The sequence below is a fragment of the Mustela putorius genome, unplaced genomic scaffold, assembly GCF_011764305.1.
Source record: "Mustela putorius furo isolate JIRA1106 unplaced genomic scaffold, ASM1176430v1.1 tig00537301_pilon_pilon_pilon, whole genome shotgun sequence".
Taxonomy (NCBI): domain Eukaryota; kingdom Metazoa; phylum Chordata; class Mammalia; order Carnivora; family Mustelidae; genus Mustela; species Mustela putorius.
In genome coordinates, this window is record NW_025422439.1 from 352170 (window position 1) to 481179 (window position 129010).

At 42.8% G+C, this 129010-nt stretch overlaps 1 protein-coding gene and 2 long non-coding RNA genes across 8 annotated transcripts; 1 reads left to right on the forward strand and 2 right to left on the reverse strand.

Annotated features, from left to right (window-relative positions):
• Nucleotides 1-30635: 30635 nt before the first annotated feature.
• On the reverse strand, nt 30636-49126 carry LOC123390321. Its single transcript, XR_006604926.1, has 2 exons — nt 47786-49126; nt 30636-31060 (listed from the first exon to the last, which is right to left on the reverse strand). It is a non-coding gene; the product is annotated as an uncharacterized LOC123390321 (long non-coding RNA).
• A 23-nt stretch (nt 49127-49149) lies between these two features.
• TNFSF8 (TNF superfamily member 8) lies at nt 49150-76369 on the reverse strand. 2 transcript variants are annotated; one of them, XM_004774058.3, is made up of 4 exons: nt 76175-76369; nt 66035-66077; nt 53997-54068; nt 49150-52676 (listed from the first exon to the last, which is right to left on the reverse strand). In XM_004774058.3, the coding sequence occupies exons 1-4, from the start codon at nt 76367-76369 to the stop codon at nt 52282-52284; spliced, it is 705 nt and encodes a 234-aa protein (XP_004774115.1). In that variant the 3' UTR covers nt 49150-52281. The 2 variants fall into 2 exon arrangements, with proteins under 2 accessions (XP_004774115.1, XP_044929957.1); XM_045074022.1 differs by lacking the exon at nt 53997-54068.
• Nucleotides 61464-82620, forward strand: LOC123390320. Of its 5 annotated transcripts, none has more exons than XR_006604925.1 (6): nt 61464-61674; nt 68142-75477; nt 75586-76340; nt 76707-77509; nt 77910-78225; nt 78800-82620. It is a non-coding gene; the product is annotated as an uncharacterized LOC123390320 (long non-coding RNA). The 5 variants fall into 5 exon arrangements; XR_006604923.1 differs by having other exon boundaries at nt 75586-75858; nt 76125-77509; XR_006604921.1 differs by having other exon boundaries at nt 61465-61674; nt 75586-77509.
• The last annotated feature ends 46390 nt before the right edge of the window (nt 82621-129010 follow it).

The following is a 129010-nucleotide window of genomic DNA, read 5'->3' on the forward strand; positions in this document are numbered from 1 at the left end:
AAAGAGGGAATAGACTTAGCCAAGATGACCCAGTGAGTTAGGGTAAGAGCACTTACTGACCCAAGTTTCTTTCTTTCTTTTTAAAAACTGGGGGACGCCTGGGTGGCCTAGTTGGTTAAGCATCTGACTCTTGGTCTCAGCTCAGGTCATGATCTCAGTCTCATGGAATCGAGTACTGTATCCTGCTCTGTGCAGAGTGGGGAGTCTGCTTGCTTTCATCCTTTCCATCTTTCCCTCTTCCTGCTCACCTCTGCCCCTTGCTCCTCTCTCTCTCTCTAAAATAAGTAAATTAAAATCTTTATTGAGGTGTGACTGACATGTGAAAAACGGTACATAGTTCATGTATATAACTCAATGAGTTTGGGATTGAGAGGTCATCACCACCACCAAGGCCACGAAAATGTCCCAAAGTTTCCTTCCATCCCCTTTATTATTATAATTACAATCATCATAGTAATAATAATGTTAAGAACACTTAGCATAAGATCTACCCTCTTAGCAAATTTAAAGTATATGGCACAGTGTTGTTAGTGGGCACTATGCTGTATAGCTTTTCTCTAGAACTTATTTATCAGTTATGACCCATGTCTCTTGACTAAGAGTCTCATTTTCTCTCTCCTGCTCTGTGCTGTCTCACTCTGGGAGCCTACCCCCATGTCTGTTCAACCAGTGGTGGAAGTCTTTATGATAGTCTTTTCCTGATGTTTCTGTTTATTTTGTTCAAGTGTATGCCTTTGGTTTTCTACTTCCTGTATCCCACTTTTAGCTTGGTGATGGCCTTCAAATGCAAAGGGAGGTCCATAACACATTAGCAAGAACTAACATGCTTACCTTACCTCTCAAGGGAAACATTTGACTTTTCATTGAACTCTGCCCCAATGAAACGAAACTAGTAGTAGGAATTTGAAGCACTGAGATAGGTTTAAAAAGACTTTTTGGAGCAGCTAGATCCCTTTGGGAAATTCCCCATCTTTAGAGGTCATGTAGCCTACCATTGGGTACAGAGTTGCACACTGGGGTTGCTTCCCCATCATGTGATTTAGAGGAAAGAACCTGAGCTTTGGATATAGGTCCAAACTCCAGCTCCACCACTTCATAGTCCTGCACATTCACCACCAGGCCAACGTCATTTCTGAATGGGGGCTGGCACCATGTTGCATTATGACATCTCATCAATTCTTTACACAACTAGGGGCAGTAGGTCTACACTTTATATGGGAACACTGAGTTTCAGCTGAAGACACGAAAACTACATTATATAACAAAGATTAAAGTAGTGGAATTAAGAGTTGAATCCATGGCAATCAGGCTCCAGATTATGAATGAGCGAAATGACATTGGCGGGGGGAAGAAAAGATTAGGTATAATAACAAAACCTCATTTTCAGTTTCTTAGGTTGCTAAATTAGGATGCTAGTAACTCCTTGGAAGAACCATCGTGAGAACTAAAGAAAATAATTCCTTTTCAGCACCTGGTACTCACTGAGTGTCTAACACTTGCTCAGTCTTCCTCTTCACACAAATTGCTCATTTTAGTTGAATGTCAGCTACCATTTATTAAGTGTTAACCGGGTATGGGCAAACTGCTAAATCAGTTCACATGCACAATTTCACTTGCTTTATTTTTTTTTTAAAGATTTTATTATTTATTTGAGAGAGAGAGTGTGCGTGTGTGTGCTCACGCGCGTGCACCCATGCGTGAAAGAGATGGAGGGAGCACAAACAGGGAAGAGGGGCAGAGGGAGAAGCACACTTTCTGCTGAGCAGGGAGTCTGATGTGGGACTTGATCCCTGGACCCCAAGATCATGACCTGAGCTGAAGGCAGACGCTTAACCAACTGAGCCACCCAGGCACCTGCGATTTCACTTACTTTTGCAAAAGCTACATGAGGGAGGTCAATAATATTTTCACCCTATTTCCACCAAAGAAATCAAGGCCCAGAGAGATGAAGGACATTGTAGAGCTCAACAGTGAGAAAGTGAGTCAAGATTTGCATTCATGCTGTGGCAGAGCTCTTGCCCCTTTGGCTATGTTCACCCCTCTGCTACTCTAAGCCACATATGAACTTCAGAAACTCTCAGAGGCCCCAAGCCATCTCCTTGGCATGCTTTTCATCTTTTGAGACTAAAATAAAGTAATTTTTCATCTTAATCAGTAGATCTTTTCCTGTCCTGGAGGTTGGTGCCTGGAGAACAATCTGAGTTCGAGTCAGCCTTGAGGATACTCGAGTCAATTCTTGCTTATCCCTTGTGCATTTCTTCAGACTCCTATTCATCTCTCTTCCTTCTTACCCAATACAGCCTTAGGGACTTCAGAATAGTCTTCAGACAAATTGTGGTAAGATCTAATGAAAGCTGCGCATGGCTTGCTTCCAAAGCATCCAGCAAACCTCTCTTCCTTGGGTACCCCCTTTGAATTACAGTTTTCTGGACCCTTTGCTTCCTTTAATCTTTCATGTCTCTATTCCTCTGTCTAGCACAACCCTATCTTCATCTGACTGGAATTTCTTCATTCCAAAGCCATGCCTGCAAGTATGAAAAATTTGTCTGGGTCAGAGTCACATTTTTTTCAGACCGAACTGATGAGATTGGAAACAAATTTCCTCTTCATTCTCTATCTCAAGAGCTCAACAGGGTGCCTAAACTGTAGGCCCTAATAGGGTGCCTGGTGATAAGACAGGAAACTTCACAGGTATAAAAGCAGGGGTGATGGAAGCAGACAGACTTGAATGTGAATCCCAGTACTTTAGTGGCTTTCTGGTCTTGACCAAGTTACCCTGAAGCTCTCTGAGACTCAGTTTCCTTATTGGCAATCTGGGGACAGCAATGTGGTTGTTGTGAAGATTCAAAGAGGCCATGTCTTTAAAAGCACTTAGCACTACCAAGTTTGGGCTAAGTGCATATTTGCTAAAGCACAGTGGACCCATAAGTTGCTTTCCTCTGATCTGATCTCTCATGACATTTTCGTCGTGTCTCTTCAATTCATTTATCCCTTTCTACCGTGGTTGTGATGAATTGGGTATGTATATATGTATGTACATAGTTCTCCTACTAATCTGAGCATCTTGGAAAGAGGTCTCATAACAGACTCAGTTTTGGATTCCCAGTTTACTAGGGCCATGCTTCATATAGAATGAATGAAAGAATAGTTTTTGCATTAAGGAACAGAATGAACAACCCATGTGAGAAATGTATAAGAGAGAAATGTGTAAGAATCAGCCCATGTAGGTAGGGACTGGGTCTGCCTCAGTCTCCTGATCACTTGGCCAGCTGATAACCAGTGTCAAATGAATCCCTATTGAATAAGTGAATGTAGGGTCCAGGAATATTTAACTTATCAGAGTCCATAAAGCCTCCTTGGGCTGATGTCCAACTGGTCTCAGCAAGAGAAACTGAGGCTCAGGGAAAGGGAAGGACTGCCTATTTTGACACAGGGACTCAGCAGCAGGTATTCTATATTATCTAGTATAATATTTTTTTAATAACCTGGTATAACCATGACCTTTGCTTGACGAAGACTGACTTGGTGGGGTTAGTCACAGCTGAATCTAGCCCTATTCTTTTGCCCTTAGTGACTGGCAGGAGCCCAAACAATGATAGAATGAAAGGAGCTAAAGCCGTCAAGGGGAATAAGCACCTGTACAGTAATCCATTCACGTTTGTGTTCTTTTGTGCTGAAATTCAACACATTCCTAAATCAAGTTATGTGGTTTGGGAGGAAAACAAGTTTTGGTTATTTTTACATTGCACACCTTGACTTTTACCATGTGGAGTTTTACAGCCAAATTCTGCCTCTTTTTCCAAAGTTGTGCCAAGCCAACTAGTTATGTCTTCCTGGGAGGAATTCTCCTTGGGAAGCAAAGTCTTGCTTTATGAAGCACCAGCATGTGTTGTGTGGCCTAGAACAATTGTTGGAATCAAATTCTCTTTGGTTTCCTGACTCTATATTCATTGCGTTTCCTTTTGCTCAAGGCTTCTTTGAAAAGTAAGTCTTTCCTGTGATTCAGATGAATTCATAAAAAATAAGACTAGGACTACAGTGTGAGCTTCATGAGGACAGAGACTTCATTTTTTTACTGCCGTATCCTCAGGACCTAGAATAGTGCCCTGTTTATGGTAAGAACTGAATGAGTGAATGAATGAATGGTTGAATGAGTTGGCTTTTCTTAGAACCTTGGGGGCTCATGAGGAGACCCTGAAGCCATCTCTAGTCTTAGCTATGACCAGCTATGCAACTTTGGGTAAGTCTCCCATTCTCTCTGAATTACTGACTTGTCTGGAAGATGAAGTGGGATGAGTGGATGTGAAGAGGGTTGAATTCAATAATGAATATGAAAGTATTTTGGGGAAAAAACTGGCTTCCATCTTTTTCCTTTCTTCGAAATCTCTCTGGGAGAATCTCCAGATGTGTTTGTTTTGGATCATAGTTCATAACCAGATGGAGAGGCAGAGAGAGCAGCACAGATGTTAGTGGTGTTGCTTTGGATGACTCAATCAGGGAAGCTTAAAGGTGAAAATTAGGGTTTTTTGGGTTAGTTCTCTGTGTTACAGAAAGATGGAAAGAAAAATGAGGAAAGGTAAACAAAACAATCAGATCTGAGGGATTGAGGGAAAGCAAGAGAGGAAATGAGTTTATTAGGAACTAGTTCACACTTACCTCTTTCAGTGTGGTGGCCTTGGGCAAGTCATTTCTAAAAGATCTATGTATTGTTTTATGCTTCTGGGGGATAGAGATGAATATGAATATAACTCAGTCTGCACAGCTCTGGGAGAGACATATAGGTAACATTGATGAATGAAAGATGAGAGTTATGAGAGCTGAGATGAAGGATGTACCAGATTCTATGGGAATATGTAAGGGAGAGGGGTTTGAATCTGTTGGAGTGTCTCTGGGAAGGTATTCAAGGGGAGGTGGTGTTTGAGATGGGCATTAAGAGGAAAAGAGGTCTTTACTTGGTGGAGTAGGAGTGATGAAGGATCAAGTGGCACTGTTCTCAGAGGAGAAGTAACTCGCACAAAACCTGGAGGCATGAGGCTGCATGGTGTCTTCAATTAATGAATTGTGATCTGCACCACCAAAGCATAGGCTATATGGTGAAGAAAGGGAGGGCACAGATCATAAAGACCTAATAAGTCAAGCTCATTAAGACTTTCAAGCCAGTGGACAATGATAAGCCATGGAAAAATTGTAGGCAGAGGAAGAACATGGTCACTTTTGCATTTCAGAATAGTCATTCCAGAGCTGTGAAGGGGATGAGTTGGAGGGGAGAGAGGCTGGTATAGGGTCTCCAGCAGAAGCCTAGTGCCCTTGTCCAACTGAGAGATGATTAAGGCAGGGGCCAGCAAGATAGGATAGAGCGACAGATACAAATAAAATTAAGAGGTGATCCTCAGGGCCTCAGATTCCATATCTATAAAGTTAAATATTTCTGAACCCAAGTTTCTATGATGGTCTCAAAGACTACTAAGGAGTATAAGTATGGCTGGGATTTGGGGACACTGTGGGAAAGACGTAGCCTCATGAAGAATACTGTTTTGTAGACTCCCTGTAATTTTATTGGCTGGGTGTGTTGAGTGGGGGAAGGGTTAACAATAGCCTTGCCAAAGGGTGAAAAAACCCTGCTATGAAACTTGAAGAATGGACCTGAGGAAGGGTGTATGTGAATAGTAGCAAGACAATCTCAGGATTAGAAGAACCTTGAGAAGCCAGTGTATTGGGTGCTTCCAACACCTCTGCCACATGCACACTAAAAGATTGCCCAGTCTCTTCTGCATCCCTCCTGTCATGAGAAGCCATCCACTTCCTGTATAGCCTGTGTCATTCCTGAAATGTCTCAGCACTGAACTTCATCCCATCTGTTTACTTTCTGTCCCTCCTTGACCAGAGAAGGTAGTCTTTGAAAGAGACCATCAGGAATCCTTGCACCACCACCAAAAAAAAAAAAAAAAAAAAAAAAAAAAAAAAAAAAAAAAAAAAGCCCGATTAATGCAGGCATTATAGAAGCAAGCCATTGCCTTGATTAAAATTGATTTTTATTTTTTCTCATTTGAGGCTCAGCAGTATTTCAAGCCCCATGCCAGACATAGACAGTAAGATGGTTGAGTTCAAAAAGGATTTTTTTTTTTTTTTGGTCAAATTGAGCACTGGAAGCCAGAGAATTCCAAGGCCAACAATGCCGTTGAGATGGCTCCATTGCGATGAGTCCCTATGGACAGCAGGGGCACATGGTATACAGGCTGAGGAGGCATGAGGCATGAGAATCTATTCTTGGTGGTAGGGATGGTGTAAAAATCTTATCCTAGGATGATACAGGAACTGTTAAGAAATAAGGAAGAACCGACTGTAGTGAGTGTGACCAGAGGGCTGGACAAACACTGAGGCAATGCCTACAGACGCAATGGGCTACTCACTGCCCTCTCTCGCCCACTTCCCTTATCCTCCTCCTACTCCCAAACTCTTCTTCCTGGTTTCTTCCATTGTCTTCTTGAAATTGGCTACCTCCTTCCTCTTGTCTTCCCCACCCATCTCATTCTGACTCTAGGTTTCTGTATAATTCCCCACATAGGAGCAATGCCTTACATTTTTATGATGCTTCACAGTTCACAAGGACAATTGGAATACATGATCTCATCAGCCACATGTATAGGTAGGTGCTGTCCCCATTCTGCAGATGATGAAAATGAGGCCATGGGAGATGAAGTCACTTGCCCAAAGCTACGGTCACGTGGCAACAGAGGCAGGTGATGGCCTGTGCCCTTTTTTCCAAATATTGTTCCGTCACTCCAACTTGACAGGTTAAGTGTCCGGTATTCCCGTGTCCTGACTTGCACTGAACTAGGGGAACTGAATGATCTCCTCATTGAAGGAGATTCTTCACTGAAGAAAGGATTCTTTCTCCTGGAGGTATTTTTAGAGGAGTTCCAAGGAGAATTTATTGCCCTGAAACTTTTCTTGAATTCTAGAGAAGTCTTGTTCTAAGTCATTGGAGTCTTTTAGTGTCCAAGCTTACTGCATAAGCCTGACTCCATTCTGATGACACTGATAATCAGGCAGACGTAGCTAGAATCAACAGTGTGCTGGAACAAGGTCATACCAGCTTGTTTGTTAAATTTTCAAGAATTTTGCAAGCTGGTTGTGAAACATAGCCATTATCGAACTTTATATAAACTTAGAGTCAAACGAACTATGATGAAAGCAAAGATAAGGAATATTCAAGATATCCTTTTTAATTATTTCACTGCATGTTATTATCACAATCATTTCCTTACTATTTACATCTATTGTATTGAGATTATTTGCAGCTATTGTATCAGAATGGTGAAAATACACGTGAGGAAGTGTTAGTACTTGTCTCCTACTCCCTCTGTGTTCATGACATCATACTGGCTTGAAATTGGCCCCTGGGGGATTACACCATGGAAATTGGCAAAAGCTACAAATAAAGTCTCTTTTTTCCCTTTACCTTCGAATAGCCTAACACTGGCTAAGATAGAAAAAGGTTTGTGGTGAATGGACCTCTAGAATACTGAATTGCATGGTCTTCCTTCTTGCCGGCATGAACTTGGGCAGAGGGAAAAAGGTGTCTGGAAAGGGATGGAGATAACAGACATTGGGAAGTCACTCACTATTTGTCCTTGGTAGTGATGATCACACCAGCCATGCTATATAACATTTAATATAGATTATGGGCTTGGTACTGTATTAGACATTTGACATGCCCTATTTGTTTCATTCTCACAAAAGCCATACAAAATAAGTATTACTATTCCCATTTGACAGATGGACACCCAAAACTCAAAGAAGTAGAATGGCTTGCCCAACTTTACCCAGAGAAAAAGTGGTAGGGCCAGGTTTTGAGTCCAGTTCTATCTGATCCCAAATCAGTGCTTTTTCTGAAATGTTAGTGGAAAGTCAAGTCCCTGGAACCCTGTGGGCCATCCTACACATCTGTTCTCACCTTCAGAAGCTCTTTTGTTGGTGTGGACCAGTGATATGCCAGGTGTCTTTTGTTTAAAGTAATCACTAATTCTAAATAGAAACCAAACTTGAGGCATCTATTCATTCATTCAACTGATCTTTTTTTTTTTTTTGAGTGCATATTGTGTGCTAGATACTATCCATTGGGGGGCAAGACAGATAAAATCCGCACTTTTAAGGAGCTTTGGGACTAGCAAGGGGTCAATTTTAGGCCTGGTGTGACACCAATAAGACACCTTTCCAGTGCATCCCAGAGCATATTCTGAGGCTAATATGCTCAGAGAACTGGGTGATAATCATATGCTCTCCTGCATCAGCAGGCCTTGCCCAGGCTTGGCAATCTCTGCTTCTGGGGTTAGCAAAAGTCCCTCTTCCTTCTTGTAAAACAAGATTGGTCACCAACCACTTCAGAGAAGGAAAAACAGCCTTGGACTCTGTCCATAGATGGTTTCCCCTTCCAGGGGCAAAAGGACTAGGGAAAAGGTATGCACATGGTTTCCTCAAATTGTGGTTTTGTATTTGGGTTTGTGGTTCAAATCCCTATTTTTGGCAGTCACCTCTGCTATAGACCAGCCAGTCACAAGGGTGGGTCCATTCCACACCCTATGGGATAGATTTTGATGTTAGAGGGGAAATATCTGATTCATTATTATTCCATCCTCCTTTTGGAGGGAGGGAAAGCAAAGCTAGTAATTAGGGATTTTTGTTTTGGTTTGGTTTGGTTTCTCCAAGGGCAAGGTTAGCCGATTCTGAATGCTTTACTATAGCCACACTCAGGTTGCCTAAGGGGGATATTGCCTGAAGCCCCTCTTTTGACTTGGCATCACACAATAGAACTCTTTGGGAGACTGAAGAGGTGCAGTGCTTTTGATCTTTGTAGAGTTGATTTCCTTAGACCATCTAGAGTTGATGGTGGTAGAAATGTCTTGCAAAGCCTGTCTGATCATAGCCTCATTCAAATGTGGTGGTTTTCAGTTATCTGAATTTTGGGCTTTTCATGGCTACCTTCTCTCTCCCTCTTGCTGTTTATAAAGAGAGGTGAGTACTGATTCCACTTGAAAAGCGTGCCTGGAGGATGGCATTCATTACAGTTGGGTGATGAGAGTGACGCAGGCACTGAAATATGGTAGGCTGTGAGTCTAGAATGAAACAGAGGAAAGTACCCAGCAGGGCTGGTGAGGTGTGAGCAAGCACAGTCCCAACCTGGCGGAGAGGGACTGCATAAACAGGGGTGGTCTGAGCCACACTGGTCTTCCAACTGGGACTGCCTTTCTCTCCCTTCCATCAGGGACATGGTTAGATCCCCTTCTATAGAGCACTGGCCCCCGCAAGCCCCAACCCCCAAAGAGGGTCCTGTTTGGGTCATTCAGGCAAATGGTGCTGAATCATACCCCTTTTTGTTCTCCAGAATTCTTGACCTTTATATTGTTTTTGACTGCCTCTAGCCCGGCTCCTTTGAAAGCCCCGTCCATAGCAGCTTCATCTCTTCCCCATCACAGGTGGTCTTACCATTTTACAATTCTGCTGCCTGACAAAACTGTTTTGAAAGAGATTTCCTACTAGTAATTAATTTGCCTAGTTTACAAGAAACAAAGACATAGGAGGGGATGATTAGAGCTTCCGAAGTGCAATAGATAATCAGATTGACCATAGTAAGTTCATTACTTAATAACTGCAAAATCTTGGGCATCTCTTTCCAATTTAATCTTCTGTTATTTAGGCGAACATAATAACAACATAATGATATACAGCTCAAAGAGTTGTTGAGTGGATTTTAAAGACAATGACTGTAAGATGTTTAGTATCAAACCCAAAATTGCTGTGGTCTCTGATTATCTCAAACATGATGGATGAGTAGAACAATATTCTGGGAGAGCCTACTCTGAGCCTAACCCTGAGCTTGGCTTTGAAGATTCAGTGCTAAGCATTCCTGTTCGCAGGTTCTCTGCACTCTTGGAGCTTTGAGTCGAGCAGGGAAGGAAATAAAATCAGTGTGTAAGAGTGCCTTCCCCATGGACTCAATGTGATGTTGTTCATGTGCCCCATCCCCCACCCCCTATCCTTGTGGACAATGGAAGACTTTCCAAAGTCTCTTTTTATGCTTTCCTAGTAAACATGTGCCAACATTTTCCTTAGCTGTGCTACCATCATTTTAATCTCAATGTGTTTAAAGGCAAGTTTTTTTTTTTTAAAGATTTTATTTATTTATTCGACAGAGAGAAACAGAGAGAGAGGGAACACAAGCAAGTTTATCCTTTTCTTTCCCCTGTCTTGACATTCCTTCAGAATAGCACTTACGTTCCCCTGTTTAGCTCATTAGCTGGGCTCTTTGGGTTATCTTTAGTGCTTTTATCCTTTTTTTCTCTGTCTGTCCCAACATTCCTTCTGGAAGGCACTAGCATTCCCTGGTTTAGACGACTAGTTGGTTAACTATCTTGGTCATGTTTAGTCCATCCTCTTTCTTGTCCCAAATGTTCTCTTAATCACCAAATCTTGTAGGATACCAAGCCATTAACCCAAACTTCCTGTATATTGTTTGTAATCATCTCTTTGCCTCTAATCTATCATGTGTACCCACTTCTAACAGATTACTTTAACCCAAACATGACTTTGTAATATGACTTGACAGCTACCATTTATTGAGTACCTATTATATGCCAAGTTCTATGCTAAGCATTATATACTCATTGTCTTTTAAATTTCTCTCTAATCTCTGAAGTGTATGTTATTATGTTCACCTAAATAACAGAAGTTTATGGGAAGCGAGATACCTAAGATCCTGTGGTTATTAAGCAAACAGATTTAATGTAATGTTTTCTTCGATTCCAAAGACTGTGTTCTTAATGTTCATGTTAAGTGGCCTGTAGATTTTTTTTTTATGTCTGTTATCAGCTAAAAAATATTCAGAGGCTTCCCATTGCCTGAAATTAATGTCCAAATATCTGGTCAGGTTCTCTTTTTGTACATTCTCTTGCACCATTTTCTGGCATGAGTTTTCTGCTAGGGCAGGCCAGTGTCCTGAATTCCCCTTCAATGTCTGGTTCATTCCAGCCTTTCCATTTTTGGTCATTCTGAGAGCTATCTGAAAAGTCAAGAGATTGATAAAGGAAACTGATTTAAGCACCATTTGGAAAGCAAGGGAAACAACCCAACTATACTTAAATTAGAATAAGAAATAACTAAGTTTAATGAAGATGATCAGAATGAATTGGCATCACATGCCATGGGCTTGTGGCCACATGAGGCTGGTCTGTCTTTTGAGGTTTGTGAGCTAATAAGATACTAAGGAGTACAGGGGCTTGTGACGTATTGCTTGAATGAACAAATAAATTTCAGTGTTGCTTGAGAGAATGAGAAAGCAAAAAGTCAAGACAAGAAAGATGGAGATGTGTATGGGGAAGAGGGGCTGATGTGGTAGGCTTTATTTACATGTTGGGGAATTTACTATTCAATTAAAGATTAAAAAACAAAAATACAGAACTTGTGTTATTTTAAATGTAAAGATAAATGTAAAGATTTAACAACTTAGAATTTGTAACACCACAGATACATTACAATATGTTTGTGCTATTCATAGGATGAAATAGATTTTATAAAAAGTGTTACTGTGTATGTCCCGATAATAAGGCAAGGTCTTTACCCACTCACTCCCTGATGACCTCTAAGAAAAGGGGGTTTCTTCATCCTCAACTCCTCTCCTCATGGAGTGTAACAGATTATGAGGTGCTTTCACAATGTATTTTATTCCATCACCAATATAATAGTGGAGGAAGACAATTAGTCTGAAATGACCTCAAACAATGCAAATTTCAGGTGCTTACTGAGCTCTTTTAATGTAGTTAGTTAGAATCCAACCTAGATTCAAAAAGTTTTCTTGGATTTTCTTTGTCCAATGTAAATGATAGGAGAAAGTGCAAATGAGCTTTAAACAGACGACCTCATAAAATAATAGAACTGAGAGGTTATGCTTTGAGTAACACAAATACACACCAGAAGACTGACAGAAACAAAATTTTTGAATGTTTGGAACATGGGTACTGTTGCTGTGGTTACATTTTCTATGTGACTATGATTTGTGGATTAACTCATAGCCCTTAAGCAGAAGTGTAGATGATATGCTCTGGAAAACTGAGTAAGGTAACTCCAAAAAATGGCTCTAGTAATAACAAAGACACTGATGTTGAAGATGCATATGGGAGAAAACAGTCTTTCCACATTAATAGAATTTTATATATGAGACTATTTTAGATGTATTTGTATAACTTAATTGCCATAATAAATATTGAGAACAGAGCTATGAGTCTTTCTTGGGTACCCCTAAAAGGTTATATATTCATTTTGGCTAAAATTATGTTTTTATTGGTATTTTGTTAGGAAAAATGGGGCTTCTCCCTGCATGTATGGTTGCCTTTTATTTCAACTTATACAGCATTCACCAAACTCTCTAAAAAGTGTGGTTTGGTTACTAGCACAAGTGAAAAGTTGTATAATGAACACCTTCTTTCAATCCCTACTGCACCAGCTTGTGATGTATAACTGTAATTGGAATTAAGGTCAAAGAGTCTACATGGGGGCATCCTTGGTGAAACTGGGGCCTTGATGTGATTTTCTGAAAGAAGAGAAACCATAGAAGAGAGTCAGGTGAGGAGATCACAAAGATCTTCTACTATTTAAAGTTCTAGATCATTCTTTTCCTTCCAGGCTTCAAATATCCAAGAAACCCTCCTTCTTATACCATGTATCTAGGAATCAAGCTCTTCTGTTCTGCCTCTCTCTATTCCAGCCTTTCTCGACTGGGAGCCTCATCTGAGCCAAGGAACACAGAAAATGATTTGAGTAACTATTTTCTCATTTCTTCCAAGGGTGCTTCATTACAAGCACCATCTGGATGTAGAGGAGAGAAGTTAATGGATTATGTATAATGGATACCTTAGAGGGATTTCCTTCTTTCCTAGGATGTATGAAGACCCCAAATCCTCTTTAGATGAGAGATACTGCTCATGCAGCTCTTATTGTGGTCTAGGGTTATGGAGACATTTCACATATATCTCATTTAATCTTTCCAATGAGACTATGACTTATGTACTATAAATTGCATTTTGTGACTAAAGAGACTGGGCCCAAAGAAATTAAATAATTTGATGATGGTAATGGTTAGTTACAGAGCCAGATTTTGGTTTAGGGTTATCTAGACTCCAAAGAGAGTTTTTAACTATGGCTCTATCTTGTCTGTAACTTGATATTTTTATTGATATCTTTATTAATGATAATGAAGAGTTTAAGAAGACTAAAGCTTATAAGAATCATAAGCAAACTCTCAGTCCATTGCTTGGTCTTCATTGTCTGTCTCTTATCTCTTATCTGAGTTCCTTCTTACCCAAATCTATCTACATGTCTCCTGAAAATTTGACTTAATTTGACGCCTACAGGTACTGGTCATGAGCTGGGTGTTGTGCTGGCTAGTAGTATAAAAGCAATAAAAACCAGTCCTGAAATTACCCCTAGGGAAGGCACTCCCTTTAAGAAGTATCACTTGGGGGATGCCTGGGTGGCTCAGTTGGTTAAGTGGCTGCCTTTGGCTCAGGTCATGATCCCAGCATCCTGGGATCGAGTCCCACATTGGGCTACTTGCTCAGCAGGAAGCCTGCTTCTCCCTCTGCCTCTGCCTGCCACTCTGTCTGCCTGTGCTCACTCTCTCTGACATAAATAAATAAATAAATAATAAAAATAAAAAAAAAATGTTTAAAGAAGTATCACTTGCGGTTGTGAGTTAGCCCTCCCCAAAGGGTCTAGTTAAAGATAAGGGAAAAGTTAGCAAAAGGTTTATGTGTAAGAAATCAGCAGGAATTTGAGCATGGAGGGTGAGAAGAGAAAAGAGGGATAAAGGCTGATGCTGTGAGAGAAGCAGCAGCTGAGGAATTTTTTGAAAATCAGGGTTTCCCACTATAGAATACTAGCATGCTTAGGCCGCTGTACTATAATACCATCTTCACTCCCATAATCTCCATAAACCTCTTATAAAGTCGGCTTTCTGTACCAAGTGAGTTCATGCATTGCAAGATTCAATCAAATTCCAGAGATTCATCAAATTCCAGATCTGAACCAAATTTTAAGGAAGAGAGAAAGCATGTATTAGAAGAGAGGACGAAGTATAAAAGGAATTGACTCAGTTGGTAGAAGCTGGGACTCAGAGGTTTCAATTTCCCACTTTCCTGGGAATCGTCCCCACACTTTCCTCAAGATGAGTGTTGGAAGGTCAAGACAATCTCATCTAGATCTTAAGAGGCATAGTGCCTGTAGCTCTGAAGCTGCTATTTGAGTTACTCAGAGGACAGCGAGGTGGGTATTCTGTCCTCAAGAAAGTTATGGTTTAGAAGGAAAGGCAATTACATAGAGAGATCATCTCAAAGTCATGTCCCAAGGCTGAGGGGAATGGAAAAGTACTGGGTCCTAATAGTGCAAAGGAAGGACACAAAGATTGGTTGTCCTAGGGCCAAGAAAGTCTCCTTGGAGAAGATAACAAGAGTCTTAAGGAAGAATTAAAAATTATCCAGGTGAAGAAAAGTTCTTTTTTTTTTTTTTTTTTTGGAAGAAGTGTTCTTTTAGCATTCTGGGTGGATAGGTTAGTCTGAGAATACCACCATCACCACCACTAGTATGACTACAATGACTACTACTACTGCTATTTCTACTACTACCCAAACTACTAGTTAACATTTACTGAGGGTATACTGTATGTACCCGCCCCTGTTTAAAGCAATTTATACCTCATTGGAACCTCTCGACCTTATGAGATAGGTACTACCCTTGTCACCGTTTTACATATGAAGGAGCTAATCAGGTGATTTGCCAAGTCAGGGATGGTGAGTTGAACCCACACAGTCTGACATGAGAGCCTGACAGACTTAATCACTATTGAAGAGTAACTGCCTATACTGATAGGGAAATTTAGGGAGTTTGGTAACACTGAGAGTAAGGATAAATGCTGGAAGTGGTCAGAGATGAAGCTGGAGTTGGTAATTAAAGTCCAAGTCATGATGTCCTATGGTTTTTTTCTGTTGGGGGTAGGGGTTCCCAGGACTTTTCTTTCCATCTCTACCAAGAGATTTCTATTCAGTCGAGATGGACTAATATTTGTGTATTAGTTGGGTGTTATATCAGTCTTCTATTGCCACAAAAGTTCAGTGTAACCACCAACCATTGAATACTACTTTAGCTCAGGAGTCAATGGGATTCAGATGATCTGGGTTAGACTTGATCTTGCCTGGACTTGCACATACATTTGTGGTCAGCTGTGAGTCAGGTAGTAGCTCTGCTGATCTTGGATAAGTTTGCTCACATGTCTGGGAGTAAGACGACTGTTAGTTGATCAAGGGTGGGTGCCTCTGCTTGCTTCCACTCCACATGATTTTCATCCTCCAGCAAGCTAGCTCAGACCAGGTCACATGGCAACAGCAGATGTTACAGAAACAAGTTGAAATGCTCAAGCCCTTTCTCAAGCCTCTGATGGCATCCTGTTTGCTAACATCTCCTTAGCCAAAGCATGTAACTAGGCCAGCCCAAATTCAAGGGGTGGGGAAATAAACTGAGAAGCACGTGACCAAGGGCTCAGTATATGAATGCAGGAAGAATTGGATCATGAATCCAACCGGTCTACCATATATACTCTCCTGTCATCTTTCTGCTACAAGACATTTGCATGATCACTTGCAGGAGTTGCTTGAAGACTGTGCTTATTAAAGCAAAGAAAGGAAAAAAGAGTGGAGAAAAAAAAACAGGATAGCATTCATTTTGAGAGAAGAGGGAAAGAAAGGACATATTATGGAAAGAAGTTATGATTTTACATTGTTTTTTTTTTAAATAAACCTTTTATTTTAGAGATTTTAGAATGGTTTTAGATTTATAGGAAAATTACAAAGCTAGAATAGAGAGTTCCCACATACCTATAACCAATTTCCCCCCATTATTAACATCTGACATTAGTATGGTATATTAATCATAATTAATGAACCAGAATTGTTACAATATTATCGAATTCTACATGGATTTCCTCGGTTTTTCTCTAACGTGCTCTTTTTCTTCCAGGGTCCTACCCAGGGGGTCCCATTACATTTAGTCATTTTGTGTTAGGCTCCTCTTGGCTATGACAGTTTTTTGGACTTTCTTGTTTTTGATAACCTTGACAGTTTTGAGGTGGATACCCCCCAGTCAGAGTTTGTTGACATTTTCCTCATGATTAGCTTAGAGTTATGGGTCTGGGGGAGGAAGGCCACAGAGGGAAAGCATCATTTTCACCCTGTGATGTCAAGGAAGTACAAGGAGACTCTCAACCATTTCAATAAGACTAAATACAACCAGGAATGTGAGATCTCAGGTCAGTGAGTTTAACTATTATATGCGTGATAAATCAGTTTAACTTCTCTTAACAAGTATAAGGTGAGTCAAGACAATTTCCCAAAGTGAACGAAGTGTTTCAGCGTCAAGGTGATTGTTGAAGCATTGTAGTGGAGGGAGTAGCTCATGCAGAAGTTTCCTGTAAATAAACAACTTCTCATGATGACTTTGTATAGTAGCAGGGCTTCAATTTTCAGGAAGATCTTTCTTTCCTTCTCTTGACTAATGCTTCCCTCCACCCCGAGTTACTTCTTATTGTTAGAAACACAGTATCGTCTAGCCAGCATGTTTCATTCTCAAAAGCACCTCTGGCAAGGATTTCTTTATATTCTTCCAGGATTCTTCATTTCCTGCCATGAAAGCATGGGACCTCCTGTTTTAAGACAATACTAACCAAAGCTGAAACAAGACGTTAGAACGCATAATTCTCAAGTTCCTTAGTCTAGGGGCACAGGCCAAGAAGGATGCAGGCAGGGTGAACATTCACTGATTTAACAAGTATTTATTGAACATCTCTGATGTGACTGGCTCTGACCCAGGGGACAATGAGACAGTCACCACCCTGACAAAGTTTAATCAGGATGTGGAAGTAAAGACAAACCAGTATGAAGTGTGATAGGAAGGAAGCCCTTGTGTTGGGGCTACGAAGCAAAGAAGCCACCCTCTGGGGAGGGGGCTCTAGGCACCTAACAGGGAAGCTTTCTTAGAACACTTGACCTCTAAGATACCTGAAGGATGAGTAAGATTAGGGGGAAAGAGGCATTGGTGTGCACATGTGTGAGTATCTATGTATATGCATGTTTGTGCCTGAGTGTGTGCCTGTGAATAAAGAATATTTTTAGTGGATGGAAAACCGTATTCATAAAACCGAGAAACAAGTATGGTTGTGACACATTCAGAGAAGGGCAACCATATCTCTGTGTTTAATTTTACCCAAAGAGCCTGAGGTTTCGGAGGTTTTCCTGGAGGCAGTAACTGCTGAGCTGGCCTTAAATGATGGGCAGGAATGCAGGGAGCCCAACAAGGGGGTGGGAGGGCAGGGCTCTCTGAGCAGGGACCACGGCTTCAACAAAGACGCAGAGAAAAGAAATGCCTGGTGTCTTTAGCAAAAAGTGCCAATAGCTCAGCCAGACTAGAAAATAGATTGGGGGTAGGGAGGAATGTCCCAGAAGAGAGACTAGGGAGGTGGCAAGGATCCCAGGTCTGCCACTCACGAGCCTTGAGGTCTTGCATGACATCACTGAGGCTTGGGTTTTTCATCTTGAAGTGGAGAAAACAATAACCACAACAGCAGCAGACATGCTGCCCAGCGTAGTTGTGAGGATGAAATGAGATAAGCCTGCAGATCTAACAAGGTGCAGACCACCTAGCCAGGTACTGGCCTCTAGAGCTGAGAAAGGGCAGACTGGATTGTCATTCATTGCCTTTGAATTGCTAATACACTGATTAGTGACCACTGCTTGCAGTTGAAGTTTTCTGAAATTCTCTGCATTTCCCCAGGGTCCTCCTTGGAGAGAGCCTCAGCTGGGCTGAGCACAGTGCCTGGCACATTGTTGGCAGTGAAGGGCAAGGCATAGAGTAAAGTAAAATTATTCTTTGGGTTTCAACCACAGGAAAAAACTGCAGCCCTACCCAGGCTCGAGTTAAATACACGGGAAGGGCCCTCCTCCATAGGGTTTTTGTTCTTTCTCACTGCAAAGTTCCTCATTCTTGACTGAGAGATTTCAAGCAGATGTGACTCCTTGAATGCCACTCTGGGTTCCTGTACACAGTTTAATCCCCTCTTCCTGAGTTTTTACCCCCTGAAATAAAAACGTGCACGTTAAGGGTGACGGAGGTAGGAAGCAGTGTTACGCACCACTTTTTCATTTGGCACATTACTGCTCTGCCAAAGATTCTAATTGTGGTTTTCCTCTTTTCGATCAAGTGGCTGACTCTGGCTGTGCGCATGTTTAATGAAACAGAAAACTTCGTGCCTTTAAATCTTTACAAGAGCGAAGGAACCTCTGGAGGGAACTTATCTCCAGTGGACTGAATGGAATAATGTTTGGGTCCCTCTAAATTTCATGTTGGAATCCTAAATCCTAACCCATAATGTAATGATTTGGGGGTGCTTAGGGGGTGATTGGGTCCTGAGGGTGGAGTCTTGTGATTGGGATCAGTGCTCTTATAGAAGGAATCTCAGAATGCTCTGGCCCTCTTTCCCTCATAGGAAGACATGGTTAAGTCTGAAACACAGAGGATCCTATGCTACAGTATCCTGTATTATGCTGGGGTCTGTGTAACTGTATATACTGCCAAATGAAAAATCTTTTAATCCCCCTTGCTAGTTCATGACAATGTTTCCTGCCATCAAATATTTTTTTTGTAATAGCTGCACTATACTAAAGATGAATTACAATTTATTTAATGCTTACCCTGGATGCTGATCTTTTAGATGGCTTCTATTTTTTCTTTCTGTTTTTTTTTTTCTATTTTGACTAGTGCCCTAATGAGCATTTATAAAGAAAAATAGTTGTGTATGTTTATGTTTTTCTTTCCTTCTTTAGGATACATTCTCAGAAATAAAATAGTGGGGTCAAAGAGTATGCATATAATTTTTAAGATTTTTGTCATATCTTATCTCTTTGCTATTGAGGAAGTTCATACTATTTATACTATCTTTGAAGCAACCTCTTGTCAACACTGAGCATTGCCATTATTTTTAATATTTGGCAGTTAAATGAGTAGAAATGGATCTTATTTTAAGATGCATTTCTTTGATGATTGATGAGGTTCAACAGCTTATTTTTGCTGTTTGATCATTTGCTTTTCTTCCTTCCTGTTTTACCTGTTAAATGATCCCTTTCCTCTTTCCAAATGCTGGGTTCATCTTTTTTTTTCCCCCTAGTTATCGATCATGATACTAATATTTGATTGGAGTCCACTATTTGCTAAATGTCTTACAGCAGTTCTCTTAGAACTCAGGGGGAGGTGAGAGGCATTTTCCTCCTGGCACCAGATAGTGTCTTTTCCAACACCATTTCTCGAACTTTCCACACCGACCAGGTGTCGTAAAATTCAATTCAGTTCTGACACTAAGCATCAGAGTTAGCATCAGACTTAGTAGGTTTAAAAGCTTAGTTCCAGATGAACACCTTCACTTCTGGCACTAGTCACAAGTATCGAGTCAACTGGTAGACCTACTATAATTGGGGGCTCCCACTACTACCTCCTCGGGTTTGACAATTTGCTAGAATGGCTCACAAAACTCAGGGAAGCCCTTTACTTACAGTTACTGGTTTATTATAAAGGATATAAGTGAGCAGCCAGATATAGAAGTGCATAGGGTGAGGTTCAGAGGGGTCTGGAGTGCAGGAGCCCCTGTTCCTGTGGAGTTTTTTAAGTGGGTGTTCCTGTGGGTGTTTTAGGCTCCCAGCACCTTGATGTGTCCACCAACTGTGAAGCTCTCAGAACTTTATCATTTAGGAGTTTTCATTACTACACGTGATTGATTAACTTATTGCGCATTGGTAATTAACTCTGTCTCTAGCTCCCTCCCCTCCCTAGAGACTGGAGGCTGGGGCTGATAGCTCCAAGCTTTGAATCAAGACTTGGTCTTTGTAGGGACCAGCTCCCATCCTGAAGCTATCGAGGAGCCCACCAAGAGTTGCCTCATTAAGACAAAGATGCTCCTATCACCCTCATTACTCAGGGTTTTAAGGAGCTCTGTACCAAGAGTTGGGGACAAAGACCAAATATTTTTCTTATTATACCACAGAAGAGCATCATCCTCATTTTTCAGAGAAAGAAACTGAGGCAAAGAGAGAATATGGGGAAGTCATACATTTGGCAAGAGGTGACTTGACCTCTCTGTAAAGTCCATTTTTTGAGCCAAAGTCTATGTGGAATTATTAATATTCATTAGCTTTTCATAAATTAAATACAATAGCTTATGTATGTAGTAGATGTTGCTAAATATATTTTCCTTTTGGTATATTATTTGTATCTTACTCTTTTGAGTATAAAAGTTTAAATTTTTGAACTATTATTTTCTTATTTCCAAAGCTAGCCTACAGCCATTAAAAAGCACAATTACAAGTTATTTGCATTCTTACTCCTGGCTTCCAGAGTTCAGTTTTCTACTCAAGAAGTTAATTTTTTTTTTTTTTTCAGCAAATCCATTTGTCTTTTCTTTTGTGGCTACTACTTTAAAAAGTTCCATATTTAGAAAATATCTCATTACTCTAAGATGTTATGAATATTCATTTATTTTTCTCACAGCTTTTATAGTTTTCTAAGATCTAAATTTTCAATCTTAGGGAATTTATTTTTACTTATGGCATGAAATAAGGTCCTTTTTTTTTTTTTTTTTCCTGAGTAGTTAACCAACATTTGAATTTTAAATTTGGAGAGAAGACAGAGCATATTTCATATCTGATTGCAGAACCCAAGGGAATTAATGATGCAGCAACAAAAAGAGCAGATGCTTCATCTAGAGGGAATGAGAAGGAGCTGCTTCTGTGAGAGAAAGTGAATGTCTTCATGATCTCACCAGCGGAATCCACAACTTTTAGCAGGACTAGTTTGAACAAACTTATGTGTTGAAAGAGGAATCCACAGGGCCACTCCCAAGCAAACTCGCCCACTTGGACTTCTGCCACCATGTTCTACTGCAACACCCAGGGAAGAATGAAAGAAGGGATTCTCCTGTGCATACCAAATTTGGGGAATTTCTCAGTTCTCCTGGGTGGAGATCCATCCCCTCTCAGGATTAATGTCATTGCATCCTTTGGTGAAGAGCCAATCCTGAGAGTCATTAGGGGAGACCTTGACTTTGTAACCTTACGTGGTTCAGCCCATGTCAAATGAGAGCCAGGACTTGGGGGAGCAATACTCTTGGAAGAGAGTGATGAGTTAGTTGGAGACTGGTCTGGAAGTCCCAAAACTGTTCTAGTTTCCATTTTCTCACTGATTCCTTGGGTGAATTTGAACATACTAAAAAATCTGTGGGATCTCCAAGAACTTCCCAATTTGAAGTTTATGATCCTTCTGGGAACTTCCTATTGTCATTCTCATAGGCTTCAGGCATTCATTCATTCACTCATCAAATACTAATTAAGTAGCTACAGTGTAGGTAGAAATTTGTTGTTACAAGTAGCTCAAATGGTATTGAGAACCATTGAGAACTGAGTTTCTTTTCAAGAAACCAAGACTCCCAAATAAAAATGACTTAAATATTAACACCAAAAAAAAAAAAAAAATTCTTACAAGATATCCCAAGATAAGAAATTTCTGAGATAGGTTAATTCTGATGCTGAATGATAGCAAATACTAGGTTCCTCCATGTCCTTCTCAGCATGTTCCTTTGGTCTCCTCATTTTCTCAGCACAGCTGCAGCAACTCCAGCCATTGTTGGATCCTCAGGCTTGTAGGGGCAAATAGAGTGGGGATTGAAATGCCTTCAGCTCTCTTTTTTAAGATTTAAGAGACTATTTTTAAGACCTTTCTCATCCACCTCAATATGTTTCTGTCACACACCATTACCTAGAATTAAAATATATATCCCCTCTCAAGCTAGTCACCAATAGAGAATGGATTCATCAATTTTGGCTCAGACTAATCAAAGTTCTTCCCTATTGGGGGAGGGGGATTGGATTAGGGCCTAGAAAAATAGAGCTAACTGGATGAGCCTGGATAAATGAAAAAAAAAAAAAATCTAGAGTTTTGTTGGCAAGGAAGGATGCTGTTGTGTAGTCTACCTTACCAAATATTAGAGGTAAAAAGTGATAGCTCATATTTTTGTTTGCTTCTCAATCCAGCTAGACATTTTCTTCCATATTTCTTGACCATTTTTTATTTTTTCTTTAATGAATTCCTGTTTCTGTCCATGACACATTTTTCTATTGATACATTCCTTTTTCTTATTGATCAGTAAATTTGTTTATTATTTTTCTAGTGGAATTATTTCCTTCCCTATTCCTTTACTCCAAATCAGGTAATCCTGAGTTCTTGCTTTTCCTCAGTCCAAAGTACTTTCCAAATTTACCTTTTTGTAGATATCTAAAAAATTCTTTTATAAAACAGCCCTGGTCCAGCCTAGAGTAGCTTCCCACCCACATCTACTTAGTCCCTAGTCTTCTGGATTCTTCTTTTAAAATAAATGTCATATTCCCCTTTCCTCTTCCCATCACAAATGGCTCCAACCATTTCTCCCTTTGGACTGTTGTCATGGCTTCATAATTGGTTTCCTTTCCCTTAGTGCCTTTCTTTTCACCCATCGTGCAGTAATTACTGATAAAACACCAAGGTGTAGATGACATAGTTTTATACCTATTGTTGCCCAGGCTGCTTTTTTGCCTGTTGAGTGAAGTCCAGACCTCATAGCCTAGCATGTAACACCTGCTTCATTCAGTTTCACTCTGGCCTTATGCTCTTATTAAATCCATCTGCCATGCCCACTCTTGCTTTCTGCTAGCATGGTTTCCCTTTCTTTCACACGTTTTTGGTGAAATAGCATCCATCTTTCAACACCCACCTCAAAAGCTATCACCTTGGCAAAGTCTTCCCAGATTCCTCAAGTCAGAATGACCTCTTTCCTCTTTCATAAGAATTTTTGTTGTCTGTGCTTGAGTATTTAGGACATCTTGTTTGTATCACTGTTCGATACACATGGAGCTCTCCACCAGTTCCTAAGCACAGGACCCTTGTCTGCTGCTCTAAGGTGTCCTCATCACCTTCTGGGGTTTATAGGGAGTGATGTTCAATGTGTGCTTGTTGAATCTGTTAGTGCTCAGTAAATGCTTGGCATTAAAAATTTTTCTTTGTGTATAATTAACCCAAGGGTTAACTTAAATTTAATTGCCATTTAGCATTTGCTAGAGCAAGGCTGATTGCTAATGTAAACACAGATGCTTTGGGGAAAGACAGTATTTTTCCATAGTTTGTTTATAGTAGTATGGATTTTCTAGGCCCCTTTTTTTATTTGTTAGCATATGACTCCATAATGGTGCCTCAATTAATTGATCTTTTTAGGGTAAGGTTATTTCAAGTGCGAATTCAGCCTTAAAATTACTACTACAAACAAATCTTTTTAAAAGTTACACTGAATTGGGGCGCCTGGGTGGCTCAGTGGGTTAAAGGGTTAAAGCCTCTGCCTTCAGCTCAGATCATGATCTCAGAGTCCTGGGATTGAGCCCCATGTCAGGCTCTCTGATCAGCGGGGAGCCTGCTTCTCTTCCTCTCTCTCTGCCTGCCTCTCTGCCTACTTGTGATCAATGTCTGTCAAATAAATAAATTTAAAAATCTAAAAAAAAAAGTTACGCTGAATTATGGAGAAAGAAGTTAACCACAGAAATTTACTTTTCTTGTTCTTTTTAAGAAAATTTAAAAGACATCTAATAACCAATAGTTATTGACAATTTGCTATTTGTCATAGTCTGTTCTGAGCACTCTACATGTATTAATTTATTTAATTCTCCTAACACTTACAGAAAATAGCTATCAAGACCATTTTCATCTTAGATGGGGGAAACTGAGGCAAGAGAGCTTAAATAGTTTGCTTTAATTCAAGCAGTTAGTAAGTGGAGAAACCAGGATTTAAATTCAGGCAGTTAGATTTCTGAACTTCCATTCCGTGGTGAGCTCCAAGCTGTATTTTTACTGACTACCAAGGAGACAAGTAGTCAGTTCGAGGCCATTCAATATAAATTACCTTTTCAACAACCTTAGGCTGCAAGGGACAGGATGACAAAAAGGAGAGGAGCTAGATGGTGAAAGCTTTAGGCTTCATCTATAGCTATGGGAATGAAAAATCATATTCATTTACCATTTTAGGCCATACTTGCTTTCCTTGCTAGAACACCTGCTGATTTGGGAGCCCCAGGAAAAGATGCAGAAAGCTGATATCAAGTATAAATTAGAAGGGCATTACAGAATCTGTGGTTTTGTGCTGCTGCTATAAATATTCTGTTTCATGAAGTTAAGCTTTTTGTGAATTTTATCATCTATGGTATTTTTGTCATTTAATGAGAATGTTCATTTGAATCTCTCTGCTATGACATGCTCATATATAAGGATTTATCCTAGTAGAATAAACAGATCCTTTGATTTATTTTCCCTCCGGTGTGTAGACCTTATATTATGAAATGTGTGGGGCAATGGTTCTCCAAGTATGGTCTGGGGATCCCTGGGGGTCCCTAAGACGCTATTGGAGAGGCCAAGAGGTCAAGGCTATTTCCATAATGGCATTAAGATGTCATTTTCATTTTCCTTTGTCACTCTCTTTATTTTTTTTTTTTTTTTTGGTGCAAAATGGTGGTTTATTAAAGCACGGGGACAGGACCGGTGGGCAGGAAGAGCTGCTGCCCCGGATTGTGAGGGTGGGCATGTTATATACCCTGCTGTTGGGGGAAGGTGAGGGGAAGGGAGGTTTCAGTGGAGTTTTCATATGCTAAAGAGGGCCTACAAGGTGCCAGGATGTTCCAGGCCTGCCGGTGGAGTTTTCCAGAGGCAACAGATTGAATGCAGAAACAGACCTGAAAATCCAGTTAACTTCCATTACATGGAACATTAAAGAGATTTGCAAAATGTAAAACAGTGCCACTCATCTCATTAAATTATTTTTGTTTTTGAAAAATAGCTCTCTTTTCATAGAAATACGTTATTTGTGTTAATCCATTAACATGTAATGGGTTTATTTCTGTTATTTTGAAAGAAATAAATATTCCTAAATGATCGGTTTTAATTTTTAACACAGCCCATATCAACAGGTATAATCCACATAAGCAAAAGTTCTTTAAGATCCTCCATAATTTTCATTCTTAAAATTGAAACCCTTAAAAACAGGTTCTGAGAACAGAGGGTGAGGATTGCTAGTGTAGAGAGACTAGAACAAACCCAAATCACAAGTTATACCTAGGTTAGCTTCTAAGATCTCAATTTCAAGATCTCTGTATGTGCTGAAGTATTTATAGCTTGAAATATAGTAATTTATTTATTCATGCATTCAAAGGGTATTTATTGAAGAGCTGTTGTGTGCCAGATGCTGTATGAAGCATCGGGGAGCAAGACACCCTGCCTTCCCAGAGCCTAACCTTGGCATTCATTCCTGTAGATTTCCCTTTAGCAGTTACACTCAGGGTCCACTTTAGTCCTTGCACAGATCCCAAGAAGCTTGTAATTCAGGGAGGCAAGAGACATGTATGGAATCTTTAAGCAAATCAGAGTGAATGGAGTTAAGATGTCACCATTGGCCATTCTCATGAGCAGGAGCTCAGAGAAGGGATCCATCGCTTGAGATGGTAAGATAAAGGATTCTGGGACTTTAATCCAGAAACACAGGCGCTTAGGACAGCCAAGTAGAGTGGAAGGGGGCAGGCTGGGTGGGGAAGAGATGAGCAGGCTTGTGGAGTTAGGTCATTCATTTCTCACTGCATAGGGTGTAGGGAAGGGCAAGGGCCTGGCTCCATGGAGAAAGATGCTTATGGCTAGAATCTCCTGGTCTAAGACAGAGTTTTATTCTGTACTGACAAAGAGCTCCTATGTGTTCTAAACTATTGGTAAGTGAGTGTCTCTTGGGTGTGATTTAAAGCCCATGCCATCATTCCGTGTTTCCCAAACTTGCCAGATCCTAGATTTCCCCAAATAGCCAGAATTATCTGGAAATACTTGTTAAGGACACAGATTTCAGGGTTCCATCCAAGATATACTGATCTGGGGAGGGGCCTGAGGTTCTGTACCTTTAAGTCATGTCAGGTGATTTTCTTTTCTTTTTTCATTATAGGTAAGTTTGGAAAATACAACTCAACCCATTACTGATGGTTTCAATCCTAAAGCTGCATAATGGGAAACTCAAACAAACAAACAAAACAATAACAACAAAAACCCACTGCTCAGGCTTATTCATAATGACCTAATTTAATTTAAAAAATGATAAAAATGAAGATAACTAACAGTAATCAGAATGCAATTATGAGCAATTTGGTCCACAGTTATTCCTTCAATTGTACCGTATTCTCCAAAGCCCCAGAATTAGCTAAGAAAATAACATCTAGCTCCATTAACAGTATTTTTCTTGTTCTAAGATGTTAAAGACTATGGCATTGCAAACTAAGGGTATGATTGCTGGTGCTGATGTAGGTGGGGAGTGACATAGCTTGCTTTGGAGAAAAAGAAAAGAACATTTATGGTTATTCTGGGCTCTCACTACCTGTTCAGGTCAGAGCAAATGTTAAGAGCAGCCCACTGGGACCACATGGGAAATCATCCTCTTGTTTCCACTATAGGAGGAACCTATAGGAGGAAGCAGAGAAACAAAAATCACACTAGAATTCTCATTGTTACTGAGAACTTTCTGAGTAAATTCAAAGCATGTGCTGTTTCATCCCACAGGAAAATCAATTCTGTTTTTACTGGGAAAGTGTTTATGTTTTTCCATTTATGAAATCATGGACTCCCAAGTTTTGGGAAGTTGAGAGCCAGAAGACATTTCAGAGGCCACTTGGCTCTACTGCTTACATACTCTCTGTCTTTCCTTGTGTAGGCTGGATTGGGTACCAGGAGATGTGAACTTTGAGTTGCATCTAGCACTGGCTTGCTGCGGGATTTTGGGCAAGCCTCTTGCCCTTTCTGGGCCTCAGCTTCCCCATCTGTTTGAAGAAAGATGTGCTTCAATTTGTTGATCTCTTCTAGCTGGAAACTTGCAAAATACAAGACTCTGTCATGGCTTTGTTTTTGCACTTTCCTAGACAAAGGACACCTAGTTTATAGAGGTTCTACCGCATCTAGAAAGAGCTATATTTGTTATGTGGCCAAACTGAACAAGGTCTGCTCGGGGACTTAGAAAACACTCTCAGTATTCAGGAAACTTTGTCTGATACTCTTAAGAAAGAAAAGGTCTGAAGTTTGGCCTTCTTTTTTTTTTTTTAATTTTTAATTTTTTCAGCGTAGCAGTATTCATTATTTTGTACCACACTCCATGCTCCATGCCCTCTCCAATACCCACCACCTGGATGCCCCAACCTCCCAACCCCCGCCCCTTCAAAACCGTCAGATTGTTTTTCAGAGTCCATAGTTTCTCAGGGTTCACCTCCCCTTCCAATTTCCCTCAACTCCCTTCTCCTCTCCATCTCCCCTTGTCCTCCATGCTATTTGTTATGCTCCACAAATAAGTGAAACCATATGATAATTGAGTCTCTCTGCTTGACTTATTTCACTCAGCATAATCTCTTCCAGTCCCATCCATGTTGCTACAAAAGTTGGGTATTCATCCTTTCTGATGGAGGCACAATACTCCATAGTGTATATGGACCATATCTTCTTTATCCATTCGTCCGTTGAAGGGCATCTTGGTTCTTTCAGCAGTTTGGCGACCGTGGCCATTGCTGCTATAAACATTGGGGTACAGATGGCCCTTCTTTTCACTACATCTGTATCTTTGGGGTAAATAGCCAGTAGTGCAATGGCAGGGTCATAGGGAAGCTCTATTTTTAATTTCTTGAGGAATCTCCACATTGTTCTCCAAAGTGGCTGCACCAACTTGCATTCCCACCAACAGTGTAAGAGGGTTCCCCTTTCTCCACATCCTCTCCAACACATGTTGTTTCCTGTCTTGCTAATTTTGGCCATTCTAACTGGTGTAAGGTGGTAGCTCAATGTGGTTTTAATTTGAATCTCCCTGATGGCTAGTGATGATGAACATTTTTTCATGTGTCTGATAGCCATTTGTATGTCTTCATTGGAGAAGTGTCTGTTCATATCTTCTGCCCATTTTTTGATATGATTGTCTGTTTAGTGTGTGTTGAGTTTCAGGAGTTCTTTATAGATCCTGGATATCAACCTTTTATCTGTACTGTCATTTGCAAATATCTTCTCCCATTCCATGGGTTGCCTCTATTTTTTCGACTGTTTCCTTTGCTGTGCAGAAGCTTTTGATCTTGATGAACTCCCAAAAGTTCATCTTCGCTTTTGTTTCCTTTGCCTTTGGAGACATATCTTGAAAGAAGTTGCTGTGGTGATATCGAAGAGGTTACTGCCTATGTTCTCCTCTAGGATTCTGATGGATTCCTGTCTCATGTTGAGATCTTTTATCCATTTTGAGTTTATCTTTGTGTACGTGTAAGAGAATGGTCCAGTTTCATTCTTCTGCATATAGCTGTCCAGTTTTCCCAGCATCATTTATTGAAGAGACTGTCTTTTTTTCACCATATATTTTTCCTGTTTTGTCAAAGATTAATTGACCATAGAGTTGAGGGTCCATATCTGGGCTCTCTACTCTGTTCCACTGGTCTATGTGTCTGTTTTTAATGCCAGTACCATGCTGTCTTGGTGATTCCAGCTTTGTAGTAAAGCTTGAAATCAGGTAATGTGATGCCCCCAGTTTTATTTTTGTTTTTCAACATTTCCTTAGCGATTTGGGGTCTCTTCTGATTCCATACAAATTTTAGGATTATTTGCTCCAGCTCTTTGAAAAATACCAGTGGAATTTTGATAGGAATGAAATTAAAAGTATATGAGGTAGAAACCAGAGATACAGTAGAACGTATCAATGAAATTAGAAGCTGGTTTTTTGAAAGACTCAATAAGATTGATAAGCCATTGGCCACACTAGTCCAAAAGAAAAGAGAGAAAGCCCAAATTCATAAAATTATGAATGAAGAGGGAGAGATCACAACACCAAGGAAGTAGAAACAATCATCAGAAGTTATTATCATCAGTTATATGCCAATAAGCTAAGCAACCTAGATGAAATGGATGCATTCCTGGAAAACTATAAACTCCCAAAATTGAACTAGGAAGAAATTGACAAACTGAATAGACCAATATCTAGTAACGAGATTGAAGCAGTGATCAAAAACCTACCAAAAAACAAGAGCCCAGGACCTGACGGATTCCCTGGGGCATTCTACCAAACTTTCAAAGAATAAATAACACCTATTCTCCTGAAACTGTTTCAAGAAATTGAAGCAGAAGGAAAACTTCCAGACTCTTTCTATGAAGCCAGCATTACCCTGATCCCCAAACCAGACAAAGAACCTCAGAAAGGAGAATTTCAGACCAATATCACTGATGAATATGGATGCTAAGATTCTAAACAAGATCCTGCAAACAGGATCCAACAGCACATTAAAAAGATTATCCACCATGACCAGGTGGGATTCATTCCTGGGCTACAAGGATGGTTCAACATTCTGCAAATCAATCAATATGATAGAACAAATCAATAAGAGAAGAGAGAAGAACCACATGTTCCTCTCAATTGATGCAGAAAAAGCATTTGACAAAATACACCATCTGTTCCTGATTAAAACGCTTCAAAGTATAGGGATAGAGGGAACATTCCTGAACTTCATCAAATATATCTATGAAAGACCCACAGCAAATATCATCCTCAATGGGAAAAAGCTTGCAGCCTTCCCGTTGAGATCAGGAACATGACAAGGATGCCCACTCTCATCACTCTTGTTCAACATAGTATTAGAAGTCCTAGCAACAGCAATCAGACAACAAAGAGAAATAAAAGGTATCCAAATTGGCAATGAAGAAGTCAAACTCTCTCTCTTCACAGATGACATGATTCTTTATATGGAAAACCAAAAGACTCCACCCCCAAACTACTAGAACTCATACAGCAATTCAGTAACATGGCAGGATACCAAGTCAATGTACAGAAATCAGTGGCTTTCTTATATACTAACAATGAAAATACAGAAAGGGAAATTAGAGAATCGATTCCATTTACTATAGCACCAAGAACCATAATATACCTGGGAATAAACCTAACCAAGAGGTAAAGGAACTGTACTCGAGGAACTACAGAACACTCATGAAAGAAATTGAAGAAGACACAAAAAGATGGAAGACCATTCCACGCTCTTGGATTGGAAGAAAGTTTGGCCTTCTTGATTCAACTCTCTGTTGGGTTATATTGTCTTGGGATTTGGAATTATTCTCATGAAATCCATCTTCTTCATTCATGAAATGAGAATAAAGATAATAATATCTGTCTCATGAGGCTGTTCTGAAAAGTAGATAAAATAATATACTTAAGATTTCAATAAAAATTTGATGTCATTATTTTCCCCTTATAATTTTTGTCCCCATAGTTGTTTTCTCCTTTCCTTGGTATAGCTCTTAGTACTGTTCTGGCTTCATTGTGTTAAAGTATCTTTATTACCTTTCTATTCTGTTATGATTTAAGCTTGGTTTACCTAAGGGAAAGAAGAAGGGAAATGTTTTTTAAAAGAGTCAGTTGTTAAAAAAAAATAAGTAAGAGTCAAAACAGGTGACAAATCACCAGTATTTTATTCTGTCAAACAAAGACAGAGGTGAAGTCCAAGATATGTGTAGGGGAGCAGATTTCTGGATGAAGGCTTACCCTCCCCAGCACTGTACTTTATGACCATCATTTTCTGAGTAAGAACTTCCTGTTTAAACCACTGGCATGAGTTAAAGGACATTCAGGTTCTCTCCAAAGCAGCTTCCTAGAGCAAGGCAGCAATCAAAGCTTTCCGGTCTTTCCCTTCCACCTCTCATCTCCCCAGCACAGTCCTTTGGAGAGGAACAGTGCTGATGATGAGTCCACAGCTGGAACACAGCTGCCAGGTCTGGAAGTCCAGATTTGGGATCTTGTTCTAGTTCTTCTGCTGCTTATTCACCATGGGTCCTTGAAGGGGTCTCTTGCCACATCAGCCTCACTCAGGATCTGCACCTATGAATGGGCAGGTTAGACTGGATGCACAGAAGTACCTGAAGGCATTTTGTTAAAAATACACAGGTCCAGACCTCACTCTCAGAGGTTACAGTTCAGAAAAGCCAAAGGTGAGTTGTTCTTATGAATCATTACTGCTACACTTGATCTTAGCCAAAAGGCTGAGAAGTGATATGAATCACGACTTCTGGCCCAAAGCACCTGCACATAAAATCCTAGATGTCTTCCATTTGTGGTGTGTGTGACAAGACTCACCCACCTATTGGAATATGAGAGAACTCAAGTAAATTTTCTTTTTCACAGGATTGTCACCCAGGCTGTGGCTCTGGAAGTGTGGTCTATAGGTCTCCAGTGAGCCACAAGGATCTGTCTGAAGGTCTCAGAGAGAAACAAATGTGAGTCCTTTCTTTATGTTAAGGAAATTAATGAAGATGTACATTTCTACAGGTTGATATCTTTATATATGATCCAGGGCTACTTTCCAAGAAATCAGTATTTGAGTTTGGGCTATTCCTGAAAGCAAAGCCCAAGGCAAAGGCAGGTGAGTTTATTTGGTACTACCATTTCTTCTTTGGTTTCATGATGTGTGGGTGGCGAGCAAAGATGGCAGAACTTAGAGAAATGAATTTTGGTTTCAGGCTAAGTTTTGTCATTCACTGGTTGTACATTTGGAAATCCAATTTTCTTTTCATTTTTCACATTTATGAAGTGAATATAACAAAGTCCTGACTCACTGTGTTGTTAAGAGAATTATATGGAGTGGTAAAAGCAAGAATGTTGTAGGAATTGCTAAGTATGCAAGTAGTTTATTGTTTTACTAGAATGTCCAGTGTTCTCAACTTCATTTGGGACTATGGAGCTTTAGAACATTAGATTTCTGGGTCTTAGACTATGATTGTTGGGTGTGCCAAGGGAATCTGTAATAAAATTCTTTCTAGTCAATTGTGATAATCGGCCAAATTTGAGAACTAAACTACACCGTGAATACCATGGAGCAGAGATTATGTATTATTCAACTTCATATTCCTACTGCTTGACATAGTTCCTAGTATACAGTGTAATCAATAAATGTTTTTTGAATGGATAAAAGGCCAAACCTTTATACTTAACCCAAAAAAGAGCAAAAGTACAGCTCTACAGAAGACACCTTGGTCCCCTGATCTGCATGTCTGCCTGACCTACCTTCCTCCGCTGAATTAGTCTGCTTGTCCCAGAAATACCTGGGCTAATTTATACTCATTACTATAATACTTGAGCAGCTTGCACTACCTTATACGTAGATTTACCATGGGTGACAGTACCTTCTTTTACTATTTCAAAGGTGGTTGTGAAGTGTAAGTGGATAATATATTAAAAAGTGATTTTCAGGTTGCAGTGCTATGAATATATAGGGAATTAATGTTATTAAGAGGAATATGCTAAGTAACTTCATCGTTCTTCAAAGCTCAATAGATAATATGGCTATAGAAGAGAAGATTCTTTCATCAGAGTGTCTAGGCCCACAGATTCACTATTGAGCTCACTTTCAAGTAATTTAAAGAGAACAGATTTAAAATAAGGAACCATGGGGAATTGAAATTATAAGACTAAATAGAGATATACAAGCCAAGGCAATCCAAAAAAATACAGGAGGATCTCAGTATTAATAATAATAATAAGTGTAATTTAAGGCAAAAGATACTTAATAGGTCAAAAAGGAACCCTTTATAACAATGGAGTATGTGATCCATAGGGGAATATATTGTCATGAATAGTTATGCACCAAAGAACATAATACTAAGATGTAGGAAGAAAGATCTTCAGAAAATACAAGGAAGAAGAAGAAAGAGGAGGAGGAGGAGTAAGAAAGGAGAAGGAGGGGGAAAGAAGAAGGGGGGAAGGAGAATGAGAAAGAGAGATGGAGAGGGAGAGGCAGAAGAGGTTGAAGAAGAAGGAAGGAAGGAAGGAAGGGGGGAAGGAAGGGAGGGAGAAAGGAGGGACCCTGACAATCAAACGTGTAGTGGGAAAATTGTTACACCTCTTTGGAACATGGGCAGATCCAGCAGATACAAAGGTAGGATAAAGAGTGTGAACATAATTTACAAGCTATTTTTAGTACAAGTGTATTGAACACTACAAAGAACAAATTCTTTATGAAAACACCCATGGAGAAAAACCTCACCATATTTTAAACCTAAAAAGACCCTAATAATTTCTTCAAAGTAAAAGAATATTGACCCGGGCTATCCAATAAAGATAGCCTGATTCATATCTGGCTATTGAATACTTACATTAGAAAATAAAGTAGAAAGTAGAAAATAAAGAAATTCAAAAAAATAAAAAAAAAAAAACCTATGCTGTCCTCAAGATCTACAGTCAAACTGGAGAAAGACACCTACCACTGTACAATAAATATCTAATCACTCTTAGTATTGATCACCCACTGTGGGCCCAGCAGCAGGATCTCCCCTATATCACCTGTAATCCTTTCAAACACACTACAAGTTTGGCATAATTATACCCACTTCTCAGATGACCAAACAAACTCAGCCAGGTTAGATGGCTTTAAGGCCTCAAAGCAAAATAGTAAATGTGTGATTGGAATTCTTGTTATAATACCCATGCCGCTTCCAGGCCCTCACACTGGTCCCATAAAATGGGCAGCTACGTGATTGAAAGTCCACAGGTTATAGGATATACATTGGGAGGTGAGATAATTGAAGAAGCCAAAACATTACATTTGCCTTGACTTGGTTGGCATATCTTGGTTTAGTTGGAGGAACTTCAGTCTTCTGCTTTAGGAGACAATAACAATAGGTGATTGTTTAAGTTCCCTTTCAGAAGGTGGCAATGAGAAGCACTTTGGGCAGGTCAGCTTTTCTAGCATGTGATGGCTACCACTGGTTACTGCTAGAAAAGTCCTCTTGTTATGGTTACAGCATGCAGTTGCATGGAAGAGGCAGTCCTCACATGTGTCTCATTAAGTTTCTTTGAGTTTGGGTTGTATGTCCAAGGAAGACTCTACTAGTGACTTCACATTTGTATATTTTGCAGTTAAATCTTCATTAACTACAAAATAAATGTTGCCAGAATTTATTTCCTCTTATTTTAAGAAAAAGGGGGAAATCATACAAAAATCCAGAACTAATCAATTCCTTGGAACTTTCTGGTCAGTCGAATTCATTTCAACATAGCTTTCCAAGATCCTGGAGTGTGTTGGCCCCAGAGACAGAGTTATGAATGGAACAGAACAGTCACTCAGGGAGGGACCATATAGACTCTTTCAGTGTGTTATTTTTCCAGCTGTAAGAATAGGTTAACTCAGGAGATAGTCAAGATTAGGGTACTCCTTGGACAGACAACCCAAATTTAGGAAACTCAGGAGATCCTTCAGCCTGCTATAGGAACATGCATAGAAATCAGGAAGAATAGAATCTAAGTCACATAGCTGACTCCTAAAAGACTGGCTCATCATGAAAGTACTGGAAAGGTCAGGAGCTTCCCAGAACAGCACTTGACCACCTCTGCTGTTTCAGCTACCATGTACAAATTTTTCTTGAATCATAATCTTGTCTGCTAAGGGTCAGGCACTATGCCAAACACTTTCTAATTCTGATGATTTCTCTTTTTCAGCTTGTTTGCTCGTTCTTGGCTGTGACTTTCCTTTACATATGTGTTTTGGTTTCTGGTTCTATTGTAAATTTCTCAGCTCACTGTGCCTGGATTTCAGATGATCATAGAATTCCTTAATAACTTCACTTCACTGCTTTGTCTAACCAATATTTATGGCCCTCCTGTTAAGTGCCAGTATGGAGCTGGGTTCTGGAATTTCCAAATTTAATGGGACAGTGGTGGGTCCTAAAGTGTGTGTGTGTGTGTAAGAGAGAAAGAGAGAAGAGAGAGACCAATAAGCCCACATGATCCAATTTTTATTTTGTTTTATTATTATTATTTTTAAAGAGGGAGGTGGGGAGGAACAGAAGGGGAGAGAGAGAGAGAGAAACTTAAGGAGCTCCTTCTCACAACCCTGAGATCATGACCTGAGCCAAAATCAAGAGCTGGATACTTAACCGATGGAGACACTTAGTCACCCCAGATCCAATTTTTATCTTAAAAATATCCTTTTTCTTAAGTGGAGGATGCCTCAGGGGTTGGGAGGAGGCAGCAAGGAAGAGGTGAGAACAGGCAGGAGCCTATTCTAATAATCCAGGTGAGAATGATGGCTTGGATTACAGTGCTGACAGTAGAGATGAAGAAAAATGTAATGGCTCACTATGGGATTAGTGGGTAGCACGAGCCACTTATTGGTTGCTTGGATGTTGGATATTAGTGAAAAGGTGATTTTTTGTTTGAACAATTTTGCTGATGGGATAACTGAAGAAGTCTAGAGAATGGGAGTTGAGGTGGGGAAAAGAAGATGTGGAGGAATTTGGTACATTTTATATTTGAAATATCAGGGAGAAGCTGTTAACTAGTCAGTTGAATTTGTAAGAGTGGATCTCAGAGGAGTTATCTAGAGCGGAGATATAAAGTTAGTAGTCTTAGCATATAGATGGCAATTGTAGCCATTGTCATAAAAGACATAACAGAGGGAAGGACTATAGATGAAAATGATCTTCTGAAGAATGACAAGATCAGGGAGTTGAGGTGAATCCAACCAGGTATCTGAATAAAATGCTCCAGGGAAGTGGGAGAAAAAACCTAGGTGATTGGTGGTATTATGGAAGGTGAGAGAGGAGCCATTGGATGGAATTCAGAACAGAAGAGGACGGGTTAGCCACCATGGTAGGCTAAAAGAAGGAGAAAATGATCATAAATACTGTAGGCTTGAGCATGGGTGGTGAGAAGTTGAGAGAGTTTGCTTCTGGTAATTTATATTTTTCTCAACTAAGTATGAGGCAAGGTCATCAGAGGAAATTGTGGATTGAGGAGGAGGTGTGGGAAGCATGAGGAGAGAGAAATCATTCACCTCAGAGAGTGGGAAAGTTAGCCTGTGAGAGAAAAATGGTCAGCCCTCTGGGCCATTGTGAAAGCTTATTCTTACCTGGGATTGTTACATTAATGTGAACCCTGTCAGCTCAGTTGTGTGATTGTTTTCTCCAGAAACATACAGCTGCTTGGGCACACTATAGAGAGAGGGATGGCTGGTGTGTGCAGGCCAGAACAGTGGAGGCGATAATGGGAAAGGAAGTTGAGGAGATTTGCCAGGAAGTAACTAAAACAAATGATGTACTCTAGGATGAGCAAAGAGAGAAGTCAGGGTAGTCAGAAAATGGTAAGGATTAAAGGATAAGGTCAAAGAATTATGGTGAAGGGAGGGGGCTTCTGTGAAACATGTGATTTGGAATGTTGGAAAGTGGGTGGCCAGGGTATGGGGTGTATACATTGGTATTTTAAATATGATATCATTTCTGTTGGTGGTAAAATCCAGGATGTGACCATGGCTGTGGGTAGACTAGATAAAAGGGAGGAAATGGTGAAGGACTATAGGAGACCAAAGTGCTGAGTTGGTTCATGTATGGATGTTGAGACCGGTGAAAATGATATAGGAATTGGTGTGAAGAGGAAAGCAGTCCGGGGCTCAGGTCTTTAAGAATTAAGGGAGTGATTTGGAGGACAGTCAACAATAAGGTGGTGTGAGTTCACCAGAGTCTGAGTGTTTTATAAGAGTAAGGAGAAGAAAGGATATGGAAGAAGAAATGGGGAGCAAGGAGAACACCTACTCCACCTTAAGACTCTGATGGTGTGAGGTATGAGAAAACAAGGCACCTTTCATTCAAGAAGCTATAGGAGAAATGGTGTCTCAGAGAATAGCCTGATTTCAGCTAAGGCAAAAGGCAAAAAGAACTTACTAAGAAAAGTGGAGATTTACAGATATTTGTTGGCCCCAGAGTGGGATTTTTATAGGGTTGTGGTGGAAGAGTTTGTTGGGGAGAGATTGAGTGAGATTGAGAGATGTACAAAGCAGCATAGAGATGTATACCCAGTCAAACTTGCAAACCGTAGGTAACCAACTATTCCGTAACCATATGCAAACCATAGGTAACCAACTATTCTGTGGTTGGCTCAATAAAGGGTAACCTGTCCCTAGTCAAATCCCCTAAAGCCAGATGGCAATGAACTGGGTACAGAATATGGCTTCTTGTGCTTAAGAAGCTACCAAGAACTATGTTCCTCAGCAAAGGCTAAAGACAGGACAGATACTCTTAGGGCAATGAATTCCCATAGAAAACCTTATCTAATCCCAACTGCTTTTCAAAACAGAAGCCTTCTCTATAGCATGGTCAGTAGCTTATGCTTAAGCATGTTTCATTAATATGGTAATATTTCTAGAGTCTAGTTTGTATTAGCATAGATATGTGACTAAGCTATTTTTAAATGCCAAATAAAATGTCAGTGAAAGGTCATATAAACCCTCTTATATTAGCAAAAATAATACAGATTGGTTGTACTCGCAGCTGGTGTAAGTGAGGGGGGTGGGCACCATTCTCCACCATTCTCCACCATTGGGTGGAGAGAGCTGGTTTAAAATTTGTGAATGATAATTTATGATATCTTAAAATCTTAAATGCCCATATCCATTGACATTAAATTCCACTTTCAGGAATCTAATCTATGTGGGACACCTGGGTGGCTTGGTCAGTTAAGCATCTGCCTTCAGTTCAGACAATGATCCTGGAGTAATTTATATTTTTCTCAACTGTCTGGCTCCTCATTCAGTGGGGAGTCTGATTTTCCCTCTGCCCCTCCCCCCACTCGTGCTCTCCCTTTCTCTCTCTCCCAAATAGCTAATTAACTGAACTCTTTAAACAACTCTCACTGTATTTTAGGTAGATAGTGATATATTTTTCAAGGATGTTGATGGCAGGTCTGTTGAAATAGCAAAATCCATAAAGAAGGTATTCATCAATGGAGAAATGGTTTGAAAATTACCTTTTCACAAAGAAATACTAGATAGTCAATTTACAAGAATAAAGAACAATGACAGCAAGGACAGATCTGCAAGCACTGCTGTGAAAGGATGTCTTTGCTATATTCTTAAGCAAACAAAGTAAATTGCAGACCAGTATGCATGGCACGATTGCATTTTTGTAAAAGAAAATGTATATGTGCCATATACACACACACACACACACACACAAATGTGTTTATGTATATATGTGGATACGTATGTTTATACGTATATTACCAATTCTAAGACTTAACTTTTCATATTTTTCATGTCTCTGAAATCGAGATGTATCTTATAATGTGTGCTATGTTACAGTTTAATTGATAGTGATATTCCTTTCTTTCTTTCTTGGTGGTACAGAAATTGGTGGCACACTTTACAATTGACAGAGATTTGAGTGTTATGAAATATGGCAGGTTAAATAGACGAATAGAGAGAAAGAAAGATAAAATTGTATAAGCATAGGAAAAAGAATACACATCAGATAATTACTAGAGTTATCTTTAGGGATGGGGTTAAAATGACGGTAGGTGGGGTTTTTTCCTTTCCTCTTTTTACAAATATTTCTAAATTTAATTAAAATTTTCACTTGTGGTAAAAATGCCTAAATTTTAATTGAACACTTTGATGAGTTTTCATAGATGCATATGACCTGTATAACCATTACTCAGAATAGATTTAGAATATCTTCAACTCCCCAGAAGTTTCTTTCATACCCAAGCAATCAATACTCACCCATTCTCTCCACAAACTCTATTTTGTCTTCTGTCCACACAGATTAGTTCACCAATTCTGAATATTATATAAATGCAATCATACATGAGTGCATTCCATTCATCAAGTGCAATAAAATGAAATATACTCTTTTGTGTCTGGCTTCTTTTCGCTTAATGTAATGTCTTTGAGATTCATTCATGTTATTTGTTGGCAGTTTCTTTCCTTCATTGATGCCTAGGATTACATTGTACGAGTATATTGCTATTTATTTATCCATCATTCTGTTGAAGGACATTTGAGTTATTTTTGCTTTTTTGGGACTATTACAAATTAGGCTAATGCATTCATGTACCTTTTTCTGGACATACTATATGACCTTAATTCCCTTAGGAATGACTATGCCTAGGAATAGAATCATAGGATCATAGGATCATAGGACAAACATATGTTTAGCTTTCGTAGATATTGCCAAATAATTTTTCCAAAGTGATTTTACCACTTTTACTTCCCCCCTGTAATCAGATTTCCAGTTACTTCACACCATCACCAACACTTGATATTGTCCACCATCCTAATGTTAGCAATTCTGGTGCATGTATAGTGATATCTCATGGTGGTTTTAGTTTCCGTTTCTCTGACTATTAATGATATCAAACACCTTTCATATCCTTATTGGCCATACAGATATTCTTTTTTCTGAAGTTCTGTTCCATTCTTTTGCCCATTTAAAGATTAGATTGGTTTGTTTTTTTCAGTTGATTTATAGAAGTTTTTATATATTGTGGATGTGAATCCTTTGTCATATATACATAACAAACATCTTCCCAAATATCTGTGGCTTTTCTTTTCAATTTTCTTTTCTTTTTCAATATATAATTTTATACTTTAATCAGAATGCTTTAGGTATATACAGCTTATTTTCCAAATTAGTTTTTAAGCTCTATAAAAGCAAATCCGAGTCTTGTGCTTTTCTCAGATTTCCTTTGTGATAATCAAATTTACCGTCTCCAATAGCACAGCAAAATCAAAGTATTGGGATTTTTTTTTTCTATGTGTATTTCTGAAATAGCACTGTCCTGATCTTTGTTGAAGTGGTGATATTTTGGGTATCATAGTTGTGTCTCTAATATGCAGAGATTTTACTTTCTGTAAGTATTCAGAGAAAGAGATGAAGAATACTTTCAAGAAATAGAATAAAACTAATTCATTTGCTGAAAATCTGGATTGGAGTCTTGGTTTTTCCATTTATTTATTAGCTAGGTGATTTCCATCTCTGAGTCCCAATTTCTCTGTATCAATAAGATGCGCCTAATGATACCTCCTTCTTAGTGCAACACTGAGCTTTCTTCCATATTTCAATATTAAGATTAAAATACCAAAATAATAATATTTCTTCAATAAAAATATTACTTAAAAGTGGCTGAGCTACTAGAGTACTATAAATCTGTACTGCAAACGTTGTGTGTGTGTGTGTGTGTGTGTGTGTATCTGGCATTGTTGAAGTAATTGCAGAGAAGGGTATAGACCAATGTTCAACAAAGAAGTTTCTCTGGAGATGCTAATAGATGCTCCTGGGTGGGGGAGAGAGTTACAAATAGATGAAAAACTTGCAAAAGTGGTCAATAACCACAGAATGATAATCAGTTACAGTGCATGGGAACCAATTTGCATCTTTATGGATGAGAATTATTTGCATTACTATCAATTTTTGCCAATTTCAGGGTGGTAAAATATCTCAGACACAATGAAAACTTAAAATAGTCTGAATTCATAAACTAGTCATAGTCTCTCTAAATTTCAGTTTTTCACGATTTTTCCCTATACCACATCTTCTCAAACAGAATGCTATTCCTTCTAATCTTTCATTTAAAAGGAGCCTGGCATTAATTAATTTAAAAATACATGTACATATAACTCATTTAATGAGTATTTGGATAGAACATCTTCAGTTGGAAAATACTGAACTAAAAGGGAAAAATTCAACATAGCAATTTTTTTTTAAAGGTGATTTTAGCTTCTATTCAAATCAACACATTTTTCATAAGTACCTACTTTGTGATTCAAAGAAGAATAATGGTACCTTGTCTTTCAAGGGAACTTATAATGTCCTACCATCCGTGGTATTGGGTTTCACCCCATGTTTGCATAGGAACCCCCATGCCTGATAGTATATTTATAGAAGTATAGATTGTTCAGGCTAGAAAACATCCAGGAAGAGGGTTCCATAATTCAAGGAGAGGTCATTTAAGTCCCCTTTACTAATGTAAATGGAAGACCCTCCAGCTATCATCTTGCCTTTGCTTCCAAACTCCCCCGGCAGGCTGATGGAAGAAAAATAGACAAATCTAAATAGACAAATCTGGAACAGTACATTCCGAATCCATAATTTAGAAAGATATGTCTTCATTAAAAATATGCTCATTATTATAAAGAAGCTCAGCTCCTCACATCTCAAACCACTTTTTTTTTTTTTTAAAGATTTTATTTATTTATTTGTCAGAAAGAGAGAGGAGTGAGAGTGAGCACAAGCAGACAGAGTGGCAGGCAGAGGCAGAGGGAGAAGCAGGCTCCTGGCTGAGCAAGGAGCCCGATGCGGGACTCGATCCCAGGACGCTGGGATCATGACCTGAGCCGAAGGCAGCCGCTTAACCAGCTGAGCCACCCAGGCGTCCCTCAAACCACTTTTAATTAAAACATGGTCTTTGTTTCTGTGTAACTAAAAGGTCAATTAATGTTTTTTTAAAATTTGTATTCAACTAGCCAACATATAATAGTATAACATTGGTTTCTGGTGTAGTGCTCAATGAATCATCAGTTGCATATAATACCCAGTACTCGTCACATCACGTGTCCTCCTTAATGCCTACCACGCTGTTACTTCATCTTCCCACTCACCTCCCCTTCTGCAACCCTCGGTTTGTTTCCTAGAGTCAGGAGTCTGTCATGGTTTGTCTTTTTTCCTAACAACAACAACAACAACAAAAACCCCCTTTTGTCCTCAAAGTTTAACTTAAACTTCTGATATCAGGAAGCCCTTGGCAGGTTTAATCATCAAGATTAAATAATAATAATAATAATAATAATAATAATAATAATACAAGGCCTTGTTTCAAGTTCAGCTACTCTATTATGTATAATTAGACTGCATTGGGTTATTATAATGGTGTGCAGTAATTTCCTGGAGCTAAGGGGTCCAAGTTGTGATTTTAAAATATTCTGTTTATCCTGATTTTTCTGTCCTGTCTTATTGGAAGTGATACCTTCTCATTGCTTTTGGCGGACTTGAATCTAAGACCTTTTTTGTGTGTGCCACTTCTTTATACTGTTAGGGTAGATACTACCATGGCCAAAGCCCATGCATTAGTCCATGAACTTATTACTTGGCACTTACGGACATGGTCTTTACATGATTCCCAAACACTTCACATTCATTTCTCACAGACAACATTGAAAGGTTCAGGTCAAGGCAGTGGCCAAATGGTTCTTTTTGTGGGTGAGTTTAGGATGTATGGTATGTAAGTGTGTACATCTGAACATATATGGAGCCAGCAGTAATATATAGCAGAGTCTACAAACATTTTAAACAGTAAACATTTTAGGCATGGCAGGCTATGGGGACTGCTCTGAATTCTGGCACAATTGCTTCACTTGTCATCATAGCACAAAAGCAGCCATAGACTGTAAGTACATGAATGGACACAGTTGTGTTCCAATAAAACCTCATTTATCAAAACATGCAGATGCCCCAGAGACTATAGGTTGGTGACCCCCAAATATAGTAGAATCTGGACAAGAAATCATAATGCCAGGGGATCCCAGCTTTGCCCCTTACCAGCCTAGTGAACAGCTTAATTCTCTCATGTCACTTGAAATCATCATTTTTGTAAGATCTAAAATACTATACCAGCATCTAAGATGGTATTCACTCAATCATTCATTTATTCAACAAATATATATCAAATGCCCACTGTGCATCCAGAACTGCCCTAGAACAACAAAGTGGTAGTAGGTAAGAATGAGTCACATAAATTTTGGGAAGGGTACCAATATCAAGCTGTTGGGTGATTGTCAGGTTGAGGTCATAGGGTAAGATGACGGCCTGGTGGGAGTGGGGGGATTCATGTTCACACAGTCACTCATTTTGGGAAGTGGTTCATTCTGGGCAGGAAATGAGTTGGCACTTTGGGTTAGGGGAAGAGTTAGCCAAAGAGTCTCTTTGGGTCTGGGAAGAGTTGGGCCAGATCCCAAGTACAGAAAGGCTTAATTAAATCTCACTGGGAAATGAGATGTTTCTTAGCTATGTGGAGTTAGGCCTCTACTGATTGGTATCATCAAGTTCATGATTCTTTACTAAATGGAGCCTGCGACCAATGGGGAAACAACCAGAACTTCTGGAGTAGCCAGTGTGAAGGCTCAGGGTTGGAGAGTTGTTGGCCTCCAAAAAGCAATATCCCATCCAGTATCCAGGATAGGGTGTATATGGTGCAGGACCAAACCAAAATAACTGGGAAGCGAGAATCACTTTATTTTATAGATACTGGCAGAAAGTGAACAATGTGTAAACATTTTTCCTACAATCAAACAATTTTGGTACAGGGTAGTAAGTGTTTAGATAGAAGAGAGATGTCAAGGCAGAAATCGGATGCTTAGGATTAGCCTGGGAATGATTCTTGAGCCGTAAGGTCTGAGTTGAGATTTCATGAATGGGGTCAGGTTAACCAAGCAGAGAAGGGAGGGCAAGGATGGGGCAGACAGAGGGATCAACATGTGCAAAGTCAAGTGGCTTTGGAGGGAACAGTGCAACGTCATTAGGCATGTGAATCTGGAGTCAGACCATGGGCATTAAATCCTGGCCTCTCAGCTCCTTAGACATGCTAATGCATTTCTCTGAGCCTCGGTTTCCTCATCTAACATGGGAATGGCACTCTTGATCTCATAAAACAGTGCTGAGGATGAAATAGACAACAGTATTGAAGGCTTCAGTTTGATGCCTGGAACCTGGTAACGAAGCTCTCAGTCAGAGCTGGCAAATATGTAATATAAAGCTATTTAAGTAAACACACCAGAATTGATGAAGGAGCAATAATGAAAAGGTCACGTTCAGTCAAGGGCTGTGTATTTGAGTGTATGAAAGTAATTTTGGCCATAGGAATTAAGCTTCCTTAAGCATTTGCTGGCTTTCTCCTCATTGCGATGTGTCAATCCCATGACGGGTCGTGGCCTTTCTTCCCTTGACTGCTTCTGCGCCTGATGCTGACTGCACCCGGCCAGCTGTTAAAATGAAACTAGTTGCGAGAGCGGAAGGCGGACTCAGAAAGGTCATGGCAGTTATGTTCTTTGTGTGCCCAGCAGTGGGAATGGAATGATGAAACACCTCAGCTGGTTTTCCCTTGGAGCTTTTTGTTGACGCAGGGGGATCAGACTCCAATTCAGCATGATCTTAACTAGTCTAACGGACACCCTTGGCTGTTAATTCCTTACCTCACTTGTGAGTGAGTCTACACGTTTCCTGAGGGCTGACTCTGTGCCAGCCTCCAGTCTGGTTGCTGGGGCTCTGAGTGGATTCTTGCTTCTAGGCACGCCACTTTAAGTGGAAAAAGAGACATGCCAAGGCCAACATTTCACTGTGTGAATAAGGTGGCCATGAGGAAGATGCAGGGACGGGACCCCCAGTACTCCATTGCTCAACTATTGAGTAAGCTTATTCAGGCTAGTTTTCCCTGAAGTATGAAAGCATTCATTGGGCATTTGCCTCATGAACACCTTGTTCGTCCAATGGCCAGTTTTTCCAGATGCAGATGACGCAGGCTTCGGTGAGTTTGAGGAAATATCATTCCTCTTGTCTTTGCCCTTGAGTTTCTTTCTGCTCCTCTCCTGCAGTGAAACTCCTTTGCAGATATTAAATGTAATATAAGACCTCACATTTGTATGCTTTTCAAGCTTACTGTATGTTCTTCCCACAGCTTTGGAAAGGATTATGCTCCTTATTTTACAGTTGAGGAAATTTAGAGCATCCGTGACTCATCAAGAGCCTCCTGTTAATCACTGCATGAGCTATGATTCAAACCCAGGTTTCCACACCAGCCATTTCCATCCGCCACCTCCAGACGTGGTTCTCTCTTTCCTTGGCCATAGGGAAAGTACATCCCTTGCTCTAGACTACATCCCAAGCTTTCAACATATTGGTTACAGTCTTGTCCCAGCTCTTGCCCAAGATACCCAAGGGAAAGAGCTGGACCAAAAGCAATTTTTAAAAATTCAGCGATAATTACAAAAGAAGACCATCATGGTGACCTAATGACACTTATGGTAGTGTCTAGACCCTCATATCTACAGAAAGAGTAGAAGAGGTGGGAGAATCCATTTCCCCAAGTCACCTGGGAAGAAACAGGGAAGCCTAATGGATTCAGAGAAATCATCAGATGATTTTCAGGGAAAATCGTCTGAACCAGTAGCCCTCAAACTGTTAGATGTCTATGAATCTCAGTCTTGTAGATTTTATCAAAATACATATTCTGTTTCAGTAGGTCTGGGTAGATTTGAGATTCTGCATTTTTAGCAGGCTTTCCGGTGATGCAGGGCTGCTGGGTTCAGGACACAGTATGGATAATGAGGATTTAAACCACTGGCTCTTGAAGCTGGAGAGCTTATAAATAATCCTGACGCCTGGGCTCGAACCTCAGAGATCCTAATTTAATTGGTCCGGGCTATTTGCTGGGGACCAGGAATTAAAAAGTCTTTCAGTTGATTCTAAGGTATACCAAAATTGGATTTAAAATCTAGGGAGAGTATACCCACCTACAAAATGATTAGAACTACACAGAAATGTCTTATAGGGACAAGAGGGAGAGAGATTATATGGCAAATATACTACACCTAGCTCATAGAGACAGTTCAATAAACCAAATGAAGGTTTGGTTTTTTCCCCCCTTTCAAATTCTCAGGTGGCACAGATAGGTTCTGGCATCTGGAAACATCCCCTTTCTTTAATAGCTGTCTTACTTTCCTGAGTGCTAAAAAACATTTCTAAGAAAAAAAGGTGGCTTTCAATTCACATTTCCACACTTTTTAAAGAATTCGTAGTCCTTTTTTTTTTTTTCTCTTTTGAGTAGCTTATTTGGTATCTTTCCTCTAGAATGTGGCCTGTGTTTAAAGAGATTTTCTTTGATTTTTCATTTAAGAAATAGTTATTGAACAGCTGTGATGTCCCAGGAGCTGTGCGGTGCTGTGAAGACCCAATGCCCAATAAGATTGATAGGATTCCTGCTTTCCAGGCCTTTGGAGGCTGGAAAGAAAGTATCGAGAGGGCTAGAGGGAAGGGCATCATGTACTAAAGAATGGGACAAGTGGGGAAGAAGACTGCAGGGTATTAGGTGAGGCCAGAAGAGTCAGGAAGACTTCTTCAAGGAGATTGGAACAGTGACAGGAGTCAGCCAGGCAAGGAGAGCGAAATGAGCATTCCAGGCACAAAGAGGAAAGCTTGCAAACACTGAGTGGCAAGGCTGAGCACAGGTTTCAGGAACTGGGAGAAATTCAATGTTATTTGACCATCAGGCATAAGGTGGGAAGGGGCGTGAAGCCAGAGAAGAAAGAAAGATCTTGATGGGGAAGGAGAGAGCTTAGATTTCAGGAAGCCTGGGTCCACATTGGTTGGAGAATGGAATGTCGGAGTGGGGATGTTTACACAGCGGGGCTTGAATTCCAGCTCTACTACCCATGGGCTGTGGGATGCTGGCCATGCTACTCAACATCTCAGAGACTCAATGTCACTGTCCGCAATGTGGGGAATGGAATACCTACCTCCCAAGCTGTTTAAGATCAAATGAGTGCGTGAGTATGTGAGAAGTGCAGAACATGTAAGAGCTTCCAAAGTGGCCATGATTGTTCTCAGTACCCAGAATGATGGTGCCATCTAAGGGTGGGATTTGTGAGGGGTAAAAGAGGATCCAGGTTTTGAGTTAGGTGGTGACAAGGGTAACATAGTAATAGGGTAACAAGGGTAACAGGAAACAGGGGTAATATGGTGACAGGTGACATGGTGCTCCCGGGCCCAAGAGAACTAAGTGAACTGAACAAATGTTGATTGAAAGGGAAATAAGAAAGAAGGGTTATGAGAGACTCAGATCATCCTTGAGATTTAAAACATAGGAATAATGACAAGTTTGGGATGAGTCTGGGGAAGTCAGCTTCACATGTTGAGACTGTGTCCATCAGGGATCATTTGCAGAGAACAGATGTCCCTCCAGCTTGTTAGCAGGAAGGCACTTATGCCAGTGTATTAGGTGGCTTACAGACTTGCCAAGAGGTCTGAAGGAAGAGAATCCAGGCTGAGCTTTCGGGAACAACCTCTAATGTTACCCCTCACAATGGGGCTGCTAGGGTAGTTGCTGTCTCTTCAACAATCTTGCAATCAGGAAGCTGCCCCTTTAGAGCCACAACACGGCTGTTTCAAACAGGAAACCACCATAATCAGGAAGCCACCACTGCTGTCAGACCTAGAACCACTGCATAACTCCAATAGATCATGTCAGCAGAATGAATGCTCCTGTTCCTACAGCAGACTCCCCACGCCTCCCAACCTAGTATCTGAATGCTGGGACTTCTACAGATGCACCTGCAGAAAAACCAAACGCCCCCCACAGCTGGGCTTGCTGGCAGACTGGACAATGGGCTAAAATCTTGTTCATCTTGGACAACACACTTCTAGAGAGTTAGGAAAGTATATTTTAAGCCTTCCAAGTTCTGGAGCAGGGAAAGTCATGCTAGAATCATACTTTGCCGACTGTGGGTTGTGACTCATGACAACATCGTAAAAATCAATTCGGATGGTCACGACAAGAGTTTTTTTTTTTTTTTTTTTTTTAGTCACAAGTAGTTAAGTATTCCTTAATGTAAGCTTTGTCTTAGGTTTGTGCGTGAGTGAGTGTGTGTATGTGTGTGTGTGTATTTGTGTGTGTGTGTGTGTGTGTGTGTGTGTGTGAATGTACATTTGTTTGCAAATAAAGCATTTCTTCCTCTGAGCCACGGTAAAAAACAAAACAAAACAAAAACAACCAACAAAGCGTTTAAGTCCCTACCGTAGATGTGGAGTGCCAATCTTCTGTTGCAAGATCTCAGAAAGAACTCATGGGTAGAGCCCAGCAGCCACTGAATATATGGGGTTGAACTTTAGGAGCAATCAAATCTGGAGATCTAGGTTACGCAGTCATGGGCAAGAAAGTATCATTGGAGCCAAGGGGAAGTTGAGTAAGCCATTCAGGGAGACCGGATGGAGTGTGAAGAGAAAGGTGGGGGACAGACACCAGGAAATAAAGACACTCGGTCTTGAGGGAGAATTTTCTATTTGGGGTTGTGCTCATCTTCCTGCACTCTGGTATTTTTCATTTGCTTTCCAGGAAGAGAACTGGATCAAGAGAAGCCCCAGAATGCTCTGGAAAAACCTGCACCTGGCATGGGGGCCTGGCACCACACTGGCCCTCAGGACTGGTGTGTGGAATGCATGTACAGAGCACAGAAGTTCTAGCAAGGAAGGAAAGAGTTTTTTGGATTCCCAAGCTCCAGCTTATGCGCTGTGACCACAGAGGAGTCTAGCCTCGCTAAAAGAGGATGTAGCTTTAGAATAATAGTTATAATTTTCAGGGAGTATTTCTGCTCTACAGAAAAATGGCAACAAGGAGTGGTGGCTGTACAGGAAGACATGCTCATTGCAGCAAAATCGGGAGGCAAACTAAGTGTTCCTCCATAAGAGCATGGCCAATCCAGTATATTCAAACCATGAAATAGGATATCGCAATTAAACAAGTGAGCTAGATCCACAGGTGTCAGTCTATAAAAATCTCAAAGAATTTATGTTACCTGAAAAATTTCAAGTCACAAAATATGATATGAAGTACGATATCATTTATTGAAAAAAATTTCATTTATTGAAATTGTTAAAGCCATACAAAATTGTACTATATATTCTTATGGGAAAACAAGTCTAAAATTATCCAAGTAAAGGGGCTGGGCAAACTTCTAGGTGGCTATCTCTGGGGAGGGTGGAGGGAAATGGATGGAGGAGTGAGGCTTTACTCTATCTGCCGTGTTTTATTTTTAAAAGGAAGCAGAAGCGAACATGGCAAAATATTAATATTATTAAATAAGAAGTGAAGCATGGGAGAAATACTACTTTCTGTTCTTTTCATAATTAAAAATAAATACAACTGTACATACATTTTGCAATGCCCAGAGCAAGAATAAAGCTTCCTCCCCAACTGCAGGTTAAGCAGATGACCTGAAAACAATTACTAGGTGAAAGTGGGGACACCCTCTCACACACACACAGACACGTACATGCATGTGTATACACACATAGTACACACATGTGTGTACAACACATGTGTGTGTACACACATATACTGATATAAACATACACAGATAGCTACATATACACACATATATGTATAAATTCAGATTAAAACAATAAACTTTTATTTTTAAATAATTTCTTCAGTTTCTCAGAGATTGAACTTTTCCATATGGGGTCCTGGCCTTTTTCTGTGATTTGCCCATGTACTGAATCCAAAGACTATCTGAGTCTCACATTTGAATGATAATCTTGGAGGATCTGTGTGGGGGAAAAGAAGAACAGAGAAAGTCCCCGAATACTGGGGACCACCCCAGGGCAGGGGTAAAGAAGTGACCTGAGGAATTACAGGAAGGCTACAGAATGAGACCAGTAAAGCCTGGTGGGAAATCATGCAGAAGGGAGCCAAGAGGTTGGGCTCCACTGCTAGCTCAAATCCCAGCTCTGCTCTAACCACACAAGAGGACTTGACAAGTCTCTGCCTGCTGTCGGGCATGCATTCAACCACTGGCTTAGCTCATCAATCAGCATCTTTCCAGAGACGACACAGACTTCTCAATCCTCTTAATGCAAGCATCTTTCCAGAGACGACACTGACTGACTTCTCAATCCTCCTAATCCAAGTTCTAGAAGGCTCTCCTGTTTGGTAGATTCTGCATAACTTCCTTCAGCACTTCCTCCCTTTCAGGCCTGTTCCTGTCAATCCTCCTGGGGGTGCAGGGACCTCTTCTGAGCCAACCTTTGTGTGGCTGGGGAATTCTGAGAGGAAATAGGGTAGGTTAAGGAGGCATTGGTAGGTAATAGACAGACGGGGTGAACAAAAAGTTACTAAATGTGGAGAAGGAAAGTCTTAGGAATTCCCCAAGGGCAGGAACACACTTTGTCTACACTGACTTGTTTCTTATGAGTTTATGCATTTGCCCTTTTCTACACTTTCTGCAAGTATACTCGTGTGTGTGTGTGTGTGTGTGTGAGAGAGAGAGAGAGAGAGAGAGAGACAGACAGACAGACAGACATTCCCAGGTAGAGAATTATTTATTTTACTTGCACAGATTCTACCACAGTCCCAGGGGCCTGGTTAACCCTCCGGGAGCAACAGAATCTGGTTTTGGGGCACCTGGGTGGCTTAGTCCGTTAAGCATCTGCCTTTGGCTCAGATCATGATCCCACGGTCCTGGAACTGAGCGCCGCATCAGGCTCCCTGCTTGACCAACCTGCTTTCCCTTCTCCCTCTGCATATTGCTCCCACTGCTGGGCTCTCTTTCTCTCTCTGTGTGTCAAATAAATAAAATCTTTAAAAAAAGAAGAATCTGGTTTTAAGCTTTCCATCTTATCCATGCCCTATTATTTTCAGTTGAGTTACTAATGATTATTCCCCTTTATTTTTTTGTCTTGCTAGAGGACTCCTTAATGCTGTGCCACCTGTGTCTTCAGCTGTTGGCTTGCAGGTCATTGCTTGACAGAGACTGAGAGCTGGAACCACTCAAGTATAAAAGTCAGGTGCCTCTGCTCAGAGAGATGAAACCTTTCTCAAGCTTGAATATGAGACAGTAGAAAATTTGCTTAGCGCACACAACCTTAGATTGTGGATACCTTCTCAAGAACGCCGGAGTTGGCTTAAGCAAGGTTCATTTGTCCTTCAGAGTTTGGGTATAATTCAAATGCCAGGTGCTCTCTTACTTGCTGGTTTTGGGTCCTCAAAACCTGTCTCTGCGTTTATTACATACTTGGCTTGCTGAATTCAACACCTCTTCCAATGCCCGCTCCTCCCAAAGAATCTACTCATAGAAAGCGTTAGAAGAAATGCAGACTTTACTGAATGTTTCATAGAGGAGGCTGAGGAGGAGTTTGACATAGCACATTGCTCAGCAAATGACTTCAATTTTTCTTCAGCTGTTTTGTTTTTTTTGAGTCCTTCTCATCCATACCAACACTGCTGGCGTTTTTTTTTTTTTTTTTCCTTTTCTTCTTTAACACTTTTTCTAGTTTTTCTCTGACAGACTTTCCTGATTTCCTACATTTTTCTTTTCCCTGCCACCTTTCTTGAGAAAAATGCAAATTTTGCTCTATTCTTTTGGATGGCAGTAAAGGGTCCCTTTTGCTTCTGAAGCAGAAATTCTGGGGCATTATACTTCAAGCTCAATGGTCCTTTTCAACAGATAAGGGGCTTCTTCCAGAAAAGATGGATGGATATAAAGGTAGGTTGGTGTAGCTAGAAAAATCTCACAATTACCCCAATCAGGAGAGGAGGTTGCCATTTTTTAGAAGTCCTCACCATGTTCAAGGACATCATCTTTATCAATAACATTCGGGGCCCTTAATGGCCCTCCACAGAAATGGCTCCCTGAGAGGCATTTGAAGGAGGGAGCAGAGAGAGATCATGTGAGAAAGGACAGCAGCTGGTCCCTGACCAAATGGCCATATCACCATGACCAGTGCACGCCAATGGAATGTTTGCTGAATGCACAGCCCTTCCCTATAGGAAATGAGAGTTGTATGTTGTTGATGTGTTGTCAGTCTTAACTTGGATGGAGTCAAGCCTGGTCAGAAGACTTTCCAAATTCCAGGAGGCCTCTTAGATTTGTATGGTCAGTTGGGCAGTCGTTTCTTTTACACATTTCAGATCCCACAGTTCACTTCATTTGGGAATGTACCTTGAACCTCCTCCCCAAATTCCGACTCCGTTGAGGTGACATGCAGCCAGATCCTACTAGTACCATCAGATTTATACTGGCGTGAGGCGAGGGCCTTCCCTTTGGCTGGGGGCTTCTACCTGGAATCTGAATTCACGGGTCTGGGACAAGACATCCTGGTCTTCTGAGATGGAAGAGATTTTGGAGAGATTCAAATCCAGCCCATTCATTTTCCAGACATGTATCCAGAGTTCCAGGGAGGGGAAAGGAATAACTCCAGGTCACACAGTGAGCCAGTTAGTGGTTGGGCCAGGGCATAAATCCAACCCTTCTGATGCCCATGTGGGGCTTTTCCCACATACTGCCTTGCTTCCCTCCTTTCTGTTTGAAAAACACGTCACTCAAAACTGTTTGTTTGTTTGTTTTTTAAACCCTGGAGCTGTATCTTTCCAAGAGACAGAAGGAGAAGCATGATATTTAATACCCTTTGTGGTTTCAGGCTTGGTCTAGAGTTTTCTTTTTGCCCAAGTGTTTGGATGGATGAAGTACTGTATGGTAGAGAGTGGTTTTCTTCCTGAAGGCCAGAAGAAATGGCTCAGTCTGAACTACTGTATAAGAAGATAGACAACACATTCTCAAGGGGAAAGGTGTTTGTATCCACATACTGGAATTTATCCACCTTGACTGATATGGTGGTGTTGACCTGGAGGTACTCCAGCAAGAACTGAGAGAGATTTTGGTATATGTTTTTCGTTTGTGCTCCAGACTCACACACTGTTACCAGAGTCTGCTTTTTGACATCTTGGTTGATGAGAAGCTCCAACTTCAGGTCAACAGAATGTTCTGGGCATTTCACGAGAAATTGTAGTTGGCAAATGATGACATACCAACCTGGGAACTGGATTACCAGATTCCCATCCTGATATATGACTCCACGAACAACACCATCTTTGTTCCAAGACAACTTGGATTTATTTATATGCTTTGACACTGGAGAGAGAAGGACAAAAAGAATTACTGGGCAGATTGCAAAATGGGAAGTTTTTATTCAAGGTTTCCCATTCAAGACCCATGTTTTCTAAAACATTGCCTGCTGTTCTAACCATCTGGAATCTCTTCCATGTTACTTATTTTAGATGCTGCTTAATATTCAAGGCACAGGTGCAAAACTACCCCTGTTTCTCTTCTCTAATGCTTTAAGCTGGAGGGTCAAAACACATATGGAAATGGAATACTACCTCTTATAGAATTATTTTTCACTTATATATTATATTATTCTTTTCTATTATTATTCTGTTATTATTATAATTATTAAACTTCCCCTTTTCAGACCCTGTGCTCCTGGACTATATTCCCCACAAGTTCTGGACTATCATGTTCATTCAATCAATCAATCAATCAATCAATCAATCAATGTTTCATCACTAAGGGGCTACTAGTTTATAGGCATTGCATCAAGTATCTGAGATAGGATAATCAGTTTTGTTCAATTAGTAACGAATTTAGGCATCAAGATATCCAGGAGAACTTCAGTCTTTTGATTTTCATAGCAAGATGCATCCTTTAGCAATTCATTGTCTCATTTTTTTAATGTCTTCCTTTGGGCAGCCAAACATAATTGTGTAGATCCCGCCAGTGTTCAGTAGGGGCTCTTCCCAGCTGGGGTTTTTAGAAAGCAGAGGATGGGCAGACCGTGTGGGCCGCTATGTTTGCATGGAAAGCCAAGTCTCTGTGAGTCCAACAAGTGAAAATCAGCACTGATTAGTCAGGGTGCCTTTCAGAACTGGAAAGCTGGCCTTCGTTTTAATTGCCTCCATGCCTTCCCTTTAAACCTTGTTGCAATTCAACTTAAGGGTGAGAACTAATCTAGCTGCAAAATTGAATTTTTAAAATGGGCAGAATGGTTATTCAGAGAATCTTGGCCATCCTCTCCGTATCTCAGCTTTCCCAGCCTAAGTGCCTTGAATTATTTCCTTTAGAAGTGGCCTCTTAGCTGAAGCACACAGCAATATGCAAAGAGACTGTGTGCTGACATGTTCATTAAGTTGTCAATCAGGGGACAAGGCAAATTCATGGTTCCCTTGTGAAGAACCTGACAGAGGCAGAGACAAAGAGCTTGTTTCTCTTCCATGAGGAAAAGTACTGTGCACTTGGCTCCAGACTTACACGTGGCTGAATAGAGAGGGGGCCCAAGGGTCCAACACAAACGTCTTTGGAGGCCAGGTTGACAACACAGAAAAGTGAAGGAAGTTTTAGAAGGCCACAGGAAGTGGCCTTCAGATGACCAGAGTTTCTGGATTCATTACTGACCTTGGAGGTAGGCCCATGACTTCCTGAATGGAGACCTTTCCATTACACATGAGATGTCCTCTGAGCAATTTCCTAAAAGTAAGGAGATTACACATTAATTGTCTTTCTCTGCCCTGGGTACTGGGGACACCAGTTCTTTTTCCATGATACTTGGATGGAGACAATTAGTATTCTGTTTCCATTTGGGAACCTGTTTGTTTCTCATTTTATCATCACATATTTTAGGGTTCTTTGGAATTGGCTGCTTCCACAAGGACTGGAATTTGGGGGAAGAAAGCAAAGATGACTTGAGCTCCCCTAGGTATCAGGTGCCATTCCTGTGCCTACTTACTTCACTTCACTCTTGCAACAACTCTACGAGAGTGGTATTATTAAGTCTTTTTTTACAGATGGGAAAAATTCTGGGCACCAGACAGATTAAGTATACTGTCCCACCTTACTCAGCCAGGCAGTGGTGGTCAGAACGAAAGTTCCAGTAGTGATTACTGCAATTCTGCCTTTGAGAGCACACCAGATACTAATCTGTGCACTTTTACATGTTTCTGCTGATCGAATTCTCCAGCTAACTCTGCAAAGTGGATGTCCTGATGCCTAGATGGAGTCAATGACACAAAGTCAAGCAAGTTGGTGGTACTGTTGAGATTCACCCCCATGTCTATCTGATTCCAGAGGCCAGTTTTCTTCCTCCAAGCCACTTGCTGGACAATGGAGATAAACACATTCTTGTACTCAATTTTAAGAGGATATAGGATTAAAGAGATCTAAGCAGGAAGTCTGCTATCTGGAGCTTCCTTGGCAGGGGAAAAAGATGGTGTTTATGTCATCATGGTATTTAAGAAACAAAAATATTTTTAATATATGCACCAGTGATACTGGCTTAGGAGCTTCTTATTATAGAAACTATTTTATATGCAAAGAGCCAAGTTATACATTTCCTGTAGTGACTCATGAGTTCAACTTACTCTGGGTGAATTCCTACTTCTCTTTGGACGTTGGTTTCCTGTCTATGCAACTGGGAGGTCTAAGACCTGACATTGACATCTTTTTGATGATGTTATCAGAGTGACCATTCATTCCATCCATCAGAGACAAGGCAGCCATGGGCCTGTTGGGTTGAAGCGGCCACACCGTGATGTGTTTGCTCCCTGGATCTCTGAGTGGTATCTATTGGGCTCACAAGATTCCCCCCACTTGCATCTCTGCCCCAGGCCTGAGAAAATCCCTCCCCGGCCTTCCTCACTTCCCCACAGGAGTCTTGAAGAGGTTGGAAGTTAAGCAAACAGTTCCCTCTGCTGTCTGAACTAGCTCACTGCTAGCAGCAACCCCTGCAGAAGCAGGCAGCAGTTTTGATCCTTGTCTCTCCTCGACCCATAGATGCTCTGGCCCAAAGTGTCTTCTTGGTGATGAGGGCTGGTAGACTAGTTGCCATTTTTTGATCCCATCTCTTTACCTGGCATTCTTGTCCTGCCTACTTCAGCTGCAGCCCACGCTCTTGAGGGATTAGATTCAGGGATACAACATGGCAGCGGGGTGGGGGGGGGGCAGGCTCATTTTCTAATGCACTGTGAGAGCTGTTAAGAGAGTTCTCCCCTGGCCAGCCTCCCCTTTTTAGGGATGTAGAACATAGAGTCAGAAAGCATTGTTGCAAAGGCAAATGTGGCCTTATCTCTTTTCTGCTGGGAGTTCCTTAGGGACTTTGCTATGCCTGCTGGATCTGAGCCAGATACTCCATTGAAGTTCACGGTCCCTAGTGTTCTGTCCCTCCTGCATTCTCTAGTCTTACTCCACCTTCCCTCCTTCCCTTGAACTCCTGATCCCTACAGCAGTAGCAATAATGCAGACAATAAAAAATTGCTAATGCAGACTGAGTGATGGCCATTTTCTGGGTTCTCTGCTAAGCATGCTATATTTGATCTTTCTCTTAATTCTTATAGCCACCCATGAGAAGGGTACTACAGTGATTTCTTTCTTTCTTTCTTTTTTAATGGATGCACATAGATTTTTTAAAAATTATCAACACATATGTATTATTTGTTTCAGGGGTACTGGTCTGTGATTCATAGTCTTACACAATTCACAGCACTCACCATAGCACATACCCTCCCCAAAGTCCATCACCCAGCCATCCCATCCCTCCCACGCCCCCTCCATTCCAGTGATTTCTGTCTTGTACTTAAGGAAACCAAGGCTTTCAAAGGTTAATGACTTGTTCACATTTGCACAGCTCATCAGTGAGAGAGTGAGGTTCAAACCCAGGCTGTCTGACTTGAATGGCCTGGGTTGATTGCTGACGACTATACTGGTGTTTGGAGGCACCATGGCCCTCAAACATGCATATTGATTTGCCTCTCCACCTGGAAGCTCCCCTTTACTGGGGAAGTTATTCCTTATTTAAAGCATGGCCTCGAAGTCATCTCTGACCCTCCCTCTGTTTGCCTATTGACTTCCTCCATTAGACTATGAACCCTCAGAGCAGAGACAACTATTTCTATATCCCCACTGCTCAGCCCAGAAGATGCTCTGTAAATATTTATTGAATTGAATCATCTCTTCTCTCCCTCTTACTTCCCTCAGTGGGTGTCAGCTGCGTTCTGGCATGAGTGAGGCTAAATGGGGATGCTCAGTTTGTCTTTCCCCTCCGGCTGGAATAACACCTTGCCTCATTCCCTCATAGCTCTTCAGATTAGCGTAGATTAAATGGGAGGAGAGGACTCATGCCCTAGGCTGAGGCCAACACGGATGCCAAGACCAGGTTCTGCTCATTGGCTGGAGGCCCCCCTCACATCATGTCACTTGTGGTGGCATCTGTCAGGTGAGTTTCCGTAAACAGGCAGGTGGCCGGAGAAGGACAAGCCTGGGCTTGCCTCTCACACATGCAGGTTCTGTTTTTCCTTTCCCCTTTGGTCTTTGTATGTTTGGTTGGTTGACCTCAGCTGTAATTCTGAGAAACCCAAGGATGGAAAAAAAAAAGAAAGAACAAGCCTCATTCTGAAGCATTTGCATTTCCTGAAGTCAAATGGCAAGGTGTATTTTAATTCTTCTTTAAGAATCTTTTTAAGCAAAAAGTGGTTTCAAGCAACAGGAAAAAAACAGGTAACCCTCTCCACGAATGGTGTTGCTGAAGCTGCCTGAGGGCAGGGGGCTGGGAAAGGGGACACTGGAAGAGCTGTTGGTGGAAGGGGGTGGCTGAATGTGCAGAGGAGCCCAGAGGAGGGCATGGCTGTTGGCGATTCACATCTGACAGACTGTCAGCAGGAAGGAGCTGCAGCCTGCTCCGTGGGGCCCAGACATCAAGACTTTATGTGGAGGTTTGAAGAGACGAAGCACTTGGTTCCTGACTAGCATTGACCATGTGCGCATTTCTTAGACAATAGGAAGACCTCTAAGGACACACGCCACACTGTAAATCACAGGGCTGGCCGCTCAACTCTTTGACCAGTTAGTGCTATTCAGAGCTGTGCTGGGCTGTTTTGAGGGTCATTTTGCCAGCCATGTGTCACCCTCTAGGTCTGTGATACAACTTTCTCTTTCGGTTATGAAAACAGGAAGGAGTGATTTGTAAATAGGTGGTGGGACCTGTGGCAGGAAGCCTGTGATGTGCCTTGCATTTTTGAATGCTTGGAGCACGGGCAGCAAAACATCTCCTTTCCCAGCTGAGTGTGTTGTCTAGAGGGGTTTAGTTGAAAGAACTTACCACTCAGTGGGGGATAATGAGAAATGTTTGCAAGTCAAGGCTGAGTTCATGGCCTGGGAATTAGAATCTAGGAATCTTCCCTCTTTGGGTCCTAGTGTCCTTAGCTAGATGAAGAGCAGTGTGAGTTTGATGGCCTAGAAGGGCCCTTCTAGTTTATTCTAGCTGGCTGTGTAGACTCAACTATACATGGTCAGGCTTGCTGCAGCAGGGGGAATGCCAGTCCCAGTTCCAACAGTCTGTCCTTGTGGGCATGTTGCTCTACCCCATCTAGGAGACTCTCTTCACATATTTAAATCTCCAGACACCCACAGTGGTGTCTGGAGAGTGTTTTAGGTCTGGGGTCAATTTAAGTTATGAACAGGCTGGTTCTGTAAGGCTTTGCATGGCTGATAGAAATGGAAGTTCCTGGAGAGGTTAACCAGTTCAGGCTTGGTAAACATATAACCTATGTGCTCTTCAATGTTATCCCCATGGCAGGCTTGTCCTAGGTCACCCCATGAATTAGTGACAGAAGTAGGACCAGAGCCTAGACACTTTACCCCTTCTATGGAACATTCCATCTTTCAAACAACTTAAGTGCTCTGTGAATTTCTCTGAGGACCAAGGCCTTTAGATGGGCAAGATTTATAAGCCCAGACTTGGCCTCCTCTAGGATCATGGAACTTTTCTGGGCATTGTCTGGAAGCCTGAAGAGAAGCATGTGTCAATAAAATCCTCTTGGCCACTTCTACAGAAGAGAGAGCCAGAGAGAGAGAGAGATGTTGCTTAGGATGCTCGAACAGACCATGTTCTAAGGGCACCTGGATGGGTCAGTCAGTCAAGCAGCTGCCTTCGCCTCAGGTCATGATCTCAGAATCCTGAGATGGAGCCCTGCATTGGGTTCCTTGCTTAGTGGGGAGTCTGCTTCTCCCTCTGCAAACCCTCCCATTCCTGCATTCATGCTCTTTCTCTCAAATAAAATCTTAAAAAGATAAGAAAAGATCAATTTCTAGGAAGCAGCATAATGGCAACCTGAAGACTGGCCACTGCTTTGGGATCTTAAAATGTTAGACTTGAAAGGACCATTTGACACAAACTTAACCAAGACCCTGTTCTGTGAGTGGGGACATTAAGCCCAGAGGAACTGATGGTCTGGCCCAAGATAGGTTCAGAGGACTAAGAGTCTCCTGATTCTTAGTCCAGCCGGGGCTCTGTCCTCCGGTTAGTCCTTCCACGGTGGAGGAAGGGTTAAATGTAGAAAGAAGTGGGTTTGCAGTCACCATGCACACTGGTCTGAAAACTGATGAGACAACTGGAGGTGCTGGGAAAAGATGGCTAATGAGCCTTCTGGACTCCCTCTCACAGACCCTGCCAAGTCATAAGTCATCAGCCTTGATTGGGCTTCCATCAAGATTCAGCAATGCCCAGGGTGATAAAACAAACCAGGCCAACCATTCCAGCCAGACAGTATGTGGTCTGAGTGCCAGGCACCTTCCAAGCAAATATTCAGATGAGACAAGACGGAGTGCATCTGGGCTCCAGTCAAGGTTTTTAGCTGTTACTTCCCCTTAAGGACCGTCAGTTACCGCATCAATAAAGGTGGTTGATAATACTCAACCCAAATGTAAGGTTGTTGCAAAGACACCATGAATGTAAAGTGTCCAGTGTAGCATGTGGCTTAGAGGAGACATTCAGGAAATGGTAGTCCCTTCCTCCTCTACTCTTCTTGTCCTTGTTAGACAATTAACCATGCCCCTCGGCAGAGTGAGCTGGCTGATGAAACACTCATTAAAGCAAAGCTCATGGCATTATCTGATAGACTGAAGTTTCTCAACTAAGCACATAAATGTTTGAGCCATCTGATGGCTTCCAGATGAGTGTGTAAAATGTTCCTTCCATCTGTTGAAAATATTTTAAGCCTTCCAAGAAGGAGAGGAATTACCCTAATGATGGCATCTACCAAGGTCTTGGCAGTCCCTTCCTCTGGCAGGATATCCAGGAGAGTCCCAACAGTGACATCTAGGGGGAAAGTCTCTCCAGTAGAATTTATCAGTAGAATTTGGAATCAAAGGGAATCCTTAACCTAAGGATCATTTCAGCAGGCTTCAACTAGACCATTTCCTCGATGCCACAAAGCCAACTAGTGATAGAAGTTAGTGATGGGTTATTTGTTCAACAAAGCACAAGGCGGTGACTTGGGATTTACAAACAGCACTCGGGGAATAGTCATCCCCACATGTTCAGTGTCAAGTACAGGGAAAGTGACCAGTAGGCACAAATGGCAGTCAAGCTGGAATTCATTTGAATTTCTTGGCAGTTTTTTAGAATTTTGGAGTCTTTTCAATTGTGAGCTGTTGTAGTTTGTAAGATCAACCTATCTGACCACCTGACTTAATATAAATGCAGGTGGCATTAATTTTACTGGGGGGGAGGTAGATATGAGGCATATAAAGTGTGTAATCCAAAAGGTAAAGTGAATCTGAAGTCACATGGTGAAATCTGCTAATGTCTTAAATACTCTTTTTAAAAAACACCTCCTAGCTATTCTAGATGCAAAGGTATGACAGTGCACTTGGGAAGTTAGGCTTAGGATCAAGCAAGCTTGGCCTCCCTTTCCTCCTCTGCTACTTCACTAAGTTGTGTGGCTTTGCAGAAGTCACTCAGCCTCTTTGAATCCTCCCCCAAAGGGAGGATAGTAGCAATCTGCCTTGATGAATTGCTGGAGGGTCAGAGGAGATCATGCATAGCTATGAGCCCTGTGCCCACCACCCAAAGGACACCAGGTGATGGCTGGCTCCTGCCCCCTGGTGCAGGACTTGTTTTGCTCAGCTGGTAGGAACTCAAGCCAACACAGGTGGCGACCAGAGAGCTTGGGTGAAATGCATCATCCTACCATCCCTCTCTCCATCCGTTGCTCCCTCCATCCCCCCTTTCTCCTCCTACCTCTTTTTCTCTCCCCTTTCCTTCCCTGAAGTATTGGAAAGATGGGGATTTCTTCTAGATTGCGAGATTTGTAATCTGTATATGCTAAGCTCCAATACAAATTTTCATATGTTTTCCAGTGATCCGAGTGTTTTTTCCTCTCCTCTCCTCTTGTCTCTGGACCCCTCTCCCGCCTCCCTCACCTGTCCTCTCTCTTCCCCCTCGGCTTTCCTTGGCAGTAGGCAGTGGGGATGAGAGTGCAGGTTGCTCTAACACTCTGGATGGCCTCTACAGGACTCCATTCCCCTTCATTCTGAGCGGCCCTTTTCCTAGTTTATTTCTTGCGGAGAGATTCCCGACTCCTGTTAGCTCTGCCTTAAGCAAAAGTCAGTCTAAGAGTGCGTTTTGCATTTAAAGTAAATGGAGAAGGCTCTTTAAGGCCTGTGACTCTCTGAAAAGCAATGTGCCCCCTGAGCAGAAGTACCCCCTCATGCTGTGAAAAATTAAAAAAGAAAAGAAAAGAAAAAGGCTCACCACAATGGGTGAATTGGGCAATCGTGAACCAGGTCATTCTATCTGGTAGACGTAAGGCAGGTCTCTGCTGTTTGCAGTGGTTCTGGGGCTGGGGGAGGCTGCTGCTTCTCTGCCAGCCTCTTCTGCCCTCAGTGTGGCATCCTGGTGGGGACGGGACAGCAGGGGTAGCTGGGGATCCTGAGCAGAAGGCCTCCAAGGATCAGTTTCATTGCCTTCAAAGGCAGTTTTTATTGCCTGTGAGTGGGTAGGTTCACCAGGCACAAACAAGCGAGCAAGCCTTACCTGATCTCTTTTAATGCCCAGATTTTCTTTTTTAGCAGAGGGGGTGTGGAGGAAGGTAATCTGCCAAGCCACGTAAAAATTGTCCATTGTTAGAACTCTAAAATACACCATTTGTTTAATTCCAGGAATGTCAGCCTCAAAACAAAATCCATGCCAGGCTCAGGTCATCTGGCTGGTTCTCCTCACTCTTGACATTTTAGACAACAGGACATTCCAGGCCCCTGAGAGGGAAAATGCATGGCTTCGAGTCCCAGGACCGGAATGCAGGTATTCCAAAGTTCGACTTGTTCTCTGTCTTTGCTCCTGTCTCCTGCTGGGTATTGGATTCAGGAGAAAGTTGGCAGAGGAGGGCAGGGAATTGGTCTATTCACTGGTTCTCTTTCCTCAGGGCCTCCAGGAACCTGTGGAGAGGGGGTACCCCGTGGCACAGGAAAGGCTGACTTCTTCTAACTGGAGGCTGTAGGGAGGGAAAGAATCTCCCAGTCTCACGATGCCTTAGCCGCAAAGCAAGGGTTTCAATTCTCGGCTTCCAAATTCCCTACGTGGACTCTTTATGACCCCTACCACTGCAGAACTCCATAACAAGAAAACAAACAGCTGTGGGAACAGGTGATGAGGAAGCCATAGTGTTGGAAGGGTGCCCAGCCCAGGGGAACCAACTGGTACGGGTATTGGAAGGAAGCACAGGGTGCTGTCCTAAGCACCTGGCAATACAATCCTGGATAAGCTAAGACGGAATGGGGCAAGACCTCCAAATCCAGGCTGACCCCTTACTAGCTGTGTAATCTCAGGCAAGTCAGTCAAGGTGGCCAAAACCATTCTATGGAATAGATGTCGAGCTTGTGGGGTGGGGAGTGGGGAATAAAAAATGGGGAAGAAAAAGAGGTAGAAGGAGGGTGTGTTAATATGCAGGACGGAGGGCTGAACGCCCGTGGGGAAAGCTGTCCTTTGAGAAATTCCTGGTGGCTGGAGGAGCAGAGGTCTGACAAGAACAGAAGGCTCTAGTACTCTATTTGCATCATTCCTGGGACGGAAGACACTGCCCTACTAACTCCGCTAAGTACCCTAAATCCTATGGCAAACTTGGCTTTAGCAAAGGTGGGGTGCTGTTGGAGCTCTGGGGGAAATCAAGGCAAAGGGCCTGCGTTCTGTGATTTGGGCAAATATGCCACCTAACATAAGCACCTGTGAGATTCAAAATGTGGCAGAAGTGGAAAATTAGAGTAAGAAGTGAGGAGAAGGCGGCCAGCCATCCCTGGAGCCCGACCTTGGCTGCTCACCCTGTGGGGGATGGGACAGAGTCATTTGATTTGGGGATGAAAAGAAGAGTGGACTCCGTGTCCAAGGGGCATAGGCTCAGCCAGGTGGCAGATGAAGGTCATGCTTGCCGTTCCTGGTCACCCTTATGGTGGCTCGGGGTGAGGGGGGGCGGGCATCCTTATTAACTCCATTTTCTAGATGAGAGGAGAAAGGCATGGGGCAAGGGTCTCCTCCCTGTGGTCCTCCTGGCCCACAGTTCCTGCTAAGCCCTCAGAATGGTCCACTGTGCCCTAAGCACTGTGGAGTGAGGGTGACGTAGCAGTCTGCCAGTCACCAGACTCCTGGCTGGTATACAAAGCTCATGCTGGGACAAAGAAATCCTTCCATAACAAAACAAGCTTGTTTTTCTGTGGTTATCATGCAGCCAAGTGTCGTCCTGTGTTAGGGTACCTTCGTGCATGTACACGGGCCTGCCTCCTGGGCTCTGGGCTGCTGCCTGCCGAGGGTGTGTGATTTGCTTCTGCTAGTGGCCAAGGGCTCCCTAGACCATACCTGGCTTCTGCCCTTGTCCACTCCAGTCACAAACGACATGTGGCCCCTGGCACCCCTTCCCAGGGCTTTCTGGGAGATGGCTCCCCTCTGCCAGGTGTCTCTCAATGGCTTTTGAAAAGGGGCAATTGCTGCTTGTGTCTGTTAAAAAGGGGGTTTACTGGGAAGGAGGCTGTGGATATAGATTCCCTCAAGACTATTGTTGGGCTTTTTTTCTTTTCTATTTACATACTGAGCAAAAGAATTGGAGGGTCATAACGTGTCAAAGTTGGAAAGCCCCTTTCATTTAATTTTAGTACACTGGTACTACGTTATAGGTGAGGCCCAGAGAGGAGGAAGACTGGTCCAGAGAAACACAGCCAGCTGGCAGGAAAATCTGTTCCGGAGCCCTTGCTCTTTGGCAATGTTCTTTCCATCTCACCCCAGAACTGTGTCTGCAGCTGGCCAGGTTAGGAGAAAGGTAGACGTACATTATAAAATAGGAGACAGTCAGGGAGCATAGCAACAGCCGGCCATGAACATTTCATGGCTGAGGAATGTCATTCAGGGAAGAGAGAGGACTGGATTCTGATCCCTGCTCTGCCATCAGCTTCTTGGGTGACCTCAGGCAAGTCACCCTGAGGGCTTGGACCTCAGCTTCTCATCTGCGGTAGGGAAATACGAACTCCCACGTTGCTTGCTTGCAAGGTTAAGGTGAAGATCAAGCCAGGGGAGGCACGGGAAGATCCTTGACAAAAGTTTCATAGCCCTGGTGGAGATGACTGTTAGCATTTCTAAAATCTGGCTGCAGAAACGCTGAATTGCCAGCAGAGGTTGGTTTTGGATTCGTGCGTGTTCTGATACAGCGATGGCCAAGATAAGAAGGGATTTGATGAGGGACCTAGCCCACGGCTCCCACAGTTTGGGGTTTCATGGACCAGAGAAATTTACACAGCCAGTGGCCAATACAGAGTGGGCAGCTTTTGATTTAGTCTCTTGTGCCCATTAAAACAAAACAGAATAACTCAGACAAAAAGCAAGTGAACTTAATTTGCATCTGTTCCAGCTTCATGTTGTAAAAGAAAGGGCAGTTCTATGCTTTCAGAAAGGAAGGATGTACTCTCAGAGGAAAAGAGCACCCCTTATATTAAAATAGTTGTTGGCTATGGAAAGAAGGGGCTACCTTCTTCTTTTTCCTATTTCACCCTGGGCTGGTGAACACCAGCATAGGGCCAGACCGGCAGTCGGAGTCTCTGTGCTTGGCCACCTGTGAAGGACGGACTCTGCAGGTACAGGAACGGAGATCCAGACTCTCTGGGGTCCTATTGCCTCATCAAAACTACCCTGGTCATTGAATCGTGTTCCTGTTAAAGACTGCCTCTCTCTCTCTCTTCTCTCTCTCAAGACATGAGAAGTTCTGGTCTTAACTTGGAAGATCTGGGGGGGTATGTGGTGGTGGGATAGTGGGGGTGGAGAAGGAAAAATGACAGTGACTCAGTGTGCCAGGATGTTTTGCAAAGCTCCATGAGAACGTGCGTTACACGTTCTGACTCCCAAACCTGTGCTGTTCCCTAAACAGGGCTCTCAGACTCCGTCTGCTCTGTGCGTCACAGCCAGCCTCTCACCTCATTCTAGAAATAAAGTTGCATGGACCCACAGCTGTGCCTGCTGGTTTTCAAAGACTAGGGTTACGCTATACCACAGAGGCATTATGGGAATTGAGGTCATTGTGAAGTAACTCCAGCCAAGGTTATAGCCTATTTTTACAAGGCTGTAGTTATTAGTCTTCCTTGAAAGATCCAGAATGCTTGTGTGTTTGTGGCTTTTGCTTCTACTGGCTAAATGTCTGTGTGATAGATAGCAGGAAAGGCCTCCTGAAGAAAACTCCCTGCGGGAGGCTGTTGGTATGCGGGGCTGTGTTCAGACCCTGTGTCCCACAGATGCCCTGGTGTCTCTAGCGGGGTGCCCACCATATCCCACCCTTTCTTTTTGACTTTTTTCTCTGAGCTGTCCGGTTATCCAGCTGTGATGCTATCTAAGTTCTAAAGGTTATAAGGCAGAGATGGGTTCATGTTCTGGGGTGGAAAAAAACCCAACTTTGGCTAAGAGATGGGGACATCTGGGTTCTGGCTTTGGCTCCATATGACCTTGGACATGACACTCTACTGGCTCTTATTGTTCCTTTTCTGCGTGAGGAAAACATTCACCAGATGATCTCTGGTGTTACCCTCAGTGTTAAGCTACCTCTGCATATCCCCTCTGGGCCTCATAGAGACAAAGCGTTAACTAGTGTGTGCAATGGTAGAAAAGGTGAGGGGGAAATCTGTTTTTACAATCTCACCTTCATTAAGGCTTTTGGATACTACATGTTACTTAATGATTACAATATGCCAGTGGCCATACCAAGCAATTTATGGATGAGATCTGCTTGCCTTCTCCAATTCCTTCATGAGGTAGGTAGTAGGTAGTATTATTCCCATTTTATAGATTAAAAAACTGAGGTTCCGAGGCAGGACGGAGAGCCAAGATGCATACCCACATTTGCCTGACTCCAGATCTCAAGCTTGTAACACAACTCTCCCTTGCATGCCTGTCCATGTCCATGCGATGGCCTATGGCACAGGTGGAATTTTCATTAACCAGAGAGCTGCGCGCACCAGGGTACTGTACGAAGGCTGTTGGGATGAACGCAGTTACACCAGCTCAGCTCTGAGCAGCCTTCACCTTTGCCTCCATTGGCTTTTCTGCTGGGCACTGCTAGGATGCTTCTGGGGGTCAGTCCACTATGATGTCATATGGATGATTTAATATACATCTACTCCCAATTCCAAGGTCTTACCTCCTTTAAGGGGGAATTTTCCTGGTGGGTTGGGAATGGAGTCCTGGAAGAGAAGAAAGGAAAAAAGAGGCAGCATGAGATCATCATCCAGTGGAAAGGATTCATCTCTTTCTTTTCCATTTTGGTTGCCCTCCAAGTGCGATGCAATTTAGAATTCATGTTCCATTTGACTCTTTTTTGTTTTTTAAATTTTTTAATTTTTTTTTATTAAATTTATTTATTTATTTTCAGAAAAACAGTATTCATTATTTTTTCACCACACCCAGTGCTCCATGCAATACGTGCCCTCTATAATACCCACCACCTGGCACCCCAACCTCCCAGCGCCCCCCCGCCACTTCAAACCCCTCAGATTGTTTTTCAGAGTCCATAGTCTCTCATGGTTCACCTCCTCTTCCAATTTTCCTCAACTCCCTTCTCCTCTCTAACTCCCCTTGTCCTCCATGCTATTTGTTATGCTCCACAAATAAGTGAAACCATATGATAATTGACTCTCTCTGCTTGACTTATTTCACTCAGCATAATCTCCTCCAGTCCCGTCCATGTTGCTACAAAAGTTGGGTATTCATCCTTTCTGATGGAGGCATAATACTCCATAGTGTATATGGACCACCCTAATGTTTATAGCAGCAATGGCCACGGTCACCAAACTATGGAAAGAACCAAGATGCCCTTCAATGGACGAATGGATAAGGAAGATGTGGTCCATTTGACTCTTAAAAAAAAAAAAAAGAATTCGCTGACCCAGTTTACACAGGGCTTTCTTGTTCATTTGCTCAATAACTTGCCTATCGGAAACGCAGTCTGAGGGTTACTATCCACATTTTACAGGTGATGAACTAGGGGGCCAAGCAGGGTGAAAGGAAAAGTTTCTGGCGGCTCTGGGGACCGGAATCTGAAACTCATCGCCCTGTCCAGGCCTTTTTGTTTTTGCTTCCACATTTGATATTTTCCCCCCTTCGGTCAACAAAAGAACAAGCAACTGTAATATATAAATATATGTGGGTTTTTTTCCGTATTTGATTCATCAAACGGTGAAAGTATGCTGAAAACATACCTGGGAAGGTACATCTCTCCCTTTCCTGTGGTTGGAAATTCTGAATTAATCGAATGTTTATAGGCCAAGCGTTGTGACGCAACAGTAAATAATGAAATCGGGTCTCTGCCGTCAGGACCTTATTACAAATTTATATATGATTATAATATCCAAATATTTATAACTATATAACATAAATAAGCACAAAGGAATGTTATATATTTATAAATTCACATTATATTTCATATTATTTATTTTATAATAAACATAAATATATAGAGAGATATTTATACAGATATGTAAGGGGTTGATAGAAGTAGATTGTCTTTGAAGGGGGGCTTCCTGGGCTGGGGACTGGAGGGACTGATAGGGAGGTCTTGTTGCGGTGCTCTGAGCAAGAAGGCGATAGAAGCATATGGGCACACTTCTTCACCCCTCACAAATCCCTCAAACTCGGACGTCCTCAACCCTAGCCTCCCTCCCCTTCTCCCCAGCTCAGCCATGGAACTGCACCTCAGGTGTCTTGCCAATATGGAATAAAGTATCTTATTTCTCTTTTGACTTGTCTAGGTTGGGGTCATGTGTAATTCACTGGACTGAAATACTAATAAAGACCTAGAGAGGGTGTGACACTGATGTGAATGAAAATCACTCCCACATCCAGAGCAAGGAGTTAGCATCTGTGCACATCTTACTTCCTCAGAGTTCTGTCTGAACACCCAGGACCATCTGGAGTTCCCCTTATATTCCACCATTTCCCTGGGGGCTCTGTCCTTTGCCTTCCCCTGATGGCTCATTTTCTGATAAGTGGATCCCTCCTCCAGCCCAAGTGTGTTGTAATGAACCGAGGAAGTCTCCCGAAGGCAAAGCCTTGGCATACCCCTGCCGTGCAGATGGCAGAAGTCAGTATTAACTTTTTGGCCTTCAGTTTTTCAGGGCAAAAGAAGTGAACTTGACTTGGACGCTCCTTCCCTCTCGGCTCTAATAGTCTATGATTTTATTGCTTTAGCTGAAAGCTCTTAACCTCAGTAGTAACACCGTGCATTTGTGGTCTCTCAACTGTGCCTGTAGTTCATAGGAAAACCTGACATCACCAAATTCCCCTCCGTGTTGCCTCTGTGAGACTGTGAAGAGCGTTTCGAAATCTAATGAGCAGCAAGCTTACTACCGAGTATGATCATCAATTAGTGCGATGTGCAAATGGACGAAGAAAAGCATCTATGTTTAAATGTGGTGCTAAGATGGTTGAATTCGTCGAACCCCCAGGAAAGGGTCCGGAGAGAGTGAGAGGAGGCTGACACAGTAGAAGCACTGGGAGCATCCCAGGCTCCATGAGCCATCCCGGAAATACCAGGAAGTCAGACATTCAGCACCTGTCAAATGAGCACCTGGTCTGGTGTGTGCCAGGAACTATGTTAGTCACGGAAGACACCCTGTGGATTTTATGGCTTAGTCATTAAAGCCGTCATTTAAGATATACAAATAAATATAAGAATTGAATTGCAAGTTGAGACAAGGACAACAAAGGAAGAGAGCCGTTCAAGGTAACCTTTCTCAAACTTCACGCATATACGCAGATCACCCGGGGTGGCGGTTAGAGCGCAAATTCTGATTCAGCTGGTTTGGCTGGAGCCTGGGAGTCCGTATTTCTGACAAGCTGTCAGGTGTCACTGAGGCTCCTGGCCCACGGAACACACTTTGTGTATGTGGCAAGGTTGTAAGAGATAATATCTGGGAGGGGGACCTCATTTATATGGGGGTCAGAGGAGGCTTCTGTTGGTTATTGGAGGGCTTCCTGGTTTCCCAACTTTAGGCGGGAGCATGTCAGAAACAATGTATCTTACTACAGGGGCCCAGGGCATCCAAGACATAAATGCGATTATTCCTGTTTTAGAGAGCTCCTGGGATGAGGTTTGCCAGAGCTCCTCTGGCTGCCTCTGGTAGAAAAGATCAGGGAAGCAGAGCCAGAGAGGGACCTAGACATCATTCAGTCCATCAGGCTAATTTAACAGAAGAGGAACCTGAGATATTCATGAGTCAGTGGCAGATCTTGGATTCAGATTCTCTGGTGGTCTTTCCATTGCCCCAAGAGAGACACTAGCTTCAGAAGGCCAAGGTTGGTGATGCTCATTCTCCCCTCCCTTTAACAATCCTTGCATTTGGAGGTAGAGGGGCAGGGTGTAAAGAGATGGTGACTTTTACAGTTTGCTGGGAGTTGTTTATGCCCGAGGCACTATGTAGTGCTATCCATCAACTGCTCTTTCGAAAGGTGCTTCTCAGTCCTACCATTCTCTCCCAAATCTTGCCTGGGGATCTGGGTCCTGGCTGGGGAAATGTGGACCATCTTGCTCAATGACTTGGCTTTGTGGTCAGTGGCACGTAGGTTAGACACAGACGGAAGCTAATGGACCCTCCCAGGCTGTCATTCTCAGCTGCCACTAAGTAGCTCAGGAAACTTCATCTCCATGGTTAACAACCAGATACGCTTCCTTCACTGTAACTCTTTTGTTTCAGACTCCAGGTGTCTGATGGGTATTTCCAACAGTGTTTCTGTGGATGGAGGGAGGAACCTTCACATTTAACCTACTTGTTCCCAGGTGGAATGACTCAGTTGCAATCATGTTCCCTGCCCAGGACTCTGTTTTCCTCTTCCTTTTTGTCACTGTAATTAGAGGGCTAATTATCCTTCCCTCCACTGGCTTGTTGCAGACACAACAAGATATTGTATATAAAGTACTGAAAAGTGCTCGAAATGATAGCTATTTTGGTTGATCCTGATGATGTGCTTAATTTGCCCCTAATAACTTGAAAAGCTCATTTCTTTTACAGAGCAGGGCTGTGCAGAAGCAATCAGATACCAAGTGTGCTCTGGATCCAAATATCCTTTGAAACTGAAAATGGCCCAAGGCAACCAACATTTAGAATATGCCAGGGCGATTACATATCCCCTTCTTTGCTGGCTTCATATTGTCTTATAAGGTGGGTCATGGAGATTAGGGGCCAGGACCATTTCCCTTACTTTCAAGCTAGCATGAGGAAGCCCTCCATGAGGCTGCTTAGTCCTCCAGGGATAAATGCTTTCCATGCATCATTTCACTTGGTCTTTACCCCAGGAGTTTGTGACTGATGAAGCCTTGGAAATTTCAGAAGGTCCTACAAATGGTGGATAGCAGGGAAAAGATTCACATCAAATGTGTTGAATTGGAAGGCAACGCTCTTCAATGCCATGCTACGCTGCCTTGCTCGAGTAGGGCAGGATGGAGCTGGGGCAGAAAATTCTCCTGTGACTTAATGAGTCAGTAGGTGGAGGTCATAGAAAATCCTCAAGAGAAGACTTTTTTTTTTTTTTTTTGCTGCCTTGGTTTTGGTATGGTTAATCCAGGAGGAAACTAGAACAGAGTGGCTTAAAGCAGTGTGCTTTTCCCACTAGGGATCTTGTTAAAATGCTGACTCTGGTTCAATAGGTCTAGGATGGACCCTCCAGGTTTTTCATTTCTAATAAACTTTTAGATGATGCCAATGCTGCTGGGCTATGCACCATACTATGAGTGGCAAGGGCTTAAAGACATTACTAATTAGGCCATCAGAACACCTGAGGTCTTCCTTCCCTCAAGGAATTGGGAGTGGGTGTTGGCTACAGGCTGGGCTCATACATAGGTTTAAGAAATCTTCTTACTCTCCTGATGGACATAGCATCCTACTCTCTTACCTACCTCTATCAGCGCTTCTTGCCAGCTATCTCTGCTTCCTGCTCTTCCCATGTGCAGTCTGGGCTGACTTCTGCTCTGGCCCTGCCACTCCTCTCCTGACACTTGGATTTGCCTGCTTCTGGGCTGTGCCTCTGCTCACTCTTCTGCCTCACCTGGAAAGCCCTGCCCCAGCTCTACCTGCCACTCTCCTTCCTACAGAGAGCTCTTCTCTACTGAAGAATAGCAGTTAATAAATGCAGAAAGAATGACAGGCTTTGGCAATCATCATTCTCCGACCCTTGGCTCATTCCCCGATTCAGACAAGGATCGTGCCCAAACTGTGGAATGGAAGATATTTATATGTCTTTTAAGTACTACCCCAGAGATTACTTATTAGTAAGAAAGACAAAAGTGTTCACCAGCAGTCACCACCTTAATCAAGTAACCATATATCATCACCAATAATGGGATAAATTGACATACGCCCCTAGGTGTGCTATAGTAGTATGTAACATTACCTATGTACTATTCTTGCCCCCAAAAGTTTCATCTGAATATAATCATAATGAATATGAAGCCAAATCCAAAACTTGGCCAATTTTATAAGCACACTGACCCGGACCCTTTGAAAAAGTCAACGTCCTGAGAAACAAACAACAAAGGGCAGAGGAAATTGCTAAATGATTGCTTCTTAATCTTTAGTGTGCATAGGAGTCACCCAGGGAATTTATTAAAGGGCAGATTTTTATTCATTTGGTCTAGATTTGGGCGTGGGTTTCTGCATTTCCAACAAGCTCCCAGGACCACCTATTAAATAGCTTGAAAATGACATAACCAAATGCGGTGTGTGACTGGAGGGTGAATTCAGGATCCCCAATCAAGACACGGCACAACAGCTGTAGACGATATTTTTGGACAAGTAGGGGGCATTGATATATGGACTATGCATTATTATTAGATGGAACTGCTGAACTGACATTGACTCCCTGGCAGTGATAATGGCCTTGCAGTAAAGAGGAGATGAGTGCTGAGACAGGTGTAGGTAAAAGGCCACGCCATCTGCACCTTACTGTCATTCACATAAGAAGAGCACAAACAGAGCAAATGTTAACCCAGTCAATTTAGGTGAAAGGTTATATGGGTGTTTACCATCCTGTTTTCTATTGGTTTCAAAATTTTCAAAATAAAACTTCAGGCGTAAGACATCCTAATTCTTGGAGGAGGCTCAGATTCTGTTCTAGCTCTTCTGCAAGCCCCGTCCTCGTCCCAAGAAGAAATTCTTCCTCCCGCTCCCACTGATGGCATTCTGTGCCATTCTGCCCTGAACTCAAACTCTTGGGTATTTGGGCCTTACTTTGAGAATCGTCAGAAAACGGCGGTCCTGCTCTGTCCATGTGGGTCCGCCCTTCTTACCCTAGCAAAAGGCTTGCCCCTGAAAAAACTTTCTGTTGTTTTCTTTTCTTCTTCTTCTTTTTTTAATTAATAAATGGAATGCTCTGTAGAGAGTAGTGTGGGTAGAAAGAAGCATCATGGGGCATTTCAACTCACCCCTACATTGTCTTTGAAGGTCAAAGCAAACCCCAAATCCATATCACTGCCACCAACAATCTCTATGCCTAACCGAACGCTCAGTCCGCTTTGGATGGGGATGTAGAGTGGCACTGGAAAGATATGTTTGTTTTCTTTTGTTTTTAAAGGCATTTTCTTTACTTACAAAGGGAAAGGAGGCAGCTGCTTTCTCTTTCTAGAAAGGGTCTTCTTAAAAACCTAATGATCCTGAACTCTTGCTCTAACATTTTGGAATGTAAACAAATCTTTTCAGGGACTGATAAACCCAGTCCCTAGGTTTATAGAATTGGCTCGTAGACTGAAGACCTTAGAGCCTCTTGAAATTATGCCTCTACCACCAGCTTTGCAGCCTATCTCCTTGTATAACCCCTCCTTTCTGGACAAGATAAGCCACATTTCATTATTTTTCATTTGCTTTGCTGTACAAATCGTGGGAAGTTGCATCCTGATGCATATACAGGTACTCTCTTGGGCTTACTTAATAACAGGTCAGTTTTCTGTTTTTCCATATGGTCGTGAAGAGGTGTCTCTTTGTTGGTAGGACTTTTGCTGACTCGAGAGTATATTGGTACACTCTCTTGTATTGACGATATTTACTGAGGTGAAAAATACACATTCTATTCCCCTCACTAGGAATTCTTTCTACAGATATACTTGCAGATATGCACAGTGGGTAAAAATTCTAGAGAAAAATAGAAGTATCCTTCATTAGGCACAGACAAAATAAGTTATGAAGCAGTCGTATAACAGAATACTTTCTGACCCTCCCAAAGAATGAGACAAACTTTCATGCATTGTCATGCAAGGGTCTCCAAGATACACTGTCACCTCAATACAGCAAGGTGCAAAATTATGAGTCTAATAGAACAGCATGTTATGCTATCTATTTGCAGGCACACTTATTTCTGGAAGGACGTGGGAGAGTCTGTTCATGGTGGTCATCTCAGGGAAGAGGGATTGGTGATTGGGTGGGCATGGTGTGATTGAGTTTTAGTTTCTTTTCCCATGTTTGCTGTTTACTTTTCTTAAACCATATGAATATAATATTTTATAATAAATATACTGGCTTAAATATAAATTAAGAAAAACTACCACAGGGACTCTAAAGACATTACTAGACAAGTAGTTCTATAAGAAACACAAAAGCGGGAATTTTGTTGGCTTTTTTCAAGCTCTATCCCCATTGCTTGGAATGATGTCCCACACACAGAAGATGGCCAATAAATATTTGAGATTGAAACCTAAGTTTCTTCTTTGTGTCTCCCAAGGAATTTGACCTTGGAGTTTTTTGGTCTTTAGGCCAATCTCAAGGTAATTTTTGTTGGTTTTTCTACATTCTCTGTGTCTTCTCTCTTTCCATCACTTTCTCATGCTTATCCATTGGTCCAGAGTGCCCCCTCTCCTCTGATTTGCCTTTCCCACCTGCTTTAAATTTCTCAAGCCAGTCTGGAACTCTAATCTCCAGTGAAGTGGTTCTTAAACCACTTCTTAAACACCCTGTCTCCTTAATTTGTGGAGTCATGGAAACCCTATGTGGCTACCTTCCATCACTTCTTGTTTTAAATTTTGTGCTCATGTGCTTCTTACCCAGAACTGTGACTTCTTAGGCCAGTAAAACCATTCTCATGATACTCCATCCCTGCCCCTTCCAACCTAACACAGAATGCTATGTAGTCATTGACCCATTCCATTTTTTGATAATTGGGATGTGAGTTTAAGTTTCTTGGGTCTCTCCCACTAACTTCCTTACCAGAGGTCCTATTAGGGTCTCTCCATTTATCTAAGTTCTACCTTTCCTAGAGTCAGCCTGCATTCCCACTTCTTGCAGGAAGCCTTCCTTGATAACTCAAGGGAATAACTCTTCTCAGCTCTTGCAGTTGTTAATGTCTGGATAATTTACTGGAAATGATGTATGTGCAAAACACTGAACACTTAATATCATGATCAGTATTACAAGCCTTAGCTTTTAAGCAAGTAACTGATATCTGCCAGACTAAAGAAACCATAGCCCACCAAACCCTACAGTTTGTGAAGTGAATCTTTTCATATCCTAACATGAGGAGTAAGTGAAGGGAATGGATGCAGAAGAAGATAAGGTTCTTGAGAGAGGCGCAGGAACGAACTTTCTAAGTGCTTCTGTGGCTGGTTGTATTAGTCAAGGGAGTGCTGTTCTCATTAAACAATCAAGCATGGTCTTGATGCCATCACTTTCTCAGGATGACTTAGTTCAAGCCCCTTCTCCTTTCTGTTCCTAATTTTCCACATATACAAAAATGGGCCAGAAGAATCCACTATAGTTCCTTCCTGGAAAGAATGGGTTTGAATAAGGACCCTCCCAGAGCTCTCTCCGGCTTTATATTTCTCCATCACCCTCCTCTTCCTTCCTTCCTTCCTCCCTCCCCTCTTTCTCAGCAGTTCTAGCTACAGCATTTAACTAAAAAACCTTAAAGACCACTTCAATTTCTTTTCTTTGGCCGTTGCTATAAAATGATATACTTCTGGTTTACTTCAAAGTAGAATTATAGAAATTATCTAGCCTCTACCCACCCCCCCCAAAAAAAATGCCCTAGAATATTTTCAGGAGTGTTACTCGTAGTAGCTGTAGATGAGCCCATTCAAGGATGCATTTTATAAGTTCCACTATGGAAATCAAATGTTAGTAATTCTTTTTTCTTTCACTTTTATGAAGATATGAGCCTCCAAGCTTCATTTAAATTTCAAAGCTGATGACACTTGAGAAACAGATACCAAAATCTTTTAAAGCTTTGTTCTTTTCAGCAATCCATATGGTATAAAACATTCAACCTAAGACAATGGAAGGAAAACTGGGACAAGTTCTGTAGAGTTGTAACGAAAAATGGGAGCTGGGAAGGAAGAAACAGAAACATTCTCACTTTGGCAGGGCATGGAGAGGGAGTGAGTTCTCAAATTACCAATATTAACAAAAACTTTACTTCATTAAAAAATCCATGAGCCATGTATACCATCAATACGGTATTTTCTACAAAAAAGGACACTGGCCGCATTCTCTGTAAACACCAATTTCCTAAAATATGAAGAAGTGCCCTCCTTCGTCTCTTCTGCTTTTGCAACAAATTGTACCATTTCCTCCAAACAAACTAAATTTCCTGAGACCGTCTGCCTCTACGGTGGGTACCCATGATTGCTTGTCTGATTGCTTGTCCTTTTAGCATTCTGAGCAATCTCCAAGGGAACAGGTGTTAAAAGCATTTCTATGTTCTGCCTCCATGCTCTAGGTTTCTCCTGACATCCTAAACTCTTCCAAACAGTGACTCAAGAGGAAGCTTTCAACTTGCCCTATAGGCTTAAATAGCTCTAAGGAGTTAAGCCTGGCCTCCTGTCTTACTCCTTCCGTCATACACCCTGGGCACTGAAACTTAGCTCCTTGTTGTGAAAGCTCTTGGCAACGGAGGAGGCCCCAGAGATCTGAGCAATGTTCCACCTGAGAACAGAGAACCCTGGAATCTGGTGGCAGACCTTGAAGACATGCTCCTGAGGCGTGCAAATCGGTTATCACATTTCCTTATCACTTCCTTCTTTGATTGTCGTATTCTTAATATCTTAATACTAATTGCTCCCCTCTATTCTTCTGGCCCACGTGAGTCTGGAAAGTTTTGAGGTGATGGCCGAGCACACTTTTCTTTTAAAACCTAAATTAGTTCAGAGCGCTGAGTTTCTGTTTTCTTTTCTCCGTCTTTCTGCATGATCTAGGTACTTTTTCCTCCCTCTCTTCTCTACTAGTTTATTAATTATTCTCAAGGCTCTCTCTCTCTAGGGAAAACTGAACAAAAATAGGAAAGGAAAGGCGACCAGGAGTCCACTTACCGTCTTCTGAACTACCAACATCATGATGGTTGCCACAGCAAAGACAAGACACAGAGCCAGCGCCGTGGTGGTGAAGTAGAAATAACCACGACTGGTGGTTCCCAGGTGGCTGGCCACGGAGCCCGCTGGCACATGCATGGCTGTGTCTCGAGAAGGGGCCACTCCGGTGAGTGCTTGCTGCAGCCCTGGGTCCATTCTTATATAGTCTTCCCGCAGCACACCTTATCTCTCTTCATCTGATTCACTTCTGGGCTCATCTCTGTTCCAAGAAGGATTCTCCCCCTGCATCCTGGATCATGTGACGTGGAAAAAAACCTTCATCGGCTGCCACACGGAGACACTCTTCTCTGGGGGCGTGAGGCGAAAGACGGCAGCAGGGGTGGGGGAGAGGCTCATTTTTCATTGCCAGGGATGAATTTGAGTGCAGACAGAGAAGGTGGTTAATGTCAGAGGGCGAGTAAGAAAATGACGATTTCCCTACTCTGGGGAGTGTGTGTGTGTGTGTGTACAAAGCAACTTCTGTTTCACTTAGACTCAGCCACAAAACGCCTTCCTGCTTGAAAAGCCGCACATTCTCTGTACGAGGCCTGCAGCTCAGAAGACCTCGGTAGAAAATGTCTCTTTGGGGGAGAAGCTGGGGTCCCTGGACGGGGCTAGAAGGACTCCGAAGGATTCAGTCTGATCGTATCAGCTTATGCTGAAAACTGGAGATGCCACCAGCTCCCTGGGAAGGAAGAGCCCACAAATGTGGAGATTCATCCCAAGAGGGCATGCCGGCGGCAGGATGAATTGTGGGGGCGAATCCAAAGAGCAGAAATCCGGAAACACTGATCTTTAAAAAAAAAAAAAAATTCCTGCTGGCTGCACTGGGGGGGGGGGGGGTCAGGCGTGCAGAAACCTGGGTTCACCAGCACGCTCCCAGAAAGGGGAAGGGCCTGGCGATCGAGGTGGGGGCGGGGAAGCGAGTGGAGCAGAAGGTGGGGGTGTGTTCTGTGAGGGGCGCAGGTGCAGCGTGCGGGGCGGTGGGCGTGTGGTTTGCATGCATGGCGCATGTCCGCGTCGCATATGTGATGTGGGGCGCGTGTTGTGTGTGTCTTCTGCTTGGGGTAAGGAGTGTGTGTGTGTGTGTGTGTGTGTGACTATTGCAACTGAAGATCAACCATCTAGCGCGGGGCGCCCGGACTAGCAGAACTTGACACCTTGCCTCCCTCCGCTCTCACCTCTGCCCTCTGACGCAGCTCACATTTCCTTTCCACCGAGCGCAAAACTGAGGATCAGAGAATGTGAAAACTGTTTCGGCCAAAGTGGGACATGTCGATCAATGACGTCACCCCGGTGCGTAGACATACCTGTCCACCGCCCCCCACCCCCCCTGCCCTCACACCCCCTGCCGGTGTTAAATCATTAAATCATCACTGGGCTTCAAGGCTGAAAACCTGAGATCTGCTCTCCGCCTCGCCCCCTATTGGCCTTGGCACCTTGTGGGGGTCCTTATACCCTTCTCCTTACCCCCATGTGTGCACAGCTGCTGTGCATTTCACATGAGAGTCCTGCCAGGAATGGGGATGGACTTGGCCAAGGTGTTGGCCCACCTGGGTCAAGCACGCTAGTGGTCCCCTGGGTGGAGTGGAGCATTTGGACAGATACAATAGATTCTCTAGGGGACAGCGTTGTCCTTTTGCGGTTACTAACGGTCTCTACTTCAACACCCCATTTAAAATATGAATCACTGCAGAGCTGGGGCCTCCAGCTGTAGCTCTGAAAACTTCATTCGGAAGTACCCAGTCCTCTGTAAGCGCCCGCCCTCCCCTGCCTTTCTGCTCATTTTTGGTGGCACCGTATCTCAGAAGGCCAGCAGGAACCCCAGCTCCTCCTAAGGAAATGCCCTGTATTCAAAGTCAAGCTTGGATGATTCTTCCTGCTGCAAATGCAGTGATCCCAGACAGAGGAACATCACTGGAGTTGGGTCAGACTCTAGGGATTGGTCTGAATATTCTTTTCCAGTGAAACCCTAAAATCACAGATCCTGGAGAAGGAAGAGCCATCAAGAGGTAAATTGCTTTCTTGCACTACCTAGAGTGGTATGAATTGTAACTGCATCACGGTTAAGGGAGCTGACCACCTCCCCGCTCCGGACCCCAAGTCAGGCTTAGTTTTGGAAGCAGTGGGTGCACGGGTTCCTTTGGTCTGGTAGCTGAGGTGGGGCTGAAGTCAGCCAGTGTCCTCTGGGGTGTGTACCTAGCTGATCTGCTGAGAAGGCTGTGGCCGGCGGTGGACACGGACGAGAGAGTAGCGGGGTCTCTATAACGGGCCCCACGCACTGAGAACAGATTTGCTCCCTTGGCCTCTATCTTCAGTCTCTTTGATGAAAGTGGAAAACTTCTGATTATGGAATGGAAGCTGTGGGTGTTGATAAAACGGCTTTGCTTGAAGTGCAGGTCTTCCTGAAGGCCCGCGGGGCTGAGAAGGGCAGTGGAAAAAAATGTTTGTCTTACAGTTACACGTTTTGCATACAGTACAATGTCCTGAGAGGGAAGGCTGACAAGGGGGAAAAAAAAATCACCCTTTGTTTTTACTCAGAACCTTCTGAGCAGTTGAGATTTTCAGATCCGTTTGCTTCTCCAGCAGCCCGTGGGCCCGATCTGCTGTCCCCGTGCCTCTCCTCTACACGCAAGCCTGCAAGCTTCCTGGCATCCCACCCCAGGGGTCTGAGCCCCCCTCGCTGCCCAGCTGCTCTGGGATCCAGCCCAGCCCATGGAGTGGTCCCATCCTTTGTGCTTCCTGGCTGCTTTCTCTTTTTCATTTGGTCACCTGAGATACAAATGGAAAGAGCTTTTACAGAGTTTCTTGTTGAGTGACTTTCAAATCCCTTCTGGAAGCGAAACTGTGCAGTGAGTGAAGACACATAAGAAAGTGGAGTTTTCTGGTTGAAGCAGAGGCAGGGCGACGAAGAGGCAGGCTGGGCCCAGCATGTTCATACACCTTTTAGTGGCCTGGGGTCTCTCCAGGCTGGAACAGAACTTGCAAACTTGCGAGTTAGCTCAAAACCCATATTCCTCAAATCAGGAAACTGAGGCAGAGAAATGGAGATGAGTTGAGGGGGGTAAAGTCATGCTTAGGAGCCACCTGTGCTCTCTCTTACCCCTCAGGCACAGCCTTGCTTCCTGCCACACTGACCTCACCCTTCCACTGCCTCAGAGCCTTCCTGCCCCTGCCGCCTGCTTCCGTCTCCGGGGGAGGCCTGCTCAGGGCTCTCAAGCCCACCACTGTCCTTTCTCCAGAAAAGTCCATGGTCATGCACACACTATTGTATCCTATTAACTACTTGTTCTGACCTCTGTCAAGTGTGCGAATACGGTGTGCCTTTTGCCCTCCCCGTTAGACTAAGAGCTCCTGAGGGCAGCCTTCCTTGCCTCCTACCCTGCAGTATTTGCTGTGGGATCCATGTATGATTAGCCTTCAGGCAATGCTTGTATTGACTTTGTGTTTATGGAAAGAGAAGGTTCTAGAAGGTTGGTTTATACAAAGGAGTTGCCTGATGGTGTATTTGTCTCTCACTTCTCAACGGTCCCCGGTTTCCCTGTCCTTCTCTAGAACTTACCTGGCTACCCATTGGCCTTTATGTTCTAGCATGACCCTGCAAAAGTCACCACTAGCCTCCTTTCAACCTGTAGTCAGCTGAGGTGTGACTGTAGCATCTGAGACTTGGTGAGCAAACAGGTCTAATATCTCACCCCTTTGGGAGGGAACAGCATTTTGGAAAAAATGAAGAGGAACCAGCTGTAGGACTGTCCCCCACTGTCCAGCCATTGCTTCCCTGTGTAGAGGACCGTGAGGTCTCTATCGTGGACCAAAATTGTCGTCCCTGGGCCAGCACTAACAGAATTTGGTAGCCCTGCAAATTCTTCGGCTCCACCCTAGGATCTACTTGATCAGAGACTCACGCTGGGGTCTAGCAATCTCTGTTTTAACAAGTGCCTCAGGGAACTACAATTCCTGAAACCATTTGGAAATCATCGGTTTAGGAAAATAATCTGTCTAAATCCCAGAAAGGGTCAAGGGGGGGGGTGCATCTTGTCCAGGCTGTGGCCCTTTGGGCAGGTGAAGTCTTAACCCCACTGTGTAGATGAGAAAACTGAGGCATAGCACTGTAGCGATCAGGATGCTGGAGATTGTTGGAAGGAAGCTTTGTTTTTTTTGTCTCTTGTTTGGGCCCACTTTCTAAACCCCAATATGGCTGTAGGCTGAAAAGCGCTATTGTAGATGAAGATATATTTATAATATATATCTGAAGTTCTCTTGTGGTGAACACTGTGGTAGAAACAAATATTTTTTTAAAAAATTTTTGGTGTATGTGAGAGAAGGGTGAACTCCTGCAGGGTATTTTCAAGCAATAAAAGATGTAGGATGGATCTCGTCCCATTAACTGGAGAGCCCTCTGTTTTGCAAAGTCTGATTTGATAGATTGGACATTGGAGTTGGTCAGGATGACACTGAACTTAGGATCTATTGGCTACAGGTATAGTGGACATGGAAGGGTTAGGGTTACAGTCATGGGCCAGATCAGCCCACCACCTACTTTATGAATAAAGTTTTATTGAAACAGGGTCATGCTCATTTGTTTATGCAGATTATAGCTATGTTTGTATTACAATACAGCGTTGAATAGTTATAGTTGCAACCCAGACAGATCTCATGGCCCACAAAATCTAAAATATTACTATTTAGCCCTTTGCCAGAAAAGTTTTCTGACCCCTGATTTAAAGTATCGAAATAAACTCAATTCAAGGCAGGATTACAAAAGAAGGGATTTGGAGAAAAGAATAGAAATGCGTTTTTCTGAGATTCCTCCATAAAATCTGCACTTATATTTTCATCACTAACTCACGTTTTCAGAAGAGAACTTCCTTTCCTGGGATTCACTAATTGGGAAGGAGCTAGATACCCTCATTTGTGTGTGACCACATAGACTACTGGAGAGGCCCCAGGCGCTGAGAGAGAGGCTGGAAGAAGAGATCTGGGAAATATGTAGACAGATAGACTTTCAGCATTGGGAATATGTGTGTGTGTTCATAAATTAATACATAATAGACATATATATGAATCTATACATTACATGCACAGGCACACACACATGTTATTCTTACCTACTTTAAAGAGGCATTGAGACCACTTAAAATAAATGCACACGTATATTGGAACTCAAGCCATTAAGACAAGGCACCAGGTAGGAGCCACGATGTAAAGGGAGAGGTTAAGGATTAAGAGAGGGGACACACCCTGGCAGAGGACTGTGTTCAGCGGTTATGTACAGCATGTATGCTTCTGAGATTCTTGGTAATCAGGGCAAAGAAGAAAACATGCTGGGTTGCATAGCTCTCTTTGATGGTAAAGAGCAGATGAGTTCAAAAGGAGAAATGGACCCTTTGCTGTTTGTACAGGTACTTTGAGATACATAGCATTTTATGAAATGGCTGATGGTAATCTATGAATTTAAAGCATGGCATGGCAATGAATCAGGATAAGAACTGATGTGAACAAGTGAAAATCCTGGAATATTTAAAAAGAAATATAATCTTGTGATGTTCAGTGATGCAGAATTAAAGATGACCAGATGCTAGGGTGGTGGAGGAGTCAGGACCAAAAGGGGAAAAAAGAAAAAAAAAATAAAGAGGAAAAAAAGAGCATCACTTTCCTGGCATCTAGGAGCCTCGGAGAGGGGAAGTACTAGAAAATCCTTAAGCTAGATGGTCCTGAAGACCTGCTTTCCTCGGAGTTGGTGGAGCCCAGAAGTCCAGACCAGCTGGCTGCCTCCTGGAAAGGTCTGCATTTTCTCAAGCCTGTACCTGCAATCTGTGTTGAGGACACTGAACCCTTGCAGGGCAGGGTCTCTGCCCCCACATGCCCTGCTGCCCTCTTTCCTCACTGTAGGACTGCAAAGACCATTGCACAGGGCCTTTCTGAGGTAGCAAGATAAGTCTTGCGAAGAGGCAACATTTTCAGAAAGAACTTGAAAAAATACATTTCCTGGAAATTGCCTTTGACATTTCAGATCTGCTCCAGGGAAAACTGCTACAGAAGCTTTAAGCAATGAACTGTCACCATTTGGATAATTGCCTTTCAACCATCGTTGAATATCCCACCTCACAGACTGAATCAGTTATAAAATGTTGAGGCTCTTAACCTTGAGAAGCCCATAGGGATATGCAATCCGGAGCCAAACACCAAACAAATCACTTTAAAACAATTTTAGTAGTTGCCCTCTAGAGAAAGTTGGGGGCAGGCAGCTTTGTTGTCTTTTTTTTTCTTTTTAGTAAGTTTTTCCAATTTTTGAATCTTTGAACTGTTTGCCTTTTTAAATGATTTGACTTTTGAAGGGTATTTGTGTACAATTATGGTAAAAAATAAAAATGAAATAGAAAAAAAGAGCTCTGTTGTCAGTCAAAGAAGGGAGGTGAGTCTGCATTTTTTTGTAAAGCTGGAGAAAGGTCCTTCCATATCAATAAAAGACAGAGAAGAAGAGACAGGATGACTTGTTCTACGGCACGCCACCCATCGAGCATCTGAGGGCTACTGTGTGCTGCTAGGCACTGGCGTTATAGCAGCGAACACCCTACAGACATCAGCCCTGACTCCGAGAAGCTTACAGTTGGGGGAGCCAGATGGACAATTAAGTAGTGAATACAATATAATGTAATGGGTATTCATACCAGATGATTCAGGGCATTCTATGTGCACGGCGGGTAGGAAACATAATCTCATTTATCATTCTCCAGGGGGGCTTCCTGGTGGTGACATCTTTGATGTGTACACTGGTTTGCTAAGTAAAAATGCACTCAAATTCTACTAGGTTGCTTCCCACCCTTCCCCTTCCAGTTTAACATCTTTCAGTGTCTGTCCTTGCCTGTGGAGTCTGGGTCACATGTCCTTGCACGGCCTCACTGGCTGTCCCCTAAGCTTCATTTTCAGCCTCTGATCCCAGCTCCACTCCAGGTGCCCTGTTTATTCTGAACCCCAAGCCAGCTAATCCCTCTGCTTACTGCGTTTCTGTGCAGGCAGCATCCTTGCTGCAACATTAAATGCCTTTTCTTACATCTCTTGCTCTGGCAATTCAACACGTTTGTTTAAGTTGCTGTTCAAATATTGTCTCTGCTCTGAGCGTCCACCCCCGACTTTCAGAAGAAATCTATCCCTCCGTAGGGTTTCAGAGCACACGTCTATCTCTAGTCGATAAGGATGAGAGTAATAGTTTTATGATTACAACCACCACCTGCATTTAACGAGATGAGCTCATTGTGTGCCAAACACATTACATTCATAGTTTCACTTAATTTGTACATTACCCTGTGAGGGCTCTTATTGCCCTCTGGCAGATAAAGAAAACTAAATCTCAGAGCTGCCAAAAGGCTCTTTCAAGGTCATACTGGTACTGAGCGATGTTCTGACCCAGGGCTGCCTGACTGCCAGCAGGTTGCCGTAAACATCATGAGATTCTATTACCTGTACTCTAGGTACCTACCTAGGGCTCTGTCTCCCCAAAGGCGCGGTAATCACCCTGAGAGCACAGCATATCTCTGGAGTAAATAAATGGCTTGCACATGTCCACACCTGGCAGGCTCTCGATAAATATTTAAATGATACATTTACCCAATAAGTCCACTTTAAGGACACAATGTTGGAAGAAACATTTGTTTTAAGACACCATGCCATCTTCATAAATGAGGTCTAAATGTGAGCCCATTGCAGACAAGAGATCCAAGGCCTGATCCTCCCTCTAGCCTCCCCTCTTGCTGCCCTCCATTCTCCAAATTCCTATCTCTCTGTCAAGTCCGGTCCCTTCCCTAAGTATATGCAAACACACAGTCTCCCAATAGAACAGATACCATGACATATTAAGGAAATCTGTGTCTTCTTGGAACATAACGGGTGGGCAAAAAATTCAAAGAACGAATGTTATTTGGAGAAAAGGAGAAATAGAGAAAGGAGGGGCAGGGGGGAGAAAGAGAAATTTGGAAACTTTTCAGAAGTTTAGGGTCTGTTTTGTTTGAAGAGAAGAGTGGCTTATTTCTGAGTTGCTCAGACTTTTTTTCGTGTAGAGTACAGCCTCGATCTCCTGGGCATGCTAGATCTGTGGACTCCGTGAGGGGTGGAGATTGACATTGAACGATGTCCTATAGTGTTTTTTCCTGATGTTAGCAAAATCAGGAAATGACCTTTTCTTTTCTCTTTAAAGTGGGCTAGGTTTTTTTTTTTTTTTTTCCTACGAAATATGAAGCTCAATGAGTCTTGCTTTTGAAGTAAAACTCAATTTATCCCCGGAGTAAATGATCTCAAATTGAACAAGTGCTTTAGCTGTACCATGTTACCTATTTTCAGTTGTGAAGCAACAAGCCAAGGAGAAAACATGTCAACCACAAGAGAATGCACCAATTCACTTTTTGTGGTTGTTACTTTTACTGGGAAGAAGAACAAAAAAGTCCCAACCTAACCTTGCCTTATTACCATCAAAATTTCAGCCGTGCAAAGAAAGGGGGTTATTGGTAGACAGAGAGAATGGAAGCATCTGTAGAGGTGTTAACGAATGGAAGAATGTGGAGGGGAACACGTGGCGGGGAGGTGAAGCCTAGAAGAGTGTACAGAGAAGGAGAGAGGTTCAGACCAGTGTTCTGGAAACACAGGCCTGACTTCACATTCCTCCCCCTTCCTTCTACTTAAGCAAACATCTGCTGGACACTCTCTGGGAGGTAAAAGATCAACACCTTTGGGAGGTGCTGCTGGTCTCACTTGTCATTGGCAATGCAAGAGCGATAATTTATTTTCACTTTTAGGATAGTTGAAAGATTGATACTGTGTTTAAAACGCCTTAGAACACCTCCTGGTGCATGGTGAGCACTTGGTTTACATTTGTCAAAGGGATCAGATCCTGCCTTTTGTTGACTTGAAGTGTTAGAACATAAACCATTAATTTAGGCCACCAAACTCCTCTCTGGGCCACCAGACTATCTAGGCAACCAAACTCCTCTCCTGTCATCTCCCGTCCAACCACCAAAAACATCATTCCCCCTTTCCAGTCTCCTTTGTTTCTCCTCCCAAGCTGTTTGCCGCCATCTTTGCTCATTTGTCCTTATTCCCGTTTTTGTGCCTCTGTTCCCTCCTGCCAACTTCCCAGTTGCAACTTTACTGAGTATATTTAGCTCTTCTATTTTCACGTTATATATGTCTTTGTTTGTCCCAAATTGTTTACTATGAATACGTATCACTTTTTATACAGAAGGTACTAGAAACAGCCCAGAATCTATACCCAGAGTGGTGACCACAAGTAATATCTTGGATCACACTGGACATCTAATGTTTTCTTTTTAAAATATATGTAGTTTCCTATAGGTCATAGGAAAATCTACTATTTCCTTGTCTGAATACCATGTACTACCTTTCACTACCTCTTTCTAGGGAATGTGGAATATATAAGAATTTAAATTTCTCTCTCTGAAACCAGCCCACGGTGTGGTTGGCACAGTCCTGTGTGCCCTTTTCTCCTTCCTCTATGAAGTTGCTTTCTGGGGTATCCCATTCTGTACTCCACATCAGAAAATGTGAGAGTAGCAAAACCTGGACAAGCTCGAAACCCTTCATGGGAACTGAAACAGCATAAGGAATCAGTCCAAGGAGCTCATCTGCCCATTTGGTAAAACCTTCTCTTGCTTTGATGTGATGGAGCCTGGTAAGCATTTTGGGGAAGAGGAAATAATTCTTCAAACTTAATGCATGTGGAATATTGTGGAAACTGTTGCCGCTCTGCTACATTGGGGCGGAAGGCTAATTGATTAATTGTAAATTAAAATAGAAGGACCTAATTGCTCTTACAGAGCCCACTGAAGAATAATAGTAATTTTGTGATTATAAGTGAAAACTAGAAATAACAAGAGGAAAATACACATGAATATTGATTTGAGCTGGGAATGAGTAAGAGTGGCAGAGATTTGTGTCCACTGTTATGCCCATTCTTAGTGACCAGTGATTCTGGTCCTGGCTTCATATATACCGCCACCTCTCAAACTTCATGCAGAAGAACTGCCTGGGCATCTTGTGAAAATGGGGATTCTGGTCCAGTAGGTCTGAGGTGGGGCTGATTGCATTTCTACCAAGTTACAGGTAATGTTGATTTGTCTCTCCAAGGGCCATACAGAGAGTAGATTATCAAATGCACATGACTGCAGTGGCCCACTCCACTTGAAAAGACACAGCAGAGGAAACATAGCAGGCCAAGACCACCATGCCAAATGAGTCTTTCAGTGGGCCTCTTTGCAGCAGTCTAGGGTCTATATTCCTTCTCCAATAACACAGGTGCTGTCCTTGTGATGAGACTACACAGTTGGGTACACGGGCCAGTCTGGTTCGAGAACCCAAAGCGCCATTGGAACCAATATCTGTTTTCACAGATTCCAGGTCCCAAATCTGTGGCTTTCCACCGGTATTCATAGTTCAAGTACAGTTTGCCCCATCTAGAGGCTGTTTACCAATCAGGAGTCATTCTCCCCATTAGCCGTGTCATTCCACCTTTATCAAGGAAATAGTGCTTTGAGGTTGACCTGTTGTCATTTTCCCACAGAGAAGGTGAAGGCATTTTGTTAAACCTTTACTCATACCCACCTGTCTGTTTTTGTTTCTGAGCACATAAGATCACCATGGAGCCTACAATAAGCTTTTCTCCCTTGCAGTTAAAGAGGAGTCATATGACTAGTTTGAAGTAATGAGATATGATGAGGAGTTATGAGTTGGTGTGTTTCTCTGAGCTCCTTCTCAGCTAATGAACTAGGTGCAGAAAATCCAGTGAAAGACTCCAGGGAAGAAATGCAGGGGATGGTGGAGTCTCGGGGTGGAGAGAAAACAACACAGAGATGTTGGGTTAGAGTTGCTGTATGTTGTGTGTAACATAACTAGCTTAACTTACGATGTTATTGTTTAAGCCAGAAAGCCCTAGAGGTCAAGAATTCTCTTATATGAATAATTACACCTATTAAACTGGGACAATGGGTCTAAATGGGCACTGTCCTGGCATAGCACATGCAGTGACTCTAGATATAATTCATCTTATCACCCAACAAAGTCTTCAGTAACGCCATGTGTTTTGCCATCACTTTCCGAGTTGTGTGTACGTGTGGGTAAGAGGGATGTATGAAGTACTGAGTCTAGTTTCCAGGTAATATGCAAAACCTAGAGCATCCACTGTGATCTATTCCTGTCTGAGTAACATGGATGAAAATTCAGAGCCAGAGAGACGACTTTTGAATGTCTTATTAGAAGCTGATGCCAGAGTTGGCCTCAGACTCTTGGTGTCTTCATTTCTCTCTTTAGTTTTCCACTCTGCCTCTTCGTAGTAGTCAGGACACTACTAGGATATGTAGCAGTGGCAGGCTAGTCTGAAATATCAGGGAATTAATAAAACAAACATGTTTTTCTCACTTACATGGAGTCTAGCAGGTGATAGGCAGCCTTCGTGGCCTCCAAGGTGGCTATGGAGAGGAAGGACAGTGTGAAAGATTGCACATGGATGTTCAACGGATCAAGCCTGGAAATGGTTTATACCATTAATGCCTGAATTCTGTTGGTTTGAGCTAGTTATATGACCCCAATCCAAGAACAAGGGAGGCTGGGAAATGCACATTTCTATGTGTCCAGGAAGAAGAAATAGCATGGTGAATGTAAGCATTTTCTCCACACACTCTCTTGGAACTATGCCTTCACAGTTGGCTCTAACAACTATATAGGAAACTATATGAAGAAGACTGAGGGCCTCTTGAGTACAGCAAATTATCCCCCTGACTCCTCTCCTCCACAGGAGACTGTATTAGTCTGCTTACACTGCTATAACAAAATGTCATAGACAAGGGGACTTAAACAGCAGACATTTATTTCTTTTGGTCTGGAGGCTAGGAAGTCTAAGATAGGGGTGTCACCATAGTTGGGTTCTGGTGAGAGTTCCTTTTCTGTGTTGCAGATGGCAGCCTCCTTGGTGTGCCTCACATGGCCCAAGGGAAGGAGAGCAAGATCTCTAGTCTCTTCTTCTAAAAACACGAATCCCATTACGGGGGAGCCCCCCGCCCCCAACCCAGCCCATGACCTTATGTAAACTTAATTACCTCCAGAAGCCTCATTTCCAAATACCTTACCATTAGGGATTAGGGGCATCAACATATGAATCTGGGGAGGGGACCAACATTCAGTCCATAACAGAAACCTTCTGCCATTTTCCACTTGTACTCAGGATGCTATATGGTTAGAAATATGGATATTTGGCTTTTGGTCTACCTGTGACTCTGGGAACTAGAATCTCTAGTCATATGGCTTCTTGATGCATCTGTTTCCTCAAACATTTACCTTTACAACTCTTTAGATAGTGAATATGAAGGAAATGTATGGAAAGAAGTGGTGATTATTGTGTCACAATCAGAGAAAGAGATGATGTCTGTCCATCCTATTTCACATGCATTTTGACCACTAAGTGTGAAATACTTTCCTAGAAACGAGGGATATAGTGGTGACCCATAAATTTACTTGCTGCACAATTTCTCATCATTGTTTGTTTGTTTGTTTGTTTTGGTCTAGTCAGGGACATATATATTATTTTAATGGTAATTTGAGTCACACGTAATTATGGATTGTAATTAGTGCTATGAAGGAAAGGTATGCAGTCACATGAATGGGCATGATTGGGACATCCAATCTAACCTGGGGGACATAAAATCTTCCTGAGCAAATAATGTTTGATAGCAGATCTGAAGATTAATTTGGAAGTAATCATAATGATGTTGTTGATGATTATATTTATCAAGACCTTGGGGTGCCTGGCTGGCTTATTTGGAGAAGCATGTGGCTCTTGACCTTGGAGTTGTGAGTTTGAGGCCCATGTTAAGTGTAGAGATTACTCAAACAAATGAACAAACAAACAACAAGATGGTACTATGTGCCAGGAGCTGTTTTACTTGTCTTACGTGTACTACCTTATTAAATTATTATTGCAATGATTCTTCACAACTACACTGTGACCTAGGTCCAAATATTAGCTCATTTTTGCAGAATTAGTTGGAGAAAAGAGGTATGCATCTTCTAGTGAAAGGGAGTGGCAAACAGGAAAGTCCTATGGTTGGGGAGAAGATGCCCAAGACACATTTGAGGAAGTGAAAGAAAGATGAAGTATTTGAAATCATACTGTGTAACATGCTGTAAGGAAAAAGACTTTTCTCTTCCTCATCAAAGTGTGACTGTGTTGGGAAACAGAGGACAGAAACAAATGTGGACATTTTGGTTGGGTATCAACTTCAACTGTCTGTAAAATACACTTACCACGTAAACAAACTTATGTTGAATTTGATTTAAAAGTTTTGTATTTGTATTCCTCATAATGTTACCACAAGGGTTCAGAGAAATTAAGACTTTGGGGAGATGCATTAAAACCCAAGACCAGGAAGAGGGGTTGGAGGATTTGCTAGCACTTTTCCTCTCTTGCAACTGTAAATCCGGTGTGAGATCTGCTGAGGTGTTGCTGGAAACAGAGTTCAAGAGAGAATACCACATGCCCTTGACCTTGTTTAAATCTGCAGTGTGGATTGGGGAGGAGGACCATTTTGTATACTATAGCAATAGCTTATCTAGTCTGGTTCAGAGTGTTTTCACAGCAGGTTAATAGGAAAGACTTTTTTCTTCTCTTCTTAGAAAATGATCAGCTTTTTTTTTGAAGTTAGAGTTTGATTTTCTATGCTAGGCAGCATTTTGTTTTCATTGAATTGACTTTGATGTGAAATTTCCTGGCATTTCTTAATTCTGTAGAGGAGGTTTCTCCCTTTGAAACTGAGATGTGTACGTGTATAATTACATGTGTTACTGTGTCTGACTGATCTACATTTGTTCATGTGTTCATTAGCAAGTATTATCTGGCACCGACAATAAGAGAGATTCTGGGGATGCTGCACTGAGCACATCTAAAAAGACTCATGCCTCCATGGCCATGGGACTTACAATTTGAAGGTGTTTACCGACAGTCAGCAAAAAGATACAAGAGCGAATGTTTGTTTGTTTGTTTTTTAAGATTTTATTTATTTGACAGAGAGAGGGAGGTCACAAGTAGGCAGAGGAGCAGGCAGAGAGAGTGGGGGAAGCAGGATCCCCACGGAGCAGAGAGCGCGATGCGGGGCTCGATCCCAGGACCCTGAGATTATGACCTGAGCTGAAGGCAGAGGCTTACCCCACTGAGCCACCCAGGCACTCCAAGAGTGAACGTTTTATTAAATACTAAGAAGAAAAAGAACAGGTTGCTCGGGGGTGGGCTCAGAGGAGGGTCTACCTGAGAATGGTGGGTATTCTGGGTTACTTCTGTCATCTTCCTTCCCATCCTTCTCCACGCTTCTGGGAGGCTGACCTGGCTGGGCTGCCTTCAAGGGCTCTTCTGCTCCCAGTAGGAGGTTGGCCTTTGGGGCAGTGGGATAAGCAGGAGGCTGTGGTATTACTTCCTTAGTCCTATTCTATAGATCTCACTGCTCAGTTGTGAGCCACTAGTGAATTCAGGTGGCCTTCTTCTTGCACCTACTGTCTTCAGGTTCTGGTACACGTTCCCTCCCCTCCTGCTTCAGGCACCTGCTGGTGCCAGCTGTGGTGTCCTGGGCTATCTCTTGTTGGTGTCCCTCAACCCTGGCCATACCTTTGTAGGTAGGCTTTTTATTAAAATATTACCCCCCTTGGTAGGTGACATTTGTTTCCTGCCAGGCCCTTGACTGAAATATCCTCAAGAGTGTCTTTTTGAGGATGTGGCTTTTAAGTTGAAATCTGAAATGTCGGAGATTATGGACTAGAAAATTAATGGGAGGAAGCAGGTTTTAGAAAGAGGGAAAGGCATGTGTGAGGGGCCCCAGGCCAGCAAGAATTTTATGTGTTCAAGAGACATATGGGAGAGAGACGCCAGGTAGCTTATTGGAAGAATTAGGATATGGGTATATAGAATGTTACTATAAGACATGATAGTCAGTAGCATAAGATAGCCAATGATGACTATTCTCAGTGGTGATGAATAGAGAAGACTTCCTGGAGGTGGCAGCATGTGAGTAGGGCTTTAAGGATAGATACATCTTACCTTTGGTGGTGGAAGGCATTCCGGGGAAAGACATCTATATTAGGCAATGGTATTCAAAGTAACTGGTCTGTGGACCATGAGATAAGAAACCTGTGCTTGAATGTATCTCAGTGCACTGCTCCCTTCATCAAGACAGTCTTGCACTGGGCTACCTGGCATTCGTAGGTAGGAGATGGAGTTGCAGAGAGAGAAAGAGAAGTTTGGTGAAGTGAAATGCAGACAGAAAGAGGCAGATAGCAGCGTAGGGAGCTGACATTTTAGGCTGTGGGCAGTGAAGGGACATTAGACATTTTTGAGAAGAATGGCAAGGTTAGCAATGTGGGTTTTTTTTTATGATTATTTATTTTAGAGAGAGAGAACATGAGCAAGTAGAGGCAGGGGCAGAGAGAGAGAGAGAGAAAGAATCTCAAGCAGACTCCCCACCAAGTGCAGAGCCAATGCGGGGTTCCATCTCACAAGGCCGAGATCATGACCTGAGCCAAAACCAAGAGTTGGATGCTTAACTGACTGAGCCACCCAGGTGCCCCTCTAGCTGTGTTTAAAAACATAATCTAGCAGGACAGGGCTGGACAATCGAAGGGGGAAAGTGTGAGGCAGGGATGAGAAAGTCACTGGGGGAGCCACCGTGGAGACCCAGTTCTCTCTCTTGTGGATTCATCAGTTTAACAGGAGCTGTTTTATTTTTGAAATGATGGCTGTGGTCTAATTGTGCTGCTATTCCCCTGTTGCCTTTCCGTGCTAATTCTCAATATGCCAGAGAAAGCCAGGAGGCTTCAATGAACTAAGACAGAAATCTTGAGAATCAAAGCGAATTGCAGTGTGCTGATTGTCAGTTTGCTGATGGGTGGGGGAGGTGAGGAGGACTTGCCATCTGCTCTGTGACCTGTGGGAACTGGGGCAAATCACGGAGTCTCACTCAGTACGGCTTTTCACCTTCAGAGTAATGTGTAAGAATTATGCAGAGAAACTCGTTGAATTATCAGCACGCTCTTTGTAGGCAAAAAAGATTGGTCATTTTAATTAACAAAGGTGTGAAATTAGAGTTACAGAAGAAAAATGGTAGTGGGGAAGAGAAACCAAACCTGAACCATGTTGGGGGGGGGGTGCTTTCTGGGAAAAGGGGCCCTTGTGCAGACTTTCTGGGTAAATGGATTGACTGATATCAAGCAGATCGCTCAGGAGACTGGAGTAGGAGTGTCAAGAAAGACTTTTCTAGACTGTGTCAAGGGAGACTTTTTTGTTGATGGATTCTCTGGAACACCTGGAGAGCTTTGCATTCAGGAAAATGCTGGAGGGAGCAGGAGCCCATCGTAACTGAGCATCTGTTAAATGGCTCTTATAGCTCCAACATGGAAGGGAAGGGAGGCTGTGGCTTCGCATCAATGCCCTCTTTGGGTCCTGAGTCAGCCGGCTGTGCCCACATTGGGGTGTTGCTCCAACCCCTTTCCTATGATCCACAGCATCATGGCTGGCATTTGTGGAGCCCTCCTTCGGCATCAGGAACAGCGGTAGGTACTTTCCACACATCACTCCATGGGAATTTCCTAGCCACTCTGGGAACTGTCATCCCCATTTTATCAATAGAGATACCGAGGCTCACAGAGTCTTGTGACTTACTTGCCCAAGTCGCAGTAAGTGTGACAGGGACTGGAAACCAGTTCCATTTCAGTGCACAACTTCAGTCCTGAGAGCGAACATATCACTTCTTACCATGGTCCTCTTTGCTCTCAACTCCCGTACTCAGCAAAGGGCATATTGCCTTCCCCTCAAAAGTGGCATCAATGAGAAGATAGGAGGCACCAAATATGATACCCTGCTTCCTGAAATAAGAATGTACAAGTTGCACAGATAACATAGAATTGGGACGAGTGAATTAAATGAGTGAATGAGTGAATGATGGGTCCAAACAAATTGCCCTCAATGACTATTCAAGAGCTACTTACTAAGGTGAGCCCATCACCTTTGAATGACATCACTGTGGCCACTGGCTGTCCACCCAAAGGGTCCCACAGACCCTGAATCGTGGCTTTTGCATCCGAATGTTTAAAATACAAGTTCACCGATGTCTTTACTAACAAACACGTTCTTCTGTGTAGTGGAATAGAAACCTTTCTCCTCCCTGTTTGGTTGGGAAGACGTAGTGAAACCCATCATGTGAAAACACAAATGTTTGAATAAATAAGTACATTTTGTCTTTTTTATTTTAATTACACCAGCATTTCTTAAAATGTGGTCCAGGGACCCCCTGAGGATCCCCAGCACTTTTTTAGGGTGCCTGTGAAATGAGGTCAAAGCTATTTTTGTGACAATACAAATATGTTTTTGGCCTTTTTCAAGCTCATTCACTTGTGAGTGTAAGTGGAGTTTTCCAGGGGCCGCATGATGTGGGGTATCTGCCAAAGACTGAATGAAGAAGCAGATGTAATTTTCTAGCTGTTTGTTACTAAGCCAGGCATGAAAGAGATTTGCAAAAAAGCAAAGCCAATGCCACTCTTCTGTTTTTTGAAAATATAGTGTTTTTTTAAACAAAAAATGTTATTTATGTCAACATGTAACTTATTGATATTTTTGAATGAATACATAAGTCAAATTTCTCAGTTTTTGTTTCAAATGATACTTATTGGTAAATATGTACAATCACAAATTTTGGAGTCCTCGATTTCTAAAGGGCTGAAAAGCTTTGAAACCAAAGTGACTCAGAACCATTGGCTAAATTAATGTTTAGAACACATTATTGAGTCAGTGCTGCCTCATCCCAGCACAATAAAAATAATTTGTAATTGATTCTTAGGAATTCCTACAAGAAAATGCCAGCTACAATAACACAGAGTCTTTCTGCTACTTCTAAAGGCAGTAGGAGTTAATATTCAGTCTTAACTGCTATTTCACAAAAATAATTACATCTGGGTACACCTTAACCCAAGTGCATGAATTGTAAAATATAACCTGAACACATTTCCCCAGATATTAATTGCTATTTCTTTAATAGAGGAAAAATTCTCTCTTATAGAGGGGGAGAAAGAGAAAACTCACCTTTGAGAATTTCCCAATCTCAGGTTCTTGCCTACTGGTGTGTAGGAGCACTTTTCCCTGAAGTCTTTCCTTTTCTTTTTAAAAAAATTTAAATTCAAATTAATGAACATATAGTGTATTATTAGTTTCAGAGGTGGGATTTAATGATTCGTCAGTTGCATATCACTCCCAGTGCTGATTCCATCACGGGCCCTCCTTCCTGCCCATCCCCCATCTATCCCATCCCTCTACTCCGCTCCCCTGCAGCAGCCCTCAGTTTGTTCCCTAGAATTAAGGGTCTCTTATGGTTTGTCTCCCTCTCTGTTTTGATCTTATTTTATTTTTCTCTCCCTTCCCCTATGTTCATTGGTTTTGTTTCTTAAATTCCACATATGAGTGAAATCCTATGGTATTTGTCTTTTTCTGACTGGCTTATTTTGCTTAACATAATACACTCGAGTTCCATCTACATCATTGCAAATGGCAAGATCTCAGTCTTGCCATTGCGTAATATCCCATTGTATTATATATACCACATCTTCTTTATCCATTCGTCTGTCAATGAACATCTGGACATTCTCCATGGTTTGGCTATCATGGACATTGCTGCTGTAGACATCGGGGTGCATGTGCCCCTTTGGATCACTGTGCTTGTGTCCTTTGGACAGATACCTAGTAGTGCAGTTGCTGGGTCATAGAGTAGCTCTATTTTTAACTTCTTGAGGAACCTCCATACTGTCTTTCCTGAAATCTTGAAGGGAGGCCCTCACAAACCAAAAGTGATGCAATCTGCATTGTGATCCTGGTTCTGTGCTCAATTTGCTGCCTGACATTGGGGAAAATCCTTTCTTTCCCTGGGGTCCATTTTCCTCATGAAGATAGGGAGAGAGCATCTCTGGGGTCCTTTCTTGAAAGATTCAAGTTTGTTTTGAGACATCTGGAACAGACTGATAAAGGAATGTGGAGAACAGGGCACTTAGGTAGTCAAGTGATGGCAAAGACCAAGATTTTGGATTTGATGGAAGAGTGGCAAGTGAGAGCTCAAGAAGAGACTGAAGGGAATTCTGCCTCCAGAATGCTAACAAAGATTAAGGGGATGGAGTACGCAGGTGTGGGAGCAAGAGTTTCCTTGGGAAAGGCAGCTCACTTCCAATGATGGCAGGGACATTGGGAGGTCCCCTTGATGCTTTTAGAAGAATTTGACATAGGGCCTTGAAGGAAACAGATACCATCTGGCTCAACAATACCAATTGACTTTCTGATTGTCCAGTAACTCCTTTTGTCAGGTCACGAATTTGAGTCTGTTTCTTAAGCAAAATACTTCTTTATGAAAGGAAAAATGTGCTCCAAATATTGATCACAGTCTTGTGAGTCCATTGATGATATTATTAGCCAGCGATTGAGCAATGCCTTTGAGACTCTTCATGGTGACATTGTGGTCTCTTTCTTGCTGTGTTTGCTAGTTTGGTTCTTAACCTTTCCATATCCACTCTCTTCTCGTCAGCCGGTCCCATCCATTTCCAGTCCTCTAAATCATTATACTTGATGTTACCCCTGGCCCTTTGCACATGCTAATCTGTCTGTCTGGGAAGTCCTTTTCACCTAAACTGGCTAGCTGAATAGCTTTCAACCTACTGTCTTTTATAATTTTTGAGATCGTGTATTTTTGAAAAATTGTTACTTCATCCAATAATATGTATACACAGTTAAAAAAAAAAAGCTTTTGGAAGATTTATGCTGAAAACAGTAGTGCCCTGCTTACCAATCCCTACCACATATGGTCCTTCTCACCAGACAAATTACTTTTAACTCTTTCATTATTTCTTATGGCATAAGCCTCTGTATTTCCAGCAAAGATGCTTACACTGTTAAACTCTTGATTTATAATGTCAGTGTTCTGTTGACTTCCTGCTATAGGAGATGACAGTTTAGGCCTTTTGTACATCTCATTTCTCCTCTTCTTTTTCCTTAATATTTATGTCATAATTTTTGATGAATCAGAATCAGTGTGCATGTTTTTATGATCATGCAGATACTACTCACTGCAGAACTCAAGTACCATCCTAGGATCATTTCTTTTCTAAGATCATTTCTTTTCTCATACAACTTTGATATCCTGAGTTTACAATGGCCTCTTTACCCCCAATTTTTGTGGGCTTTTTTCTCTCTATACCTACTCTTTTTATATAAAAAAAAAGATTTTATTTACTTATTTATTTGAGAGACAGAATGAGAGAGAGAGTGTAAGAGAGGGGTGAGTCAGACGGAGAAGCAGACTCCCTTCTGGGGAGAGTCGGAGGAGGGACTTGATCCTGGGACACCAGGATCATGACCTGAACTGAAGACAGTCGCTTAACTAACTGAGCCACCCAGACACTCTCTATACCTACTCTTATCTTTTTTTTTTTTTTTAACCCAGTCTATCAAGTCAGTAATTTTTTCCCCCCTTTTAAACTGGGATTGATGGAATCTTTCTATAAAGGGTCACACAGTAAAAATTGTATACTTTTCAGTCTGGACAGTCTGTTGCAATCGCTCAGCTCAGCTGTTGCAGAGGGAACTCGGTCAAGGACAGTATGTGGCCCCTGATAGGACTTAAATGAATGGGTATAGCCATGTTCCAATTATATCTTAGGGAGGAAAACAAGCGACAAGCAGGATTTGGTCCACGGGTGGGAGTTTGCAGACCCCAGTTCTCAATGATAAAATATGTCAGATACTAATGCGTACTATTTTTATTCTCCTGTGTCTCCTGTCCTGCAGGCCTCCATTCAGAGTGGAGATGCTCCTCCACTCCACTGCCTTTCCTCGTTTGTGTCCTGTCTGCTAACATCCTGGAATTCCCCTTCACGGCTTTCCTCTTTCAGACCACGTATGTCTTGGGTTTCTGCATCTTCCTCTTTCTGGCTTTATTCCTTTGCTCCACTGGAGGACATTCTCAAGTAACTTCTCGAAAAAGAGGGTGTGTATGAGAGGTAAATTTTCCGAGTCTTCCTATGTCTGAAAATGTCTATATGCACACCCTGTTTGTTGGTAGTGTTGTGAAGTCATGGGTTTGAGATTTTAAAAAGTTTCCCCAGAACTTAGGAGGCTTTCTCCAGTTATTTTCCATCTTCTAGAATTTCTGATAGTGCCTGATTGCAATTGTGTTTCTTTGTATATGTGGGCATGTGATCTTCTTCTCTCTCCCAGCCCCACATCTACAAACTTTTACAATCATCTTTTTATCAGGGCAGTCCTGAAATGTCATGGTGATGCCCCTCGACATGATCATTTTCAGCTCCTGCCTCATCTTTGTTCTGCTCTGGACTTGATGTGTGTGAGTCTGGAGCTTCTTATGACAATTTCTCCAGACACTAACACCCTTCTTTCTGCCTGCATGGTGGCCATCAGGCTCTGTGGGACCAAGGGGACAATCTAAGGGTTTTACTCTTCCTGTGTCCAGATAGGCAGCCTCACATCTTACCCCTTGTTTCTGTGGGGGCATCAGGTCTCTGAGAGCCTCACCTTCCAGGTCTTCAGCAAAGTGCATGATGCACTTTGGTCAGCATACATGTCTCTAGGCCTTTATGTTGAAGTTTTCTCCATTCTGCTAACTTGATCATTGCTCATCTGTCTATAGCCGTCTTCCAAAATTTCATTATAATTTGCTGTCCACTTATATCCTACACTTTTTCCCCCCATTTCATAGAGGGAAGGAAAGCATGTAAATGCCGTGATCAGTATATCGAGTTGAACCAGGAGTTCACAATTTGTCATTTGTCTGTCTGCTCCACTACAAAGGGTCCATGTCAGCTAACTCACCCACTGTGTTCCTAACGCTTGGCTCAAAGTGGGCATTCTGCAGATACTTAGTGAATGGAGTAAATGCATGCATATTGAGTGAGTGATCTTATGGGAACGGATGCCTTAGGTGGGGGAGCTCTGGGAGATGATGCTGGAAGAAGAAGCTGAGCCCAGATTATGAAGGGTCTTGAGCTCCAGTCCAAGGACTGTGTCCTGTTTTCTTGGTTGGAAGGCCATTGACGGTTTTTCAGTGGTGGCAGACGGGTATTCGGTCAGTGTGATTTTTCTGGCTGTGGTTTAAGGGCTCATTTGAAAGGAGTATACAGGCAGGGGAACAAAATGCCATGAACTGATGAGAACCCGTGAGGAAGGAAGGAGTGCATGGCCGAGCTCTGGGGGAAGAAATCTCAGGGTTCGTGTTCTGATTCAACATCACTGGGGCTTCCATGGGCCAAGAGAAAGAAAAAAATAGTATAAAGGGTATTGCGGGCAGGGAGAGAGTAGATAATGGTTTTGTCTGTTCATATTTGAGGCATGAAGGAAACTCCAAGTGGGTGTCTTTTGCGGGCAGTTGGCTATGTAAGTAGAAAATGAAGACGTCGATCAGGGAGTCGTTCTCACAGAGAACTCAAAGGAGAGGGAGCCATGAAGGAAGACTAGTTTGCACAAAGGCACATGGATGGTGATAGACCCAGAATTTGAAGTCAGATGTAAGCCTATAGTCCATCTTCAACCACAGACTGTACTCACTCTAAAACTTTCTCAAGAAGCAGGAGATTACAAGCTTAGTTTTGGCTTTGGGCAAGACTCACATTTAATGGGATATGTGAGTTCTTGAGAATGAAGGTGCAAAATGCAATTGGACACTAATGGGGTGTGAGGGAAGAACGCCAATACTGCGAAGCTCCCCATCGTCTGGTGGAGAGGGAGGCCAGGCAGCTTCAGTCAGTCTAGTCTTGGCCAGAGCTGAGGTCTCCCACAGACCCCACCTGCTTTCACTCTGATGGCTTCCCCGAGAACACTTTCTTCTCTAACACTTTCTACCCTTCCTGCTGCTCCGGTTCAAACCAGAGAAAAACAATGGTCAAGTAGCAATTCTCAGAACCCAGGCAGGTCTAACTAACATCCTGCCTGGTTTCCTCCTTGCGTGGTCAGGACAGAGCAGCCTGAGAGAATCACGGGAAGGAAGGCTCTGGAGATTTTCAGGAGTGCCCCAGGCCGGGAAGGAGTCCTGGGCTCCTCTCCGTGGAGCCCCTCCCGTAGCATGCCTTCGGGTTCACCGCATGGGCTGAGGGAGGAAGAGGAAGCAGACACCATGGGAGTGGGAGTGTGGGGCATGTAGGTTGTGAAACAGCATGAGAAACCTCCACAGGCAGCAAAGAAAGTATTGTTTCTGGAATTTGGAATTCAAAGTTTTTCACACTCAACGTTTCTGTGACTGGAAGGTGAGATAAAAATCTATGTCATTCCATTGGTTTTCACCTTTGTTTTAAATGATCAGATTTTAAACAGAAATTATTATCAGTCCGATATTGTTTCCTTTTCTGAAATGTGGTTTAATTTCGCAAAGAGCCGAGTAAGACGGCAGAGCTGAATCATAGGAAATGTCAGCAAGCAAGCGCTACACCTGTTCTTACAAAACCGTGGCCCAGGATTTGCTGTTTGCCTTGAATATAGTGTTCCTTAATTCTAGGTTTTTGTTTTTAGCTGGGGGGCATTTCCTCTTCCTTTTCTTTAACAGTAAGGTCTCTTTGCATTGAGAGAATGTTTAATCCAGTGAGAAAGCATGGGCTTTGAGTTGGATCCCACCCCCTCCTCTCCCTTACTGGTTAATATTTCAACAGTCACTTAACCTCTCTGAGTCTCGGTTGTCTCCTTATAAATGGAAGTAAGAAGGGGGAGAATATATATTATATAAGAATATACCTGTATCAATGATATATTATGATACATTATACATATAAATGTGTAAGTAATGATTTATATATTATGTCTATGATTAATTATCATATGTATATGATTAACACATTGCTGTTAATTCCTAGGTACTGAAATCATGTAAATCTCTGCTATTGAACAGCGTTGGATGCTTTTTTTTCTATTGATAGTCACTGACTCACCAAAAAAAAAAAAACAAAGGAAGGAAGAAATAATCAATTTAGTGTATGCTCTTAATTCGAGGGAGGGAGTTGTGGGTGTTTGTGTTTTGGATCTTATTTTTAGACATTACAAAAATGTTCCATCCACTGGATTTTGAAATTAAGAATGGGGAACATTATTTATATCTGAATCATATATTACAACAAATGAAAATATTACATGTATGGTTTCCGTTCTGTATTGCAGGCATTTAAAGGGAAGAGGGACACAAAGAAAGTGAGGTTGGGGGAGAGAAGGAGAAGAAAGAGAAGGGGGAGAGAGACAACAGGCAGAAATGGCAGAGGCGAAAATGATGCAGCAAGGGCAAGATTCCCTGGGCTTAGGCACCTGTGTTTGCAGATAAATGGCTTTGGTTTTGCCCTAATTAACTCTGGAGCTATTGATACTAGAGTCATGTATCTGCTGCTGTCACTTTCCTTTGAAACCTACCCACCACCCACCCATCCATTCATTCTTTTTTGAAGTAACAAACAAGTACTAACTGTATCCCACGTGTTTAGCCCTGTCCTAGGTGCTAGCAAGGCAAGCCATGAGGTCAGTCCTGCCTTCTGAGAGCTCAGCGTTTCATGGAAGAGGCAGACAGGTAACCAAATAATAGAGAATAAAATAAGTGACTGCTTCAGAGTTGGGGTGCAGTGGGAAAGACTTCACAGAGGAGGTGACCCTGTGTGGGGTTCTCAAAGGACATGCAATAATGTGTTAGGTAGGCAAGATTGTTGGGTGGGAGATTAGGAGTGTGTTCTGGGCACCCTGAAATTCAGAATAGCTCTTGGAGTGACCCAGTCCTGTCTGAACTGGGAGCTGGCTTATTAGAAACCTAGCTCTGTGTGGTCATGGAGCCCTTGTGGCAGCTGGTTAAGATCATAGATATTGCAGGCTAGATATGGTGAATTCTGACTTACTAGCTGTGTGGCATTGGTCAATGGTTTGGTCTTTCTGAGCCCTAGCTTCTTTGTATTTAAAAGGAGGTTAAAACTCAGGAAGGTTGTATCTTTTAAGTGAATAGACATAATATACGTAAAGGTTTGCACACTGCTGGGCACAGTAGTGAGGCCATTATTCTCATTTCAGTAACTGGATCTTTGGAACAGTAGAATCTTAGCAGCAATTGGAACAAGTTGGTTTAAGGGTAAGAAGTAGTGCCTTTTGGTGGGGGATGGGGGAGAGAAACAGGTTATATTTTATTTATGACTTTTCATTTATTCTCCTGCAATGTCTCAGAAACTTTTCTGAATCATGGCAACACAGATATCAACGTCACATCCCCCTCCCCACCCCGCCCTGGGGCTCCATCCCCCTCTGTATTTTCTAAGGCTGGAACGAAGTCAAACCAGAGGTGAGAAATTCTCTGTCTTCATTGTATGTGACCTTTTGGTGAAAAACCTCAGCTTCTGCTCCTGGAGCAAAGCTCTTTGGAAGGCTACCAGCCACACCTTCAGCACAAAGCTCATTTCCAGCCTGTAATTATGAGCAGCCCCAAGGATACCCAATGGGAGGATGACAAAGATCTGGGTAAACTGCCTTGGGATAGATGCTCATGTACAGGAGGTTGCTCCAGCTAGTAAAACCATGAGAGTAAAGCACGAATGGGGGGAGGGGGCCATTTTTAACACAGACTGATTTGAGGTGAGCTGTCTCTTCCATCAGAGTACTATTAATTTACTGGGAGTTTAAAGTGTGAGACCAATTGAGCAGGTCTTCAGTTTACAATTATTCTTTCTCAGGTAATATGGTGGACTGCAACACGGTGGCCAGATTTGTTCTTCATCCCTCTGTCTCCTCATCCATACCTGGTTCTAGGGCGGTTTTCCCCAAACTTGAGTGTGTCTCAGAATCTCCTCGTTAAAACAGGCACTGTTGGGTCCTCTTCCCAGAGTTTCTGATCTAGTAGATCTAGGGTGGGGCTTCAGAATTTGCTTTTTGGAAAGTTCCAAGGTCTCCTGATGCTTCTGGCCTGGGAGCATATGTTGAAAACCACTCACCGAGGAACAGGCAACGGAGCCATCTCTGAATTCTCTCTTCCCGTGCACCCTCAACCTTTTTTGTGTGTGTTTGCTGGATATAGTTTCCATTGCTCACGAATAATTTCATGAATACTGGTGGTGGGGGGGGGGTCCTTGTCTTTATCTTGGAGAAGAGAGGAGTCAAAGGGGGAGATCAAGGTTTTCTCTAACATCTTAAGATCTATTGTATCTAGATAAGAATGGGAAGTGAATCTTAGCAATTTTCCCATTTCATCTCAAACTAAGCAAGACTTTTTTTTTTTAATAACTATTTAAGTTATGTAAAAATGGGCAGCTTTTGGTTGATGGTGATAGATTGAACATTCTCATTTATCCGTGTTCTCACCTGAAACACCAATAAAATGACAGTGACTGGGCTTTTAGCATAATGTATAGCGTCAACTCTCAAAGACAAAAGAAGGGAAGAGGGAATGGTAAGAAGACTGGAAGCTGAAAAGCTGGTGGACAACTGGTCCCAGTTGATTTTAGCAGACCCAAGAAGTCTGATTCGTAAGCAGGCAAATGCAGAAGACCAAAGAGATTCACACTCTAAAGCCCCCCAAAGATTCTGGATTCTGAAACTTCTAAACAGTATGAAGTTGAGCCTTACAACAGGCAAAGTGGCTGAAAATCTGTAAAAGCAAAGGGACCTGTAGATCACCCACCCATCACATCAGCCAACATGTGCTCCTAGAGCCTGGTGCGTAGTGGGAGGTTTACTTTTGAAGGAAGCCAATCAGGGGACTCTGGACAAGTTGGTACCAGGTGCAGTTGGAAGAAGGGGGTACCTCATAGAAAATGGGTGGGGGATGAAATGAAAGTCAACATATGGAACTTTTATACCTCCAGTCCTCTTCCCACACTGAGATCCCAGAATCATGGCCCTCAGTTGTGTGCCTTCCAGACAGCCATCTGGTCTTGGGCTTTAGAAGGTCTCAACAAAGAGAGCTATTATACAAAAAGCCTGGGAAGGCATGCAGGTGGTTTGGGATGCATGGTAGGCCTGATGACGGTGCCCAAACTGAGGTCAAGTGAGCACTGTTTTCTGAGCAGCCCCCCCCAACCCCCCGCAGCAAGTAGCAAGCTCGGAGTGCTAATGATTCAGTAGTGTGATTCAGTGTGCCCATCCCCCAGTGAACTAGGGGGACGGGTGGGGGGAGGAACAGCATGTACAAAGGCTAAGCCAATAGTGAAATAGCATGCTGAGTTGGTGGAACTACAAGCATTCGGTATTGTTGGCGTGGAAAGTATAGACACACCGGGAGTGTGGGAGGAGGGACACCAAAGAGATGCTATTAAAGTTTATGACCCTCTTTTTCTTCCTATGTGTTCTCTCAAAATGTATGTGCATATTTTGAATCTCCATAAGTGTATCCATTCTGGTTTTCCCTTTTTTTTTTTTAATCCCCATCAAGGGCAACATTTTTATTTTATTTTATTTGTTTTTTAAAATGTTAATTCCAGTTAGTTAAGGGCAATGTTTTTAAGATCTGTCTATGTTGCTATGACAATAATCTAAGCCATTCCTTTGAACGTCTGCCTGATACTTTGTGGTATTTTATGGCATGTAGTTACCTACTTTTACCTACCCGTCGTCCCAGGGAAGGACATCAACATTATTTTCCAGTCCCTCCTCCTTCTTGCTCTCCTCCCCCCACCCAAGAAAACCCCCAAAACCCAGCAATAAATATCCCTAGGCATGTTCTCTGATGAACCCGTGTGAGAATTTCTTGTGCTTTATACCCTGGAGAGAGAGATTGCTGGGTATATTTATATGTAATGGGGTGAATATTAATACTTTGCCCTCCAAGATCACTGGGACATTAGTATTTTCACATTCCTGTTAATCTAGTTTATTTTCTTTTCTTTCCTTCCTTTCTTCCCTTTTTCCTCACTCCAAAAGTTTTCTTATGCCTCTTTGGATTATTCTTACTATTATTTTATAAGAACACTTACAATGAAATGAGACCTATTCTCTAAGTGCACAATATGTGTTGTTAACCATAGGCACTGTGTGTTACAGAACTCTAGGATTTACTCATCTTGCATAACTGAAACTTGATCCCCCATTTCCCCTCCTTCCAACCTCTGGCAACCATCATCCTATTCTCTGTCTCAGTATGAGTTAGACTGTTGTAGGTATCTCATATACATAGAATCATGCAGTATTTATCCTCCTGTGACGGGTTTATTTCCCTTAGCGTAATGTCCTTCAAATTAATCCATGTTATTGCATATAGCAGGTTTTCTTTCTTTTTAAGGCTGAATAATATTCCATTGAGTGTAGACACACACTCATGCACACACACATACACACACACGCACGCGCACTCATGCCACTTTTTTTTTTATCCATTCATCCATCGACGGACATTCGGATGTTTCCCGTCTCTTAGCTATTGCTATTGTGAATATTGCAGCTGTGAACACAGGAGGGCAGAGATTGCTTTGAAATCCTGATTTCAGTTCTTTCGGATATACGCCCAGAAGTGGAATTGCTGGATCAGACCGTCATTCTGTTTTCAGTGTTTTGAGGAACTTGTGTACTGTTTTCCGTAACAGCTGCACTGTCTTGTAGTCCCACCAACAGTGTAGAGGATTCCAATTTCTCCACCTCTTTTGCCAGCAACGTTTATAAAACACAGTTTTATCGTCGTTCCTAGTGTGAAATGTGTATCATTTTTCTTGGGTGCCAAATGTCATTTGTGTTTCTTGCATTGCTGATGACTTTGAACACTCTTTTTTTTTTTTTTATCTGTTTCTGAACTTTTGAGGCTTCCCCTTCTGAAATCAACTGTTCACATCCTGTTGCCATATTTCTCTTGGGGCAGCTGTTTCTTGTTGATTTGCATGCTCTTTTAATAGATTTTAGATATTAATGTCTCGTTAGCGACTTAATGAATCCACCTGTTAGCTGGGGATTGCCTTTTCACTGTGAACCCTGCCTCAAGGCAGAGTCATAGCGTCTCAGAAACAGACAAATGACCTTGAGACGTGAGATGAAATAAACTGCGGGTGATCCTCTGTGTGACATATACGTGTTTATGATTCCAGAGGGTCACTGGGGTCACCTCATCATTCAGCCTCCTGGTGTCTGACTTCGCTCACCAACTTCCCCTTCATCACTCCCTTCCCCTGCCTAAACTTCAGTTAGGCACAACATACCACTATCATTATCACTTTACCTTTAGTACACAGGCGAAAAATGTTTTGCTGTTGGAAAATATTCAACCTGATAACAAATTATTAAAAACCACCTACAACTCTGCCACCGAGCAACGATGCCCGTTAATCTTTTAGGATGCATTCTGCTCCCTGGAGAGAATGGCGGAGAAGACATAAGCATCATGATAAGCCTCCTCTTAACCCTCTGTTGTATATAAATCTCTCTTGTGGAAATTCCTTCATTTTACTATAATTATTTGTTCAATAACTACTTGTAAATAACTGTTATAGCTATTTGCTCAGAGATTCTTGGGACAGGAGTCAGTGGACTTATGTTCTAGGTCCATCTTTGATTTTGCCAAAGCTCCCCCCCAAACGCCGCCTTTTTTTTTTTTTTTTTTTTTTTTTTTTTTAAGAAGGAGAGCTTGAAAATCATACCAAGTGGTTTTCACTTTCTTCTGGAAGTGACTAGGAGCCATGGAAGGATTTGAAGTGGTGAAATTAGCCAGATTAATTTTGGTAGAGGAAGTTCTCCTTGGAAGCGATGATACATAAGTGTAAGTGAATGAAAATAACATTAATTGGGTACCAGCTGGGGAGCTCCAGGTGTATTATCTATGGGATTTCAGAGGATCCCTTTAGTACGGTGGTTTAGGGATAACCATCCACAAGTTAGAGATAGCAGTCTAACTCAGTGAGGTTAAGCAGTGTTCTCAAGGATACACAGCTGGTGAGTGTGGGGTGCTTAAGTCCAGAACGATCTCCTTTTCTCCAGCATGATTTCTTTCCAGGCACAGAAGCTGGATCAAAAGGTCCTTCAGTAGTTTAGGCGGCATCAGTTCCCACTTAAGAATGGAGTTCAAATGCCTAGCCAGCTACATTTTCATAGCTGCAGCCTTAGTTAGTTGGTGATTGTCCCCAGGGGTTTTTCCCTATGACTCATGCACAGCAGGGGAATCCTGAGGGAAGCTCAGCTTTTACTTCTTGAATTTCAGTCTTGACAGAAGCCATAGTGACTTCAGATAGCCATCTGAGTTCTTGCCAACAAAGAGATTGGAGGAGGGACGTTGGGTAAGTCCCTTCCTTTCTGGACCTCAGTTTTCTTAACTACAAAAGATGAATGATCGCTGAAGTGTATTTTAATTAGAAAGACTCTCTCATAGTGTGATGCTGAGTTCTTGTGGAGCTTAATGATATGGGGGACTTGTAGGGATTAGACCAACAGCATATCAGTACTCACAGAAGTGACAGAAAATACGCTGTAGGAAGGGCATAGAAGACACACGTTCTTAGTTACTCAACTTGCATACATTCACTCGACTGTACGATTCACGTGGGAGGGACGTGCTTGGATAGCATTCTTGCTCATCCCACATCTTAGAATCTGTCGCTAGCGCCTTATATATACGTGGCTACACTATTTTGTTGAAGGAAAGAATGGAAAGCAGAAAGGCTACGTGTCTCCTAAGCTCCATCCTCCCCTTCTCCCTCAAAAACACAGTACATGAAAGTTACCAGAAACTGTAGCCCAGGACAAAACCTCCATCCCCAGACCTCCTTGTAAGCTGGGATGTGGCGACATTATTCAATTCTTACTGATGGAACATACGTGGAATTGGTGTTGACATTTTTTTCAGGAAATATTCCTGAAGAGAGAGAAATGATTTTCTCCTTCCCATTTGTCCTTCTGGATGACTAAGATAAAAAAGATATCTGGTAAAAGGTTTGGATCTTAGATCACAGGCCAAGAGCTTGATGTTGAAAATAGCAGAGCAGTAAAAAGGATGGAGTCTGGGTATCTGATGATATTCAAGCCTCTGTAGGAACCTTGAAATGCTCTGTTCACATAAGCATGGAAGAGAAATATATTTCTATATTTCCGAGTTATTTGTTGCCACTGAGCCGAATATAAGGGGACATTAAAATGACACATGGTCTTCATAATTTTTCTTTCAAAGAGCAGCTGGTCAAAAAAATATTTTGAGCCTGGCTCCATAAAAGTCATGATTATAGATGGCTTATCTGCTTTGGGGGATGGCTGGGGGGTGCCTACCCAGTTGGCCAATAGTTAATTTTTAACAGGGCCAGTAATTTTTGTACGAATACACAGAAGTTTTGCTAAGGCAATAACTTCAATATTTTATACTCAGTTTCTAGACTGATCCTTTTACTTTCACTAAAAATTTTTCTGTGCCTGTTCTTTACATGAGGTTGTTAATATAAAAGCAACTCCTTTGCTGTGAGTCATGTGGGGTTGAGGGAGCACAAAAGGTCACCCAGTGTTCTAAACCATTTACTTCATAGAATATATGTATATATATGTATATCTATCTATCTATATATATATATATAGAGAGAGAGAGAGAGATTGATTTACCATGGATTTGAAAAACACAATTGTCATATATTAAATTTCTATGTATTGATAAACATTAGAAGAATAATGGCTGGGAATTTTATAAAGTTAATAAAAATGTAAAGCCAGAAATCTAAGATGGTCAACACATCTTAAGCTGGAAAAACAAAAAGAAAATCACACAAAGAAACATAGCAATTAAATTTCTAAAAACAAGTGATACAGAGAAAAATCTTAAAAACTGCCAAGAAATATGGATAGCGGAACAAATATATAAATCCAATTTCTCATCTGCAACTATGCATGCCAGAAGAATGGAAAGTGCTGGAAGAAAACAAAGTAAACCTATACTTCTCTATGTGACAAGAATATCTTTCAAAAGTGGTAGGTCTAGATTATAAGAAATGTTAAAAAAATAAGTTCTTCAGATTGAAGGAAAATGATAACAAATGGAAATTTGGATTCACGGAAAGGAGTGAAAAGCTCTGTGAAGGGTAAATATAAAATATATTTTTATTTGTGAAGTTCATTACATTTCTATAAAAATTCTCAATGAGTGAAAGCAAAATCCTACTAAATTCATACTCTAACCCAGTGAGCTTTATATGTTCCTGTGTCTTCAGAGGGAGACTATATGGAATAGTTACCCAAGGGGTAGTCATGGGAGTGTCCTTGCCTGGAGAATTTAGACACACAAAATGGCAAAACTGAATTCTGAGTGTTTAAGGGAGAGACCCATTAGACTATCCTACAGCACTTCAGCTTCCTTGTGCCAAGGGACCATCAGGCAAGCAGAGGAGTCACCATGATGGGGATAATTATTTCTCATTACAGGAGAAGGACTTGTTCAACGGGGGTGAGAAGGAATGTTGGTCTCCACATGGTCCACTTTGGCATTCCCTTCATGTTCCTCTGCCCATCTAGATAGTAAGTGGGCAAATGCAGTAGTCCCAGTAAGAAGGGCATGGTGGCCATGGCCTCAGACCCTTCCAGAACAAATGTATCATGCCATTAGCTAAGCCACCAAGAGTAGTAGATGTCTGAGCTGTGAGGGGCATCTAAAATGCGTGGAAGAGCAGGGAATGATGAGTATCACTTCAACTCCCAGACAAAAGGTGGTAAGTGGGGACTGTAGTTTTCCCATAACCTTTTAGAATCCTGTGGTCCTCAGAACCTACTTGAAGAATTGGATCGGAGCAGCATGAGCACCAAAGTCTAATGAATGCCATGATACACTGCCATCCAGATCTGCCAGGAAGGAAGGACTATTTCCTCCCAAGTGAGGGATCCTGCTAGGTGACAGAACTCAGCTGTCAGCCATTGCCTGTGATTCCCCCCACAAGAGAAAGCTGCCTCACCCAAGATCAGGCTTCCTTCCCAGGGGCAGACTGCATCTACAGTGCTTGGTAGGAGCTCAAGCAAAAAAACAAAACAAAACAAAACAAAACAAAACAAAAAACCAACCAAGCAAGGCTAAGCTGTGCAGACTGGGAATTTAAGAGGAGTTTAGAGGGCTGTCTCCATTGCTGTATCAGTGAGGAAGAGGAGAGGTTGGGTATTAAAAGGAGTGCGGGAGGAAGGGCTGGAGAGACGGTCTGTAGCTGAGGACTATGGAGCAAGAGCCGTTGGCTGCAGGTTCTGCGGGGTGCCATTGTTGATGCTGGCTGGCTGAGGGGGCAAGTTGGGGCTGTGATGAACCAGGGCTCTGTTCTCCAACTCATGCTCCCTTGGTTTGGGACACATGGAAGGGGTGCCTCTCTGGCCCAGTGGTGACCCTGGGAAAAAGCATCCCAAGGGAATTCCCTTGGGGCGTGGGGGACCTAAGAAAGTTTCACAAGGGACACGTCTTGTGTTTGATCTGAAGATGTTTGTAAGTCACCCTTTGCTTATCTCCTAGGTAAATCTTTTTTTTTTTTTTTTTTTAAGATTTGTATTTATTTACTTGAGAGAGAGAGAGAGAGAGAGCGCATAAGCAGGGGGAGGGGGAGCAGCAGAGGGAGAGGGAGAAGCAGGCTCCTCACTGAGCAGGGAGCCTGATAGGGAACTCAATCCCAAGACCCTGGGACCATGACCTGAGCTGATAGCAGACAATTAACAGACTGAGCCACCCAGGCACTCTCTCCTAGGCAAATCTTCAACTAAGTGTATCATGCTTATCAGCTCTGTACAAGACATCGTGTGTGTGTGTGTGTGTGTGTGTGTGTGTGTGTAAATTAAGAAAAATTTGGATTTCTTGTCTGGGTTGTAGCAATGTAGAATAAGCAGAACTTGTAGAATCAGGAGCCCAGGCTTGGAGACATCAGAATACAATCTCCTTCCCCCTGCCTACCCCTTCCTCCCCAGGAAATCCTACAGAAATTTTAGCCTTCACTTTTCCATGGAAATGATGATTCGAGCCACTTTATCTGGATTTTTAAAGGGCAAGAAGGAAGCAAGCAATATGAAGATTACATTCCATTGTTTTGGTGCCTCTAGCAACATGCCATTGTTAAGTGATAAGATTATTTTATGGCTGCCTCTTGCTCAAGTAAGCTGATAGGGCATTACTGGTACTTCATACAAATCATTGAGGTGTCAAGGAAGCAGTTTAAAACAGCAATTATATGAGCAAATGGAGATTTTTATCTCGGGATATAATAGCAAATAGTTCACTTACATACTGTATCTTCTGGAATGCATTTTTATGGGCTGTAATTGGATGAACCAGCTGAGTACAATGCATGGTATGGAAGGGTAAACAGTTAGAAGCCGTGGGTTCAAGACTCAGCTTTCCTACTAAGTTGCTGTGTGAATTTGGATCCTTTAACCCTCTCTGTTATCTAGTTGTCCTGTGATATAGATGTGTTAAAGAAAAATGGTCTTCAGGATCTGTATTCAGACTAAATCAGTTGAACGAAACAGTGATTTAAATAGGATAGAAGTTTCCTTTTTCCTCACATAAAGGTCTCAAGACCCTTGGTTGCCAACCCATGTATTCTGCCTTTGAAGATGCAATAATACGGAAAGTCACTGACTTTGAGTATGCATTTCATATGTACTTGCAAAGTGTATGCATGTGTATGCGAAGTGTCTTTACTCAAGAAATCCTCAAGGACCCAGGAGCCTTTTGTTTTTCCAGAAAGAGGGAAAATAAAGAACAAAGGGCATACCACCTCTAACGATTGAATGTCCAAGCTGGAGCCTGCATATACCATTTCAACTCACATCCTGTTGGCTGGACCTCTGTCACCTGGTGTCGTCCAGCTGCAGAGTTGACTGGGGAATAGTTTCGATTCTTACCTGCTACAGTGGCAGCTATAACTGAACATAATAAAAAAAAAAATAGATAAATTAAAAAAAATAAAAAAACAAAGTAAAAATACTTGAAAAAATGTAAAAAAAATAAAATAAAAGCATGTGCAAATTTGGTATGTGAAAAAACAAAAACAAAAACAAATAAAAAACCCGGGATTCCCTTGCTCTGAGAGAAGAGGAGAATGGATATTACAGAACAATTAGAAGTCTCTGCCAAAACTTCCTTCCAGAATTCACAAACTAGGATTCTAGGTGTTATCTATGGATTGGAGGATAAAAAATCAAATCATCCTCCCTTAAGGGCCTTCTCCACTGACCAGTAGAGCATAGCAAGAATTAGCGAGTAACGTATAACCAGGGCTACTGCAGAGGAACAGAACGTGAGCCACAAAGACATTTAAATTTCTAGTGGCTGTAGAGCAAAGATGGCAAAAGCAACTGGTGAAATTAATTCTAATAATATATTGCATGTAACCCAATCATGCAATCAATGGGAAAAGCTATTCATGCAATATTTTACATTCTTGTTTTCACACCAGGTCTTCAAGTTTATAGTTTACACTTAGAGCATCTCAAATCAAACCAGCTGCATTTCCAGTGCTCCAGAACCACACGTGGCTATTGGCTGCCATGCAAGACAATAGAGTTGTAGATTGCTTCTGCTAGAACAATAGCATCATTGTATGTCCACATAAACTACTGTTCTAAAAAGACTCTGCTAGTTAATTCATGCAGATTTAACACAGTATTACATCTCCCGCCCCCACAACCCTGAGAATTTCCATGGATAAGTGATGGTAGCTACTGGCTTTCTGGAGCATCAGAGGTCTCACAGATGACCATACCAGTTACCCAAGTCAGGTCAGATTGGCTGGAATCTGGCTTTGCCACTTACCAGATATGTCACCAAGATTAAGATGTTGAATTCCTCTGAGCCCAAGTGGCCTACCTATAAAAATGTTGATGTGTCTTTTCCTACCTACCTTCCTTCCTTCCTTCCTTCCTTCCCTCTTTCTTTTTAATTATCTCTTGGAAGCTGGACCCAGCAAAAATAGTACTGGGCCAAGAATAAAGAATTTGGATTTGCAGCTTCACCTTTCCTCTGACTCTGAGACTGTCCATCTTGTTCTTCCTCTAGATCTTACCTTTTTCTCGTTTTGGAAGCTAGAGGTGGGGGGTGGTATTTTAGATGCCGACCAGTCTGTCTTTTTTCTTTTTAGATGAGTCACTTCAATTTGAAATAGAATTAAAATAGTCACATTTCTAGGATACGACTAGGGAGATGGTTGCTTTCTTAACTTGTGATGACTTCCAACAATTTTGTAAAAGAGAGAATTGAAATTTGGAAGGTCGAGACATCCATAGTGGTCCAATGTTTGTAAACAGACAAATTCTTTGGAAAAAGAAGGGGGAGAGGTCAGATAGAACTATTTCCATGGTAGTAACGGAGGCTTTAGCGTAAGGGTGGCACATACACTCTGGGTGCTCTCAGCAATATACACTTGCTGGTGAAAGTGTATATTGAGGAATCTTTCTGGAAACCAGTTTGGCAACATGTATCAAAAAGACATAAAATGTGTACATCCTTTTACGTAACACTTTTGTGTTTCAACATTTAAGGAAACAATCTGATTTTCACAAAGATGTGTTTGTTCAAGTGTTCTTTGCTCTGTTACTGACATTTCCATAACATGGAAATACTCTGACTGCAAAAAATAGTCAAAAAGTTATAGTAGAGACATATGTGTGGATATTATTAAACCATGAGAAGTCATGTTTTCAAAGAATATTTAGTGATGTAGAGAAATGTTTCACTACAATGTCGAACCAAAGAAGATCACTAACAGTTGCACACAATATGGTTCTAACCCCCTTTGAAAGTTGACTTCTTCCCAGAGGACCTCTCAGAAACCTTGTCCTTGTTTTCCTGCCTTCTGATCCCCCTTCTCCCTTTTTTCCTATGCCCTCAGCGGGAATCATCATCTTCTTCTTCTTCTTCTTCTTCTTCTTCTTCTTCTTCCTTCTTCTCCTTCTCCTTCTCCTTCTCCTTCTTCTTCTTCCTTCTTCTCCTTCTCCTTCTCCTTATCATCCTCCTCCTCCTCCTCCTCCTCCTCCTCCTTCTTCTTCTTCTTCTTCTTCTTCTTCTTCTTCTTCCTCTTCTTCCTCTTCTTCTTCTTGTTTTTAATAGCTCAAGCTTTCTTAACCTTGACACTCTTGCTAGTGGGCTAGATGATCCTTTGTTGTGTGTGTGTGTGTGGGGGGGCTGTCCTGTGCTCTGTGGGGTGTTGAGTGAGGTCCCTGATGTCTCCTTATTAGAATGCCAACGGCACCCTTCTTCCAGATGAGATGACCAAAAATGTCTCTAGACATTGCCAGATGTCCCCCTGGGGACAAAACCATACATCTCCTCCTCCAGGTTTGTGGTTAGCCAGATTTGGCAATTTATTCAACTCTTCTTGCCAGTGAGAGGTGGAAATTGAAGGTACTTTTTGATTACTACTCCCCACCCCCCCCAGCTGTGTCCTTGTCTCTCTCTCTCTCTGTCACACACACCCCACTCCAGCCCATGCCTAGACTCTCATATTAACACAAATATTAATTCACTAAGACAGTTCCGTCTGTGAGTACACTTGGCATTTCCCTCCATGGCACCTTCCCAGCATGGATCCCTTTCCACCATGGGAGGAGAACTCTCTCGGAGCAGCCCTTCCTCTCTTGGCTCAGCCTCTGGTTTCCAGAGGGAATGGAGATACTTGGGCTCCTAGAGCTCAGTGATTGGGAGGTGAAGCTGAGGCCCAAGGGGACTTTACCATTTGTCCCAGTCGATTCTTGTCTGAGCAGGTAAAGCTGTAAACCAATAAATGACTTCATCATTAACCCCAGGCACCTCATTAAACCTACTTATCCTGTTCTGGACAACTGGATGTTCATCTGGACAAACATCGTCCTTTTAGGACAATAGACAGCTGAGCTGGGCCAAACTCCTGCTTATTCAACAGCTGTTTACTCATCAGCATTCCCCCCAGGACACGAGACTTTCTATGGCCTCTAATCCTAAACTATGAAGACAATCTGCCCGAAACACTCAAATCTGGATCCCCAGACACTATAACCTCCCCTTTCGAGACACACAAATACTGGCCCAAGATGGCATTCTCTCTTATTGGGACCAGTAAATACTCAGCTTTGCCGGATAAGTAGAAGTCTCTTTGGTGGGGAAAGCAGTCGTCCGGGGCCTATCTACTTTCAAAGACTGGGGCAACATCATAAAGTATGACCCAATGATGCTTGCAAAAAGCCCAGGGGGAAATTTTGACCTAGAAGCTTCTCTGCAGCTCTGGTCAGATAAGATTCCTAAGCGATGGTGTTGTACTGCACTCCACGGTAGAGAGAAGCCAACCGGAAGTTTATGGTCTTCCTGCCCACAGCATGTGAGTGCAAGTGGAACAGAGGGAGGGCCACAGGTTTCAGAAGCAGAGAAAAGAGAAAGCGCAGAAATACACACACATACCGTGAAATCGTGGCTGATTTCATTTTTGTGCTTTTCTGTATTTAAAATTATTATCTTAATGAAGAGGTCTTCCTGTTCATCAAAGTCATTACTTCTCTGATTTTAGATAAAATAGTAGATTAGTAGGATTCTCTCCTAGAATATAGTGGAAGATACAGGATATTGGCTTCAAGGAAGGGCCAGAGAAGTCAGAGACTTAGTTCAGGAGAGTTCCTTTTTTTCTGCATGTTTTAGAAGAGCACTAGCAAAAATGACTACAGGCTTCGGGGTGGGGGGTGGGGTGTCATTTGGACCAAGAATTACTTTGAAGTATGAATGAAAAGGATTGCAATTCCTTCTCCTCCATATTTAATCATCTCATGGCTACCAGGAGATGCTCTCATCAGTGAGATGGGGTAGGTGAGCCATGGGGGCATATGACAGGATACAATGATCAGGCACTAAAATAAATCATATGGCTGATATCCAGAAATCTGGTTGGATACATAAAGTGAGAATGTCCTTGACCCCGTAAGTACCTATAAAGGAGAAGCCTTTAGGTTTGGTTTTAGTTGTATTACTTAATATTTTGACCATGAGCAAAATGTTTTACCTTTGACAACAGTTTCTGCACCTGCAAAGGTGAAATACCTAGACCTTGTCCAGGAAACCTCATGAGTTTGTTACAGAGATCAAGAGTGAGAATGGATATGTACATGTTAGGAGACAGTTCAAATGCAGGGCATTCTGAGAACATCTCTCCATTTTTCAAATGTCTCATTGACTGATATTAACACAGATTGAGATACTCAGCCCACACTCAACGTAAACACCAGAGCTACTAGCTCTATGGGACCACTTGAGACACAGAGGCATTTGGGGATCTCCACCTTATCTCAGAGCACCCTGGCCTGGCACGGCAGCAGGGACCTGGAGAGAGGCTCCCAACGTGGAGCTTAATTCCCACAGGGCTGTGTGGGGGCTGGATATGCTGGTCAAGAGCATACCTAGAGGAAGGCTTCAGTTCTTAGGAATGCCGGCCACAGCTGCCCACCATCCATCATTAACATTTCATGCCTAGCATGTAATCCACAAATCAGACTTTCCAGGGTGGAGTCAGAGAAACGAGAAGAATGAGGAGCGGCCGATGGGGAGGCACGTTCCCTCCCTCTGCCATTCATTTATTGTGTGTCCGCCAAGGTTGAGTCCATGCTATCTCATGGACTACCCAGAGCTCGCACGGCGATGAAGTCCACGTGGTGACTGCACCCATCACGAGCTTTAAGGGCTTAAGCGATCTGTCCCAGGTCACAGAGCTCACCACTAGCACAGCAAGGACTCTCACGCAGCTGCCTGAGTCCCATTCTGCCTAAATCCACCTGAGCTGACTCATGGTGACAGCATCAGCACTAGGTTTCCTACTATAAATTCCCCCCATCACCTGCGCATGGCCTGAGGGCAGAGGGCAAAAGAAGGTATGAAGAAATGAGACCTTTAACGTTTAGCGCTCTTGTTTCTCCCACAGAAGCAGAATTTAAGCCTAACTATGCAAAATGCATAACTCTGCAAATCATCCCAGAAGTAGGTTAGATTTTTGTTGGACAAGGCCTGGGGCTAGATGCTTTTGACGTTTTTTTCCTGTGACCCTCTCCACATTTTGATTTTAAGAATCAAATACTCCAAGAATGTCACAGTCCAATGTTAACTCAGTGACACACACATGACATTTCACAAAAATGACTAAATATCCTTTTTCAGAAAAAACTTTATTTGGGGTGGGATGACTTGAGGCCATGACTTCCCCCTTCTCTTTGGCTTTTGAAATACAAAGTGGGGAAAGTCTGTCGAAACAGAGTTTGATGGGTTGGAGGAAAGATTTTTCTAAAATCCCTGGTATGCTTGGGATATGAATAAGGTCGCAGTCATTATTGCTTCTGAACCCACATGTCTAGAAGGAATTGGAGCCTCTCTTTCTTTCCTTCCTTCCTTCCTTCCTTCTTTTCCTTTCTTTCTTTCCAGACTCCCCCAATTCTCCAGATTTTCCAAGAACCTTACATGCTTATTCAATTCCAGTAGGATTAGTTCTTTTCCTCAATTCCAAACCCTGTAGGAGAGCTGGATTCACAGTCCCTGCTTCTCCCCACCTCACGGTGGCGCTGTGGTCGCCCAGGCCTGCAGAGCCCCGTGGTGCTTTCCCTGCCTTCCAGGTGCTTGTTGGTCTAGTTCCTGGTCCACGCTGCAAATCACGTGGTCTTCAGACGGAATCGTTCTCTTCAGTGACATCCACAAGCCTAGGCATTTTTGTCCATGTAGCTATGGTTTTCCCCAAGTGCTATACCCGAACTCGCTTTCCCTGTGTTAATTGTGAATGTAGGCTAGCTTGTGTCTCACGTTTCTAAAGATAGCTTTGTTTCTGGTGCCTGTGGCTTGTCTCGGAACCTCTGATGAGGTATGGGCTTTCCTGGCCTTACCTTCCACTTCTTAGTGTTCTTTCCCAGTTTGGATCTGAGCAATATGGTCCTCTTGGCCCTCTGCTCCCAGGAGACCTGCCCTCAATTCCTCAGGTGGACAGACCCTTCTGCTCCTGAGTTAGCTGCTCTGTGGAGTTAGCTGCTCCTGAGTTAGCTGCTCTGTGGAGTTAGCTGCTCCTGAGTTAGCTGCTCTGTTAGCCTCCATAAGTGACAGTTCTGATGCCATACACGAGATCCTGTTCCCGGTTCCCCTTACCCCCCAGTGTTGTCTACATTTACGAGACTCGGGGAGCCCAGAACACATTTCTTCTTAGGGATTTCTTTCTCCATCTCTAAAGAGAAGAGTGACTAGCATAAATTCTGAATCCATCCCTTCTTTTGGATTCGATCTGATACCCTGTTTGATGTCCTGACAGCACTGTGTTGGTGATATATTCCATGACAGTGTGAAGAAGTGTGGCATCTGCCGTCCAAGCGGTCGGCCTTTAAAGGCCGCCTCCCATCATCGCTCTGTGACGGGGTCGCTGTTACCTCACCATACCATTATCTCAAGGATTCTCCTTTTGCTTCCTGTCTCCCCCTCATGGATCTGACCTCCATGCCACAGCTGGCTTGATTTATCTAAATTACTGCTCTATGTGGCAGGCTTCAAAAAAAAAAAAAAAAATCCCCTTTCCTATATTTTGAGTTTTCTGCACTGATCATGCATTCTTTTGCGCTTTAGAAAATAAAGCAGGGAATGCATCCGTAAACCACGAGGGCCTACCTGTGGCAGTTAAAGCGGAACGAACTAGAGGTCAATGCGACATCAAGGACAAACCTCCAGATCTTTTGGATGAGTGAAAAAAGTTGCAGAGCAGAGACGTTCTGACCGGTCGTACGTATGTTCAATTGTAGATACACAGAGAGTGAAAGGAGTTGAGATTTGAAGGGCCCAGGAAACAGAATTTCCCTTCCCTGCCAGAGTTCAGAACCATCCCACCGCAGGGGCCACAGGTCAGGCTCTCTGGGTCGCCTCTTGAAGGGCTTTTCTTGGGGGCTGCGGTGGGGAAAGGACATCTTTGCCTCTTCCCTGTGATGGGGGATGGGTGAAGAAGAGGGGAGAACCCTGGCAAATGCTTTCTCTAAGAAGTCCCCAATTCTTTGATTTCTTTCTCTCTTGGATGAATTAACGATAAACTCTTTAGTAAAGACTGCAAGTGAGTCATAGGTATTCTTGGCCAACTGTCCTCAAGTCTTAACCTAGACTTGCTAGGCCTCAAAATATGGGGCGTTTGATAGGGTTGATAGGTATTGCCTCATAGGTGGTTTCTGCACAAACTCACGGACAGTAGGAGACAGTGGTGTTAACATATACCACCTTAAGGCCCGACGTTTTCCCCGTCAGGACCCACTGGCTTTCATTCAGACCCCGCTCTTCAGGCTCCGGCCCTGTGCTGGGTGTTCAGACATGAATGAGGTCAGACTCCCAGCTTTGGGGGCATCCAAGCTGGTTGGAATGACCTCCCCAGTCGGTCCCTGTTTGGATGGCACCGAGTACGTCCCCACTTCCAGGACTTTGCCAGGTGTCACCTCTGCTGACGGTGACCTTTCATTCCCCAGTGAACACAGGCTCATGCCAAAGGCCAGGGAAGCTCTACTGATGTCTGGTGCATGGTATTTCCCCCGTCCTGACTCAAATTTCTTTTCTGTGCATGATGAACCCTTCTTGCAGTCAGCCTGGGGTCGTCCGGGTCTTCTCCATGGACTAGGAGCTCCTTGGCGGCACAGCCCTGGGCTTTTTATTTCTGTGTTTTCTAAGATACCAGATGCAGTGACTGGCCCTGGTTAGTTGAATGTGTGTCTGCTTGGCCCTTTGTGCACACCACTGCCTCCCCTCCTTCCAGAAGGCCCTGGATTCTCAAGGTGTCTCAGGAAGAGTGGCTGTCTGGATGTGTGGAAAGAGCACTGAGCAAAGCATAAGGAGGCTTGGATTTTCATCCCTGGCCCTTGAGCTTCCTGTTCCAGGGACATTTACTTTCCACGTCAGGACCCCAGTCTCTGCCTGCGGGGGCCCTGTGGCTCAGAGCTCTGAACATGTCTCTTGCTTTGTGTGTGCTGCTTTCGGATCAAAGCTCCCCTGTGTCTCTGTCTCTCTTTCCCCTCCGTCCTTCCTCTTAGGTGCGTAATAAACCAAGAATTTACAGTAAAAGCACAGGAAGAGCCGAATGATGTGTTCTCTTCAGGAAAGTACCTCGTCCCCCAGGGAGCCAGAGGCTGCCTCAGGAGCCCCCAGGCCTCCAGGCTGTGGCTCCTGAGGGCTTTCAGTGTAGACCCGCCAACCCAACTCTAGCCTTTGATGTGGCTTTGACTGTGCATGATACACCAGCTGGCCTGATTCAGGGCTGTGGAAAGGCGTGCTGCTTTCTGCCACCGACCCCAGGGATCAGGTGGTGGCAGTGGGGGAGGGTGAGGGTAGAGCAGTAGGGAAGGGGGGTAGTAGACATGAGGGCCATCAGGGAGTCGGCAGAGAGCATGATCCTCAGCAATCACAGCCCACCTGCCCCCCAGACTCCAGGCAGGACCAACCTCTTGTCCGCCGGAGACACACTCTTAATCTCTGTGCACTTTGAGAAGCCAGGCGGGGCTCCGTGGAAATCCCTGGAGACACAACGCCTTGGATAGTCAGCCTTGAACCTTCAGAGGCGTCTCTGCTCTTATGAAGAACTGAGGAATCCCCAGTTTGTTTATTCATGTCTTGTTCTTCTAGAAATGAAGGCGGTGGAGGGGCCCGAAGATACAGTTTCATCTCACGACTTCCATTCAGCCCTTTCATTCATTCACTCACTCACTCGTTCGCTTACTTAGCAAGATTTGCGGACCTGTGTTGTACACGGCACCGTGCTGGGTACTGGGGACACGAGGGCTTTAGATGGATGCTAGAGAGATGGATGAATACGGATACAGATACAATATAGAGCTACAGATACAGATATAACTGGGCCCTTGCAAAGCTCAGAATCCAGCAAAGGACATGGCATTCTACCAACAGGCACAAATAATTGTGGTCCCTGCCCACAGGGAACAGACCGGCGAACCACAAACCTATGAAATGGGGGAATTGTGATTTATTCCGGGGGTCAGGCAAGGCTTCCTGCGTCATCACTTGCTTGCTGAGCTCCAAGGAAAGGAGGTGGCCAGCTCCCCACCCTCTACCCCAAACATCTGTCAAACTAATTGTCCCGAGGGTTCTGAACTCAGATGGTTTGCGTTTCTCATTCTGTCTCCACTCCAAAGTAAGTAGTTTGACAGAGTCCTGGCCTGGGTTCCTTCCTTTTCCCTTCCCAGCTCCCCACCTAGAGCAGTTTTGTTTTAGGAGACAAGAATACTGCTTTTCCAGGTATCAAGACTATTTTCAGGTGCAAAGAACGGACGGAAGGAACAGATCCCAAAGGGGGCATTTCCTTTCCCAGAGGTTACCCAGGGGGTCCCACTACTGGATTCTGCCTACCTCTCATTGGCCAGAACTAGATCTTACCACTGCTCCCAGTGGAAGGGATGCCCGGAGTGGGGAAGGCAGGAGGAGTTTACAACCCGCGCTCTCCCTCTCTGAGCCGAATCAGAGGAGACTGGCTGGGAACCTAGCTGTGTCTGCCTGAGCTCGAACTTCTTCTTTCTGGTAATCTGTATCTTTTCTGCTCTTTTGGCAACTCTGACCAGATTTTCATTCTGGAAATGAATCTGCTCACAGGATGAAAATTCCTGATGTTCTGCCTTCTGGAAACCAAAGAAGGGACATTCAGGACTTGGAATCCTGAGCAAAGAAGACCAAATGGAGAAAGGGTTGTACATTTATTCTAAGGCCTGGTCAAAGCGACTGGTTCTTTCCTGCTATGCAGAAACCTGGAACTACCCAATTTCTGTTCTTTTTACATTGGTTTTTCTAATCTTCTCTTAGATTCAGTGAGTCAAAGCCTCTGCTCCCTCTTCCTGGAGCAGAATTGCCCTTTCCGCCAGCCCCACCTTCTCCTCGCTTCCCCCTCCCCCTACTCCCAGCACCCAGCTCTACAGTCATGTTGGCTGGCTTTTCTGCTTTGGGTCATTGCCTAAATGTCTGTGCCCTCCCCATCCTCCGCTCTTCTGACTGTAAGCTCCTTGAGGCCAGGGATGGTTGAATCCATTTTCAGTGTCTGACACCTAGCTCAGTGATTAGCGTGCGGGGTCTCTTGGTTTGTGTTGATTACAGCCACAGCAAGGCACTGGGAACTATTACAGAACAGACAAAGCAAAAGACAAGGGTCTTGGCCATAGAGGGATTCCTGGCCATGTCTCCAGAACTTTTCCAGAATCCTACTAGCTGCAGACTTAGTGACTCCTTATCCTTTGGTAAGTTTTGACCCTTGGAGTCACCCTCCCCTCTATAGTACAACAAATTCCCCTCCCCCACCTTCTCTTCCTTTGTTGTCACCTTTACCTTCACCATCATCATCATCATCATTGTTGACTTATATAGCAAAGCATTTACTATGTGCCAGACCTGTTCTAAGTGTTCGGTAAGAGGGTGAATCTTCTCCCCCAAGATTATAGCTAACTCAGGGCAGGGTTAGGACTCAAACTTTTGGGTCAGTTAGGACTCAAACTTTTGGGTCAGTTTGACCCAAAACCTGAATTCTCATCCCCTCTCTCCCTCAGCAGCAAAGGCTCTGGGGATGGTGGCTAACTTCTCTGGCCACGCTCCACCTTAAAATCTTCCCATGAGCTCTGCAGGGCCATCTATGGAGCACACACACCCTGAGCCCAAGGACACGGGCTCCCGTCCATCTGCATGGAGCCATCCATCACCCCACCCTGCCTCTGTTCCACGTCATTTGCGGACATTCCGACCCAACCACCGACCCATGCTCCAGGCGTGTGCCCTACGTTCTCACTACCCCAAACGCCCTCCTCCATTCCACTTGTGGAAAGTACACTCTTCCCTTAAGACCTCTGTCAAGAGACAGAGGCATGTAAAAGCCTCTTGGATTCACGCTCCCTTGCAAAGCTGGGCTTCTCTCTTTTCAAACCTCACCCAGAACGTTTTGTTTTCTTCTTGGGTCTAAGGAAGCCGTGCAGGAAAAAGACCAGGGCCTGGGGAGCAGACATGCTTTTGGAACCCCTTACTAGCTTGATGAATTTGGGCAAGTTACTTGGTCTCAATCTCTTGGTATCTGTTAAAAAGAAGATAATGGTATATATTTGGAGAATAAGAGAAATATTCTCATAAAAGGGCTCATGCCCTTGCCCACCTCACAGCTTCTGCTGCCTCTGCCTCCTACCCTCTCTCTGAGGCCAACTTGCTAAGCAGCCCACAGGCCTGATTTTCTATTATCTTCGAGAGAATAGATCATCTTGGTGATAATGGCATTAAGAAATGACACCACTGGCTGTTAATCACTTCTGTGTCCTCTGCGAGGGCACTATTGACCTCAGAGTAATTTCCTGGCCTCCTGATGTCTTGGTGCTCCAGTGGCTGGTGAGAAGCACCCTGGCCATGAATGTCTTCTCCACCAGGGATGGAAATCCTATCTCGGTGGCCTCTCCACTGCTTTATCCGTAAGTCAGATAAAGGGCACTACAGACCCTATGTGGAGAGGGAATGTGTGTGCATGTGAATGGGGAATGACCTGGGTTGAGTTACGGGACTCTCTCTGATTCACTTTATGCTTCTGCTGCTCTCTGGCCTCAGGTTCCCATCTGTACAAGGGGATGGAGGGACTTAATTCCGAAGCAGTGTCTACCTGAATCAGCTCCTTAGGGATTGTGCATCCGTTTTAGGGGAGAATGCCTGGCTATAGAGGTCCCATGGTTTTGGAGGAGGGGTGATGATTGGTGGTGGAGAGGTGGTGAACTAGAGGAGTCCAGCATGTGTGTGGGGGTGGGTGGGGGGACCATGACCAGTTCAGGGGTCTGCTAAGGGACATCTATGTAGGGACAGTCCCTGGAAATTCAGCACCACTTTGACTTCTTGAAGACACTCTAGATAGCCCTTGTAGGTCACCTGAAGGTCAAGCAGCTGATATTCTCTGAATATCTGCTGTATACCTACATGACACTGATAGGAACTTTACACTCTATTTAGATTTTTAATAGGGATAGTTGAGTTACTCAAATACTTTATCTTAGGGCACAGTATGATTTTTGGTCCCAACAACCTTTCTTATTCTAATTTTTATTTTATCAATATTATTTTTCTTCCCTGTACCCTCACTCCTCTCCCACCCTCCGCACACCCATCCTAAAAATGTATCCTTGTGAGCATATGTAGGGTTTACAGTGAATGGGTAAGCTTTTAATTTATATATATATGATGCTGTGTTCTGTATCTCATCCAGTTTCTTCTACTTTCAACATTTTAAGACTCTACCCGTCATTGGATGTCCTTCTAAGTTAACATCTCTCCCTACTATGTTGTATCTGCATGTGGAACCCTACTTTGTAGCCTTCATTCCCCTAGGGACTGTGAGTGTTTCACCCCTCACTCCCAGAAGCAGTGGTGCAGTCTTCCCTGCTCGGGTACTCATCCTTTTCCCAGTGCTTTCTAAAGTCAGACCCTTGTTGCTAAAGGACATAGTTTTAGCGGCTGCAGAGTGGGACCGTTCATCACTATGTTGCATCATGAAGATCCTATCAGTTTGATGCTAGGAAGTTTTGTGGTTTTTGTGTGTGTGTGTGTGTGCTTATAAGTTATTGGTGACCCTCTTTGCTTGCTAAATTTCCCCTTTTTTAATAGAACAGGAGCAGACCTCAGGCTAACATATTTGCAAGCAGCACACTCCAGCTGAAATTTAATTAGAATGTAATTAAAAAAAATATATTTGTTTAAATGGACCCTTCTATTTTTAATAAGCAACTCTGGTTTTCTGCTTAAAGAAAAGACATTCCATAGTTAATAGAATCTAAAATGTGGCTGATGATAAAACAACATTATTATAGATTCCATTAAGAAAGGAAAAATAATTCTACTAATTAAACCATCATACATCACGCCGGGTAAGAAACATGCCTGCTTTCAAAGATGTTAAAATGTGAACAGATATGCATCTGCTTTTGTTTCCGTTAGCAAATAAGGTTATTTAAGCAGAGAAGAGACTTTACTGAGTGAAAAAATGGTACATAAATAACAATAGCCGTGGTAAATGAATTTGGTCGAAATGCAGATGTATTGGTAGGAGGGAGCAACTGGAGTTTCAGAGACACTTACTGGCATCATGGAGGTGGTCCTCATACCAACTTTGTAACTGACATGGACTTACGTCTGACCAGCAGAAGAGGAGGAGTGGTGACCTTCCCAAGACCACAGGGTTAAGAGTAAAGCTTACTCAGGCAGGTAAGTCAAAAGCCCCACTCCTGGGTACCAGAAGTTCCTAAGTCTTGTGACCTGACTCTAGTGTGGCCTCTCTCCTGCCCCTCCCCTCTGAGTGGCCTTGGGGAGGGCCCAGATCTTGTCCTGCTTCCCTCCCATCTTGAGTCCTTCGAAGGACCTGGATGCTTCTGTGTTAGCAACACCTTCGCTTCTGCCTGGGTATGAAGGAGTGGTTTCCGGCACTTTTCTCACAGTAGCTGCCTTATCCATGACGAAGTCCAATGATGAGGAGTGGACATTTCTGACACTGAGGCACCCACTAAAGGAAGTAGGTTGACATCAGAGAATGTTCTAATAATAGGGGCAGAGGCAGCAAGTGCTTTGTTAGCTGTAAGCTCTTTCACTTTTATTCTTATTTGACCCTTACCACGATCATGAGTACATATTCTCCCCCCTTTTCAGGTGGGAAAACTGACGATGTTCACTTGCCCTGAATAACACATGAATAATCTGTAGGACTGTAAGCAGAACCACAAAGATGCTACCTTTCTATTTATTTATTTATTTATTTACTTGAAAGGTTTATTTATTTATTTGAGAGAAAAAGAGAGAGAGAGAGAGAGAGAGAGACAGAGAGGAGGGGCAGAGGCAGAGGGAGAGAGAGAATCCTCAGGCAGGCTCTGTGCTGAGCATGGAGCCCTTCACGGGGCTCGATCTCAGGACCCCGAGATTGTGACCTGAGCTGATGTCAAGAGCCGGCCACTTAAACAATTGAGGCACCCAGGAACCCCTCTTTTTTTTCTCTGTCTCTCTTAAATTAAACTTCTATTTTGAGATAATTTTAATTTACTGTTGTAGGAAATGCCGATGTAGAGAGCTTTGGATATGCTGCCTTACTGGGTTTACTGTTCTCTCCCATTAGTAACACCTTGTGAAACTGGAGTCCAGAACCACCACCAGGATCCTGGCACTGATAGAAACAAGAAGCAGAGCATTGCCATAGATCTGTCGCCCACCTGGGTTACCCTTTTTTTTTTTTTTTAAAAGATTTTATTTATTTATTTGACAGACAGAGCTCACAAACAGGCAGAGAGGCAGGCAGAGAGAGAGGGGGAAGCAGGCTCCCCGCTGAGGAGAGAGCCCAATGTGGGGCTCCATCCCAGGACTCTGGGATCATGACCTGAGCCGAAGGCAGAAGCTTATCCCACTGAGCCACCCAGGTGCCCCTCTTTCTTTTTTTTTTTCTTCGTTCCTTCCTTCCTTCCTTTCTTTCTCTCTTTCTTTCTTAGATTTTGTTTATTTATTTGATAGAGAGAGTGAGAGAGCACAAGCAGGAAAAACAGTAGGAGAGGGAGAAGTGCAGGGTGCCCGATGCGGGGCTCGATCCCAGGACTCTGGGATCATGACCTGAGCTGAAAGCAGATGCTTCACCATCTGAGCCACCAAGGCACGGGTCTATGCGTGTTTATTTCTTAAAAGAAACTGCCAGACTGTTTGCTAGGGTGGCTGTGGTGTTTTATATCTCTTATCAGCAATGTGCAAGTGACTTAAATTCTCTACATCCTCACTAACATTTGGTTTTGTCACTAATTTTTATTTTGGCCAATTTGGTAGATGTGTAGATAGCTCTCACTGTGGTTTTAATTTACTTTTCCCTAATGGCTAATGATGTTGCGCAGCCTTTTCATATGCTGGGTTGTTGTCGGTATATATTCTCTGGTGACATTCTGCCCTTCTTCTTCTTCTTCTTCTTTTTTTTTTTTTTTTAAATTCTTGAATTGTCTTTTATTTTTCCCCAATATCCTTTCTTTAAAAAAAAAACAAAAACCCGTCTTGAGATAATTATAGATTCATGTGCACTTGCAAGAATGGATACAGAGCTCCATAAGTCAAAGATGAATAATGCAGCCGGTGGGCAAAATATTTGAATAGACATTTCTCCTAAGAGAATACACAAATGAGCAAGGTGCATGTGAAAAGATGTGCCACTTCATTAGCCATCAGGGAAACAAATTAAAACGGCAATGAAATAGCACTTCACACGTCCTAGGAGGGTTATAATAAAGAAAAAGATACAAAATAGCAAGTCTTGCTGAGGACGAGGAGGAATCGAAACCCTCGCTCGCTCCTGGTGGGAATGTAAAATGGGGCAGCTGTTTTGGAAAATGGTCTGGCAGTTTGTCGAAAGGTTAAACATTGAGTTACTGTATGATTCAGCAATTCCATTCCTAGGTATGTACTCAAGAGAACCGAAAACATTTGTCCACGCAAAAAGCCGTACATGCATATTCCCGGTAGCATTATCCCTACTAGCCCCAAAATGGAAATAGCCCAAATGTCCATCAACGGATGAACAGATAAAGTGTGATCTATCCGTGCAATGGAATCTTGTTTGTCAAAAAAGGAAACAAAATATTGATGCATGCCACCAAAAATGCTAAGGGAAAGAAGCCAGTCACAAAGGACCACCTACAGTATGATTTCAATTACAAGAAATACCCAAATCACACGGATCTATGGAGAAAAGAAAGTAGAGTCGTAGTTGTCTAGGGTTTGGGTCATGGGGGTTTTAAGAGATGACAGATAAAGGGAGCAATAGTTTCTTATTGAGATAATTAAAAAGTTTTAAAATTATGGTGACGAATGGACAAGTTTGTGAATGCACTAAAAGCCACTGAACTGTATACTTTGGACGGAGAACTTGTATGATCTGTGAATTATATCTCAATAAACCTGTTTTTATTCTTTCTTTTTAAAAGATTTTATTTATTTGAGAGAGAGAGCACAAGCAGGAGAGAGAAACAGGCTCCCCCCTCACAGGGAAGCGAGATGTGGGTCCCGGACCCTGAGATCATGACATGAGCCCAAGTCAGACACTTAACCGACTGAACCACCCAGGTGCCCCAAACGCGTTTCTGTTCTTAAATAATACCGAGATTCTGTGGACGCTTTACCCAGTTTCCCCCGGTAGTAATATTTTGAAAAGCTGTATAATAGGACAGAATACTGAGACCAAGATGTGAAGATTGATACAATTCACGGTGTTAGGTTTCCCCAGTGTTACTTGTGCTCGTGTGTGTGTGTGTGTGTGTGTGTGTGTGTGTGTAGTTCTACACATTTTATCACATCTATATGTTTGTGTATCCATCGTGTTGGTCAAGACACTGAAGGGAATAGTGCCTTTAAAGCCGGGCTCACCCTAGATTCTGTCTGAAGCCATGCTCCAAAGACCTGTAGTCTGTCCTTCCTGTTACTAACCCAAACCAAGGAAGCTCGCCTCCGAGCATCTCCTCCTTGCTTGTCAAAGGGCAAGAGTCACAGAAGGCCATGAATTCCCACCCACACCGGAAGAACAGAAGGTTGGGATCCTGGGCGCCATTCACCCAGATTCTAGAATCACCCACACTTCTGAAAAAGTAGGAAATGATCTTACCAAAAGGAAGAATGTGAATTCTGGAAGGGGAGGGGGGTTACGCCTCCGTGTCTTCACTCCCCGCTTTCTCCTCCCACCAATTTCAAAAGCCATCCACCTCCCAGGCCTAGTGGGTAACTCGTCAGCGCTTTTGGAGATCCGGTATTTCTCGGCTCGCCCCTAGCCAGCGCTGTCAGGGAGAGGACTGGCAATGATTCATCGGTACTAATCCCTGTGTTTTCATAAGCCTCACTGCTGTTCGCGGGGACAGCCCCGGCCGTTCTTCCACATCATCATCACTTTGGTTTCTCTCAAAATGTTTGCTCAGAAAAAGCCCAGAGTTTGGCCTCGGTTCTTTCTGGGCTTCCAGGGGAATTTCCCGTCCTTCTCGGACTCCAAGGGTGAAGTTGCTAGAAGGTTTGCTTCTTACCTGGCAGGGCAGAAGGTGAAGTCTGGCTCCTGTGAGGATTGTTGTTGTTGTTTTTAGTCAAAGACAAGCTTGCTATGATCACACCATTTGGGACAGAAGGCTGTGGGACCAAGGAGCAGATAACTTCTCTCTGTCTCTCAGCTGTGATCCCACTGCCTCCAAATCACTGGGCTGGTCATCGCTGACCACATGCTAGTCTGAGTTCTCTCCACCACCTGGATTTTATGACACAGCCATGATTTGACGATCTAAAACTTAAGCTTACACAGATGTGCTCCATACAACCTTGACTGTGGCCCATGAACACTGACTTCATTACCTCCACCCTTGCAGAGCCTCAACTCTGACACTTACAATCTCTGTCATCTTCACACTGTGGGACTAGAAGAATCTCCAAAAGTGAGTACTACTACTAACGATAATAATAATATCTTGACTGAGCAACTCTGTGAGACAGAAGCTCACAGATACCAGAAGACTTGTCCAAGATCACACCCTATAATGGCAATAAAAACTTATAATAATAAATGTAAATTTTTCCCCTTTAACCATGGTTTCCTTGCAGCCTCTTACCTCCAACAAGTTAATTATCCCAGAGGACAAGTACTTGACCTCCTCAGTAAGACCACAGGCTTGCAAACTGGACCTTATAGAGAAGGAAAGGATGACCAGCAGGCTGGAGATTCAAGGAAGAGTTGACGTTGAAGCTTAACACTGAAGGCAGTCTGCTGGCAGAATTCCCTCTTTCCCGAGGGAGGTCAGCCTTTGCTTTAAGACCTTCAGATGATTGGATGCAGCCCACCTACATTATG

Coding starts and splice junctions, on each gene's coding strand:
- TNFSF8 (XM_004774058.3), bottom strand. CDS start 76,369: ATGGACCCAGGGCTGCAGCAAGCACTCACCGGAGTGGCCCCTTCTCGA. Junction 54,069..66,034: donor AAAATTCCCCCTTAAAGGAG/GTAAGACCTTGG, acceptor CCTTACTTTTAG/GAAATTGCTCAGAGGACATC. Junction 52,677..53,996: donor GTCATGGGCCTACCTCCAAG/GTCAGTAATGAA, acceptor TTCTCTCTCCAG/TGTCAAAGCATATAAATAAA.